Source organism: Oryctolagus cuniculus, chromosome 5, assembly GCF_964237555.1.
Source record: "Oryctolagus cuniculus chromosome 5, mOryCun1.1, whole genome shotgun sequence".
NCBI classification, from domain to species: Eukaryota; Metazoa; Chordata; class Mammalia; order Lagomorpha; family Leporidae; genus Oryctolagus; species Oryctolagus cuniculus.
In genome coordinates this window covers 161,747,513-161,891,691 of record NC_091436.1, presented here as the reverse complement: position 1 = coordinate 161,891,691, position 144,179 = coordinate 161,747,513, and the positions used below count along the sequence as shown (strand labels likewise).

General features: G+C 40.9%; 1 long non-coding RNA gene and 1 pseudogene across 1 annotated transcript; both read left to right on the top strand.

The window, feature by feature from the left end:
- Positions 1-74,361: 74,361 nt before the first annotated feature.
- On the top strand, positions 74,362-114,516 carry LOC103349674 (uncharacterized). The gene is made up of 5 exons (XR_011388818.1): positions 74,362-79,192; positions 81,122-81,219; positions 101,180-101,475; positions 101,718-101,843; positions 114,024-114,516. It is a non-coding gene; the product is annotated as an uncharacterized lncRNA (long non-coding RNA).
- Positions 114,517-122,722: 8,206 nt separating this feature from the next.
- LOC103349709 (F-box-like/WD repeat-containing protein TBL1XR1 pseudogene) lies at positions 122,723-141,350 on the top strand (annotated as a pseudogene).
- The last annotated feature ends 2,829 nt before the right edge of the window (positions 141,351-144,179 follow it).

Here is a 144,179-nt window from a genome sequence, read left to right as displayed (position 1 = left end):
TCAACTTGTTTGGACATGTAGCATCAAATGGTAGACTCAAGAAATAAATTAACATTTATTAAAATAAAATCTTATACTTAAATCATTGTTTTACAATTGTCAAAGCATTTTTGTTAAACCTTGTTACAAATATCATTGCATACTTACAACAAAACCATCATTTTTATTCAAACTCCAGACTAACCAAACTGAATAAGAGACTGATCATTCCAGTAAGAAGCTTGCATTCTAGGGACAAGTATTTGGCTTTGTGGTTAAGATGCCACTAGGGATGCCCACAGCCCAGATCAGAGTGCCTGGGTTCATACTCTATCTCTTCTTGAATTCCAGTTTCCTGCTAATGTGCACCATGAGAAGCAGAAGGCGAGGGGTCAAGTGCTTGGGTCCTTGTTACCAACACAGGAGACCTGGATTGAGTTCCTAGGTGTGGCTGCACCATAGCTCAACTCTGCATGCACATCGTGGGTATTTGAAGAGTGAACTTGAAGACTGGATCTCTCTGTCTGTCTGTTTCTCTGGCTGACTTTCAAATAGACAATAAAACACTGAATTTTATATTCCATGACTATACACTGATAAATGAAAAATAGAAACTGTGCTCTGAGAAGCTCTGATTAGCAGACTTCTGAATAAGATATTTTAGCAACAGAGAACTACAATTCTGTGTGGGAAAATGAGAGTGAGTCAAGGGAAGCTTTGAATCTTGCTTAGTATTTTGAGCAAAATTAGGAAAGATGAGGAATTAACCAGGAGGGGAAACTGGGGGCAGGCGGAGGAATTCTAGTGAAATGGAGAAGCAAGGATGTAGAAGTGTTGGGAAAAATAAGTAGAGATTTGTAAACAAAAGCAGACTCAAAATGTACATCTGGTAAAGCTAGATCAGAGTGAGATACTGGAGGGTCTTGCAAATAATTCTAGATTTTTACACATTTTCCTGAGAGTCATGGACAGTTAATGGAGCTTCTACCTTCATTTACCACCTTTCAAGCCTAAGAGATAGGAAATGCAAATGATCTTAAGGTTCTTGAAGATCAGTCAGCTTTCCCAATAGATGCTGGTTTTCTTATTTCCAGTCATTTGCAGGTCAGTTACGTTTCAAACAATTCCGGCTTTACTTGAATCAGTGTTTTAGTCAGTGAGACAATAAGTTAAAAAAACAGTTGCTAGAACCCAGACTTTTGCTTATTGCTATAATGCCAAGTCCTAAAACACAGCCTAGTTCCACACTGTTGGAATCAACAAATAGTAAGCACATATAGCAGCTAAAGCACTATCAGATACTGTTTTAAATACATTCTTGTGGATTAAAGGAATAAAGCGCTGACTTCTAAATAATTGCGATTCGTTTTTGGAGTACTGTTTTACAAATCATTGCTGAACAAGAGAAGAGTAATGTGACATTGAAAATTCCGGGGAATATCATAAAATGTGGTCTAAAATGACGCAGTCTATCAAGAAGAGGAGATTAGAAAGAGATTGGAATTAGTCTTCAAATATTTGCAAATGCATCATTATGTATAAGAAATACACCTATTTTGGAGGTTAATCTCAAGAGACTTTCCCTAGGAATGATGTGTATGTTCTTATATGAAGTTATATTTTGATTTATTACATGATGGAATTCATCTTACAATCATCGATTTAATACAATTGATTTAATCATTAGTAAACCAAATTATTCAGGACATTCACACAAGAAAATGAAGTCAGACGTACTGTAGAGTAGATTTATTGTGGGCTGGCACTGTGGCTCACTTGGTTAATCCTCCACCTGCGGCGCCGGCATCCCATATGGGCACTGGGTTCTAGTCCCAGTTGCTCCTCTTCCAGTCCAGCTCTCTGCTTGGCCTGGGAGGGCAGTGGAGGATGGCCCAAGTGCTTGGGCCCTGCACCCTCGTGAGAGACCAGGAGGAAGCACCTGGCTCCTGGCTTCGGATCGGTGCAGCACAAATGGCCGTGGCGGCCATTTGGGGAGTGAACCAATGGAGGGAAGACCTTTCTCTCTGTCTCTCTGTCTATAACTCTACCTGTCAAATAAATAATAAAAAGGAATAGATTTATTCTGTGAATTACATTGAAGTACAAGGATATGCAAGGTTCTGTGAGCCTATTAGAAGTTGGTAGACCAGTTGGATTATTTTGACTCTGGGAGAAAAATGCACCAGTCTATTAGCATGTATGTCTGAAAGCAGTTGGCCTGTTTCAAATCAGCTTAGCACATCAATTAAAGAAAAAAAAAGCTCTTTGTCCTTTTCTCAATGTCCTTCCCAAGTCAAAGCAGATTATTCATAGTTTCCTTTAATGTCTGCTCTTCTGTTTATGAGGAATGACTCAAGGGAAGTTTTTCTTTAATTCAAAACAAACAGATTTCTTGCATGTTGGATGACTGGCCAGTGTGCAGATGTGTCCTGAGAACGTTTATTACATGTCAGGTGTTGCGTTGCCTGAACTTTGGGTGCCTCAGGAGACGGGACAGACTCAGGCCGTGAACGCTAGGCATCGTGTTTCAGCTCACTCAGTGGGCCAGTTATCAATTTGCTGGAAAAAATTCTTTATAAACTATCACAAGCAACCTATTGTTTCGCTAACCATCAGACTGTAGGATGACTGGCTTGTCTTGGGTTGACTGGTCGTGGGGAAGTCACACTTCTGTCTGTGCTCACACAGCAAAAGGCTCTGAAGAGCACGGACACACTGGCTTTTGTCTGAGGAGATCTGTGGACCAGATAAGTGCTATAGATGACTTTTTTTCTATTTCCTATTTTCTTATTTGAGATCTTCTTTCAGAGGCAACTGACAGCCTGTTCCCATTTTGGATAGAGACAATGAAATCTAGAGAATGTGATCGTTAACATTATGTAGACTTCTGGAGCCAGTATTTTGTTATAGCAGCTAAAGCTCTGCCTACACTGCCAGCATATCATATGGGAACCAGTTCAAGTCCAGGTGGCTCTACTTCCAATCCAGAACCCTGCTAATGTGCCTGGGAAAGCAGTGGAAGATTGCCCAAGTGCTTGGGCTCCTGCTACCCACATGGGGATCTGGAAGAAACTCCTGGCTCCTAGCGCCAGCCTGGCCCAGCCTTGGTTGTTTAGGCCATCTGAGAAGTGAACCAGTGGATGGACTCTCTCTCTCTTTCCCCCCATTCCCTCTCTCTCTCTCTCTCTCTCTCTCTCTCTCTCTGTCTTCCCCTCTCCTGTAATTCTGACTTTCAAATAAATAAATAAATCTTTTTTTAAAAAAATTATGTGGACTCGTCAGCGATTGTGACCATAGACACCATTTCTTTTGTTCTTCTCCATCTGTATTATTGAATGTGGAACTCAGGATTCCCAAACCAGACCAGCTAATGCTCAAATACTGGTACTTATTTCTTTTTCTGTTGTCAATAGAAAGTAGAAGGTTTTACTGTTACAGAACCAGGGAAATGGTCTGGCCTCACGGGGCTGGAACCTGTTTGACTTTGAGAAGGGCCTTGAATGGAAACTCTGCTAGGACATCATTTATGATTTTCTAGATGGAGAACTTAATACTTATGTAAGAAATCCTGACTTCTTAAATATCTCCTCTTGAAAATTTGAAGCGAGGCCTACAGAGAGAAAATAAATCTAAGATTTTTGTGATAAAAAGCTTTCAACAAGACTTATATAGTCACCCTCCCCTAATCCATGTGGAATGTATTCCAAGACTCCCGGGGGATGCCTGAAGCCACAGATTGCACTGAATCCAGTGTATAACAGCACCTCAAAAGGCTTGTGGAAAAATGGGATTAAGAGAGAATGAGAGTTGATGAGAAGTATGTTGTAGAAATTCTCATGCATTTGCTGTGATCTTGAGAATCTAATGTGTTAATAAATTCCTTACTGAAAAAAAGAAAATCAGTCTTTTAAAGTAGTATTACCTGAATAGTATTTCTAAAAAATGATCTTCACTCATTGGCTCCTAAAAGTAATCTGCTTCCTTTTTCAAGGATTTTTTTTTTAACAGGCAGAGTTAGACAGTGAGAGAGAGAGAGACAGAGAAAAAGGTCTTCCTTCCATTGGTTCACTCCCCAAATGGCCGCTATGGCCGGCACACTGTGCCGATCCAAAGCCAGGAGCCAGGTGCTTCCTCCTGGTCTCCCATGCGGGTGCAGGGCCCAAGGACTTGGACCATCCTTCACTGCACTCCTGGGCCACAGCAGAGAGCTGGCCTGGAAGAGGAACAACCAGGATAGAACTGGTGCCCCAACCGGGACTAGAATCCGGGTGCTGGCACCGCAGGTGGAGGATTAGCCAAGTGAGCCGTGGCGCCGGCCCCCTTTTTCAAGTTTCATATATTACATATGCATTTTTGGAGGCCAAATTCTTGGTATTCTAGTCCAGAAGTGGCTGGTGATAAGTTTGTCCTCTACCTTTGGGACAGGAGAAATGATTTTTCATGAATGCAATTGCTCTAAAGTTTGAAATTGTTAGCAAATTGTGTAGAGAATGAAGCAGTGGTCTTAGAATCAGCACAGAAGGGTTACACCATCCTCTGTGCTATTAACAGCCAGGAATGACAGGACATAAATCACTTCCTCTCCAGGTATTTTTTTTTAATTCAAACATGGGTCTAGATATGGCTTTTATTCACCCCGAAAACTGTAACATCTACGTTTATATATTGGCAATATTTTCATAAAGGAAAACCACTCCCTCAGATTAGAGTGTATGACATGAAATTAAAATAAATAATAAGACTATATTACTAAGTAAAATTTCAAGCAAATAATACCTAAGTAGCAAAATAATATAAAAATAGCTTACTTTTAGAACTAGTTTTTTGTGGATTTAAAAAATCATTATTAGTCAAACACACTGGTAAGATAAGAATGAAACATTTATGTCCTTTCAGAACACGATTCTTGTTGCAGTTATATAGAGATACCCCAGTTTCCTGAGGTTCTCTGTTTTATCCCCTTTTAGAGTTTGCCCATTTAGTTCAGGTTTAGTCTCCTAGGCCATTCATCCTGGAGACTGGAAAGAAATGGGTAATTATCCAGATAAAAATCATGCCCTTGCCCTCCTAAGTGTTATAATAGTTTCTCATATCCTCTTAGTTTTTTTGTTTGTTTGCTTGCTTTTCAAATATGCCCATGGTTTTTAAACCAGTGTTCTATCCTTAACCCCTTTTTGACCCACTTTGAGACTGAAAGCATCATCGGATATGGGCTGACAAGAAGCCCCTCTACCTATCCTTCAAGGGAGCCAGGGGTTTAAACAAACACACACATATATTAGCCTGTAGATGGTTTGACTTGAGAGGTAACTAACAAGCATAGGGCTTGCCACAGTTTTCCCTGGGAACATTCTCTGGACTTCCTGCGTGGCTTTGTTTCTTATTAAACTTAGGTCAGGTTCTTTCTATTCGCAAATCCCCAATTCCTCTTTGGTACTAAATTGTCACTCAGGTGCTTATTCTCATTTGCAAAAACAGAGGATCACCTGTGTGTGGTTGTAATGCGTTTGATTGAATCACCTGGTGTCTGTCATCATTATCTCATGTTTGGCACCAACACCTCGTTGTTCTGCTTTAACTCTCCTTAATTCACTCTGAATTTACATTCCTGCTCACCGCATCTGTTTTCACTACTTTGAAAAGAACAAAGCAATAGTTCTGATCCCCACAGGGGTCAGTTACCTTTGCTGTGTTCCCCATTACGTACTTCTGCTCCAACTCAAGCTGCCATCTTGCAAATGGCTTGTTCCAGCCACAGAGGAAGAAGGAAGGATGGATTGGAGCCAGAGGGGAAGCAAATATTTTGATAGATTTATACAATCCGTCAGTGCACCTGGAAAAACTGTATAGCAGAGTAGACAGAGCATAGGTATTAGAATCAGAAGCTAACATTGAGAACTAGGCTGTGGGACATACTAGCTGCTTGTCCTTAGGAAGTTGCATAAGCATTATAAACCTAGTTTCTTCATGTATAAAATGTAGACAATAATGACAATCCTTCTGGGATCTTGTATGGAAAAAATGTAATAGATAATATATTGCATGTGCCTGAACCTAAATAAATCCTATCACTTAGTTTCATCACCAATGTTACAATAAGTTAACAACATTTTCTTCAATCATGAGAAACTAGCCCAATCGCAATGCAATTTGACAATTCACTGTTGGCCACCAAGAAACTCACTCTAATCTGGGTATTAGGGTTGGTAAGGTGTCTAAAAGAGGTATATAAATTGCAACTCTTTCCAGCTCTTCTGGGTCTTCAGCCTTGCCTACTGTATTAAATTCAATGCTTTTGTAAGATACTCAAAGCTCTTTTTGGCTCATTCTTGGCCAGTGTTTTCCCAGCCCCTCTACTCACTGCCCATTGCTCCCCTGCTTTTCATCCCTGCTGGATCAGAGTAGACGTGCACATATGCTTCCTTGTGTCTTATTGGACTGAAGACAGACCAGCACGAGGGACTCCTGCTCACTTTACAGCCAACATGAATATAACTCTCCCTGTGGAGTCTTTCTTGACTGGCACTTCTACCGCATCCTTAGAGGCAGTATGGTTTCCCCACAGTCATGTGTTCCATAACGATGGGGATACATTCTGAGAAATGTGTCATTAGGCAATTTTATCATTGTGCAAACATTGCAGAGTGTACTCACATAAACCAACAGAGTTACAGAGTCACTAGGTGACATAATCCTATGGGACCACCATTGTATATGCAAGCAGTTGTTACCCAAATGTCCTTTTCCTGACTATAACACACAAATGGTAAAACACTTAACATTATCCCCCTGCTGCTTATTTCTCTCACCTATCCTATCTCTGTTACATGTCACTATTGTCAGTTTCAGCCAGCGTGGCCTCTATTTTAAATGCCTTCTTTAGAAGAAGAAACAAGGAGAGAATTTGAGCTCTATCACACATGCACCTTAACTTATGATAGGGTTACTTCCTGATAATCCCACCATCAGTTAAAAATACCCCAAGTCAAAAATTCACGTAATCAGTCTAGCCTGCACAAATCCCAGCTCAGCCACACACCAGAGTATGCAGGATTTCCCCTTGTGAGCACTGGACTGAATGGGAGCTGTTCTCACTCCCCCTGCCCAGGATCATGCGAGAGGAACAAATGCATAGCAGTAGCCCAGGAAAAGGCTACATTCAACTTTCTAAGTTGGCTTCTGTTGCATGTGAATGGCTGAGAAACCTGAGTGAAACCTTCCTCAGCTGAGGCCCTCTGCGCTCAGGAGCTGTGTGACTGACTTGGCCACACTGGGATCTTTTTTTACATCTATAAAAATGGAGGCTGTCAACATCTTTTGTCACTGAACACATACAATTGGGACATAAAGGTATATTTTAAATGTGATGCTCTCCCTTGACTTTTACGTGGTTGTGGAGGTGCCTGACATTAGGTTGGAGCCTATCAAGACCTGGATAGTATCCCTGTGCTACTGTGTCTCCATTACAAACACAGAGCTGAATGCCTTTTTACTCCATGCCTTTCATTCTTTTCCCAGAAGCGCTGGTTTTCAGGGCTTTCATCGCTGAGATCCAGGATCCATGAGCTTTCTGCCATGCTTAGCATTTCGCCCAACTTCAAAACACCCCTGGCAATTTTACTTTGCTGGTGGTTCTTGATGGCCACGAAAATGAAAGTGATAAGTTTAAACATTTTCCATATTTTATTTTGTTCCCTTTCATCCACTAAAAGGTATATCCTTTTTGATTCTCTAAACAAGATTTATATATGTGACTACATATCTTCCATTTCATGGAAATCTGAAGTTTTTGTGCAAGCAAAATAATAGGCTGCACTGGAGAAATCTAATTCAAAATGAAGAAAAAAACAGGCTGATTGATTAGTTCACCATGACAGGAATTCAATGTCTAGAACAAGATCTGAGGCAAAGAAGAAAGGAGAGACTGTTGCTATGTGCCGGTGTGGTGAGTTCTGTGATACCGCTGAGAGGGAACCCAACACCCTCAGGAACAGAAGAGCAGACCGACTCCGTCCTAGTCCCAGATCAGAACCCCACCATCCACAGTCCTCTGCCTCTGTTGTGAAAATCCGGATATAGAGATCCAGCTGCAACAGACCACAGGGGGTCCTGTTGCAGCAAAACAAGGAAGAGAAAGTTCCTTGTTAGACGTACAAAGTCACCCTTTGCGTGGCAACAACAGGGGCCGATGAATAATTGCCCAGTATGCCCTTAGAGATTGATGAACTCAAGCTGTATAAATACCTCTGCTCTGTGAGCTTCAATGGCTTGGTCTCTTTCCACCAGCCCCTCCCTTTGCTGGGAGTCTCTCTATTTCCTACCAAGTAAAACCCTTTCTTCTCTTCTCACCTTTGCATTCTGTCTTTTTTTAATTTTTATTTATTTATTTTTTTTTGACAGGCAGAGTGGACAGTGAGAGAGACAGGGAGAAAGGTCTTCCTTTACCGTTGGTTCACCCTCCAATGGCCGCCGCGGCCGGCGCACCACACTGATCCGAAGCCAGGAGCCAGGTGCTTCTCCTGGTCTCCCATGCGGGTGCAGGGCCCAAGCACTTGGGCCATCCTCCACTGCACTCCTGGGTCACAGCAGGGAGCTGGCCTGGAAGAGGGGCAACCGGGACAGAATCTGGTGCCCTGACCAGGACTAGAACCCGGTGTGCCGGTGCCGCAGGCGGAGGATTAGCCTATTGAGCCCGGCACCAGCCTGCATTCCGTCTTATAAATTGTCAACAACACCAGGATACCAACCCAGACCTGATCCACAAAGTTCTCCCAATCCTACTTTGACTTTGCAGAGGGATGAGTTCGCTAATGTAGTGGGAAATACGTGCAAATGAGGAAATCAGAGACATATTTGCTTAAAAAAGGCAAATATACTTTAAAAGACATGTTAAATACAGAGTTTGTTTCTAAATCCTAGCTGTGCATTCATTTGAATTTGGTCATCCACGTTCAGGATGTCAGAGTCTTTCTTGTGTGGAATTAGTACAAGAAGTGCAGTTCTAGAAACCTGTGGTCGTTCTCACTTGCACGTTTTTTGTCCAAGGATTTGAGTTGATTCAATTAATTATACTCCCCCACTGAGTTCCATTTTCAACTGAACCCACATGGCAAAGCTGTAAATGATACGTGCAAATAAGGATTCGTCTCTGGAGAAAGCTTCACAGGAAAGCTTGCGCTCACTTTGTGAGGTGCCTATAGTGTACTGAACTGAGTTTCAGGGCTGTGATCCCAAGAAATGTTGCTCGCCTTCCTTGGGTTTTCTCTAACTCAGTGTCAAAATAGCCTATTTTACATGTATTTGAAGAACCAGGCAAGACTGGAGATTTCACTTCAGTTAAAACGGAAATGAAAAAATGTTCTATTTCAGAAATTCCATTGAAAGTATCCTGAAGGAGAATAGATCAAAATGTCTCTCAGTTGAACTCAGAAGTCATCAAAACTCAAGCAAACATCTGACACTCAGCTCAAATCTTTCAAACTATTGTTGCATTTCAATTAAATTTAAATTTCACAAAAATGAGACTGAGGTGAATTTAACCTCAACAGGATTCATTTCTCTCCATGGAGAAATTTTTAAAAATAATATTTTATGTGGTTCATGAGCCTTTAATTTTTGCTTTTAGGCAGCACATCTAATGACAGAGAACCTCCTGAGAGTCAGTTTGCTTTAGATTTATGAATTAGCCAACTGAAATATCACAGTCATATAGGTATTTCACGGAGACCTAATATCTGCCTAGAGTATCACTTAGATTTGTCACCAAGTTCAAAGTTAGACAATTTTTCAGCTCTGTTATACTTACAGAAGCGCAGAAGTATATGCAACCCATTGTTAACCAAAACATCTTTATGAGGCACACGGCTGTATTTTATGTTACATGGAGATCCTCACACTGTGTATAGCAAATGGGAGGGTGCATTTACTGTGCTATAGTTGGGCTTAACCAGCAACGTGAGCTAAACCTAGGAAGCTGTTAGAAATGCCAGTGACCCTACATCAGATATACTGAATCAAATCTGGAGGTAGGACCCAAGTGCCTATATTTTAACAAGCCTTCTGGGCAATTCAGATGCACATTCAAGTTCACAAAATTGTTACAGTGTATGATGAAATCTATAAAGACATTTACTAATTCAATTAAACAGTGATTTAGAATTATCCTAGAAACAATATGTAAGATGGTTCATACTTATTTTGAATGTCATCATGGGAAGAATAATATTCCTTAAGAACAACTAACTGAGCACCAAAAAGGAAACCTGTTAAAGTGAAATGAACACTATGAGAAACAGTAACTTTATCAGCCCTTGCCCTGACTGTTGATGAACAACTTAATATGTTATCCTCTTAGTATTTTTTCTTTGTTTGTTCTACTTAATACTTTTGGTTGAATACTATAATCAATACACAGTTATTCTTAAGTGTTGAAACTTAAAATAAGAGAGGGAAGAGATGTGCAATTCGGGACATGCTCAAGCTGACTTACCCCAAACAGTAGAGTTAGAAACATACCAGGGGTTTCCAATTCAATCCCATCAAGGTGGCATGTACCAATGCCATCTCACTAGTCCCAGTGGTCAATTTCTGTTCACAATTGATCATAATGATAGGACTAAGAACCAAAGGGATCACATAAACAAGAATAGTGTCTGCAAATACTAGCTGATAGAATAAAAAAGGGAGTGAACGATCCAACATGGGAAGCGAGATACACAGCAGACCCATAGAATGGCAGATGTCCTAAATAGCACTCTGGCCTCAGAATCAGCCCTTAAGGCAGGCAGATCCGGCTGAAAAGCCCATGAGAGTATTTCAGGTATGGAAAGCTAAGACACTCTGGGGAAAAAAAAAAAAAAAAAAAACCTAAATGAAAGATCTCCGCGAGTGAGATCCCAGTGGAAAGAATGGGTCATCAAAGAAGGAGGTCCTTTCTACCTTTCTCTGAAGGGAGGAGAGAACTTCCACTTTGACCATGGCCTTGTCTAAATATGATCAGAGTCGGTGAACTCAAAAGGCTTCCATAGCCTTGGCAACTCATGACAAGAGCCTAGGGTGATTACTGATGCCATAAACAAGTGTGTCAATTTGTTAAGTCAACAACAGGAGTCACTTACTCCTCATGTAGGATCTCTGTCCTAAATGTGCTGTACATTGTGATTTAATGCTATAACTAGTACTCAAACAGTATTTTTCACTTTATGTTTCTATGTGGGTGCAAACTGTTGAAATCTTTACTTAATATATGCTAAACTGATCTTCTGTATATAAAGATAATTGAAAATGAATCTTGATGTGAATGGAAGGGGAGAGGGAGAGAGAAAGGGGAGGATTGCAGGTGGAAGGGAAGATATGGGGGGGAGCCATTGTAATCCATAATTTATATTCATTAAATAAAAGTTAAAAAAAGAAAAGAATATAAAATCTTCAGATATGGATAAATATAACAATGATTGCTGATAGTTTATTACTTTCTAGGGCTTGAAAGAGGTGCAGTGTACTCATTACCTTATTTAACTTTACAACTACCTCAAGAGACAGGTGCGATAAGCAGCTATATTTTACAAAGCAAGTAACTTTGATTACTTCAGACAATTCAATGAAAGTTTTCAAGCTGGGCTTGGTACACTAATGCCAGGAAACTTATGATTATAAAATTATACCTTATGAAGCAAATCTGAACGTAACAGTCTTTTTATTTTATTAAGATTCTTGAACACACAATTATATTCCAATTATGTTTATGTATATGTATATGTATATATATGTATATGTATAAATAAAACTTTTGTAGAAAGTTCCCTATGAATAGTCTTCCTCGTGATTCCGGGTGATAGCAATCTTTCTCACTTCCTCTGGAGTTCATCAAAATTTATATTGCATATTAGTGCTTACACGCACACACACACACACATGCATGTGAGTATGACAAAGTGTTTGTGGAAAATAGAATTAAGACAAGTTAATTTTGGTGTAAAAATTAACAATCCAATACGTAGCTTTTTTATAACCCATATTTCCCATGAACTCTTTGAAGAATGCTTGTATTCACTGATCTCAAAAAATTTTTGCACCAAAATAAACTTATCTTTTTTTTTTTTTTTTTTTTTTGACAGGCAGAGTGGACAGTGAGAGAGAGAGACAGAGAGAAAGGTCTTCCTTTGCCGTTGGTTCACCCTCCAATGGCCGCTGCTGCTGGCGCACCGTGCTGATCAGATGGCAGGAACCAGGTACTTATCCTGGTCTCCCAAGGGGTGCAGGGCCCAAGCACTTGGGCCATCCTCCACTGCCTTCCCGGGCCACAGCAGAGAGCTGGCCTGGAATAGGGGCAACCGGCACAGAATCCAGCGCCCCGACCGGGACTGGAACCCATTTGCCGGCGCCACTAGGCGGAGGATTAGCCTAGTGAGCCACGGTGCTGGCCTAAACTTATCTTTTAACTTCATTTTTTATGAATCTTTTGAGGTACCTCATATAGGGTATTTATGGCTGTGAGCTTCATGGGGCAGAAATTGCATTTGTCTTACTCATCTTTTGTGATACTTAGAACATAGGCCAGCACATACTTTAAACTCAGTTGTTACTAATTTAATGAAAGAACGAGTGACTCTTTACTGGTGCTAGTAAAAATTTAAAAAAACTCACAGCTCCAAAAACTAGGGTCATTTTGCTAGTCCTGCTGAACTGAAGAAATTGTGACTGAATCTTTATTAGAAGGCAAATACATTTGCTTTAGTGTGTTTTAACATTAACATGGCCAACACATTCGCAAGGACTGAGATCAATGTGACATTTTGTGCAGCCATTAATCATAGAGACATGAATTTTAAGGTTGAAAAGAACCTTGGAGAACATCTAATCTCTGCTTGTGCAGATTGGGAATTTGGACCCAGGGGTTAAGTGACTTGCTCAAGGTTAAATGCTAGTTAGGGGCTATGTGAAAGTGACAACAGAAATTAAGGTCAACTGGTTCCTGGCCAGTGCATTTCTCACTCTAGACCTTCTTAATGTAAGTGCCCTGGTCATGACTGAGTTTATGAATGTGATATCTAACAGCAGTCACGCCCTCTATGATCCTACAGTATGAGAGGTCTTCAAAAGTTTCATGGGAAATGCGAAGTATTAAAAACCTATGCATGCATTTGAAAATGGTTTCGCACCAAAGCAAACTTGCCTTTTAATTCAATTTCCTTGAAATTTTTGAAGAACATTAATGCTACATTTAATATGACTCAAAAATGCAAATGAAATTTCCTTCTAAACTGGCTTGGCCATTCATTGTGTCAGTTTTCTCATCTCTAAATTTTGGAAAAAAAATGTTTACTTCACAAGATTATTATGAGGATGAAAGGGCAGGAAAAGGGTAAAGTGTTTACAGTATTTCCTGATACAGAGTTAGTTCTTCCCAAGTGTCAACAATTTTTACTCCTGTTACTTTGGTGAGGAAAATGTGTCACATTTGCTTTTAGTTGAATTGATGATCAGAGAAGGTGAAGTCCAGATGAATGGTGAATCTTCATAGATTTCAACAAGCAGAGTCTTCCTTCTCCCCATCCATGACCAGATGAGCAAACAATACACTCTCTTACCATTTATTTCTCCTTAACTCTGGGTAGCTGGGAATAATAGTTCATACTATTTGTTGAGTTTCTGATTGAACAAATTGGAGTAAACACATAGGGTAAGATAAATGGCTTGATCTAAATCCTTCCCACAAGCTTGAGATTACAAGCACAAATTCCATTTAAAATCACCAGTCCACACACAAGCAATCCTTATGGACAATATTAAATATCAATATACGGAGGAGAAAAGTTGAAGTCTTCATAAGTATCAGTTATGATATTGAAAGTAAACCAAGATGAACTTTGGAGAAGCCATGTATGTTTTCAAAAACTTATATCAATTATGCCTTTAGAAACACTGGGGCTTAAGAATTTCTGTGATATCATTTATTTATGAAAAAATCTTAGTGGAAATACATTATATAGTGTTGTTTCTACTCGAGCTAAATCTAGTTTAATTTGTTGTAAATACTTTGTGTAGAGTATGTACCAGTGTATATTTCTACATGGTATACATTTGAAGTAACTCAAGAAGTCTGTGGAAATGGAATTAAAAGATATGCTTATCTTGGAGCAAAAGTTTTGAAATCTATGCATACGATAGGTCTTCAAAAAGTTCATGGAAAATGCCTATTATGAAAAATTTTGAATAGATTTCAATTTTTGTAAGAAAATAAACTTATTTTAATGCCATTTTCCATGATTTTTTGAAATTCCTCATGTAGTGTTTTTCTCTCTCTCATTCTCTCTCTCTCTCCCACACACACAAACACACATACATTTATACACATAGGTTGTATGTGTGTCAAATTTAAAAAATGCATTCAAACCATTGCAAAAATAAATTCCAAATTGTGCTTAAGCAATGAGTTCCTGTTATTCACGGATCACTAAACAGATTCACAGCAAATGTCACAGACTGATCAGGTTTTGAATAAGCAGGAAACAAGCCAACACACTGTGGTGCCACTTGCCACTGTCATTGTATTCTCTTAGGAGGTTGTAACCATTTACCACTTACAGGATGGTCATAAGAAGTCACTATAAAGTAAAAGTGTGTTTGGAGATAAAATAGTTTGTCATAATCTGGCATAATTTTCTTTTGAAAGAAGAAACACACACAAAATATGTTCTTGTCTGTTTTAGGTTTTGATTCTGGGAAGAAACTTGATTTCCTTTTGAAAACCCAGGAAAATGCACCCTTGTTTCTCATAGGTGATCAAGTTTACGTCCTAACACATCCCGTGTTGAGGTTGCACTTAGCCGCCCTGGTACAAAATGGAAACTTGAAAATTGGTTCTGCCGCTTCCATTAGAAGGAAGCAATTGTCAATTATCCGTAATTAATATTTACTGAAGGCTAAAGGGGTTGTAGCAGGTATAAGGGAATGTCAAACACACCCACAAAAAGTTATGTTATTTCAAGTTACATATAGGTTTGACTGCAATGTTTTCCCACTAGTGCCATATTTTTTCATTCCTTTAGAAATCTAGTTCTATATTTCTAAAGAAGGGCTGACTGTATATTCTTTAACTTGTTTCTTTTTTACTTCTCCCTGAGGCTAAAAGAAGCAACGGCAACAAAAATAAAAGTTTTTATGTCACTGCTGAATCAAGATACTAAAACATGAGTTAAATGAAGAGGCGTGGTGGTTTTAATGAAGAAAAATAAAACAATTTAAGCGTTGCCAGGTGGAAAATGAGACAATCTCTTTATATGGAATGTGTAGAGGGAGATGAGGCCCATGGAAGCCTGGGAAGGCAGTTTCCAATGTCAGGATTTTTTTGCCATGGTCTTTGATCTGCAGTCCAATTTCAGTCTTGGTCTAAAAGAAAAAAAAATTAAGAGGAAAACTATTACTTGCTTTAATGAAAAAAGTCTCAGTGAACCAGGACTGACTATAGGAAACAAGCCAGGAAAAAGGGTGTTGATTCAAACAAATAAACAAATCTTAAAAGCAAAAATCAAGGAAAAATAAAAATCACCCCCAACTCATATGCGTGACCTTAAAATAGTTCATAGAAAATGTGTATTATGAAAAAGCTACACATAGATTTCAAAACTGTTTTGCACCAAAAATATTTTTTTAATTCTGTCTTTTCATGAACTTTTTAGCCCTTATAAAATGCAATCTCCAAACATTACCATCACCAAGTACTCAACACACAGTCCATTCAAGGTTATACTACTTTGGTGCCTTCTGGGTACCTATTCTTTTTAACGATTAGGATTTTCTTTCAAGAATTAGCCATTTGTTCTGTCTGACACATTTATTATTATATAATTCAACTTCTAAAATTATGGGAACAATTACCTGCCTGTGGAATATGACTCAGAGAAATGCTGTCCCTAATTGTTGTGCTGTTAGAATGTATTCTGAATTGTTGCATGGAATGGACTCCACAAGTGAGAGACACATTGATGTTAAAGACCAAGAGGTAGCTGGCGCCAAGGCTCACTAGGCTAATCCTCCGCCTGCAGTGCCGGTACTCCAGGTTCTAGTCCCGACTGCTCCTCTTCCAGGCCAGCTCTCTGCTGTGGCCCAGGAAGGCAGTGGAGGATGGCCAAGTGCTTGAGTCCTGCACCCACATGGGAGACCAGGAGGAAGCACCTGGCTCCTGGCTTCAGATCAGAACATGTGCGCCGGCCGTAGCGGCCACTTGGGGGGGTGAACCAACGGAAGGAAGACCTTTTTCTCTGTCTCTCTCTCTCTCACTGTCTAACTCTGCCTGCCAAAAATAAATAAATAAATAAAAGACCAAGAGATGGAAGTGTTGCTGCTCTTGGTGCACTGTTATACACAAAGCTGACTCAGAGGGTGTACATCTACTCCCAGTATATAGAGATTTTGTTTCCAATGGAGTTGCATTTAAAAATTTTAAAAAAATGGCCAAGTTAAAAAGCATAGAAGAGAAATATTCAGTTGCCAGATATGAAAAAGAAATTGCAAATCACAAAAAAGAGCCATAGATTGGGAGGCAGGGTGTATTTCAGGATGGTCAGGCTGGATATTTTTCTTAGATGTCTGGATTTGCATAACCAATGAAGATCTGTGGAACCAGGAAAGATTTTCTTTTTACTGGGATTGAAGCACCACGTCTAATGTCTCGGGAAGACATACACCCACCTTAGTCATAGATGGAAACTGACTCTCCTTATGAGAGAATGGAAGGTCAAGACCACTATGAGTTCAGGTGAAAAATTCATTAATGTGCCAAAACCCAATACCACAAAACTAAAACTGAAACCAGAAGGAATGCAGCCAAACCAAAATCAAATGCAAGCAACAGGAAAAACTATGCTCTCAAGACTACATATCATAGAGAAATCTTAAAAGGAACTTACATGATAATGTTTGAAATGTTCACAGAGTGAATTTAAATTGCAAATCTTGGTGAAAAATACATTAGATATGTTCCTTTGCTTGAGGTGTGGTGACTGGGAGAGACTAAGCTACTGTTGAGTGAAGATAGCCTCCAAACCAAAGGACTGATGTTTTCTCAACTGAGGGGTTTCATCTAAATTCCTTAGAAAGACATCCAGGCAATAAACCAACCTAGGGCCAGCGCCGTGGCTCACTAGGCTAATCCTCTGCCTTGCGGCGCCAGCACCCCGGGTTCTAGTCCCGGTCGGGGCGCCGGATTCTGTTCTGGTTGCCCCTCTTCCAGGCCAGCTCTCTGCTGTGGCCAGGGAGTGCAGTGGAGGATGGCCCAAGTGCTTGTGCCCTGCACCCCATGGGAGACCAGGAGAAGCACCTGGCTCCTGGCTTCAGATCAGCGTGATGCACTGGCCGCAGTGCGCTGGCGGTGGTGGCCATTGAAGGGTGAACCAATGGCAAAAGGAAGATCTTCCTTTCTCTCTGTCTCTCTCTCTCACTGTCCACTCTGCATGTCACACACACACACACACACACACACACACAAAACGAAAAAAAAAAACCAGCCTAGATTCTAGATTATTTCTTTCCTTTCTAGCCCTCAAATACGAAAGGCTATGTATGATTTCCCATTTCATTAATTCATAGTACTATTTCTAATGGGAAAAGAGGAGAATTAGCAGTCAGAGGTGATGGGTCCATTCTTTCCTTCTCTCCCTCATTGGTGGATATTGGTTCTGGGGTTTGCTTTTACCCTTAGAACTGTTACCATACAATGCGTATTTGCAGGAGACATGAGACCCATGGATCAGAAACAAAGAACTTTATTTCAGCACAGCCGGCAGAATGAGCATTTGTGTATTTGCACGAGATATCCCCTTACTGTGTGATGTGGAGGGCCGTGGTGTACACTTGCACAGTCAGGACCTTGCATTCTAGGACAGGGACTCTGAGTTTGGAGGATCCACAGTTTTGTAGCAGGCAGTAAGTGGCCTTGCTCTTTGTCCTCCTCCCTCAATGCTGCTCCAAGCAAGCATGATCTGTGCGCTGCCGCAGGTGAAGTGGTCAGGGTCTTGTCCTTGGCACACCCAGAAAGCGGTCTAGGAGCTCAAGAGACGCCCTGGAGGAGTTCCTACCACCATGGGAACATCCCCTGACCTCTTTAATGCTCAGTGCCTGGTCCCCACATCACTTAAAGGAAACAACAGGAATTGGTTACTTCTGGGAACTGTGTCAGCTCTAACGCCCTGTGATTCTTTGTTGATAAATGTGAGTTTTTTCCTGATATAAAGGACACATGTTTGGACTGGGAATGAAATCTTAGGTTTTTGAATTCAATATAGGAAATAGATACACATTCTTGACAAGCTAGATAGAGTAAGGGGAAGGAATTAAATATTTTTAAAACAAATTTATATAATCAGTGGGGTCAAAGTCACAAAGAATCACAACCGTAATTCTCAGAAGTAAGCAGTAGTACATTAAGGGAGGCATTACAGCACAGCAAGTCAAGCTGCCACTTGCGATGCTGGTTTGAGTCTTGGCTACTCTACATTTGATCCAGCTTCCTGCCAATAAGCCTGGAAAAGGCAGTGGAAGATGACCCAAGTACTTTGGCCAATGTCACCCATGTGGGAGACGTGGGTGGAGTTCCTGTCTCCTGGCTTCCGCCTGGCCTGCCCCGGCTGTTGCATCCATTTGGGGAATGAACCAGGAGAGGGAAAATCCCTCTCTCTTTTTTTTATTCGGCCTTTCAGATAATTTTTTTTAAAGTAACACATTTATTTTAAAGTACATACTCTCATAAAATTGTGAATACTATGGAATATTATTTTCTTGGAAATCTAACACCTATTAATCGCTCTGATTAACCTATTTTCTTAATCAGGATGAGGACAAATGATAAATATTTCACTTTGTGATACTAAGTTTATCCAAAGCCTTTGTTCAGGGTGGTTTTGCATGACATACTAATTTTTTCTTACTGACTTATGAAGCTGTAGTTCCATTTTACTCTCTTTTGCCATCTTGATGTCTCTTCTGATTATTTCAACTCTCATGATTCAAGAAGGTCTTGTTACCTGGAGAAGAAAGTTTAGTTGTCTCATACCATGTACACATAACTTCGTTTCACCTTCCCGTCAGTATCAAAGCTGTCTCCCTCTCCCTCAGAGACCTGTGTTACAGTGAAGAATGTTTCTAGACTTGGAGTGTTCCCATTATCCTGATCTTGTCTGAGAACTAATTGTGCTTTCTTTTTTCATTCTGCTGTTCTGTGCAAACATGCTCAAGAGCTTATTACTTACAAATTCTTCAGATACTGCTTTTCTGCTCCTTTCTAATAAACAAGGGAATTGAAGTCAATTGAATCCCTGATTCTGCATATCCTGTTCCATTATGCCCATTTTTACAGAATAGGTTCCTGTGTACTCACATTCAGATCTATATTGCAATCAGTGCGAAACCCCTGCCTCTAAAATGTCTCAAATGCTTGCAGTTTCCTTTTTCCCACTGTTTTTATTTGTTGTGTTCTCTCTCTCTCTCTCCTCTCCTTCTCTCCTTCTCTCTTCTCTCTCTCTTTCTCTTGTTTTGTCCTTTGCCATTTCTTAACTGGATTGTTTTGTTGTAGTTGAGTTTCTTGAGCTCTTCATAGATCCTGGATGTTAATCCTTCATCAGTTGCATAGTTTGCACGTATTTTCTCCCTTTCTGTTGGAAGTTGTTTATCTTAAAGCTCACACCGGCAATCTGCTTTCACGTCTCTGAATGCTCATTTTGCTCAAGGTTCACTCTCAACAACCATAATGTCGTTTTCCCCAGACATCAATAAATCTGATATGTTTTTACTATTTATCTCGCAGGCAATAAATATTCTTTTACAAAGTGCATTTCATGAATTAGCTCAAATTACATTTGGGCCACTTCAGAGCTACAGAGAAAGGTGCCAAACATTTGATATGATACAACATTATATTTAACCTCAGGAACGAACAAAACTTCTGATTCTCTCATTAAAAGTAAAGGTGGAAAAAAAATCTCATTTCATTATAAAAGAATCAAGCCATTTATTTTTATTTATCTGTAATTTGTATTAAAGGATTTCATGGTGATGTATGTTTTCTGAAGTTGAAGCTTGAATCAAGATAAGCCAATATGTTTAAAAGAGTATTTGGTTCATTTTTAGCTTATTTATTGTCCACCATTGATTAGGAGTTATTAAAATGAACATGAGCAGTTGAGAAACGTTGATGCAGGCTGTAGTTCCAGGATCCCCTAACCTGCTTTCTTCTATCTCTGTCTTGTCTTCACTTCTTTAGTGATTTCTAACCTGCTATAGAACATTTTAGCTGATGATATGGGATAGTGAAGTTACCTGCCAGTTAGTGATTTCAGACTTCTCTTCTTTTGATTTGTTTCACTACATTAACAATTCCCCCCATTCTACTTTCCCTGTATATGGCTACCAAGGTTGTATTGTGAGAAATTCTTAGACTTCAGCTTCCGAGTCTAAGGGAGGAGCATACTGTGTTGTTCAGCCAGAGTACTGATTTTTCTCATTTGTCTTTTACTAGATCCCTGGATCCAAGAGCTTAGCCAGCATGCATCTCCCAGAAAGTAGGAATTCAAAGTGGGCTTTGCATGAGCGAGTATCTACTGAGTACCTTTGAAATTCACAGAGCTTTCTTAATCAGATTTTCCTTCTTCTCTCATCATGACACTCAGATGTAGTGACAGTAATGGGCAAGAAACTTGGATGTGAGTCACTATGTCCTTCTAAACTCTTCAGAAAATAAACATAAAAACCTTGACTGGTTTTATTAATGTTCATTCAAATTGTATGCTTGTGTTTTTTTGTTTGTTTTTGATCAAAACAATCAGTAAAAATGTGTTGAGCATCTGCTCTGCAAAGAGCACTGTGCTCGTTGGTGCGGACACATGAAGCACATGTAACGCCTCCCTGTCCACCGTCAGCCACGACGGGGTAAGGCACTCTGCACTTCACACCGGCATGGTGGCGGAGGACACAGTCATTGGGGTAGGAGACGTCAGCAATCTGATTAAAGGACTCTGGTTAAGAAAACAGATCTCCAAGGTGGAAATAGCTGTACATGTTGACTCTCTTTATCATCCTTGCATGGATTTTTTAAGAAAGCAGCGTTGAGGAAAACCTGCATCGGGGCACTTGCAGTGGGTCACTGACAAGACTAATGGTTATTGTGAAGAGCAGTTTTTGGATGTTTGGCACAATCTTTCACTTTATTTCTAGTATGATTATTATCGATCAAACTGGGCAGTATTTATTCATTTTCTAGTACCTGGAAGAGTTTATGTAAGAAGAAGCTAATTCCACCCCCCCTTTTTTTTTTTTTTGAAGATTTATTTTATTTATATGAAAGACAGAGTTACAGAGAGTGGTAGAGACAGAGAGAAAGGTCTTGCATCCGCTGGTTCACTCCCCAGATGGCCACAATGGGCGGAGCTGCGCCGATCTGAAGCCAGGAGCCAGGAGCTTCTTCTGGGTCTCCCACGTGGGTGCAGGGGCCCAAGCACTTGGGCCATCTTCTACTGCTATCCCAGGCCATAGCAGAGAGCTGGATCGGAAGAGGAGCAGTCGGGACTTGAACCGGTGCCCAGATGGGATGCCGGTGCTTCAGGCCAGGTCTTTATCCTGCTGCACCACAGCGCCAGCCCCAGCTAATTCCCTTTAAAAATTTTTTTTCTTAAACGTCTGGAAGAATTCATAGGTGAAGACTTCTTAGCCTGGGTATTTTCTTTGGAGAAGTATATAATAGCTCACTCAATGTGTTTTACAGATATTGGACTATTCAGATTTGTCATTTATTCTGTTAGTTTTTAAATTGTGTTTTTCCAGGAACTTGTCCATTTCATCAAAACTTTCAGATTTATTGGCCTGCAGGATATTGGTACAATCTCATATTTTATTTTTTTAAATATCCATTTTATTGTTGTGATATTCTTTTGTTATTTCTATTAATAGTAACATGATTCTTTTTTATTTGATTTTATTTGTATTTACTTTAATGCAAATTTTTCTACTTTTATCTCAATGTGTAGGTCATTGATTTCAATGGTTTTTTTTTGCTATCCCCTTAAATGCATTTAAATATATCTTATCTCATAAACTATTTTATTTATTATACAACATGTAATGAAATATATTTACATATGCTATATTTACATATATTTATTATGCATATATTTATATTATCTGAAAGTGTATGAATTTATAAATTTATTTTTATATTTGTATCTTTTTATATTTTATATTTATGCTTTGTATTTATATTTTGTTTGTATTTTACATATTTTGTGAATTCATTGATAAGGAATAGGCTTGAATCAATGACCCAAATATCCTTATTACAAAGTATTACAAAGGGTAGGCTTTTGGCCTAGCAGCTGAACTGCCATTTAGGATGTCCACATCCCCTACTGGAGTACCTGGGTTGAGTTCCACCCCTGGCTCCTGAGTCTAACTTCCTGCTGACCCTCGGAGGCAACAGATGGCTCAAGTAGTTGGGTTTCTGCCACTCATATGAGAAACCTGAATTAGGTTTCCTGTGCCTGGCTTTTGCCTGCCCCAGCCTTGGCTGTTATGGACAGTCGGGAAGTGAACTAGCAAATGGGAGATTTCTCTGCCTTTTTCTCTGTTTACTCTCTCTCTCTCTCATTAATAAAAAAATTAATGAAAGTATTGTAAGATATAAACAGTTAAGAACATGTATCAGACTTAAGTAAGGGTACAAACCAAATCACAAGGTTGAAAGCATCGCACAGCTGCCGAGACACCCGGGAACTGAGAGGCTAAGACGTTGGAGAGAACTTGGGAGGCAGGAACTCCATGCTAATGTTCCCATGTGGGTGGCAAGGGCCCAAGCACTTGGGCTGTAATCCACTGTTCCCCAAATGAAGCCAATCAACCAGGACTCAAACAGGTGCTCTGATATGGGATGCTGCTGTAGCAAGTGTGGCTTAGCCCTCTGCTTCACAGCGCCAGCCCAAACTGAGGGGACTTTAATCTTCTTCAAGTCAAGGATTGGGCTGCCAGGAGTCAAGCTGCAGTTTTTCTCAGGCTACTTCCAACTCTGATCCACTCTGTGTCTGAGTTAATCCCCAGAGAATGGGGTGTTTACTAGGGTCCTCGATTCTTTGGTATGTTTTGAACTACAGTATTTATTTCCTAAGCTCTATAAAACTACTAAAAACTCTACTCTGATTTTCAGGGAGTCTTAACCAAGTGCTATAACCTCTTGCCTCACAGCTAAAGAATTTGGTAAAGGCTGAGCAGAAAAACACAAAGGTTGTGCTCACTTCTTTATCCATCCCATTTTTCCAGGGTCTTGGCTGCCTTGGAGACTCTGCACTCCAACTTTTGTTTCTCCACGGCTATGAGACGGACAGAGGGTCAGTTGGCTTTTGTGTCTCCTGGCCCAGGTCTTGCACTCAGATTTGTAACCTTTTACCAAAGGCCAAGAATCAGCAAATGACCCAAGGTGGGGAAAAATGGGTCAGAGCTCCCAAGTTCTCTCCAATGTCAGCCTCTCAGTTCCCGGGTGTCTCGGCAGCTTTGAGACACTTTCAACCTTGTGATTTGGTTTGTCTGACTTTGCTGCGTGTTCCTGGCAGAGGTAGAGCTATACTGCAGTGTTCTCCAAAAGTCTGTAGTGGAAATCCTGGCATTGCTAACAGTATTTCACTCGGAGATAATTTCAGTTTTAATTACCAAATGGTGATTTTGTTTCTCGTAGTTATAATTTGGTTGAATATTGTGTTACACTTGTTAGGTATATAATAAAGGTCGAGAAAACTTATTTATAGATTTCAAAAAATGATATATTCTAATATTTTAAGTTCAAAATCTGTATTATGAAGCTGTTTTTTATTCACAATCCATATAGATGTTTTGTTTTTGCTTCCTACTGTTATTTAAACTGTATCATTGGGGCTGGTGCTGTGGCGCAGTGGGCTAACGCCCTGGTCTGAAGCACCGGCATCACATATGCACCAGTTTGAGACCCGACTGCTTCACTTCCACTCTCTGCTGTGGTCTGAGAAAGCAGTAGAAGATGGCCCGGCCGGTGCTGCGGCTCAATAGGCTAATCCTCTGCCTAGTGGCGCCGGCACACCAGGTTCTAGTCCTGGTCAGGGCGCCGGATTCATTCCCGGTTGCCCCTCTTCCAGGCCAGCTCTCTGCTGTGGCCCAGGAAGGCAGTGGAGGATGGCCCAAGTCCTTGTGCCCTGCACCCCATGGGAGACCAGGAGAAGCACCTGGCTCCTGCCTTCTGATCAGCGCGGTGCGCCGGCTGCAGCGGCCATTGGAGGGTGAACCAACGGCAAAAAGGAAGACCTTTCTCTCTCTATCTCTCTCTCTCACTATCCACTCTGCCTGTCAAAAAAATAAATAAATAAAAATAAAAAGAAGATGGTCCAAGTCCTTGGGCCCCTGCACCTGCATGGAAGACCCAGAAGAAGCTCCTAGCACCTGGCTTCGGATTGGTGCAGTTCTGGCCGTTGTAGCCAGTTGGGGAGCAAACCACCAGATGGAAGACCTGTCTTTCTCTCTGCCTCTCCTCTGTGTAATTCTGACTTTCAAATAAATAAATACTTTTTTTTAAAAACCATATCATTATTAACAACACTTGTCCTCATTCTGGAATCACTTTGAATAAGTGATATCAAATCTAAACACATTTATACACAAATTATTTATTTGTATTATACTGACATGATGGAATGGGAATGAGGAAATGCTTTGACCCCTGATTTTTAGCATAACTCTTAGAAAAGTGATAATGGAGAGTGAAATCAGATTTTCAAACCGATTAAATATTATGTAGAATTTAAAGGTAGACAGAGATGAAAGAACTGCATGTTAATTCAGCCAGTAGCAAAAAATCCCCATTGCCTTTGTTTGAAAAATATTGATTGAAGCTGACTGATGGATGTCATGGTTAGGAAGAGAACAGATATGGGAACTGGATAGATAAACTCATGGACTAGGCTGATTCATTAAGAAGATGCAAATAAAGTTGTTCTGTTTATGTATGCTGCCTGGTGTGCTTCAGGTATGTTTTCTTTTTTTGACAGGCAGAGTTAGACAGTGAGAGAGAGAGACAGAGAGAAAGGTCTTCCTTTTTCCGTTGGTTCACCCCCCAGGTAGCTGCTATGGCTGGCGAACTGCGACCAGTGCACTGCGCCTATCTGAAGCCAGGAGCCAGGTGCTTCCTCCTGGTCTCCCATGCGGGTGCAGGGTCCAAGCACTTGGGCCATCTTCCACTGCCTTCCTGGGCCACAGCAGAGAGCTGGACTGGAAGAGAAGCAACAGGGACAGAACCGGCGCCCCAACCGGGACTAGAACCCGGTGTACTGGCGCCACAGGTGGAGGATTAACCTAGTGAGCCACGGTGCTGACCTCAAATATGTTTTCTTTTAATGTATTTTCAGAAAGAATTTTATTATGCTGGAAAATACAAGTTTTCATATTACTTATGTGCATAGAAAATAGAAGAGATGGAAAGCAGTCTCACATTAACTTGTCCCTGTAAACTGGCTGACTATGAGCAGAGGGAGGTGTCTCTTCATGCTCACACATGCTTCTTATATGTTTGTTAGTCAACATGTATCTCTTGATTTTGCCATTTCATTTGACATCATCAGAGAAATCTAAATAATTGACCATTATTATCGTTGTTACGGTTCTCTTTGTAAAGACAATAAACTATTGTTTACACACAGTAAACCCACCAAAATGGACAAATTACACAGCATCTGCTATGTAGAGGTTGTTGTGCAGACACTGGAAGATATAATAAAAAGAGGAATTTAAGTCCAGGTGTGTCCACTAGGTACTTATGTACTCTATATTCATATCAAAACCCTGTGTGGGCTCTGAAGGAATTTACAACCTAAAGTCTGGATTTGCATGCCTGGTTCTACCTATCCTTTCTCTCCAGCATACGGTGCTGTTCCTACTGCCAAGGAGAAGCAGAGAACTGAGACCATTAACGACAACTGTGTCTCAGTCAGAGGGTCTGTTTCTTTCACATCATTTGTATGCTGAAAGCCTCATCACAAAGGGATCTTTAGAGAAATGGCAGAAGGGAGATTCTGATCAAGAGAGGGAAGAGAAGTTTTATATAATCTTTAACTTTGTAAAGGGGTGTACATGGCAGCTCACTGGCCATGGTCATCTCGCCCCACCTCGCTGACTGCTGTTCCGTTTGAATTTCCACTCTCGGCCGGCGCCGCGGCTCACTAGGCTAATCCTCCGCCTAGCGGCGCCGGCACACCGGGTTCTAGTCCTGGTCGGGGCGCCGGATTCTGTCCCGGTTGCCCCTCTTCCAGGCCAGCTCTCTGCTGTGGCCCGGGAGTGCAGTGGAGGTTGGCCTAGGTGCTTGGGCCCTGCACCCCATGGGAGACCAGGAAAAGCACCTGGCTCCTGCCATCGGATCAGCGCGGTGCCGCGGCAGCCATTGGAGGGTGAACCACCGGCAAAGGAAGACCTTTCTCTCTCTGTCTCTCTCTCTCACTGTCCACTCTGCCTGTCAAAAAAATAAAATAAAATAAAATAAAATAAAATAAAATAAATAAATTTCCACTCTCTTGCACAAGCAAAAACAAGACCTCCTATTTAAGAAGCTAATATCGCTGTTGTAACATTGTGGTCTTACTGAGTGATTTAGGCAAAATTTAGAAATGTCACAGAATGAGTTTATTGGTCAGTAAGAAGAATTTCTTCTTTTTAAAGATTTATTCATTTATTAAAGAAGCAGAGACAGACAGAGAGAGAGAGGCCTTCCATCCACTGGTTCACTCCCCAAATGGCTGCAATGACCGGAGCTGGGCTGATCCAAAGCCAGGAGCCAGGAGCTTCTTCCGGATCTCTACGTGGGTGCAGAGGTCCAAGCACTTGGGCCATCCTTCATTGGTTTCCTAGGCCACAAGCTGGATTAGAAAAGGAGCAGCCAGGATACGAACTTACACCCATATGGGAAGCTGATGCTGCAGGTAGAGGCCACAGAGCTGGCCCAAGAATTTCTTTTTAGCTCATACATTTTAAAGCATCTCCAAGTTTAGGAAGATCCTTTGGAGAAACCACCAAGGAGGTGCAGAAAGTCAGTCTTGCACCAGCTTTTCCTTCTGATGCCTGACCAAGCCTTATTAGCATCCTCAGACAGCCATGCTTGCCTTTATTGTCCCCTCAGTACCCGCCTTCGACCAAGCCAAAAGTCTCTGGACACCCTGGAGGGTCTCTGGCCTGGTGGACTACAGCTAGAAAGACTGAACTTCCAGAAAGCCTACTTATTACATGGATGTCTCAGAAGAGACAGTGGCCTAGAAAGAGGACTTGGAAAGTGGCTAAGATCACGTGTAGTTGTATGTGTTAGGCAGTCAGTAAACTGGGGATGATGCACTTGGTAAACGAATTTGCATGAGTTGGACCAGGCCAAAGCCCATAGTCCAGAACTCCATTTGTGTCCCCGACCTGGATGGCAGGAAACCAGTCACTGAGCCACCATCCTCTGCTTTCCAGGGTGCATTAGCAGGAAACTGCATCAGAAGCAGAGCAGCCAGGACTGGGACCAACACTCGAATACTGCAGCTTCACTTGCAGCACCTTAGTTTGAAAAATTCCATTGATCAGGAAATAATATACTTTTTGTCCCAATTTAGAAATTTCTTTGATTCCCTTTCCAGTCTAAATTTGAGTAATTTGAGCCTTTCTTTTCTTCCTTCCTTCATTTTCTCCTTCATTCCTTCCCCCTCCCTCCCTCCCTCCTTCCTCTCTCCCTCCCTCCCCGCTTTCTTCCTTCCTCCCTTCTTAGATGTCAAAGGTCAGAATCCCATCATCGGAAGTAGAAACATCTATAATTCAATGAGAACTTTAACAAAACTCATCTACATCCATACATTTTATTTTCTAGAGAAGAATTTGAAGTCTAGTCTCATTTTTCAGAGACCTCATGCCAATAATTCTTTCCTCCCTGTGCAGTCCAGTCCCTTGGCCAGTGAATCACTCACAAGTTCGTGAGGCCATGGAAATCTACAGCAGCAAATAAGTCATGCACGCTTGCTGGCTGCAATTTGCCAAGCTGACCCAAATCTAGAAAAGCCCTTTCTTTTCTGCTAACGTCACTTTTGCTCATGACTCTACCCTCTCCCCTTTTGGGTGGCATAAAATGCTTTTCAAAGCAGAAGTTCCTTTTCAAATTGCTTTCTACCAAACCCAGTAAATCTAACACATTTTGACTGATGCCTGCTAAGGACAATGGCAACAGCAGCATGTGAACCGAAAAGATTTTCCAACAGGGATTCTGCACTTGGCATGAGGTCCTGTTTTCTTCCAGCAGGTACTAAAAACAGAGAGAAGCTTCTAACCATGGGGCTTGTATCTCACCAAATATCAAGCAGGCCTAAATCACACATTAGAATCTCAGCTTCTCCTTAATTCTGGGGGAGATCTTGTACATTTGCCTCCTAGGCATGGAAGAGAAAGGACAGCTCTTCCAGGGAAGGAGGGAAGGCCCAGTGCCTGCCGCTTTGCCTGGGGCTTGCAGGGAGGCAGGCGGAGCTGGCCCCGGCTTCCTGCATGCGCTGTGAGCAGAAGGCTGCAGGAGCACGCAGCGGAGAGGCAGAGGACAGATTTGGAAGCCGCATGTAGAACTTTATTCCTTGTGGTACTAAAACGTGCTTCCTTGATTCTTAAAATCCCCTTTGGAAAATACAGTGAGCCACTGCCTCTGACCGTGGCTGGTCCGCTGCGATGCTGAGATGTGGCTTGACTCTTGCAGGAGCGGAGAAGTAAGTGCCATGTTGGTTTTAATTAAATTTTGAAAAAGATTCAACCATATCCTGCTTCTTCCTTCTATCAGGGATCCTACAATGATTAAATTAGGCTGGCGGTGTCTCCTTTCAGAATCATGAATTTTTTTTACCAGTAGATAATTTCTCTTTCCTATTGTTAGATATTTTCTTGGTGCATTTTACGGCTATCATCTTTGGCAGAGCTAATCTGGTTTTCCTCAGCCACAGTTCTGCCGGTTAATCCACTTACGGATTTTTACATAGTTTCTGCTCGGACACCTCCGAGGATTCCTTTCAAGCATCTCAATAGAGCTTCTTCCTCTTTTTTTTTTTTTTTTTTTTTTTTTGTCCATCATACACGTGTGTGCTCCTCCTGTCATGCAGTCTTTTAAAAATTTATCTCAGAGTCCAGCAAGGATGACATTAGATGAACATGTTCATGCAGCAGGCGTATTTCCAAAAATTTTGCATTTTAGGTTGATTCATTTATCTTTTTCAAAAATTATTTTTGGGGGCCTGCCTTGTGGCACAGCAGGTTAAGCCGCTGCCTGCAGTGCCCACATCTCCTATGGGCACTGGTTTGAGTCCCGGCTGCTCTTCTTCTCATCCAGCTCCCTGCTCATGTACCTGGGAAAGCAAAGAAGGGTGGCCCAAATCCTGGGGCTCCTGCACCCACATGGGAGACCCAGAAGAAGCTTCTGGCTTCCGCCTGGCCCAGCCCCAGCCCCAGCTGTCGTAGCCATTTAGGGAGTGAACCAGTGAATGGAAGGGCTATCTCTGTCTGCCTCTCCCTCTCTCTCTGTAACTCTGCCTTTCAAATAAATCTTTAAAAATATTTTCTTTATTTGCCTCAAAGTTTATCTTTTTCTATCTCTAGTACCCTGCTAAACACAGTGAGGGATATAAATACACACACACAAACTGAAAGCCATATGATATGATTTCTGAATTATACCACATGGTTAAAAAGAGTTAACATCAATCCTTTTCAAAATCTTCGAGGAAAAAAGAAAGACCAGCAGTAGCCTGAAAGCAAAGCCAGACAAAGACATCACAGGGAAAAAAATGTAGACCAACATCCCTTGTAAATAGAGATGCAAAATCTTTAACAATATCCTAGCAAACTGATTTCAACAGTGTATGAAAAGGATTATGCCACATGACCAAGTAGGATTTATCCCAGGAATGCATGGGTGGTTCAACACAACACATCAATCAATGTAACACAGCACATTAATAGTATGATGGGGAGAAAACCTCATGACCATGGGAATTGATGCAGAAAAAGCATCTGACAAAATATAATGATGAACAACACTTTACAAGCTAGGAATAGAAGAGAAATCCTTGAATGGGATAAAAGATATTTATTTAAAAAAATTAGCAAACACCATACTTTATGGAAAAAGACTGAAACGTTCTCCCAGAGTTAAATATCTAGTCAGAGCAATTAGGCAAGACAAAGAAGTAGAAGTCACCAGACTGGAAAGAAGTAAGTGTCTGGACTGCAAGAAAACCCAGATAAGGAGGTTGAATCATGTGTATTAAGTTCTATACTGTTATCTGTGTTTCTGTGACAACTGGGCAGGCTCCTAAGGCTGAAACACTTTCTGCTGGGTAAACTACTTGGAATGAACTAGTGGAAGGGAGATCTCTCTCTCTCTCTCTCTCTTTCTCTCTCTCTCTCTCTCATTCTGCCTATCAAGTAAGTGGTCAGTCAAGGCCAGCGCTGTGGTATAGTGGGGTAATGCCTCAGCCTGTACTGATGCTGGCATCCCATGTGGACACTGGTGGCTCCTGGATCCAGCTTCTGATCCAGTTCTGTGCTATGGCCTGGGAAGGCAGTGGAGGACTGCACCAAGTGCTGGGCCCCTGTATCTGCATAGGAAAACTGGGGGAGGCTTCTGGCTGATGGCTTTGGATCAGCCCAGCTCTGGCCCTTGTGGCTGTTTAGGGAATGAACCAGCAGATGGAAGATCTCTCTCTCTCTCTCTCTCTCTCTCTCTCTCTCTGTCTCCCCTGACTCCCTGTAACTGCCTCTTGAACAAATATTTTTCTTAAGTGGTCAATATGTTGGATTTTGTATCATGTGAATTGTTTTTAAATATTTATTTACTTGAAAGGCAGATTGATAGAGAGAAGGAAACACAGAAAAAGAAACCATCTTCCATCGCTGGTTTACTCCCCAAATGGCCACATCTGGCCAGAGCCAGTAATCCCATCCAGGGGTCCTGTGGGTGGCAGGGGTCCAAGCACTTGGGCCAGCTTCCACTGCCTCCCCAGACACATTAGCAAGGAGCTGGAGCTACAGTAAATCAGCCCGAACTTGAACTGGCATTCTGTGGTAGTTTAGGTGGTAACTTAACTTGCTGCACCACAGTGCCGGCCACTCTAATATTAATTTTATTCAATAAAAATTTATAAAAAGGTACCATTCTCAAGTAGTTCTCAAGCTAGTTGAGAAAGGAGACTGAACTCACATACACTGAACATCAAGTACAGCTAGTTCTCGCTTTATGTGTCAGTATGAAATGACAAGATAGCTATGCAACCTGAAACCATGCAAAGGAATCTTAATAATCAGTGTGAAAAATTAATATTGCCATAGCTTTAAAACTCTGTTAAACTATTTAAGAATTCTTGTGTGGCTGGTTGCAAATGTAAAAACATTGGCAAATGAAATAAAAAAGTAACAAACCTGATATTTATTTAGTACAGTGTGATTTAAAATATAAAATTTGGAATTAAAATGTTGTACTTCTTTATTAACCACATTATGAGTAGTTTGGACATCACTTGTCTTGTTATCTATATCAATTTTACTATGGAAAACCCATTTTTGGTGAATTTTTATGTTTTCTTCCTTCAGTTTGGATCTGATTTTGACACTATCCTCTATATATTCCATGTCATGCAACATCTGTGATGTTTTGAGTTGCTTTTTTCCCCTAGCACCTCATTTTCAACTAATCACTTTCTTTGTTTATCACAGTAAGCTAAGTTCCTCTGGCTATACATCTAGAATCTCAAAAATGGTGGCACCATCAGCCTCCCCACAGTCAGCTATTTCTTCTGTAACTCCGCTTACATCTGGTTACACTCTTATTTCCAATGTTATCTATTTTCATTTGTCTTCAATGACCAATCCCCCTTTTGATGATCTGCTTTTGTAACATTTCTCTTGGGATTATCACAAGAGACAAGGAGCCAACACAATGACATGCTTGGTTATCCTTTTTCTTTTTAAAGGTTTATTTATTTGAAAGACAGTTACAGGGAGAGTTAGAGAGAGTGCTTCCATCTGCTGATTCACTCCCCAAATGGCTACATTGGCTGGGACTGCACCAGCTGAAGCCAGGAGCCTAGAATGCCAGCTGGGTGTCCCACATGGGTGGCATGGGCCCAGTACTTGCGCCATCTCCCACTGCTTTCTCAGGTGCTTGTGCAGACAATTGGATTGGAAGTAGAGCAGCCGGGACTCAAACTGGTGCTCATATGGGATGCAGGATCTGGTTTAACCCACCGCACCACAAGGTTGGCCTGGCTTTTTCGTCTTTGTGTGGATTGATAACAAATTCACAGTGACCAATTATCAATAGACTCTGAAGACAGTGACATGGTTACCCACTGACTATGAGGTATATCTTCATCTGAATGTGGAGAGTTAACAACAGTTTTACTTCATGAAATTGCTCAGTTAATATGCCATGGTAACCCAAATTGGAACCATGTTGTTGGAGGAAATTGATGGTTTTTATCTAAACCGTGATAATTGTAATTTGTGCAATTGGAGCCTTGCAAAGCAAGGACTGTATGTACCAAAATTATATAGTATTTCATTAAATTGAAATAGAATTTTAGAGGTTGGATTAAGCAGCTTTCAAATGATGAATTGGCTGTATTTAAAGATTAAAGTGTTCCTTGTAGTGCAACAGTATGAACATACGTGTGGAAGAGCAAAACAAGTGGGGTAAATGAGTGAGTAAGCAGGTTTACCTGGGCAGAACACAGAAAGTGCACTATTACCAGTGGATAGGCAGGAAGGCCGCAGACTGTAGCAGGGCCTGCAATACAGATTTCAAAAACATTTTATTAAAATTTTTTCCAGAAGCATAAGTGGAAAAAATTCTACTAGAATGAAAACTCATGTACATAGAGGCATAAAGCCTTATTTTTTACCTTGGCTTTGTTGCTTATTCTCTTCATAATTTTTGGCAGGTAAGAGCACCAGTCTCTTTGTTGCAAATGTAAAGTAATCTTACTTGGTCTAAATGGACAAATCTGAAGTTTCTTGAAAACTGAAAAGAACTTATAATTGTTTCCATTACTCAATAATATTTATTGCATTCCTGCTTTGAGATGGAAACTGGGCTAGACATTGCATTCACAGATCTGACAGGGCATCATCTCCCACCGTACGACCTGGAGAGTGGGAAGACGGAGTCAACACAGAAACACAACACTTACTGAGCAATCTAGTAGATGCTGTTAAGCAGATAATAATAAAAATAGCTGAACAGGAAGCAGTCATGGTGATATTTTAGCAAGAATTCTGTGGCCATCTTGGAGTTCACTCATCACACAGGATGGATTAAAAAAAAGAAAGGTGTGTAGTTTTAGAGAAAGATTTATATCTCTATGTATTCATCCCAGAACTAGAGTCAATCACTTGGAATGAGACATCAAAATGGCTTGGAAGAAATATTGGAATTAAAGAGTTGAGGAAAGTGGAAGTGCAGAGTGCCCCCACGCTCATTACATATATGCTAAAGCTTCCAAGAATGAGGCAAGATCGATCCTCATTCACAGAACGATTGAGATGCGTGGCTTAGTAGTCAAGATGCAATTTAGGATGCCCATATCCCGTATTGGAATACCTGGATTCCATTCCCTGCTCCAGCTGCTAATTCCAACTTCCTGCCAATGCAGATCCTGGCAGGGCACAGTGATGGTTCAAGCAGTTGGGTCTGTGCCACCCACGTAGTAGATCTGGATTGAGTTCCCAGTTCCTACTGACCTGGCCCAGCCCCCGTCATTGTGAGCATTTAGGGAATGAGCTGACAGGCACTCTCTCTGTTCTTTCCTCTCTCTCTCTCTCTCTCTCTCTCCTCTTGCTTCTCAAATACATAGTTTTTAAAAATAAATGTATTGTATGTGGAAATAAGTGCTTGACAGTTGGGGCACTGTCTTCTGTTCTCGACGAGTCATCCCAGCCTGAAAGAAAGCGAGCAGTGACAGTGGTCATCACGTGCAGCATGCTATGTGAGTGCTTCCCAAACCTGATGGTGCTTCAAACTCCCCTGGAATCTTGTTAAAACACCGCGTGTGATTCAGTAATCCTGGAGTAGGAGCTAAGATTCCACATTTCTAAAAATCACACAAGTAATGTCCATGTTGCTAGTCCTCTGGCCTGGGGGCACTTGAGCAGAAATGTGCTACATGTCTCAGTTATACTTTCAAGTTTAATTACTTCACTCCTCAAATCTGACTGAAGTACTGTAAACAATGTTTTCTGGGACTACTGCTGTGGCATAGTGGGTAAAGCCACCGCCTGCAGTGCCAGCATCCCACATGGGTGACGGTTCGAGTCCTGGCTACTCCGCTTCTGGTCCAGCTCTCTGCTGTGGCCTGGGAAAGCAGTGGAAGATGGCTCAAGTCCTTAGGCACCTGCACCCACGTGGGAGGCCAGGAAAAAGCTCCTGGCTCCTGGCTTCGCAACAGCACAGTTCCTACTGGTGTGGCCAACTGGAGAGTGAACCAGTGGATGGAAGATCTCTCTCTCTCCCTCTGTCTTTGCTTATCTCTCTGTGTAACTGTGATTTTCAAATAAATAAATAAATCTTAAAAAACAACAACAACAAAAACGATGTTTTCTAGCCTTTGTAGAAACCATAGTGGAAAGAAAAGAGTCAAGTCAATTATTTTTCAATTAATGAATTAGGTATAAGAATGTTCATTTCTTAAAATATTAAAAGTACAGAGACTGAGGAAACAGATGCTAATAGCCAAAGTGAAGTGCTTTACAAATTCACTGGAGGGAGCTAATAAAGTCATCCGAGTTAATCAGAAAGTGTGGTCTGAATAAATACCATTGGGGGTAAATCTTAAAGGATAGACAACCTTTTATTATAATATCTAAAAATATTAAAACTCTTATTTTATATTATGTTGGATGAATTGCAGTCTATTTCAGATATTGTCCATTTTGGTGAGAGAGGGCCCCCTATCTGGCCAGTGGCTACGCTTTAATTTGCTCCTCTGCTCTAAAACAAGACCCCATTAAGCTTTCGTGTCTTTGTTGCTTTCCTAAGAAGCTGTCCAGGCATGTCTTAAACGTGTCTTGCCCTGACATAGAATCATTACTGTAACACTTCAAATTTTAAAAGTCTGAGACAGTAGAGAAAAACGTTGACTAGTAGAAGGAAGGAATGTATAAATGTATAAATGTTGAGAGATGGTTGAGAGAGGGAATCATGCCTGTGGATCTGCTTTTGATGGGGGTTACAGGGTAGAGAGGAGGTAAACTGACAGGAGAGCATGGTGGGGGTGGGGAACTAGTTCTAAAAACTTTTTAGACAATAATGAATGACCTTATGGTTTTCATTTGCCGTTTGCATCTTGGATGTTTTGTCACAGAAGAGCCAGCAAGCAGATATGGGCAGCACCCAAAGGCAAGGACTAGGGTGTCCACTGGGAGTCAAGAGCAACAGACAAGACAGATGCAAGCAGATTCCCTGGGCATGAAATGGACAGTCTGAAAGATGCCCAGAATGGAGAGATAACGGCCACGTGGCAGGACATCACCATCCTACAGGGCCACTTCTTAGTGGGAGCTTGTGGTTCTTAGGATAGTTTTGGAAGTGGTGGAAGGGGAGTCTGTTGGCCGAGCAGGTGAAAGACTAGAATCAGCATCCCTGAGTACTTTTACAAGAAGTGTTACAGTGAAAGGAAAGAAGCGATTGTGGCCTCAGGATAAAATAGGTTCCAAGAAAGATATTTATATTAGGTCATAGGAGAGTTGCACATAGGCGGAGAAAAAGGATTCTGGAAAACAGAGAGGAAAGAGGAAGTGCGTTTGTAAAGGGGTGGGTGGAAGAGAACAAAACCCAGCAAACAGCAAAATATAATACAAACCAATCAAATCTGCCAAGCATTAGACCTGCTTGTTGTTGTTGTTGTTGTTAAACTTGGTTTCCTAGAAGCTATGGTTTTTATTATACCCAGGGGTCTGATTTTTGAGTGGTCTCCAAGTTTGTTTTAATAGGATTAACTGACAATTGGCCTACATTCCGGGTGAAACACAGCAAGATTTCATTACAGAGATGTCTCCTCTAGTTCCTTTTTTCTCAGCACAGGCACTGTGGGAGGATCTTACCCTGGTGACGGTGGGTTTGCAATGCAGCAGTCATACTTTTTATTCAGTTTCCCATCAGGCCTTTTGCATGGGTTTTTCCTATAGTTGCCAGAAAATCTTGGTACACTCCATGGCTGCTGAGGAGAGAAAAGGAAATGATCCTAGAGAATGAAGAAGGACGCCAATGTCAAGTGTACAGACACTGGACGATTTCTCTTTGGGGAAGTGGGAGGGTGCATTTTCAGTCTCACATTTAACAAATTTTGAATATATCCACCAGATCATTATTTAGTGGTTCTACAATTTCCAATTAAGTTAAATTATCATATTCAATTTCTCTAAATCATGTATGCCAAAGTCAATTTCTCAGACCATCCTTCTTGACACTAGAGCTTAACTTAATCATGTAATAAATGGCCATTCCCAATTAGGTTGGAATATCTGCCTATCCAGGTAGAATGCATATTTCATTTGGCAAGAATGGAAATGCTACTGAAAAATACTTTTCATGAGCACAAAATACATTTTTCCACTTAAAATTTGGCTTTCTGTGTACCCCTGAGTTTGTGAATGACACAAAATTCTCCTTATTTCATTTATCTTTCCAACAGCTGAATTATATGAACTCTTAGAATGCCAGTATCAGAAATTACTCAGTGGAAAGACAACAGCTCTGTAAAATCTCTCCAACAGGTACATAAAATCTAGTGAGGAATATGACAACCCCAGATGCCTTTTAAGCTATCTGGTTATCTACAGTAACTCACAAAGGACAGAAAAATAAGAACTTGAATAGAGTCTCCTTCTCCCACTCACTTCCCTCATTTCTCTTCCGTCAGTTTGAGCTGAAGCTGCTGGTGGGGTTAATTCCTTGACTGTCCTGTCAAATGTTAGGCTCCAGTACACATACTTGTGTATATATGAACAACTGTTTTTTAATAACCTGCCAAGAAGCTATAATCTTCCATTGCAGTCCCCTTGGGATTTAATTAGAATGGTTTTCCACAGCCTGACATGTTTATGGGGCATAGGTAAAGAGACAGTTCATAAAACTGTCAATTTTCTGAGAAATTAAAGAAAAATTGGGCTGCTTAGTGCTTTGGCAATTCTGTGCTGCTGATAGGAGCATTGCAAGCAATGAAATCAGAGGAACATAACAAGATCCTGATGCATTAGATATGGGCTGGTTAGAAATAATGTACAAGGGCACTTGTCAATTTGAATGCATAAAGAGGCAAGTGGAGAGAGCAAAACATAAACTGGAGTAGCTTTACTTTGGGCTGTTTGAGAACAAGGGGGTGGACACTAACAATGGTTTATTTGCATCTGGCAGATTTATAATTTTGCTTCTTAATAGACAAGATCAAGAAATGAATTCTAGGGAAGATGTAGCGTCTCCCTAGGGGAATGGTAATGCGATGAGAAGTGCTTTCATTTGGGGTTTCTTCACTTAAACAGTCTTTTCCTGCTTTAGGTAAGAAAAAGTTATTAATCTCTCAAAGACTCTGTCTTAAGAGAACTGAATCTCTTGAAACAAATGAGGCCAGTGTAAAGCGGTCAGGCCTGTTTTTTAATCTTTAACAGGCATATTTCCTCTCCTTTATCGGGCTTCCTCGGAAGCATCACACATCATTATGGCACTGCACTGGCTCAGGTCCTGCACCTGGTCTGCAGTAGAAAACAGAGCAATGAGACATATGAGCTGCGTGGCACTAAGCAGTAGGCACAGCCAAGGAGTATTCTTACAGTGACTAAGAGGAGGGCAAATACTCAAGGGTGGCTTATTGTATCTGAGACTATACTAGGTGTTTTTCATAAATTTCTCCATAGAATTTTCCCAACTACCTTTTAGAGTGTGTATGAGGGTCTTTCCAAAAGTCAGTGGAAAATGGAAATAAAATATACGTCTATTTTATTGCAAAAAAAATTGAACTTCATGCTTACAAGATATCTCTGAAAAGTTCATGGAAATGTGTTTTATCTTTTATCAAAAAGCAAAGCATGTATTTAAAATTATTTTGCAGCAAAATAAACTTATCTTTTCATTCCATTGTTCCATGAACTTTTTAAAGGAGCCTCATGTTATTGAGCTGATTTTACCTGAGAAAAAGGGCCCAGAAAGATGTTGAGCTACCTGTTCAAAAATCATTGATTCTGAGGGGTAAGCAGAGCTGGAGTCAGGCAAACATTCATGTTCTTCCATACAACGTATGTAGGTTTAGAAGCAATGGAAGCCCAAAACATTGAGTGCTGCCAGAACAACAGTGGCTCGAGTAGCAACAACCATCCTGTATATTCTAAGGGTCCCCGCAACCCCCAATCATGACGGATCCCTGGAACCATCTTTTGAGGACGAGTGATGGGTGTACATAGTGGGGACTGGGAAAAGGCGGAGCTTAAAGCTGGGCGTCACTGTAGTGTGCTCACCTAAATTGGTTCCATTCTTACCATATGCCTGTGGATGTTATTCATCCTGCAGCTGTTTGTGTGTGTGTTTCCAAATGCTGTGCAAGTGACTTGAGGTTCAAAGTAAACTAAGCCACAATCTTGTCTGCGTAGTGGAAGTTCATATGCTGCCGAGTCAGATGGATTTGGGCTCAAGATTCCAACTCTGTCACTTAGTACTGATGCAGTACTGATATTTTAGTTGTACTTGCTCTTCATGTTACCCAGATTTACCACAGGAAAAATACAGTCATATCTTCTTTTCTTCATCCTCGAGGTATCCTAAAATACTGATCTCTATAGGCACAATAATAGTAAGAAAAATGAGATTACAATATTAAATAGTAAAGTTTTAATACAAGCATAAACAGGGCTTTACAGAGGAAGAATGGATTGATTCTGACTGGAATGTTGAAGAAGTTCTTGTAAAACATGATATTTTGGCTACATAAAAAAATGAATTTTACATGGAGTCTAGGGAGCAAGGAAGTCATTGAGGGAACATGATTATTCCATGTTCTTGAAACATATGGGTGCATGAGCACACATGCATCAATGTGTATTAAAAACATAAATGTTACTAGCAAAAGATGTGATAGCAATAGAGTGACTTATTAATCATTGAGTTAATTACTATAACAGAACGCCAGTGAGTTGTTTAAAGAAGAAATTTTGAAGAAAACACTTGTTGAATAATACGTTCTATAGCAGAACACAGTCTTGGCTTAAAAGAATTTAGGAATTTATAGCACAGTAGGGACACTATGGATTGATAGAGTCCAGAGCACAGCATGTCTAGCAACACAGTTTCGTAAGACTTCACAAATCAACAGGACTGCTACCACTGGAGATGCTCTTGAGTTTAGTGCCAATTAGATAAAACCATAATTCATGCAATACATCTTATGATGTTGTAATGATAGTAATTTAGCTTCCTGTAGCCTCTTTCATTAAAAGTCTAAAAGTGATTGATAATTATCAAATAATTAAGAATCTTACAGCATCCCAAAGATAAACTCAATGGGATATTCAGAACTCAATACTCTAAGTAAAGTCAATTTAGTTTGCATTTGGAAATGAGTACGTAGTGGTGAAGTAGACAACAAAAGTCATTTATTTATTGCTAATACTAATTTATTTCCTAATATGCAAAGCTTTTATCAAATGCATAGATCCACGTGTTTCATTTCCAGAAAGTATTCTACAGCACATAAGAGTTGTACTAATTCTAAAGGACAATGGATCCCATGGAGTAGTAATTGAGTATTTAGATACTATTAGGATGTCACCAACCCACATGTGGCAGAGACTCATGTCTTTAAGGAAATACTTTGGTCTGAATAGATAAGATGATAGCAATCATGATTCCTGAAAAAAGAAGCATTTGGTTCTGGATTTGCAGTTGTGTTATGAATATTTTAAAAGTAACTTACGGACAGTTCTAAGTTCTACCATATTTTATTATTGTATTGCAATACATGACCAAAATAAATTAGGTTTATTTTTGTACTATTTTGTAAATTTTGTTCTGGCACACAGTTAATGTAGAAATGTATGTTCCAAGAATGTTACTATTCTGAGTTCATTTCAAACAGAGTTTTAGTTTTCCCTCCAGAAAAGTTGGTTAGCTTGAAGAAAGATACTGTTCGTCTTGAAAAAAAAAAGTTTCAAAACGTGGAGTACTTGCTAATTGTAATCTATGCTTTTGACTCAAGGTATTTTAGCAGAATGCTAATAAATTCCTCATTGCTTTATATTATTATTAAACAATTGGTGGCAGAAAATTGGCAGGAGCACTAAAATATTTCAAATCTTGAACTTGAGGGTAACTTTTCCTTTATTTTTTAATAGATGCATGTATTTGCCTTTTTGAAAGAGAGGTGAGGCAAGCAACGATCTCTCCTATATGCTGGTTCCCTGCCTAAATTCACTGTAGCAGCTAGAGCTGTGCTAAGACAAAGCCAAGAGCCAGGAACTCCGTCCTGGTCTCCCAAGTACTGTGCCATCATCTCTGCTTTCCGGGAGTGCTACCAGGAAGCTGGATTCAAAGTGGAGTAGCCATGACTCCAACAAGCCCTCTGATATGGGTTCAAGGTGTCCCAACATGTTCTCCACAGTGCCCACCCCAAGTGTGAGGTTTGTAAGTTATCTACAAACTTATATATAATAGTTCAAGACTTGAATTTAGCATATATGCAATAAATGCTATTGATTTTATAACTCCACAGCTATGATGGACAAATTAGGAAAATGTATGCAATACAATAAATATTAAGATAAATGTGGGGCTGGCACTGTGGTGTAGCGGGTAAAGCCGCTACCTGCAGTGCCAACATCCCATATGGGGCTGGTTTGAGTCCTGGCTGCTCCACTTTGGATCCTGACCCAGCTTTCTGCTATGGTCTGGGAAAGCAGTAGAAGATGGCCCAAGTCCTTGGGCCTCTGTACTCACATGGGAGACCTTGAAGAACCTCCTGGCTCCTGGCTTCAGATCGGCTCAGCCCCAGCCGTTGCAGCTATCTGTGGAATGAACCAGTGGATGGAAGATCTCTCTCTCTCTCTGCCTCTGTCTCTCTGTAACTCTGTCTTTCAAATAAATAAATAAATCTTAATAAAATAAGATAAATGTATCACATTCTAGTATTCTCAATTAATTTCTTTGCTGGTTGGTTTTATTTCCTTTCTTAAAGATAAAATAATAGAATCTGCCTTGGATGCGTAATTGCAATTTTCTCCTTTTTAATTTTTCCTCCATTTATGACCTTTATTTCTCTTTCCTCGAGAAGACAGCATTTGTTTTCGTTATATGCTCTGCTGCTGTTTTCTCATACTTTTTTTTTTTTTGACAGATAGAGTTAGACAGTGAGAGAGAGAGACAGAGAGAAAGGTCTTCCTTCCATTGGTTCACCCCCCAAATGGCCACTACGGCCGGAACTACGCTGATCCGAAGCCAGGAGCCAGAGGCTTCCCCCTGGTCTCCCATGCCGGTGCAGGGCCCAAGTACTTGAGCCATCCTCCACTGCCCTCCAGGGCCACAGCAGAGAGCTGGACTGGAAGAGGAGCAACTAGGACTAGGACCTGGCGCCCATATGGGATGCCAGTGCCGCAGGCAGAGGATTAACCAAGTGAGCCACAGCACCGGCCCCATGTTTTTTCATAGTTTTGTTGACTTCTGAATCATCATTGTTACTCCCAGAAAAACAATATATAATCCTGTGGTTTCTATATAGTCATACATACAGAGTGTGTGCAATTTATCTTTTATAAATCATGAGTCATCAGACAGAGAATACTTCAGCAACCTATTTCCATTACTTGATAGATTTTTAAGAGATTTTATTTATTTATTTGAGAGGCAGAGTTACAGAGAGAGAGAGGGAGAGACAATGAGAAAAGTCTTCCACCTGCTGGTTTACTCCCCAAATGACCACAATGGCTGGCTGGAGCTGGGCCAATCTAAAGCCAGGAGCCAGGAGCTTCTTCTGGGTCTCCCATGCAGGTGCAAGGGCCCAAGCACTTGAACCTACTTCTACTGCTTTCCCAGGCCATAGCAGAGAGCTGGATCGGAAGAGGAGCAGCTGAGTCAGGAACTGGCACACATATGGGATGCTGGTGGCACAGGCTGAGGCTTAGCTCACTATACCGCAGCACTGGCCCCTAGATTTTTTGTTTTTATCATCTTGTTGTCTGTCATTTTTTTTGCAAGTCACTAAAATGCCTATTGGTCTTACATTATTCATAACAAAAGCAACTAGATTTTGATCTCTCTACTTACTTCTCTCTATGTATGTGTTGAGTGTGTGTGAATATATAGTATGTTGTGAAATATGTATTTATAGTACATAATGAAAATGAAGAATGAATGTATATAGGCAGAAACAATAAAATGAAAAAGAATGGAAGCCAAGGAGAGATGTGCTAAAGGTCACGGAGAATTCATTCAGATCAAAGAAAGTTGGGAGTTATTTGACAGTGTTTAATCCGAAGCAGCTGCATTGGAAAGTCTTCGGTAATAATTTATTCTTCCTTTGACTTGCAGAGTACTGAGCTGTCTCTAAAGAATTCAGATTATTGAATGTGGCCACCCTTTTCTGATTTCCTCTGCCTATCCAATACAGGAGATGTGAGGCAATGTGATGTGTCTGTGTGTGGAAGATGGAAGTGTCACTCTCTATAAGTCCTCTGCTCCGTGATGGTGAGGTGACGTGCTACAAAGCACATTTTTGGTGGAGCAGAAATAGCGTTGCCTTTCCTGCACTGTGCCCCGCTGCTGTAGATGGAAAGCAATGAATTCAGAATTCTCAAGTCAGCAAGGCCATCTTCTCAGTGAGTTTGCCTCAGGCACCCTGGATATTGCCACATGAGAGCTATATTTCATTTGTTCTCAAACGTTTGCAGCTAGAGGACCATGTCTGAGGGTTGAAATCTCTGCCACACAGCCAACTTTACCAGCTTCTACTACCCCTACAGAAATCCATCAGAGCTTTCTAGAATTTATTGCAAGGGCAGCCTTTTGTTTCACGAGCCACCAATGGTGTGAAGACTGGCTTCATCAACTATCCAAGCAAAGCGTTATCTTGAAGTGTTATCTACGAGTGCACAGAAGTCAGGAACAGATCAGCCAAGGGACTCTCAGACTCTGAAAGGTCACCAGAAGGTAATTTTCAGAGTGTATCTGTGAGAATTTTTATAGATGTTGTGAGAAGAGGGGGAAATGCTGCAGCTCACAAGGAAGTTAATCACTGTCCTTCGAATTCGTTGCTAACAGAAACTCTGAAATCCAAAGAGCAGCAGTTAGAGAACGTGCTAGAATCAACACGGAGGGTTGTGATCCCCTGACCACCCCTCCTCATTGCCTCGTTTCTTTTCAGGACAGAGGAGCTAAGTGATTGTTCAAGTCTTTTCCACATGCCTTGTCTTTCCCAGCAAATGCCAGTGCACTTCAAACAGTTCATGGAAAATGGAATTTAAAAATGAGTTTATGTTAGATTAAAAAAATCTAAACTCCATGCCTATAAAAGTCTCCAAAAAGTTCATAGAATGGAAAAAAAGAACTCTGCATAAATTTCATGATTTTGCACTAAAATAAACTTACATTTTATTCCATTTTCCTGAGAACTGTTTTAAGTACCTCTGTACATGTATCAATATCCCTACACATTCTTCTTTCTTTCTCTTCTGTTCTGAGAAAACAGGTGCAAATGGTGGCTTTCTCTCCCACTGTCCCCCAGCTCTACTTTAGTGTCCTCCTCGAACAATCATGTTTTTTTTTCCCTTTGCTTAATTTCTCTTCTACTTCCCTTACAAGGAAATCAAGTTGCACTCCATTCAAATCTCCCATATATTTTGTAATCTTTTGAGCATGTTTTTAATGTTTTCATAAGGAAAATTTCATATATACTCAACATTGAGAGAAAAGAATAAGTTCCCGTTTTTTAACACTCGGATTCAATAATTGCTAATTAGTGACATACCATCTGGTCACCCGCCAAATGCCCAAAACATCCAGACTTGGCTGAATCCAAAGTTGGGAGTCCAGGAACTTCAATCCAGGTTTCCCATCTGGGTAAAAGAAACCCAATTACTTGAGCTAACAGCATCTCTCACAGGTCTGCATTGTCGGGGAGCTAGACTCATGAGCCAGCAATCAAACTCACGTACTCTGGTGTGGGATGGAGAATGTTAACCACCAGGCTACATACCTACACCATTACATCATTTTAATACTAAAGAATATATTTTAATAGGAAAAAAAAGTGTATGTTCAAATAGTTACCTTTATTTATTACTTATCAAAATAAGTTAAATAATGAGTTGATTCCATATCAGCATTCTCTCCAAAGACAATCAATGAGCTGCTTTTTATTTTTAAAGTTAGGAATCATTGATTTAAATGCATGTGGTGGGTTTTATAACACATTAAGGCCACTGCAGTCTGATTGCCTTCTGTGTCCCTCTTTGACTGACACAGGAGACTTGGAATTAGCTCCTGAGTCCTTTTGGCACAGTCTTAAAAGTCTTTATTTTCAGCGTAACAGGAAGTTTCAGGCTCATTGGGCACATTTCTTATTCCAGGCTGAGCATTGATCATTTCTCCTCAGAGCTCTGGCTTCTTTTAGTGTGAATTAGTGTTTGGAAACAGACATCTGAGCACTGCTGCTGCTGACTGCTTTGTGAAGGTCACGGCTCCTAGGTGTTGCTGGTGCGTGGCGCCAGGTAAACAGTTCCGGGGTGAAATCCACACTAAGTTTTTACTGATTTTTCCAAGTCATATTCAAGACTGCGATTTTTTACTTGCCCTCCTTCAATATTGAATTTCCAACCTACGATGAAACTTTCAGTTCTTAATAATGACAGCATATAAAGTAATCTGCTTTATTATGTGATTCATGTACAACAGTCTCAGAATAACAATATCAGTACTCTTACCCACACCAAGCTTAGTAAAAAGAAAATTTTTTGAGGTTATGCTCGTAGGATATCTTCCTCTAGGGTTTTATAGTCATATACTCTTTTAAAGTCATATGAAAAAACTCCCTTTTTTCTAACTTATAGTACCCAAACTTGCTATTTGTTTCATTTGTTTTTAGACATTACAGATGGCTTTTAAACAGTTAATACTAATTTATCACAATATGAACCACTTATATGGTTCTGAAATGAATTCCTCAAAGCAAGGCAAATCCAAAGAAGCTCAGCTACTCTGTACCTTTCTACATCGACTGCATCCTCCTTTTACCTTCCGGCGTCCTTTTAGGGAATTCTGGTTAATCCTTCCACTTTTAGGATATTACAAATACTGGTTTATGCTTCCATTTATTAATATGTACAATGTACATGATAACATGCACATTATTTTGCCCAGTGGGTATATTTCTTAAGGTCTCTTATTGTATTAGGTCATTACTAAAATGAGAGCAATAATAGCTGCTTTGAGAGTTTCAGTGTAGATTAACTGAGGCAATGTGTAAGAAATGCTCAGTACAGTTTCTGGTACATGGAACACATGCATGAACTGTTGGCTTCCTTCTCTCAGGAGGCTATTCCCACAAATTCGCCTGCATCTAAACCTCCATGAAGCCTGCTAATGTTGTGAATGTATGCCAATTACATTTTTTCTTTATTTTGACAGGCAGAGTTAGACAGTAAGAGAGAGAGACATAGAGAAAAGTCTTCCTTCCGTTGGTTCACTCTCCAAATGGCCACCATGGCCAGTGCTGTACCGATTCAAAGCCAGGAGCCAGGTGCTTTTCCTGGTCTCCCATGCGGGTGCAGGGCCCAAGCACCTGGGCCATCCTCCACTTCCTTCCCAGGCCACAGCAGAGAGCTGGACTGGAGGAGGAGCAGCCGGGACTAGAACCCGGTGCCCATATGGGATGCTGGTGCCGCAAGCAGAGGATTAACCAAGTGAGCCATGGCGCTGGCCCCGCCAGTTACATTTCAACTTCAGCCTTTCTTGCTAGTGACACGTCTTACAATCCGTGAGGAATAATCAAATTTTATTCAAAATTCAATGAAGAATGTGGGAAAATAAACATTAAATTCATCTAAGTTTGTTTTTATTTACACTTTAGTATCCATGAACACATGTATGAACACAATAGAGTAAAAGATCTCTGAGTAGCAAACATAATTTTTTGAAATATTTATTTATTTGATAGGGCAAGTGACAGAGGATGTGCGAGAGACAAAAATCTTCCACCTACTTGTTTCACTTCTCAAATGCCTGAAATAACTGGGGGTGGGCCATGCCAAGTCTAGGGGCCAGGAACTCCACCTGGATCATGCCCAGGGGTATCACAGACTGAAGTACTGGGACCATCTCTTGCTGCCTCCCAGGTGCACTAGCAGGAAGCAGAGTAGCTATGATTTGAAGCAGGCACTCTGATAAGCAATGTGCGTGTCCCAAATGGCAGCTTAAACTGGTGTGCCACAAAGCCAACCCCTTTCATCAAGCTAAGAAGCTTCTACACAGCAAAGGAAACATTCAACAAAATAAAGAGGGAGTCAACAGAATGGGAGAAAATATTTACAGACTGTAATCTGATAAAGGATTAATATCCAGAATATAGAAGTAGTTCAAGAAGCTCGACAACAACAAAATAGACAATACAGGTAAGAACGGGGCTTAGAATACGGGCATTTTCTAAGGATGAGATACAAAAGGCCAACAGACCCATGAAAAGATACTCAGGATCATCAGCCATCAGGAAAATGCAAATAAAACCACAATGAGGTTTTAACCTCACCCCAGTTAGAGTGGCTACCACCCAAAAATAATGGCAAGGATGTGGGATAAAATGTGCCCTAATACACTGTTGGTGGGGACGTAGCTAATTCACCATTATGGAAGACACCATGGAGATTCCTCAGAATTCTGAGAACAGATCTTCCGTATGACACAGCCACTCCACTGCTGGGAATTTACCCAAAGGAGATGAAATCAGCAAATGAAAAGCTATTTGTATACCCATGTTCATAACAGCGCATCTCACAATAGCCAAGATGTGGAATCAACCCAGATGTCCATCCACTAATAACTGGATAAAGAAATTGTGGTAATTTATACCTGGTGGAATACTACTCAGCCATAAAAAAGAATGAAATCCTGTCTTTCAGAACAAAATGGATGCAATTGGGGACCACTGTGCTTAGTGAAATAAGACAAATATCATGTTTTCCTTGCTTTGTGGTTACTCATATACAGAGTACAAAAAAGATAATGTATATGAGTGAAGTTGCCATTTTGAGACCTGATTATTGTTTATAGCCCTTGTCTATACTTTGAGGAACAATGTTTTTCTATTTGCTTGTTGAATTCTTTATTTAGTGGAAGGTTAAGCTTGTGATTATAAAGTAAATTGAAAGTATGTCAGTAAAAATATTTAAAAAATAAGAAAGGAAGGAGGATGGAGATTGGGAGCAAGGGAGGGAGGGTGGGGGGAGTAACACTGTGCCCTTAAAACTGTATTTATAAATATATAACATGTATTACCTTACTATAAATAAAAAATTTAAAAATATTCAAAGGAGCAGGGATTTCACCTTGGGCTACAAAGTCTTAAGAGCTAATAAGGAAAGTCTTCTCATTACTGGTGGATCATAGCAGTACAGGTAGTATTTATTCATTTATGTAGTTAGGTCCACGAAGTCTTTCAACCATGGAGTAGATGAAGGGATAGATCCTCTTTTAAAAAGTATTTATTTATCTTTCTATTTATTTGTTTAAAAGTCAGAGTTGCAGAGAGAGAGAGAGAGAGAGCACGCTCCCATCCACTGGTTCACTCCTCAAATAGCCACAGTGAAGCCAGGATCAAAGAGCTTCATTTGGGTCTCCCACACAAGTGGCAGAAGCTCAGGCACTCGGGCCATCTTTGTTGCTCCCCCGTGGCATCAACAGGGAGCTGGATTGGAAATGGAGCAACCAGGACATGAACTACCGCTGCTGGTGTTGCAGGCAGCAGCTTTACCTGCCATGCCCTAATGCTGGCCCCCAGGGATAGATCGTTTTTCAAAAATGCACTGGTGGGTGTAGCGGAGAGCTAGTCTCTCGTTCCTAATCAGCCTGCCATGCTTCGGCAGAGGCAGTGAGCGCTTCCCTTCTCAGCTTCTTTTCACTGTGGCGGGGAACAAGTAACATGATATCCACTCACCATCTGATAGCCCATCACTCTACACAGCAATTCTGGATTACAACTCCTGGCCATGGGCCAAGTGTCCTTGGAAATTATTGCATTCTAATTGCTTAGCTGGTACCACCAGGGCTCAGAGACAGCATGGTGTGGTGACATGGACTTCAATGCCAAGTAACTGCTTAACAAGTCCTAAGTTAAACATATTCAGTGCTTAACGGAGACAGGACTGAGCATGCGGCCTTGGCAAGCCCCCAAGCTTTGCTGTGACACAGGGCACTTTTCTCAAAATATGTGGCAGATATACAGTAAGTCAGGTTTTCTTCAACTCTAATGTTTTATGACTTTTGTTCTAGCAATAGCCTAATTAACATCCATAAATGATGATATTAGTGCAAATTATAACACAATCCTCATTTTCTCACAAGATCACTTCTACTTCAGATATAAGTGTGTGTGTGTGTGTGTGTGTATATATATATATATATTATTTTATATGTATTTTTCTGTTTGGTAAGGAAGGCCAAGATGTGAGCATCTTGATATTTCTGTTCTCTTTTCTACTGGATTGGGAAAAACTAAAAAAAACATAAAATACCTATTAGGAAAGAGGTAAACGTGAGCCAAGCTAATTATAGTTTTTGGATTGAATTACAAATTTGAAAACTCTAGTGCTCTTAAATGTGCATACCTGAGAAGCTCATCTTTTAAATGAGGACATTACAATTTTCCAAAATCACCTGGAAAATGCTGTGTGGAATGATAAAAATCCCACAAATGTATTGCATACTCAACGTGCTGTGTGATCTTCCAAAACTGACTTAGCCTCTCTGAAACTCAATACTCTCCAGCGAAGAGTGATGTTGATTCTGTCTTCTTTAAGCCTAGATGACCAATCCCCAAATGTATGCGAGGCAATAAACGTGTCTCTCTCCCAGGATGACGTATGAGCCTACCCAGGCACAAAGTCTGCCTGGGTCGCTACGTGGCTGCAGATGGTATGGCCCACAGTTTTGCCCTGCCTAGAGCAGAAACATCTTCAAGTGGGGAGCCGGAAATGTCCCTGGACTGTATGCCATCCAAGTCTCTCATTTAACAGATGAGAAAATTTTGGTCCAGACAGGGTAAAATAAGACTCGCCTTAAAATCAAATCTACTATGCTATAATACATTACATTGCTTGCACCTTTATTTTTCACTTTATCCTTTTCTTCCTATTTCACAATAAAAATGAGTACCCTCACTTATCTATCTTTAGAAAATTACCTTTCTTTGACATTCAATATTCAAGAAAGGTATTTTTTCTAATCTACTTTTTTCTTCTTTACAGTTCATCTTGGGATATTGAAAATATCCCATTTTTGCAAACAAATCTATAAATTTAAAGAAATGTCAATCTAAATCTCCAAAATATACTTCATGGGACTTTATAAATCAATTATATAAAAGATTAGGTGAAGAAAGCAGAATAACAGACAAGAAAGATTTTAAGAGAGAAATAAAGGAGAACTTTTTCTGCAGATACCAAAATATGATATAAAACTACAGGAAATAAAATTATGTGGTTTGACCGGGAAATGGAATAATAGATCAATGGAATAACTTAGATTCCAGAAAGAGAATAGCTAGTGAAAATGACATCTTAAATCACTGGTAAATCATTTCATAAATGATATTGGGATAATTAGATATACACAGATAAAAATTTAGAACCCTACCTTACAATATACACAATATATGTAAAAAGCCAGTGTATTATTAAAAATAGAGAATAAAGAAAAATCGTTCTTATATCTATAATGGACATTAAAATCTCATGTGCTTTTAAGATGTGCATGGTGGGTGCGGGGTATAGGAAAGGAAATCATTGGAGTGAAAAGAAACAGTTAATAGCAACTTTTAGTTTTTGACTCTCTATATGTCTGAATTTTTAATAGTCTTAATTTTTCCATTACTTCTGTGATTATAAAACAAAGAACCCAAGTATAAGCCTCCTCCCCTTCTGCCATTAAATTGCACATTTTTTAAAAATTGGCAAGTTGTGTGTGAATGTTTGTGTGTGTATTGTTAATCAAATTCTGCTTTAAATTGAATAAAGGGACTATTTCTTATTGGAGTTCAAGTTCTTTTCAAAAACGTGCAAATCATCCCCTAATCTCCCCAGTTCTTAGGCTGAGGATTTGTACATCTGGTTTTCTTTAATTGTGCTTATTTCTACTTACCCTTGGAAACTAGGCAGCCTGATGTCGATTAACCACGTCATGCTGACTTCTGAACAATGAGGTTGATCATGGGCTGTTACCTGCTTCTGCTTAAGCTTTGGGGAAAGGAAGATTTCCACAGCTGAAAGACTCAAAGAGCAGTGATTTCCAGGTGACCCAGTGTAGCATGGATTAATGAAGTTCCAATTGGAAAAATACATTCATTCCCTGCCATGAACCATGAGCAAGTCAGTAAAACTGGTATATGTTTAACAAAAATAATTATTAAAAATAATAGCAAACATTTACACTTTAGACGATTTTTTTTAAAGATTTATATATTTATTTGAAAGAGTTACACAGAGAGAGGAGAGGCAGAGAGAGAAAGTTCTTCCATCCGATGGTTCACTCCCCAGATGGCCGCAACGGCTGGAGCTGTGCCAGTCTGAAGCCAGGAGCCAGGAGCTTCTTCTGGGTCTCCCATGTGGGTGCAGGGTACCAAGGACTTGGGCCATTTTCTACTGCTTTCCGCGGCCATAACAGAGAGCTGGACAGGAAGTGGAGCAGCCAGGTCTTGAACCAGCACCTATATGGGATGCCGGTACTTCAGGTCAGGGCATTAACCCAATGCACCACAGTGCCGGCCCCCGATTTTGGTTTTAATGTCAATATATATTCAGTCAATCCTCACAGCTATAAGACTGTTTTATTCATGAGTAAATTGCAGCATAGAGAGTCGGAACTTTGCAAATTCATAGCAGAATTGGACCCCAGGCCACATGGTTCCTGAATCTGTTCTCTAATCACAGTCAATGATGCAGTGATAATTCTCGCATAGGTTTTTGTATTCCATAGGTACAGGGTTTTTCAAGGTATGAAATTCTTAGTTCTAGGGTGCACCTTTCTTTATTAGTTGTTGCCAGCTCCTCCTGTTTTCCCAAATTCTTTTTAACACTTTTAAAATATTTTCAGTACTGCTCAATCTGATGATAGATTATTGTGTGTTAAATTTTCATTTCACTTATAATTAGAGAGTTTGAAATATGTCTATCATATTTTTCCTATAGATTTGTGAGATCTGTATTTAATTTCTGAATATGGAATCATGTATTCCAGATAGATATTCCTGGGCTTCTTGTCTTCTTCTTCTGCTCCATTTCCCTAGCCTCTTATCAATACTCATGTGTCATTGCTCTTATCATTCCTCTTATCAATACTCATTTATCATTGCTACATGAACATTTGAGTCCTCTTCCCCTTCTTCAGCAGAATAGATATGCCAGTTCTATCCAGTCTGCACCTTCCAAAAAGGTTGCAAGTCCTGATTAAATTAGTTGCTGGATCTTAATGGATGGTGAATTTTACCGGCTTTCCAGTAGCTGGTTGCCAAGAGGGATTAACAACTTTTAAAGTAGCTACTTCTGAGCATGACCTCTGTCAGATGTCAAGTGCTGTGGCTAAAGTTTTGGATAATTTACTGTTGTTGCTATGTATTAATAATGACTGTGGTCTTTCTACATTGCGTCTTTTATTGATGTTTTTGTTGCTTTTTCTCTGGAATAATATATATTTTTCAGATGCTACACAGTCATATTTGGATATTGATGACCACCATTTCATTAACCCACTACGAGGTGCTTGAAATTTTCTAATATTTGTTCTTTGGCAATGCTTATTAAACATTGACTGGTTTTGAGTCAAGGCTCTACAGAGCTGGTGCCAGATGTTGCACTGAATAGTCCAAGTACTTGCTAATGTTCAATGATTCCAACCTAGTAGTTAGGATTGTGTTTTGGTATATATATATTTCAAATTTCTTCAGGTTTAATTGAAATCCAAAATTATGATAATGTAACTAGATATCTACTCAGATAAGCAAGGCTAAAAATCAAACTAAAACCTCTGAAGGAGTGTATAGGTTGGCTTTGTTGCTCTCTTTTTTAGTATGTATTTATTTATTATTTATTTATTTTGATAGAGTTAGACAGTGAGAGAGAAAGACAGAGAGAAAGGTCTTCCTTCCGTTGGTTCAACCCCCACATGGCTGCTATGGCCGGCCCACTGCACCAATCCAAAGCCACCAGATGCTTCCTTCTGGTCTCCCACGTGGGTGCAGGGCCCAAGTACTTGGGCCATCCTCCACTGCCTTCCCAGACCACAGCAGAGAGCTGGACTGGAAGAGGAGCAACCGGTACTAGAACCTGGCACCCATATGGGATGCCGGCACCACAGGCGGAGGATTAACCAAGTGAACCATGGCACCGGCCCCCGGCTTTGTTGCTTTCAAAATCCATATAGAGAAAATAACAAAATAATAAAGGTTGATGCCTCTTTTAAAAAAATATTTTACTCATTTGCAAGTCCTCTGTTTCACCCCCCAAATGGCCTTATTGGGCAGGACTGGGCCAAGCTGATGCCAGGGCTCAGGAAATTCATCCAGGCTCCTAGTGGGTGCAGGACCAAGTACTTGGATCATCTTCCAATGCTTCCTAAGGCACATTAGCAGGGAACTGGATTGGACGTTGAGCACCCAGGATAGAAACCAGCCCCATATAGGATGCCAGTGTTGCAGGCAGCAGCTTAACCCACTTTACCACAACACAGGCCCCCAAGCTTTTTCATATTTAAATTGTTTATTATACATATTTTCATGCATCCTTTAGTTAATCTAGGATCATAGCTTTCAGAAACAGTTCTGTCACATGCCAAATACTGTTTGACCATTTCAGATAAATTATCTGATGTATTCTTTTTTTTAAAAAAAAAAAGATGTATTTATTTGAAAGGCGGAGAGAGACAGGAAGGGAGAGGCACAAAGGGAGGGAGGGAGAGAGAGAGAGAGAGAGAGAGAGATCTTCTATCTGTTGGTTCACTGCCTAAATGGCCACAATATCCAGCTCTGAGTCAGGCCAAAGCCAGATGTAGGAACTCCATCCAAGTCTCCCACGTGGGTGGCAGGGGCCCATGCACTTGGGCCATCTTTTGCTCTCTTCCCAGGCACATTAGCAGGAAGCTGGATTGGAAACAGAGCAGCTTAGATATGAACTGGCACTGGGACATAGGATGTTGGCAACACAAGTGGCAACTTCCCCTTATACCACAGCTCTGTCTCTCTCAGCCCCTCTGATTTGTTTTCTACATCCTTCTTATAAATCACATATTTCCTCCCAACTTATGGATGAAGAAACTGAGGCTCAGAGAACTTTTCCCAAGTACTGTAGTTAGAAGGAACAAAATTGAGTGTTAAACACAGTCAATGAAACTCAGGTCTGTGTTGTTTGATATTATCCCACTTATTCTCCCATTGACTGTGAACTAATGAGAAAAAATTAGATATAGCTCCTAAAATTTAAAAGAGTTATAACAATGGCAGGAGTAGGTATTGAAATAATCACACAGCGAGACCTGGAAGCCAGAGAGAGTCAGAGACAAGGTTTACTCTTTTATAAGAACTTGCTCCATCGGGAACTAAGGGGGTCTCCTGAGAACTACATTGATTGATTCTGAATGTGACAGTCTTGATGACCTCATGGCCTTGCACTAGATCCCAACTCAACGATTGCACAACCTCAACACTGTCACACTGAGGACCAAACTTCTAATACCCAAAACTCTGGCAGACACATAACATCCAAACTGCAGCGTGGTCCATTTTTGCTAATTTTATGACATAATTTGTTGAGAAGCCCAAATGATAACAAAGCAGTGATTTTGCACAATTGGACATTTCTAATGTTTGTTGCATTTGGAGATGATCTTATTATTGTAATCGTTGCAGATTTAGCTGTGTGTTTGGGAACTCTATGAAACCCTAATTTTTTTATTCTCTTGCCCTAGAGCCATTGTTCAGAACTGTAAGTAAATATGTAGTCTGATTAGTCATGGCCAGGCTGACACTGGGAATCAGGAAACTTTGTTAGTTTTTTTTTCTTTATATTTCATTTGAACTTTGGAAACTGAAATAAATGGACTTGAGGTAGAATAGCCCTGATTTCTGTGTGAGACCTTAAAATAATTAAAGAATGTAGCAGGGGCTAGAATTGTGGTGCAGTGAGTTAAGCCCACTGCCTGATATGTTGGCATCCCATATGAGGGCCAGTTCAAATCCCAGTTGCTCTGCTTCCAATCCAGTTCCCTGCTAATGTGTCTGGGAAAGCAGGAGAAAGTAGCCGAAATCCTTGGGTCCCTGCACCTACATGGGAGACCAGATCGCATCTCTAGTCTCCTGGCTTCGGCTCAGTCCAACGCTGGATGTTATCGTCATTTGGGGATTGAAACAGTACATGGAATCTCTCTCTCTCCCTCCACCATGTAACTGACTTCCAAGTAGATAAATGGATAATTTTTTAAAGCCTGTAGCAAAAGAAATTTTAATTTTTTGTTTCAACTTTTAGTAGTAGAATAATACAATGAACAGACCAAAGCTCTTCTGAAAATTAGTATAGAAACAACTTGGGGGATATTTGTAAAGGCTTAAGAAACAAACTCTCTTTCCTTTTCTTTTTTCTTTCTTTATTATTTGAAATGCAGAATGGGAGATACAGAGAGAAGGAGAGAGAGAGAAAAGAGAGGGAAATCTTTGATCCACTAGTTAACTCCCTGGATGGCTGCAATGGCTTGGGCTGGGCCAGGCAAAAGACAGGAGCCGAGAACTCCATTTAAGTCTCCCACATGAGTAGCAGGTGCCCAGGTACTCGGATCATCTTCCTCTGTTTCCCCAGGTGCTTCAGCAGGGCATTGGATGGGAAGTGGAGCAGCGGGGACTCGGACCAGTGCTCTGATATGGTCTGCCAGCATCACAGGCAGTGGCCTAACCCAATGAACCACAATGTGGTCTTACAACCTCTCCTTATTCATTTTTTTTAAAGATTTATTTATATTTGAAAGGCAGAGTTACACAGAGACAGAGGCAAAGGCAGAGAGAGAGAGAGAGAGAGAGAGAGAGGACTTCCATCTGCTTGTTTACTCCCCAATGGCTGCAACAGTCGGAGCTTGGGAGGATCTGAAGCCACGATGCAGGAGCTTCCTCTGGGTCTCCCACATGGGTGCAGGGCCCAAGTTCTTGGGTCATATTCTGCTGCTTTCCCAGGCACATTAGCCAGGAGCTGGATCAGAAGTGGGGCAGCCGGGTTTGGAACTGGCACCCATATGGGACGCCAGCAAAGCAGGCGGCAGCTTTACCTGCCACAACACAGGGCTGACCCCACAAACTCTCTTGTAATAACTTTTGGGTAGTTGACCACAGAGGGGAACACCAGCTGGAACAAAAGAAAATAAATCCAGGCTGGCATTTTCCATTTCTTCTGGATCCAGCTATGGGAGTTAAGGGGCTAGAGTCACTTTAATGCAAACTATTACCTAATTTTCAGATTCCACCTTTCACTTGACAGATATAAATAGAAGAAATTTCAAGTTCTTCATATAAGTAACCTATTTTTGAGTAAAAAAAAAGTCCAGGAAATTAGTGGCATTAGTTCTCTGGAACTCACTTCTTACCTAGATGGCCTTGTGTCTTGGTTTCTCTTGTATCCATCAAGTTACCTGTTAATGGAAGTGCCTTCCTTTTCACACATCTTGAAGGTTTTTCAACTCCAAACCCCTGTGAATCTGAGTCTGACTGGGCACCAGGGTGGGATTAATATGAAATTAATGGTCCTGACTCCTAGTTCCAAATTGAAAATCATAAAACATCTCTCATAAGTGAACCCAACATGACAGTATGTTTCTTACAAAGAACACCTGGAAGAATAATGGACTGCTTTTTCCCAGAAACAAAGGGCATATTTTAATGGACTAGACAGATTGAGGCACAAATACCAAAAACGAAATATCTGAGTTCTCAGGTTCTGCTTCTGACACTGTATAGTGAATGGTCTTAGATGCTACATTTAGTGACTGCATTTTCTCCTATGTGAAAATATGATCATATTCCATGGCTTAAACTCTTCAACATATAAAAGCTACAAAAAGAAAGCCTTTAGTTGGTTTGTATAAAGTTTGGAGCAGAATATTATGGTTACCTGCTCAAATAGGGGAAAGAGTTAATCATATTGGCAGACACCAAGGAATGCTTAATATTATAATGACAGCAAGTTGTCAGATAATTTCACATTTGCTTGGGATAACCCTTCAAGCCCTTCTAAGCCTACAAAGATATATTTAAAATTCTTAAGATTGTAATACTCATAGATATCTAGAAAATCAATTTGTTCAAGAGCCTTTCAATTTTATTAGTTAGATTTGCTGGGACATTTTGGTTATAAATAGTTCACATGGAAATTATTTAAAATCATAAAGTAGACTCTTTTTATTCTGCTTGGGAGCTTGGGTTTGGAGTCTATGACTTCCGTGGGCTCTCGTATGTCCCAGGAATGTAAGGGTAATTGGTTTTAGCAGTGCTTACAGCACATGGTTTCAGTATAGAGTAGACAGTTTTGACCCCAGGAAAACAGACATAATGTTATTATTATTATTTTTTTAAAAAAATAAGAGCACTTGAAGAAAGCCAGAAATAAATCCCGAGTTACAGTAAACAAGGCAAGGCAAGGCTTACTCATCACAGGCAAAAGGCAGGCTCATTAAGGAAGGTAATTATTACCTCTGACATGTAGAACCGTGTGCTGCTTTAAATTAAGGTTCTTAACGAAGCATTTCATTGTGTGTCCTTAACGGAGGAATTTAAGGAGGCAGCCTTTCTTCCAAAGTCAATGTGAGCGGGATTCTCTGTTCAAGAGTTGTACGGTGAAGCATATTTCAGGAAAGAATAGTTCATGGGGATTAAGTACACGAATGTACATGCGATTTCAGGACAGAATGCTGTGCACTGCCTGCCCATCCAAGCCATGTGCTTACACGTGGAAAATTTCAACTTTGCCATGTGCTAAGGATATGCTAATGAATTTTCGAGGGAGACAGATGACAAGAGCATGGTTCTTGTCCCTTTTCTGGTAATGTAATGAATGATCCTGAAGAAAGAGTTTCAAGAGAAAGTTGTCTAACAAGTAAATGTTTGCTTTTTTCGTTTATTAGTTTCTGCTTAATTCAACGTTATTGCTCAACATTTTGTTCCTATGTTGCTTATAGGACTTAGGAAAAACTGCATGTCATTTGAGATTTAAGCATAATCTCACCCCTCCTCTCACAAGATGAGAGTCTGGATCACCAAAACGAAACATTTTGTACCTATCTATAAGCAGTCCCTTCATCAGAGAGTCAGTATTGAACACCAACATCGACATCTTATGATACTCATATTCAGGTATTTTTTATGCTTTGAGGAAAATAAATTGGTTTCCAGGGAGCATATTTCTTTAAACAGTTGTATTTTAAAGCGCTGCCTTTCCTGAGTTATAAATACCCCACTAAACACTGCACTTTTACATGAAATGAGGTTGGTGCTGAAGTCTAAAAAGTTTGCAGTCTAACTCTTTCTCACACACAGCTAAATTCTGGAAAACCTATAGCCCATTACCATGATTTCCCCAAGGATCTTCACCTGTTCCATCTAAGAGTAAGTGATAGTATAGCAATTTTGCAACCTCATTCCCCCCATCTATCAGACGAGCAGCAATGTCTATCAAGCACCCAGGAGACAAGCTATCCAAGATAGAATCTATGATCTGTTCCTACTATAGAGAAAAAAAGTCTAAATCTTTCTAAACTTGAGCATGCGAGAGCATTTGAGTGTGACCCATAATATTACCACCTGGTTAAAATCCATTTCCAGTTAAATTACAAAGTCCTATTGTCATTCTCACACACCTCACTATGGGAATTCCAAGCTTGGTTCATGTCCTTGGTAAGTGCTCAGAATGATGTTTAAGGTCAAATACGGTATGACATGAGCAGTTATGTCAGTGCTTGATGCTGACCTAGCTGTAGTCAGTTTCCATCATGATGTCATGCTTAAAATATATGTTTAGTCTGTTTTTAAAATAAATACATCATTTTCTGATTTGGTTACATGCTATCTTTCCAATCTTGACGACCAGGGCAGGCTTTATTCATTTCTGTTTTTCCCTCTGCATTATTTATAGATACAATAGATGTCCCATCGCTGGTCATTTTAATCCATCGATTATATTGCTGTACATTCCCTGTCTTCCAAAATGAAATGAAGAATAGAGGGAAGGAAGGATGAGTAAAGGCTGGTTAATGGGTACTAAGTTATTGGTAGTTAGGAGAAAGAAGTTCTGGGGTTCTGTTGTACAGTAGGATGACTCTGGATGGCAACGATAAATCTAAGAGTAAAAAGAAAAAATCTAGGAGAGAGAATTTTTAGGTGTTTTCACGATAAAGACATGATAAATATTTGTCCTGGTATAAATATGTATCAAGACATTACATGGAGAAAATGAATGTTTATAATCTTTATGTATGAGTTCTTGCCCGGTCAGAGCAGGGAAGGGCTGTTATAGAAGAGAGAATTCAAACGTGGTGTGGCTCATAGGATTGCGAGAGGATGGCAGGGCACAGGTGGGTCACAGGTAACGGTTGTCTTACTTTCACTCACTCTCCTTGATGCTTCTGTTGTGTCAGCTGTGTCAGGTGTTGATGAGCTGAGATCTTCTTGTGTTCAAAATATTTCTGTAGTAACCCTACCTTATCCTACAAGTAACTGTGGAATCACAGAGGAGAGAGGGAGAGAGTACTCAGTATGGTTCTTACTTACTCAAGCATCCAATCAGGCTTCCTTTTATCATTCCTGATCTGCAGGACTGCATACATATGGACCCATTGCCTCTATTTTTTGAGGCTATTAGTAAAGATGTAATTTGTTTCTTATTGGCCTTTCACAGGGTGGAGTAGTTTGTTATCATACATCTGCCAACTGCTCTTCATCCTAAGTATTCTTGGAATCTTTCATCTGCTCTCCTGCTGTGGGGAGCAATCCGGACTAGACTAAGTTACTCGAATTAAGACTTATTCTATGCATCTGCTCTCCCACAATATGGCGCTGGGAGAGAAGTAAACAGCTTCCGCACAGCTGCCTCCAGTTCAGCTAATGAATTGTAGGACTTGCTCCTGATTGGAGGAGAGCAGCGTACTCGGCGTGTGGGCAGCCGAGTTGGGATTGGCGGAGGAGGACTATAAAGGAGGAGAGAGACGGCATGCACCAGGAACATCTATGGGGAACATCTAAGGGAACCCGTGCAGCCCCCGAGAGAACCGGCCGGCAGTGTGCCGCTCCCCTGCGGAAGTGGGGAATGTGGCCAGGGGGAACTGCCCTTCCACGGAGGTGGAAGGGATAGTAGCCAACCCGGGAAGAACCAGCAGCAAACCCGGGGAGGGCCGAGCAGACAGAAAGAACAGCGCAGGGTTCAGTGTCGTTCCCCCACGAAGAGGGGGAGCGACATAATGGTGCCGTGACTCGGATATGAAGCCTAGGCAGGGTTTAGTGTCGTTCCTCCACGAAGAGGGGGAGCGACATAATGGTGCCGTGACTCGGATAGGAAACCTAGGACGGATAGCAAACTTAGGAGGGAAGAAACGGGAAGAAACGGGAAGAACTGGGAAATTACCAGAGAGAGAGACTAGCAAACAGCCTAGGGAAAAGCCGGACGAAAAGAGGTGCCGGAAGAAGCTGTTGAAAGCCTAGGCATAGACTCGTATACGGACTACGGGGGGAAGCTGGGAGAAATCTCTAAGGTCGAAAGCGAAAGTGAAAGCTAGAACAAACAGACTCGGACGCGGACTGTGGGGAGAGGCCAGGAGAAATGAGGGAGGAATATCGTTGGAGGAAAGTTTGGGGAAACATACCGGGTAGAGAAAACTGTTAGGGAAATTGAAGCCGCGGGGGGCAGGCCGAGGCGGAAATGGAAGCCACTTTGGGGTTCTCAAGTTAGCCCGGGAATAGGGGGCGAAAAGTTGAAACCAGAAGCTGAAACGTGAGCCAGGTTGGGATTCGTCTGATTAGCCCGGGGAGCAAAGGACGGGAAGCCAAATCGTGGGGCGGAGACGTACGCTGGGTTGAATTCGCCAGGCTAGCCCGGGGAACTTAGATTGAATGCTAGTGGCGGACACGTGAGCTACGCTGTGTTACTCGCGGAAGCCGCCGCGTGCAGAGAGCACGGGGCGTGAATAGATAGGGAACGGGGCTGGCGCGAGGCTGTGGTTCAGACGCGAAAGGGTTAAGCGTGGAGACCGCAGAGCGCGCGAAGCCGAGCCGCGCAAAGCCGGGAAGCTGCGCAGATGAGAGAGGCGCGCGGGCTGAAGCGGCGCAGAGCCGGGAACCCGCCGGCGGGGCGAGGTGCCGGAAAGCTGCGGGGATAAGAGAAACAGAAGTTTAGAAGTAAAAGAGAAATAGGAATGTTGGCAGACAGAAGTAAAATGGGAGAAATAGAAATGCCCGGAGATAGAGAAATAGAGAAAAATAAGGCCTCCCCTCAACATGCCAATTAGAAGGCTTGGATTCGGTCTGCCCGATTAGTGAGGCGATGAGCACCTGGGCGGCTAGCAGCTTATGCGCCGCAGGTCACCGAAGACAGGCACGAATTAACATCAGTAAAGCTTCCCCACAATGCAACAATTAGGAGGCTTGGATTCGGTCTGCCTGATTTAAGGCGGTAAGCGCCAGCAAGCAGCTCGACCAGAGTATGAGCTGCAGGTCACCGAAGATAGGCACAAACCAACACTAATAAGTCTCCCCCACAATACGGCAATGAGAAGGCTTGGATTCGGTTTGCCTGATAGGTTTTGTAAACACCTGCAGGCAGTTCTAGCAGAGCAGAGCATGCGCTGCAGGGCACCAAACACAGGCACGCATCAGCGCCTAAAAACCTCCTCACAATGGCGAAGAGAGGACCCGGATTCGGTTTTCCTGATTGATAGGACTTGTAAGAGCCTGTGGCAACTCTAGCAAGTAGAGCAGAGTGTGTGCCGCGGGACACCGAAGACAGGCGCGTATCAACGCCAAAAATAAAAAGAAAGGGGGATCTGTGGGGAGCAATCCGGACTAGACTAAGTTACTCGAATTAAGACTTATTCTATGCATCTGCTCTCCCACAATATGGCGCTGGGAGAGAAGTAAACAGCTTCCGCACAGCTGCCTCCAGTTCAGCTAATGAATTGTAGGACTTGCTCCTGATTGGAGGAGAGCAGCGTACTCGGCGTGTGGGCAGCCGAGTTGGGATTGGCGGAGGAGGACTATAAAGGAGGAGAGAGACGGCATGCACCAGGAACATCTATGGGGAACATCTAGCTGAAGGAACACCTGTGCAGCCCCCGAGAAGAGCCGGCCGGCGGTGTGCCGCTCCCCTGCGGAAGTGGGGAATGCGGCCAGGGGGAACTGCCCTTCCACGGAGGTGGAAGGGATAGTAGCCAACCCGGGAAGAACCAGCAGCAAACCCGGGGAGGGCCGAGCAGACGAAAGAACAGCGCAGGGTTCAGTGTCGTTCCCCCACGAAGAGGGGGAGCGACATAATGGTGCCGTGACTCGGATATGAAGCCTAGGCAGGGTTTAGTGTCGTTCCTCCACGAAGAGGGGGAGCGACACCTGCTTTCTCCAACACCTTTTTATTATGAGATGTTTTTCTCTTGAGTCCCTTTGTTCTCATTTTAATAACATTTCATAAGTGAGAAAGAGAAATATCATCGCTCAACTTACAATGATTGATCAAATGTATCCATTCCATTGCTTTTTTGAAGGCTAACAATGCCTTTCTCTTTGAGTCACTGTCTACTTACTGTGTCAATCCTTAATTTATTTTCCTTAGCACTTGTTATTACTTACTATTTTCCTGTATTGCATAATCTGACATATTTGCAATTCTTTCCCTATTTTTTCATGTTCTCTCAGTGTAGATTTTTCTTCAAAATTTATCTATCCCCTTACTTTGAAAGTTTCCAAAAATGCTGTTTATGTTCTTCTTTCACCTAAGGATTAATTGATGCAATATATGCCGTCAGTTATTGTACTCTGCGGCAGAAAATAGGAGCTCAATATAACCACCTTTGCAAATTACCTCACATAGCTTCTTTTGCTTATCATCACATCTATCAAATTTGATTGTAATTTATCCAAGGTCTGGATCTAAATTTGATTTGCCTTTGTGTGTTTAACCTCTAGAACTATGACCTATGTGTGTGTGTGTGTGTGTGTGTGTATAAAACATTTGATGCTTGATGAGTGATTTTGGAAAGAAAAAAGGAAATTAGCAAGAAACAAAGGAATAAGAAGTTGATTTTATTTGCAAGAATTTGTAAACTACCCAGGAAGCATTAAAAAATAACCATGATAGTTTATTTGGTTTCCTAATGAATAAAAATACTGATAAAAAAACTTACACTTTGGGATATCTCTTTCAGATATGCAAGAAAATAGCATCAGAGTTTTAAATTTGAGTTCTTGGGGGTAAATAAGAAAGTTTTATTAATAACTACAGCTTTCATGTTTTGTTAGCTACACTGGTAAGTTTTTTTTTTTTTGTTTTGTTTTTTTTTTGTTTGTTTTTTGACAGGCAGAGTGGACAGTGAGAGAGAGAGACAGAGAGAAAGGTCTTCCTTTGCCGTTGGTTCACCCTCCAATGGCCGCCGCGGCCGGCGCGCTGCGGCCGGCGCACCGCGCTGATCCGATGGCAGGAGCCAGGAGCCAGGTGCTTTTCCTGGTCTCCCATGCGGGTGCAGGGCCCAAGCACCTGGGCCATCCTCCACTGCACTCCCTGACCACAGCAGAGGGCTGGCCTGGAAGAGGGGCAACCGGGACAGAATCCGGCGCCCCGACCGGGACTAGAACCCGGTGTGCCGGCGCCGCTAGGCGGAGGATTAGCCTAGTGAGCCGCGGCGCCGGCCCTACACTGGTAAGTTTTATTCTTCTAAATTGTGTAGCACAACTTATGTCACACACACAATGTAACAAACGCCTACCAGACATAATGTATCTTGATCAGTAGTGGTTTTATTATTAGTTATTCATTTTCATTTTATTTGTATTTCATATCCATATTATTTATTTAAGGGAGAGAGAGAGAGAGAAACAGACAGAAAGATCTTCCATCCACTGGTTCATTCCCCAGTTGTCTGGAACAGCTGAGAAAGGCCAAGCTGAAGTCGGAACTCAATCCAGATCTCCCAGTTGGGAGGAAGATGCTCGGTACGTGAGCCATCACCCGCTACCTTCCAAGGTATACATCAACAGGAACCTGGAATCAGAAATGGAGCTGAATTCAAACCCAGGTACTCAGATATCATTTCTGCTGATGCACCAAACACTTACCCTGTGTTCTAAATAACTAAAACACATGAGAAAATGAGTATATAAAGTTATGATTTTTAAAATTGCATTGAAATGCCTGAAAAGAGAGGATACAAAAAGATCTTCTCCATCTGTTTTGTCCCTAAAGAAAGTCATGATTACAGAGGAGAAACGCATAGCTAGCTAGACCCATGGGTATGAGGAGAGACTGTATGTACTGGTTTAATTTAAAAATGTCAATGTAAGTATGATAAATAAATTTTGGAAACATTTTGGGGCTGGTCTCCCATATGGGCACTGGTTCATGTCCTGGTTTTCCCACTTCCAATTCAGCTAACTGCTGATGGCCTGGGAAAAGAAGGGGAAGATGGCCCAAGTTCTTGGGGCCCTGACACCCTTGTGGGAGACCTGGAAGAAACTCCTGGCTCCTGGCTTCCGGCTCTGGCTTCGGTTTTGCCCAGTGCTGGACGTAGCAGTAATCTTGGGAATGAACCAGTGGATGGGACATCTTTGCCTCTCTCTCTCTCTCCCATCTCTGTAACTCTTACTTTCAAATGAATATATAAAAATCTTTTTAAAAAAAACTTGGAGACATTTAACATGGCATTTCCACTTATCAAAAGCGTTGGAGAATTCTCTGAAATGTGCTTTGTATTTCGTTATTTCTTGTTGATACATCCTTTCTCTTTGAGACATTCCTTCTAAGCAGAATGCTTCTTCAGAGCTAAAGAAAGCATTTGAAAGCCTTACAGAGGGTTGGCACTGTGGCTCACTTGGTTAATGCTCCGCCTGCAGTGTCAGCATCGCATATGGGTGCCGGTTCTAGTCCCAGCCACTCCTCTTCCAGTCCAGCTGTCTGCTGTGGCCTGGGAGGGCAGTGGAGGATAGGCCCAAGTACTTGGGCCCCTGCACCCGCATGGGAGACCAGGAAGAAGCACCTGGCTCCTGGCTTCGGATCAGCACAGCATGCTGGCCGTAGCAGCCATTTGGGGGTTGAACCAACAGAAGGAAGACCTTTCTCTTTGTCTGTAACTCTACCTGTAAAAAAAAAAAAAATAAAAAAAAAAACCTTACAAAGACACTGTTCAGCAAGCCTCTCTTCTCCCTGCTGGAGGTGGGCTGGAGATCTATGAGTGATTTTTTAGAATAAAACATCAGGGGAGTGAAGTTCACTCTTTTGAAGCAAATGACCTTTGTGAAAAAAATTTGTATTATCTCAAATTGCCAGAACCACCCCATAGCCACCCATTTCTCGTGTTAACCAGTTACCAAGGCCCTGGTGATGACTTTTTCAAGGTGGCATGGCGGGGACTTCCTCAGTGACTCTAAAAGTCTAGAAAGGCGATTGACTGAGTTAACACTGGCCATATCATCTTACATTTTTTCAATCAAAATCACTCTTGAGATGATGCTCAAGGCCTTTCTTTTTTAAGTAACAGCAGAGTGTGGAGGGCTTAGCTTTAGTCTAGGTCCTGAGCAATCTTGCTTTTCTTTCTGACTTGATATTGAAATGAAGTCTTGGACTCAATGAAATCCTGCTGTCTCAATCATTTCTTCAGATAAAGAAATGTCTTTTGCTGAGGCTTCTCTCTGCACGTGGTTCTCTCAACAACATCCACAGAGACTGAAGAGACACAGATGACAACAAGAAAAGAGATTCTTGGAGGAAACCAAGGAAACACAGGTGCTTCTACCCATTTTCATAATTGACCAGTTTGTGAAATTGCGTAGGCTGAAAAGGAAGCCATGAGCGGTAAGGTGTGCAGTGTCCCTTGCCTTCTGGTCTCCACGGGCCACCACGGGAATTTTGGAATTGGACCAACAACAGGTGGTTACAATCCACCCCCACTAAGTGTGTGTTCACAGAGTACACAGTGGGAGATCAGGTAACACTGGGGAAGCCGGGAGGAGCACTGTCTCCCGAGGATTTTAGCTTCCCATCAGGAGAGCTAAAGTGGCTATAAGAAAAATGCCATGTGTGTGGAGAGCATGAGGGAAGGTCATATATCTCAGAAAGGAATATTGTTTACAAGGAGTGTTAATAGGTTTCAGGGGAAATGTTAATTTTTTTTCCCCTGGATGAAATAGCTACTGTAAGTTTTTAATGGTTAATCATTCATTCCTGAATTTTTATATTAAGCATTTCATATTACTTTATTGACTTAACTTTTGTGCTCTTCTTCATTTTGACAGTAAAGAATGACCAGGCAATACTCTTTGAAAATTGGAGACCATTTGCAGCTGCTCTCTGTTGAGGAAAGTGAATAATAGGGTGCCCTCAAGGAATTTCAAAGGTATCACTCAACAGAAACTTTTGTGTCTGAAGAAAACTGGATCATTTTATCATGGTAGGCATACTGATATGTTTGCTTTAATAAAATGCCATATTTCTGCCTTTAATCTCTTGTCAACCCACTATGAAAGGGCCCCAAAGTGCATGCGTGCAGCACATGTAAACACTTGTGGTTTTGAGGTTACCACAGAACACACTAATAAAGCATGTAATTTGTGTTTTGTGCACAGACTGTAATAATATTGAGTGGTAGAAGGAAGCTAGAAAAGGATTGTCTCCAACTTTAGCCAAGCAAGTCAAGTTGATTGTAGCGCTCTACACACAGGTGCCTGTGTATACAGGTAGGAATGTCGAAGTTGTATTCAAACAGATCAGGAGTCACCATATAAAAATGAGGCAGGATGTAAATTCATTTCACACACGGAGGGCATCGTATCAAGTGTCTGGATGCTTCTCCTTAAAGCTAATCAATCAGGAAGGTTGACAATATTGTCAACCTTAACAGGATGTCAATTGAGTGAATTCAAGTAGATTAAAACAAATCATAAGAGTAATTACTTTTATAAACTTGGTGAACATTATCCCCATAGCCCCTGACAGAAAAGGGCATAGGAGGGGCTTTGACCTCTTTTTATTTGGGATGACAAGATGTGGAAAGTTGAATCACTTCTACAGGATCTTCCAAGTGTTCACTCTCAGACTGCAACTCCTGCCATGCTTATCTGAGTAACCATTTCAACCATTTACGTAACATATTTACAGGTAAGGATTCTTCCATTGTACCTTAGTCATCTTTACTTGCTCATTTCTTTCTTCGCAAGATACCTTGCTCACAATAAATCATCAATACTCATAATTTGAGTGGGAAGTCCTTGACTCTCTGAAAGAAATGATACCCTTACTGATTATGTGTCAGTTTCTTTTTTCTTTTTTAAATGCAATATTCTGTAAGTTGGCATTGAAACCACGCTTTCCTCAAACAAAACCATGTTCAGTGGAGAAATACCTGTTCCCAGAGAAATCGGTGTTAGCTATCCAGAACAAGTTTATTCCCCAAAGCTGTAGGCACTCTTCTTGGGAAGCAATTGACAATTCTCTATGCTTTTATTCTTTTTCTTAAAGTATATTTATTTATTTGAAAGTCAGAGTTAGAGAGGGAGAGGGGGAAAAAGACAGAGAAGGAGGGAAGGAGGGGGGAAAGGAGGGAGGGAGGGAGGGAGAGAGAGGGAGAGAGAGAGGGAGAGAGAGAATCTTCCATTTGCTGTTTCACTCCCCAGGTGGCTCCAATGGCCAGGGTTTGAATCAGGCCAAATCCAGGAGTCAGGAGCTTCTTCCGGGTCTCCCACATGGATGGCAGGGACCTATGCACTTGGGTGATCTGCTTTTTGGACCTGGATCAGAAGTGGAGCAGCCAGGACTTGAACAGGTAGCCACATGGGTTGCTGGAGTTACAGGCAGCAACTTTAGCCACTATACACAATGCCACCCCCCTTTCAAAGAGACTTATTTGTTTATTTGAAAGAGTTATGGGGGAGGGGGACAGAGAGAGAGAGAGAGAGAAAGGAGAGAGAGGAGAGAGAGAGAGAGAAAGAAAGAGAGAGAGAATGGTTTTATTCTTAAAATGAAAATATGTATATCATGCCGGCTCCGCAGCTCACTAGGCTAATCCTCTGCCTAGCGGCGCCGGCACACCAGGTTCTAGTCCCGGTCGGGGTGCCGGATTCTGTCCCGGTTGCCCCTCTTCCAGGCCAGCTCTCTGCTGTGGCCCAGGAGTGCAGTGGAGGATGGCCCAAGTGCTTGGGCCCTGCACCCCATGGGAGACCAGGAGAAGTGCCTGGCTCCTGGCTCCTGCCATCGGATCAGCGCGGTGCGCCGGCCACGGTGGCCATTGGAGGGTGAACCAACGGCAAAGGAAGACCTTTCTCTCTGTCTCTCTATCTCTCACTGTCCACTCTGCCTGTCAAAAAAAAAAAAAATATATATATATATGTATATCAGTTTTCAATGTGAAGATAGATCTTTTGTGGTACATACCTGTTAAATCTAAGAGCTAAATGAACGAGTACTTTGGGTCACCTGTGGGGAGCAACTCGGACTAGACTAAGTTACTGGAATTAAGACTTATTCTAGCCGGCGCCGCGGCTCACTAGGCTAATCCTCCGCCTAGCGGCGCCGGCACACCGGGTTCTAGTCCCGGTCGGGGCGCCGGATTCTGTCCCGGTTGCCCCTCTTCCAGGCCAGCCCTCTGCTGTGGCCAGGGAGTGCAGTGGAGGATGGCCCAGGTGCTTGGGCCCTGCACCCGCATGGGAGACCAGGAAAAGCACCTGGCTCCTGGCTCCTGCCATCGGATCAGCGCGGTGCGCCGGCCGCAGCGCGCCGGCCGGGGCGGCCATTGGAGGGTGAACCAACGGCAAAAGGAAGACCTTTCTCTCTGTCTCTCTCTCTCACTGTCCACTCTGCCTGTCAAAAAAAAAAAAAAAAAAAAAAAAAAAAGACTTATTCTATGCATCTGCTCTCCCACAATATGGCGCTGGGAGAGGAGTAAACAGCTTCTACGCAGCTGCCTCTCGCCAACTTGAGTGATGACCTGCAGGAGCTGATCCCGCTCCTGATTGGAGGAGAGCAGTGTACTCGGCGTGTGGGTAGCAGAGTTGGGATTGGTGGAAGAGGACTATAAAGGAGGAGAGAGACAACATGCACCAGGAACATCTATCTGAAGGAACACCTGTGCAGCCCCCGAGAGAGCTGGCCGGTGGTGTGCCACTACCCCGCGGAAGTGGGGAAAGTGGCAGGGGGCACCGCCCTTCCACGGAGGTGGAAGGGTCGGTAGCCAACCCGGGAAGAACCAGCAGCAAACCCGGGGAGGGCCGAGCAGACAAAAGAACAGTGCAGGGTCCTGTGTCGTTCCTCCACGAAGAAGGGGAGCGACATCACCTTTAAGTGATAAACTTTGCTTTCATTTGGATGTATATTTGCCTATCTAATCAACCACCTCCAATTGTCCATGATCTCAGTGACAGGTGAAACTCTTTGTTAAGAGATACATAAACAACAGTGTTTGTCTGAAGGAGACCCCATTTGAAGAGAAATCAGATGGCATCCAGATAAGCAAGGCTGATTCAACCTAGAAAGAAATTTTCTACAATGCACTAAGCCAGCTTCCTGGACATAGGGGAAGGAACTGTGAACTTCGTGCCATTCCATCATTTCTGTGAGTTGAAATGATCTACCATATAATCATTGGCTTAGAAAATGAAAACACACAGAAAGGAGAAGCGAGATAAAGGGAGGGAGACAAAGAAAAAAATAAGAAAGAAAATGACCAGAAAGCCATATTATTCTGCTGTTTCTCTTGTGTATGTTGACTGACAATATTCTGTTTGTAGTAACAGAGATATTGGGGTCAAAGTTCACAAAAAGCCAGAACATTTTCAGATTAAAAGTTAGAATTTTAATTTTCAGTTAAAAGTTTCTGTTTGAAAGATTTTTAGATTGGCATGTTATATAATAGATATGAAAAAGTAAAGCTTGATTATTTAAGTAGCTAAGTTAAAACAAGCTTAATTGGTGACTCTTCGCCTTAGCAGCCTTTTATTTTTAGATTTCCTGAATCTACATGGGTGCCAAATCATCTTTCATGAAGTGCCTGTAAGTGGAATCAATTTCTTTTAAAATACGCACGTGTGTGCGTGCACACAGCCCATGCTGTGAGTGGGGAGGGAGCAAACAGAAAAGACTCAGAGTCAAAACAAAGTGAGCTTCCAGGGTCATGTTTAATCTGAAACTTTGTAAGGCTGCGCAGGTTCACGGATATCAAACTTACTTTATTTTAACGTGATAATCAAAACAGTTGTTGAAAGATTTTAGATACAGATCAGATTCAGCTCTGAATAATGACAAAAATGAATCTATCTAGACTGCTACATATAAACTATACTGTAAATTTTAAATATTTAAAATTAAATAAGCATCCACTAGTAACTCTTTTCAGGATTTTCGCCTTTTAAATGAAATTTGTGTACAAACAGATTAAAATTCCTATTTGAAGTGGTAAATGTAAAGCAATTCTACGATTATTACACAACCATGCTTGATATTAAAACACAGGCATGAATATAACAGGACACAAATGTAAGAGGTGGAACAAGTCGGTTTTTTCCTCAATAGGGATTGAAGAAAAGACAATATTTCTTTTTCTTAGTTAATTGTCCCAGAGCTCACATGTATTCCTTTATGTTGAGGTCTAAAATTAAGGAATAAAAGGCAGAACTAAACAGGATGCAACAAATTCAGATTCCAAGGTGTGGGGGACTCTTTATGCTTTTTTTTTGTAAGCATTGATCTTTTAAAGTAATTTTGGAATTCAATATTCTAGTGCCAAAACTTCCCATGATTTAAGTTTTAGTAGATGTGAAATATCTAGATGTAGATTCAGTTACAGCTGGGCTAGAGTTTGTCAAATGTGACCTCTTAAAAAAAATTATTATCCATATCTATTAGACTGATAATTTACATTGGTTCCACTTTGGTAGGTACTTTTCATATTTAAAATAATCAATAGCTCTGAGTGAACATTAAAAATAAATTCTGAATCCAATCTTTCAGCCTTGCTAGTTCAAATTATTTGTAAATTCAAAGACAAAACCTTCTAAATTCTGAATGAATTCACATTCATTCTACGTAATTGCTCCACAGAATAATGAAAGAATGAATGAACCTCCACGCATCTAGTGGGAACTGCTCATGCATGAAATAATCATTTACTCTGAATGAACCTTTAAGAAAATCATTCTAAGGGCTGGTGATCGGGGAGTAAACAAGACATTAAATTTCTTGCCCTTTGGGAGTTTACATTCTGATGATTAAACTTCGTCAAACACAGATAATTCATTTCCAAGTAAACACCAACGCAATTGGGAAAATAATTCTTCTCATTCTCTTTTTCTGACTCCAGTGGTTTCCCTTTTCCACCACCAGGAACAAGCTGTGAAGGCCTACGGACTGGTGTCTGTGCAGGTGCAGCTATCTCACGGTGGACGTGGGGCCTGCAGGGCACGTGCGGGTCTCGCTGCACAGGTGCCTTACTCCCCCGGCGGGCGTGTGCTGCTGCTCTAACCAGTGCGCTAGCTCGTGCACCATTATCAGAAAGTATCTAAGCTTTCATTTCCGGAAAGCTGGCTTGTACGAGGAAAGTGAAGCCAAAGTAGAAAACGTGCATCCCTTGTTTCCCCCAGAAAGGTGAACAACTCCCCACACGTAATGCCCACCTATACGCACGTGACTGGGAGAGACTGAGGGTTTCCTTGAGAGGAGATGGAAGCAACCACGTAGAAAGGGGAGAACCCCATTTTTTCTGCAGCATGTACCACTGTTTGCGTTTTCTGGTGTAATAGTAGCCAGGATTCTGGCTGCCGCTTGAAGTCCTGTTTGATTTTTCTCCCGAGGCAATTCTGCGCTCACGTTCCGTTTCCTGTTAGAGCTCTCACTGCCTTGCATCCTTCACCCTGGGGAGGCGCCCAGGCTGTAGCGGGGCTCTACAAATGTGGAGCAGATGGAGGAGCAGCCATGTCGGCAAGAGCTATCGCCTGACAAAGCGGGGCTTCAGGATCGGAGAAACCGCGGCACGGATGAACCCACTGCGGTGGGAAAGGTGTGTTTGGAGACAGGAGAACGGAATTTTGAATCTTTGATTGATGAAACCTCAGCCTCATTGCTAAGCCCTGGTAGTGCCAGCAAGCTCCCTTTAGCTATCCTATCCGCTAGACATGGTTTCAAGTGCTTTGTTTATTAATTCTTACAATTCTCCAAGGTAAGAACTATAAACATTCCCATTGCACCGGAGAGAAAACTGAGGTACAAAGCAAAGCAGTAAGTTGCCTGTGGTCACACAAAGGCTTGACAGATCCAGAAACTATGAAATGGGAAAATTGTCTCCCTCTTTGCAATGCTCACATTGCTGTAAAAGCTGTATGTGAAACACTCAGTAAACGCATGATTCATATGGATTGGTCAAGGAGTTAGGTTAGGTTCATGAGCCAGAGGTCCCACCTCCGTTGCCCCATGTACTCTCACCTGTATCTACCACCTGTCAATCAGACTGTGGAACCACTCCCCTTCTGGAAGTGCGTAAGAGGCCTGGAGAGCGCTGCGCCATCTCTCTCCGCTGTGTGCACTCTGGCTTGTGCTCTCCATCACATAGTATGGAGCTCCCCATTTACTCTTTTTGGCCCACTCTCCCTTAAAAAAGCCCTCACGTTCCTGTATTCTTCTCACTCTCTAAAAAATCCTAAACCTTATCATCCTACATGTCTTGTTTGAGTTGGTGTTTAGAATTCTTCTCTAAGTAAATGGCAAAAACCCGAAATATTAAATTTTGACTTAATGAAGCCCATCACATAAATGGGGACCATGAAGGGACTTTAAAGGCAGCAGCAAGATAATTGGGTTTCCAACGGTTTAAGTCCTGAAAATTTTCTGTCTCCTAGCCTCTCTTCTCTCAGATTTCCTGGTTTGGAAAGGTCAGCTAAAATGCAAATGTTAATATATTTTATGTTCCTAATTTTGGTCGTTTCAGGGGAGCAAAGCTAACACAAAATTTTAGCATTTATGGAATTAAGGAGAAAAAGCGAAAAAAAAAAAGGGCCAGTTTATGAATGTTTTCTGATATTTAAATTCTTCCAAGTTGTTTGTGATATGTTTTTAAGGATAATTTATGTATTTGGGAAAGTTAAAATTTAAATCTTTTAGTTGTATGGAAGGATTTCATGGTTATCGACAATTGGTTTGCCTCAGGTTTTGATTTAAAAAATCAGGCATTCCAGAGCAAATTTTAATTTGCTGGATTTGGGTGGTACAAACTGGAGAAAAAAACACTTCTGTTGCCTAGTAACCGCATGTTTTGGGAAGTGGAAGTTCGAACATGGTGAAGGGTCCATCTCCTCTGGCGAAGGGTGGGATTTCCATCCTAAAATGGCAGTTTCCGGGAAAATAAATAAACAAGTGGTTGTCAAGTGGGAGGATACCATGAGGACTTCTGTCCTTACTGGAAGATGGGCAACAGACTCCACCCCCAAGATAGCGAACCCCCGTGCCTGCCCACACTGTGCACACCTACTTAGCACAGTGACTTTTTATTTTTCTATTTTAGTCTATTATTTTCATGGCCATGCACCGGATGGCAGAATTCATGTAATTGGATTCCTGGTCTTTTTTTATTTTGGCTTTTTATTTTTTTATTTCATGGCTCTGTGCTGGTCACCTCTTGAATTCTCTGGTTGGTTATTTTTTTGTTTATTTTTGTTTTTCATCATTTTAGCTTTGCACCAGTTCCCTTATATTTTAGTTTGTTATGTTATGGCTTCATGCCACCTCCCTTAGGTTCCCGTATTTTTTGTTTTGTTTTGTTTTTAATCTGTTATCCTATTTGGCTCCACACCAGTCAATTTTTAATTTTTTTATCTTTTTTGGCTATACATCAGAATTTGTTGGCCCCCTGGGATTTGATACCCCTCACCCCCCTGCCAGGAGTGGTATGGCAGTCGAATGGTGCTTTTCAGACTAAGAAGTGTTCTTCTTATTACTTTTTATCCTTAAAATTTATTTTAGCTTCACACTGGTTCTCTGTGGCCTTTTGGGAGTTGGTGCGCATGGCAGGCCGTGGGAGACTTCATCTCAGATCAGGCAGTTTTCTCTGTGGCTTCCTGGGATGATGTGTCCCAGACCAGGTAGTTGTCTCTTTGTTTTTGTATGGTATTCTGGCTTTATGCTGGTTTTAAAAAAGGGAGGAAAAATTGGGAGCCCCATCAGTGCACTGGCTAAAATAATAGACCCCATTTTGCATACAAATGGAGACTCTAGGGTGTCAAAATTATAGCTAATGCGATGTATCCGAGTCATATGCTTAAGGATAATAAGGCTCTTTGAGAGCCATGTTTATTATTATTTTCTCTTGTCCTACAGAGAGACTGTTCAACTCTATGGTTCCACATCCATTCCTGTGGACTTACTTCTAAGGGCACAGTTTGAAAACGTGCCATGGGATCCCACGTCCCCATGAGCTGGATGGTAAAAGTAGCATTTTAAGTGTTTAATGATAATATAGATAGGGTCAAAGAGGAGGGGATGCATCAACATGGGAAGCAGTCCATACAGCAGAGTCATAGGTTGGCAGTTGCCATAAATAACACTCACTGGACTCAGAGACAGCCCATAAGGCATTCTAGCCTGGCTGAAAAGCCCACAACATGTTATGGAAAAGTCAGGACACTGGTGCAAAATATGTCCCTACATGAAGAAAATCTGCGATTGAGACCCCAGTGGAAAAAGTGGTCATCAAAGAAAGACGTACTCATCTCTGAAGGAAAGAACTTCCACTTTGCTCACAGCCTTGTCTGAAAACTAATGGGATTTGTGGATTCAAAAGTCTTCTACGGGCTGGCGCCGCGGCTCACTAGGCTAATCCTCCACCTAGCAGCGCCGGCACACCAGGTTCTAGTCCTGGTTGGGGCGCCGGATTCTGTCCCGGTTGCCCCTCTTCCAGGCCAGCTCTCTGCTGTGGCCAGGGAGTACAGTGGAGGATGGCCCAGGTGCTTGGGCCCTGCACCCCATGGGAGACCAGGAGAAGCACCTGGCTCCTGGCTCCTGCCATCGGATCAGCGCGGTGCGCCGGCCGCAGCGCGGCAGCCGTGGCGGCCATTGGAGGTGAACCAACGGCAAAGGAAGACCTTTCTCCCTGTCTCTCTCTCTCACTGTCCACTCTGCCTGTCAAAAAAAAAAAAAAAAAAAAGTCTTCTACGGCCTAGGCTCAAGTGATTACTGACATCACACGTAAGAGTGTTAATTGCAGCAGTCACAGTGTACTAACTTCCCATGCAAGTCCTCTATCCTCAAAGAATCGTATTATTAGAGTTAATGGTAAAACTTGGTCTTGCTACTGGTGAATGGTAGGGTTCCTGTCTTCGCGCCAGAAAGAATTCAGGCATGAGACAGAAAGTAGTGGAAAGTAAAATAGCAAGGTTTATTAGGGAAGGGACATCCATAAGAACGGATGGGCACCTCTCCAGACAGAACCTGAGAGAGAGTGCCCAGTCGCTCGGACTGGGGGAAGAGTGAGGTCACATGGTTGAGTGGAGAGATTACACTCAGGCAGGCCAGGCGGGCGGCTCAGCAGAGAGGCAGAGGGCTGAGCGCACAGTCTGGTGTCTGGTTGAGGCCCGGGGAGGGGGGCGTTTAAGGGATAGGTCTTTGTCTTCTCATCTCTGCTCCTCTTGGAACAAAGGACTTCTTGGATGTAAATAGAAAAGCTCCTATCTGAGTTTTCCCCCTGAAGTTATCAGACAGGAGGAAGCCTGGCTGGCAGCACTCTGGTTAGAGGAAGGGTGAGCAAGACCCCCTGGAGGATGGAGGATCAGGAGGATATTTGAAATGCAGATATCAGGCAGAAGGGGTGGGGACCCCCACCTGGCAGGTTATCAGGTAGAAGGAGCAGGGCAGGATGCAAATACTGGGCTGCCCCTGAAACATTACCAGGATGACTTTGAGATGCATATGCTGGACCTAAATGTCTCCTTAGGCCTTTGTCACACGCACATAAGCTCATATCTGACTTCCTAACTGTCTCAGAGATTTACTTTGTTTTAATGTGTTACATAGAGGATATCATTATGTCTTATAAGTTTCATTCATGTCTAAGTGACCAACTCCATTGCTTGTAAGAGATTTGTTATTATTCTTAAGTATTTCCTTACAGTTAATTCAGTTTCTCAGACATGGACTCTTGGACCTGTGTCTCCCTGTAATACTCCTGTCTTGCCTGTTTTAACATCAAATGGAGAGTACAGAATGGCTCAAAGTCTCAGGACTATGAAGGAGGCAGCTGTTCCCCGTGCATCCTATTGTGTGCTAAATCCTTGCCTAAAGGATGTTTTCTTCTGCATCCATTAAACCCAGAATCTGGGAAAGCGAGGACAGAGTTTCCCCAATGAAAGCTCAAATTTCTAAATAGGAGGTAGATTACCTGGGATTATCCCAGGTAAAGCCTGCTCTTTCAGGAAAGAGAAAGGAAGCTATTTGATGGAAGTAGCTACATGAAGGAAGACATTAGAAAGGCAAATTGTGTTATAGTGGATCTTATCCAGGTAATAGAAGCTCAAGCATTGCCAAGTAATACTTCAGCTCAAAAGGCTGAATTTACTGCATTAACTAGAGCCTTGCAATTAGGAAAATGTCAGCGAGTTAATATATATGCAGACTCCAAATATGCTTTCCTTGTGTTACACACACATGCAGCAATTTGGAAAGAAAGATGCTTATGGACTGCAAAGAATTCCCATTAAATATGGAAAGGAGATCTGAGCTCTGCTTCAGTCAGTGCCGGAACCTTTGGAAGCAGCTGGCATCAGAAGGCGGAGAGCTATGTTAGCAAGGGAAATGTGTGTGCGGACAAGGAGGCGAAAATAGCTGCTGACAGGATGTTCTGGCCACAGCTCTGCTACCTCAGCCTGCAGTAATGGCTAAAGTGTCTCGCTCTACTGAGATCTGATGGATCCAACAAGGTTATACTAAAGATGCTAGCGGTGGTGGACTTTTGATCATAAGGTTATGCTTCCAATGGCTTCTCACTGGCCAATTATTAAGGAAATGCATAACTCTACCCATCTGGGAAGAGGAGCTTTAATGCAATTCGTCTCTCCAGTGTTGAAGGGAAAGGACTAGGTGATGTCCTATGAATTTCTTACCATCTTCATGCTCTTCTTGGAACCCTCAGTCATCGGGTGAATTTGAAAAGGGATATTCATGGTCTTAAAAATATTCTAGCTAAGCTTGGCCAAGAGATCTAAGAAATGTGGCTTAAACTGTTGCCTATTGCTCTTCTCAGGATGAGAATAGCACCCAAGACTGCCTTAAGGGTTCGTCCATATGAGATGCTCTATGGAAGGCCTTCCTTCACCTCTGACATCCTCTTTGATTCAGAAGTTCAAGATCAGATAAAGTATATTATCGATTTAGGCCAGATACAAAAGGCTGTGATAGAGTATGGTAATAAAGTTCTCCCAGTGCCAGATCCTAAGACTGATGAACAGCCTATTTCCCCAGGAGACTCAGTTTTATTAAAAACTTGGAAGGAAGGGTCCCCTTCAGACCAGCTGCAGCCTAAATGGAAGGATCCCTACCAGGTGCTGCTGAGTACACCCACCTCGGTGAAATTACAGGACCCCCCCAAGCTGGGTGCATTTGTCAAGGATTAAATTTCCACCTCTTGAGTCTTCATAGGTGAACTCGAAAGATAACGTCTGCCTATTCCTGTGAGCCGATCAAAGATCGCACGTTCCTCTTCAAAAAGCAAAAAGATAAGTAAAGCTTTTGCTTTCGTTTTATCGAGACTATTGCACTTTAAGCCATACATGTTATACCCAATTTTTTTTTTATTCTCTCTGGGAAATTTTATTGTCAGAAAAACTCCTTAGTGGGTTCTTGTATTATAATACTAGGAGATCGTGCTGAGCCACATGAAGCTGATGTTAAAAACCTGACCATTGCTTTAGGCAATCTGGGTTATGCTTCAGGCCAACTTGTACAGCAAGTACTTATTTCTGTGGACACTCTGTGCAAAGTAGTTATGGACAACTGGCAGGCCTTGGAATATATATTAGTAAAACAGGGAGGAACATGTGCAGTGAATGATGGAGTCTACCACCTTCACTCAAACAGTAGTATGTTCACTGAAAGACACATTAAAAATCTCTATGCTCAGGCTAGATGGTTTATAATCTGCATAAGGAGAGTCCATCACCACCCACTATCTGAGAGTCTATTGAATATGTTATTTGCATCTTAAAGGGCACTCCAATTGCATTTTTTTCCAGTTTTGCTCATGTTGATTGACAAACTTCTGTGTTTTGGAATTCAACAATTTGTGAGATTAGTGATGACCATGTGGGGGACACAGCCATTGGTGGTGACTGAAAATTCCCCAGCTGGTGAAATGGATTCATTAGGTGAGATAGGAAGAGACTTCTGGACCCCAGACAGGCAGGGCCTGCATCCATGATCAGCAGGAAGCAGATACAGAAGATGTGATGGGTCTATGCCATTAAGCATCTTGTCAAGATTAAGGGTCAGGAATCTCTGAGGGGGGATGATATGGGACTGGTCATGGACTTGGTTAGGTTCCTGAACTGGAGGTCACACCCGTGTTACCACCACGGACTCTCACCTGTTTCCACCACCTGTCAATCACACTGTGTAACCACTCCCCTTCTGGAAGTGAGTAAGAGGCCTGGAGAGCACTGGCCTCATCTCTCTCTTGCCTGCCCCACTCTTGCCTTTGTGCACTCTCACCTGTGTTCTCTGTCTAAAGGTTTGAAGCTCCCCATTTACTGTTCTTGGCCCACTCTCCCTAATGAAGCCCTCACGTTCCTGTGTATTTTTCTCACTCTCTAAAAAATCCTAAACCTCATCATGCTGCATGTCTTGTTTGAGCCAGTGCTTAGAATTCTTCTCTAAGTAAATGGCAAGAACCAGAAATATTAAATTTTGGCTTAGTTTAACCCAGAACAGCAGGGACGATGAAGATAAAATTTTACGTTCTGCATCAAAATTCCATGGAGAGTTAGATGGGCAAGGGACAGTTCTCAAGACAGAGTTGGAGCCACACTGGCCTGCAGACCCCTTGCTTGGCCCTGTTAATATTTTGCCTGCCGTCCTGCATGCTGCTTCGGGTCTGTCTCATGTTCCTGTCTGCTCCTGACATGCTTACAGCTGGAAGGACAACGTGGACTGTTGGGGAGCACGCTAAGGGAGGGGTGGAGCTTGGGTTTGCCTGTTGCTTTGACATCAGTGGGAGGAAACCACAGAGAGTCGTGGGTGTGTGGCACATCCTGGGTGTTTTTCTGCAGGGTTTATGTTGGCCCTGCCCCCTTCGTCTGCAGCAAGGGTTCTGGGAGCACTTGCCAGGGCTTCAAGAGGTGACTGTTTGGTGTGCTTGTGAGTTAGGAACTAGCAAGAACATTTTAGCTGTTTTTCACAGCTGAAAAATAAACCTCTTCTGAATATTTCGGAAATAAAATATGAAGACTTATTCAGAGAATCCTATTATTAAATTATTCTCTTTCTTTTGAAAAAAAGATTTATGTGTTATTTTTGAAAGGTAAAGTCACAGAGAGAGAAGGAGAGACAGAGAGAAAGATCTTGCATCTGCTGGTCCACTCCCCAGACAGCCACACAGCTAGAGCTGGGTCAAGCTGAAGGCAGAAGTCTGCGACTTTGTCCAGGTCTCCCACATGGATTGCAGGGGCCTAAGTCCTTGGGCCATCTTCTGCTGCCTTTCCAGGTACATAAGCAGGGAGCTGGACTGGAAACGGAGAAGCCGGACTTGAACTGGTGCTCATGTGGGAGGCTAGCATAGCAGGTGGTGGTGTAACCTGCTGTGCCACAATGGTGGTTACGAACATTTTAACCAATTGTATCTCCTGCTAAAATTTCATAGACCAAAGATTCACTAAACACACTTCCAACTTTACAGACTCCTAGTGCCAAGGAAGAAGTAGTCATCTTTCAAACAAAAACTCAACAACATGAAATATAATATTTATATATCTTGACCACTATCATATTTCACTTTATCACCTGCTGAAATCATGATGATTCTATTGATTAGTGCAGTTAAAATGTGTTAGAGTAATTACCATTACATGTGGATGGTGCTTTTAAGACTAAATTGGAATTTATTTATTTCCTTGGGCAATCTCAATTGCTAAGAACAGATAAATAATTTTTCTCTTTAGAGGATACTAATAAGATCTTTTCTGGCAAAATGCACATTTATTACAAACTACCTTCTCTAATCTTTCCCTAGAGAGAGAAATGGGAAACTATAAAAGATGTTTCTGGTCTTTTACTTTGAATCAGTGGTTAACTGTTGAATATCTCAACCCGGTTTCTTTTGAGCACAAGATTTGCTTTTTTTTTTAATCACTCTACATAATGTAGGAAATACAGAGCAAAGTATGGATTCTTGCTTATAACCACATTTTCTAACTTTTTCTTTTTTAAATTTTGTTTCTTCTCATTCAACCCAGTAATAACCAACAACTAACAGTAAAAAATATTGAGATAAGAAAATTCCTTCTTTGTGAAAGTGGTAAAAAAATTTAGCCTCCACAAAAGCCTCAACTATCAACTAAGATGTTAATATGAGGAGACTTTGGAAGTTTATGGAAAATGAAATGAAAAGATAAGTTTATTTTGGTGCAAAATATTTTTGAAATCCATGTCTATGGGGTCTTAAAAACTTTATGGAAATGCATATTAGAAAAAAACTTTGCATGGATTTCAAAATTGTTTGCACCAGAATGAACTTATCTATTCATTTTGGGTTTCCATAAACTTTCTGAGATATCCTCATACAAATTGTGGTACAGAACCAGTAGCAATCATTGGTACAGGCAGATGAGTCAGGCACACCCCCAATTGTGAAGACCTGTGGGAGGGTTTAGGCCTTCATAGTGAGTTTTTGAAGACCTCACTTAAGGACTCAGAGGCATTTGAAAATCATGATTTATTAGGTTAACAGAAATTTTCAGAGATCTGCCACAAGGTACCAAGGAAGAATGCTGACCTTGGAGACAACAATAGAGTCAGTTTAACTGTCATCAGGTGGGAGAGACAGGTGTCTCCAGGAATCCCGAGTGCAGTGCTTGTCACACATCATGGCAGCTTTCTGGAGAGGAAGAGAGAAGTGATAACTCTCTGAGATCGTGCGGAAAACTCTGGTTTTGGGGCTAGAGGTGCAATGGGCTAACTATGCAACACTGAAAGTTGTGAAGAGATGGCAAGTGGAAATGCAGTAAAATCCTCAAGATAAAGCAACAAAACGCAAGTCTGTGTGGTGCACAGCAGCCTGCAAATGTCCTGTACACGTTTGCCCCAGATTCCAGAGCACAGATCTAGTGTGACATTATGACTTTGCAATGGATTTCTGTAAACACATCTTAAGTGTTTTCTTATATCTCCCACTGGAACTTTAGGCTACCCTTTTCCTATTGCATTTCTATAAAAACTAGAAGGTAGACTCTTATCTTTCACCAGGGAGCCTTTTAGGTATACAAATAATACTCATGGCCGTGTGTGTTTGATTTATTGCCAAGATCATGAGAGCATTCCAAATGGCCATGGTTTAAGTGTTGCCTATTTCCTGTTGGGACTATTATACTTTAAATACAATTCTTATTCTTTTTTTCCCTCTTCTTTGCCCATATAGGTAATCTCAAATTACACCATAAAGGTAACCAGCTGCAGAAGCAGAAGACAACCCCACACCCTGAGGAGTGTATTACCTGAAAAGCCAGATAGTACCTGGTCAGTCTCAGCTGAGCAAAGTATTTGGTTTGCTTTGCTTTGTGCCAGCCAGTGTTCTACTTTCATTTTCACAGCAGCCAGTCCTGTGACATTGAGGACACAGTGTGCTGAAATGCGAGAAGCTGTCTTGTAGTTATTATGTGTGTACAAGCCTGGTTTGCTTAATCACAAAACCGTGATGATGCCAAAAATTTGATAAAGCATCAGGAGATTGAAAAATCAGGTTTCGGGCATGTCTGTTTCTGCCAAGGCCTCCAATGCCATTGGAAGAGCCTGGTATAGATAGGTTAATCTGGAAATGCCTCTAGGCAAATTCAGTTCTTTTCTTAGTTTCTTTCCAGCACCAGGATCATTTTATACCCATGGATTATTTGTGCAATACTTTTCCTCAGTAAGTTAGTTAATGAAAGTAAAACCTCTAGAGAAACTACGCTTATATCTTGTTTCTATATTGATCCATTTAATATCTTTTCCCCTCCTTTTGGGGAACTTAATCCGGTGCGGCTAAAACAAAGCTCAGCTTTTGGGGAGGGACCGACGGTGTGTGGAGACTTGAACCTTCACTCGCCCCATCTCTGCTCCTTACAAATGGTGTGGGATGAGAAGAGGCAAGTTTTCTGACTCAGTTTCTCTACTTGCAGGACAGATCATTCTTGTGGCTTATGCATGCATTAGCTATGGATGAGCCAATGTATTTGTTAGTTTCTGCACTGGTCACTTACACTCCCCAGTTCTCTCCTTAGTTCACTCATTCATTTTTCCTACGTGTACATTTTTTTTAACTTTTATTTAATGAATATAAATTTCCAAAGTACAGAATATAGATTACAATGGCTTCCCCCCCATAATGTCCCTCCTACCCGCAACCCTACATTTTGATTACAATTATGTGCCAGGTCCCATGTTAGATACTGGAGATACGGCATTCTGCTTGTTACAGAACTTACATTTTATCAGGGAGTATAGACAAACACAGAGAAAATAATAAAATGCTATATGCCTTTGTAGAAAAGTGCAGTGGGGCTGGAGACCCTTTTTTTCTGCCAAAGGCCATTTGGATTTTTATAAATATCATTCACAGGCCATACAAAACTATCAACTTAAAAATCACCCTGCTCTAGATTAATTGAATTCCAGGCCCCACCTGTGGTTGCCTTGGCAGGGCCAGAGCAAGTGAGTTCCTGGGCCTTATACAAGCCATGGGCCGATCCCCTTGCCTGAATGAACACCCACACAGAGGTGAACAATTAAATGAGGTGCAGTTCAATGTTTATTAGTGGTCTGTGTTATTATTATGCTTTAATATTTTGTTTAGTTTGCTCTATAAATTACTTGATATATGGAAACTATATCTTTGAAATTTTACTAAACTTTAGGTAAATCTCTTGTTTTATTCCAATATTTTTGTAAGTATACCTGCCATTCAAAACTATAAGCTATGTTTAAAATGAAATGGTAACTTTTAAAAAATGCAGTGCAGACAGAAACATCAACTCAAAATGTTATGGAACACATGAGCAGCCTATCTAATCCAGGAGAAGTCCTGGAGAGGAACATTTGAACAGAGTCTACAAGGTCAGTGAGAGTTAAATATACACAAAGCAGAGAAATGCCTCATGCTGAGGGCACAGATTATGCAAGAGTATAAAGGTGAGAAGCCTCATTCAAGAAAGCACAGTTCAAAACAAATACAGAAAACCTGGATAGCGATTTGTATAAAGCATAAGGTGGTAAGAGATGAGGTTGAAGAGAACTCGAAACACCATGGCCGTACAGAGCTGAACTTGGAGTTGGTGCTTAATTGGGTCTAAGGTTTAGGTTGCTACCCCTGGCTGTAGTGCCTAGAATGGACTGGAGAAATTGGGTGCCTCCAGAGTGACCAGTACACATCTGTAGGTAAACACTATGTGTTTCAAAGCCTAAAGACATCAGAAATACTATCATTTCTACACAAGAGTGATTGGAAACGTATTTTTAGTCTGCTTAATGTACATCACCATTGTTTGGAGACATATATAATACAAAGGGACTTAAAAATTTGTGAAAATGAAATAAAAAGACAAGCTTATTTTGGCACAAAATATTTTGAAATATATGCCCAGTTTGCTTTTTTAAATAATACATATTTCACCAACTTTTTGAAAACTTTTGTATGCATGGATCTCAAAGGTTTTTTTTTTTTTTTTTTTTTTTTTTTTTTTTTTGCACCAAAATAAACTTACCTTTTAATCCCATCATGAGCGTTTTGAGTACCCGCATAGGAACATTTATACCTTTAACATGACATCAAGCAAAGAGGATGCTCAAATGAGAAGCATACTTCCGTGGGCACATTTAGGTTTGTTAATCAGTTTATCACCAACATTATCTCACTGTAAGCATAGATGGTTCCAATGGTGTGTTTGCCTCTTGGGTAAGATAGACTTTGGTGACACATACTACCCATTTGGTTATAGCTCCTCCTCCTTTCTTCCTGCGTATTTCAATAGATGGCTCCCTTGGAGAATGGTAGTTTTAGAAGCTCCACATTGAGAGGTAATTTTAGAAGCTCCACATTGAGAACAATTGGAGAGAGTTCTCTTAATTACCTTCTTTTTAAGTTGTTCTTTTTTCTGCCTCACATATGCCACGCATGTTCTTTAGTTTCAACATACAGTGTATTGCGAATCATTAGGCATATGCTACAATTCATGTCCTCAAATCTGGTCGCAGTCACAGGCTATTTAGATTTATAGTGTTCTTCCTTGGTGGGGGCGGCTCAGGGCTTCATTCCCTTTCATCCTTGATGAATAAAGAAAGAGAAAACACAGTGATTGGAACTTTGAGACCTGGATACAATCGTCTTCCTTCCCTAGTGACTTTTTTTCCCACATCAGCCCGTGTTTGTGTTTTAGGATATTTTTTCCCTTGAGACACAGATGGAGACAGCATGCAATCAGTAATACTAACATTTTAAAAATACAGATAAAATAGATTTAAATGAGAACCAGATTAACTTTCTTAGAATCTTTCTAGAATTTATCACAGAAGAATTTGTTCATTAACAATAAAATATTTATTTAGGAAATACAATTTCTATTTAAGAATTGCTATTGGGGCAGGTGCTTGGTGCAGTGGTTAACACACTGATTGGGATACTTGCATCCTCTATGGAGAGTGCCTGGTTTTAACTTCTGCCTGCACACCTGACTGCAGCTTCCCACTCAAGTGATAGCTCACATACTTGGATGTCTGCCACACATGTGGGAGACCTAGACTGAGCTCCTGGTCCCAGACATTTGGGAAGTGGATGAAAGTTTTCTCTCTCTCTCTCTCATCTCCCCCTCCCCTTGTCTCTTTGCCTCTCAAATGAAAATAAATAAATAAATAGCAATTCATAGTTTCTGACTTTATTGCAGGCCCTGTAGGTACTTCAGCAAAATCGGTTTTGTAATTTAGTGTCATATGAAATGGAAATGATAATCTTGAATTTGCTTGATTCTTTTATTTTATGAGCTGAAATAACCATATATGTATATATGTGCATGTACACACACACACACACACACATCTGAATTGCTTTCTAACCACTTAGTACAGATGACTTACAAAATTCTGAGGTGTAAAGTGGAAAAGTTAGAAGAAAGACTCATTTACACTGCCAGAGGCCCTCAGTCCACAACACACAGGGCTGAAACTTTTGTTAAGATTTATTTGTATGCATTGGAAAGGTGGAGTGACAGAGAGAGAAAGAGAGCTTCCATTCACTTGTTCACTCCCTAAATGGTCACAACAGCTGGGGATGGGCCAGTTGGAAGCCAGGAGCCTGGAACTCCATCCAGGTCTTCCACATGGTGGCAGGGGCTCAAGTACTTGGGCCGTCTTCCACCGCCATCCCAGGCACCTTAGCAGGGAGCTGGATGGGAAGTGGAGCGTCTGGGTATCACACCGGTGCTCTGATACAGGATGCTGGCATTGTGGGCAACACTTTAACTTGCTGTGCCACAATGGCAGCCCTCTGGGTTGAAGACTTTTAAACAAAAGAGCACCTTTCAGGCATTTAAAATATTCTACTTGCTTGTGTAACATCAACATGTTATGCAGATAGCAGCTCATATTCAGTAGAAAACATCAGAATTATTTAGTTTAATCTTGCCACCTGGAAACATTACCTCTGTAACAGTCATGGTGCGAGGACATCCCATTTGTCTCAACATATCCAGTGACAGAAGATGTACTGTCTGCCTTGAATTTCAGATATATTTTCAGGCAAAATAATTTTTAGACAGTTCTTCCTTGCAATAATCCAGTCGCCTTTTGCTGCAATTTTCACCTGCTTGGTTTTGTTCTGCCCTTCAAGGGTCTGAGAGAATGAATCTAATCTGTCTTCTATCTGACACAGCTTCAACTATTTAGAGGCAGCTACTATATCTCCAGTCTTTTTCCATCTCCTGTTAAACATTATGAAAATTTCCACCTGTTACTCAGGATTTTGTTTGTCAAAGACCTTTGGAATCCGGGCATCCGGACTTGAGCACAAAGTCACTGATGTGTTCAGCTAAGGAATCACCAGTCACCAACTTGTGTGTGTGTGTGTGTGTGTGTGTGTACTGAGGATTTATCTATTTATCTGAAAGGCAGAGTTAAAGAGAGGCAGAGGGAGAGAGGGAGAGAGAGAGAGAGAGAGAGCTCTTCCATCCACTGGTTCACTCCACATTTGGCCACAATGGCCAGAGCTGGGCTGACCTGAAGCCGGGAGCCAGGAGCTTCTCCTGGGTCTCCCTTGTGGGTGTAGGGGCCCAAGGACTTGGACCATCTTCTACTGCTTTCCCAGGCCACAATAGAGAGCTGGATCAGAAGTGGAACGGTGGAGCGACTGGAACTATAACTGGTGCCCATAAGGGATGCTGGAACTGTAGGTAGTGGTTTACCTGCTATGCCACAGCGCTGGCCCCCATCTTTGTTTTTGAAATAACAGATAAGAAGTGTTTTTGTTTTTTAATCTTCTAAAAAATTTGCAAAAGAGAATGGGCATTGAACTTACAATCATCTTTAAAAACTTTCAGAGAAATATAAGTGGGAAATCAGAAATTATATCAGATTTTCATCTTATATCTAGGCTTAAGAAGTTACAGAGAGAGTACAAATGTTACTTATTTATATACTCAAACATTTAAAAACGTGAGTCATTTATCAACATAAACTCTTGATATAATATATTTTAAGGCATCAATGTTAATTATTTTTGATAATTTCTTTTAAGATTATGCTGAAGGTTACATCAGGGGAAGCTAGAAAAAGGTATACAGTAATGTATTACTTTTTTAACTTGCTTAAAATTATTTTCAGATAAAATATTAAACATTGAATAAACACATCTAGAATAAAACAAGTGAAAAAATGTTTAATCTAGCATGTACAATAAAGTATAATCTATTCCTTTGGCTAGGTAACTATACAAAGAAAATGAGATCAGTTTGTAGAAATGACATCTCTACGCCCTTGTTTGTTGTAGCACTATTTACAAATCTAGAAATGGAAACAACGTAAATTTACTATGCTTTGTGAAGAAAGAAAGCATGATACATTCACACAATGGAATAGTACTCAGCAGCAAAAAAGGAGAAAGTTTGCCATTTGAAACAACATGAATAGAACTGAAAGCCGTTATGTTAAGTGACATAAACTAGGCACACAAAGATGAGTACCACATGATCTCACTCATACATGGCATCCAAATAGGTTGACCTTATAGAAGGTAACAGTAGAATAATGATAGCCAAAGACTTGGGGAAGTAGGAGGAGGGAGAGAAGGGAAACGGTTGATTCAAGGGTACTAATTTACAGTCAGATAAGAATAAGAAACTCCAGTGTTCTATGGTACAATACAATGAATATGATGATAATCTGCTTTATGATTTTCTATGATATGTAAGCTAATAGAAAGGATTTTGAATGTTTTCACCGCTAGAAAATGATAAATATTAGAGAAGATAGGTATGTTTACCCCCTAATAAATATCTTCAAAAATATAGTTGCCCTCATTCCTGAGTTTTCTATGCAGACATGCTAGTACACATTTGTTTTCCTCCTTACTTGAATTTTGTATTTAGTTCGTATTCATGGATAGAAGCATAGAATTAAAACTCACATCTGAAAGGGAGCTTGAAATCATGCAATTGGATTGCTTCACTTTATAGCTGATGAAGCCCATCAGCTTATAGCTCACACCGATGAGGAGACATTTCACAGATGAGCCAGGGAGCCTGGGACTGGGCTTAGGTCGGTGTTCAGGAGCCTCCCTCTCAGTGTAGTTCTTTTTTTTTTTTTTTTTTTTTTTTGACTCCGGACTTGGGAGGGCTATTAGCAGGATTTATAATTTAATTACAAGCATAACAAAGTCTTTTAAACTCTCTTCATTTCTATGACCTTTTCCAGAGTCATTTTTCCCCATAAAATTATCCTCCAGCTTTGTGTTACCAAATGAAATTCAACATTAGTGATATACAGACAGATATACTAATGGCAAACATAATTTCAAGTATTAGTTGGTTACTGATGACCCATCACCAAAGAACAATCTATTGAATGAGAGAACTTATGTTTGCAATTATATCGATTGTTTCTTTGAATTTTCTGAAGATAATTTACTAACAAAAGCTTTCTTCAATATTATACCCCACGTGTGTGTATATATATATATATATATATATGTACATATATATATTCATGGGTCTTTCTTTATCTTACAAACTAAAAATGGAATCATTGATGAAGTTTTGCAATAATCTCATAATTTTCACTTAGATCGTAGTCCAGTAAACTTGGGATTAGTTATTTCTTTGAATAATTAATGTGTATGTGTGTTCTTTGCATTTACAATAAAAAATGAACAGAGCTTTTTGTCTGTTTCATAGGAATAAAATAAAAATCTTAAAAATCCTAAATGTTTTTATGTAGGTGTCAGCCAGTTATTAGGCACTAAGCAGCCAAAGTAACCAGCTCATAGAAGTTTCATATTACTTTTATATAGTTAGTATAATTAGAAAAGAAATCTAGTGTTTCACTAATCTTAATAGCTGTGTGTCTGAAATGGGCATAAGGCATTGGTTATTTATTAGTCATGATCACTAACACATTAACATTGTTCTCACTGGGATAATATTAAATTGGGGAAGGAGTTCTGAATGAGCTTGACAGGTTTTTCCTATCAAATGAGCTTTCATCTGTAATGCCAACAGCAGATCCGTCCCTCCATGAAAGTCATCTGTTGTGACAACTAAAAATACTGCTTTGTTACAACTGGAATGGAGAGAGTGTCACCACATAAAGTGGTTGGGAAAAGATTTTTCTTAAACAAACAAAAACTTGTAAAAGAATCAATGAGGGTTGGCCTTTGGCCTGGATGTTGGGATGCTAATTGGACACCCATGTCCCATGCCATCAAAGTGCCTAGATTTGAGTGCTGGCCCCATTTATGATTCAAGCTTCCTTGAAATGAACAGCCTGGGGGGCAGCAGGTAATAGCATTAGTACCTGGGTTCCTACCACTCACATCTCCTGCCTTTGACCTGGCCCAGCCCCAGTTGTTGCAGGGGGAGTAAACAAGTTGTTAGAAGATGTCTCTCTCTTTCTCTCTCTCTCTCTCTCTCTCTCTCTCTCTCTCTCTCTCTCTCTCCCTCCCCTTCCTCCTCCAGTTTGTGTGTGTGTGTCCTTTTTTCTATCTTTTTCTCTCTGCCTTTCAAATAATGGATAAACAAGGATAGTAAAGGAATATGATTAGCAACTCTGTACTCACAAATTTTATAGCATAAATGAAACAGATTAATTCTTTGTATGACAAAATCTGCCAAATAATAGACAGACAACCAGAACAGGCCTATGTCTGTTACAGAACTTGAATCACTGGTTAATAATTTTCCATAAAAAAAGTATCAGACTGAAATAAGTTCACTGGTGAGTTATATCAAAGAATTATGGAAGAGATGAGACCAATTCTTTAGTATCTCTATAATTAAGATTAGAGAAAAGATACCATCAAAGGAACAATTTCCTAACTCATTCCATGAGGCCAGAATTACCATCGTTTATAATTCAGATAAAGACATAACAACAACAACAAAAAGAAAATCGTAGACCAACATCTCTCATGGACATAGAAATCAAAATGCTCAACAAAATATTAGCAACTCAAAAACAAAATTATATAAAAATAATGATTTACCATGACCAAGTGAGATTTATATAGTTTATGCAGCAGTAATTCAACATTCAAGAATCAATGAATATAATCCAACCTATCAACAGGCTAAAGAAGAAAAATCACAGGATATCAATAGATGCAGAAAAAGTCTCAAAAAAAAGTCCAACACTCATTCATGAGAAAGCTCGCAGAAATCTAGGTGGAGGAAAGCTTATTCATTTGATAAAGAACACTTATCAAAAAAAAAACACTATAAGTAACATCACATTAATTGTGAAAAATTTGAAACTATTTCATTAAGATCAGACAAAAGGCAAAGATATTGTCTCCCACCACTGATATTCAATATTGTGCTGGATTTGTAGATAGATCAATAAAACAAGGGAATAAATATCATAGAAATAGGAAAGAAATGAATAGAACTGACTTTGTTCACAGAGGACATGATCATGTAATTAGAAAATCCAAAAGAGTCAACAGCAATAACATAACAAAAAGCCTCCTGGATCTTACAAACAATTATAACAAAGTTCCAAGATATAAAATTAGTATAGAAAAATCAGTAATTTTCCTATAGATCAGCAATGGAAAGTTACATTTAAAATTTAGAGCACAGCACTCTACATATTAGCAGCCCCCCAAATAAAATAATTAGGGCAAAACTAACAGAATATTTACAAGACCTGTATTAGGAAAACTATAAAACTGACTAAAGATATCAAAGAAGTAAAGAAATTTCAAGGATAGGAAGTCTCCACGTTCTCAAGATATCAGCTTTTCCCAGCTTTATAGAATCAACACAATCACAATCAAAGTTCCAGAAAATTATCTTATAGCTATCAAAGCACTTATTCTAGAATTTATGTTGAAGACAAAATACCCAGAATATTCAACACAATACTGAAAAAGAGAACAAAGTTGAAGGACTGACAAAATCCAACTTCTATGACTTACTGTGAAGCTACAATGATCAAGACAATGTGAGATTGGTTAAAAGCTGGTATAAAAAGATACACAGATAAATGAAACAGAATGGAGAGCTCCCAAAAATAGAACCTCACAAATATAATCAGCTAATCTTTGACAAAAGACCAAAAGCAGTACAAATTCAAGAAATTGCGCTGGAACAACTATGCATTCTTGTTAAAAAATGAATCTAGAGGAAGATCATATACCCTTTACCAAAATTAAATCAAAAGGCATCATAGATCAAAAATGTAAACCACAGGCCACATGGGTGGGCTTTTGGCATAGCTGTTAATTCACTGTTTAGTACACCCACATCCCATATTGGAGTGCCTACACCCAAGTCCTGGTTCCACTCTCCATTTTAACTTCCTGTTAATGTGTTCCCTGGGAGAAGTAGGTAGTGGCTTGAATAGTTGATTCCCTGCCACATAGGTGAGAAGCCTGGACAGAGCTCCTGGCTTCACGTTTGCCTAGACCTGGCCTTTATGGACATTTAGAGAATGAAGCCAGTGAACAGAAGATCTCTTACTTTCCTTGCCTCTATCATTCTGGCTTTCCAATAAATACACTTCAAAAAAAAAAAAAAAAAAAAAAAAAAGAAAGAAAGAAAAAATTAAAAGCACAAGCCATGGACACCATTTGGAAAAAAATGCAAAACATGCTGGATTCTTAAATCTCAAAAATAAAAAGACAAATAACCCAGTTAAAATGAGCTAAAGACTCAGAAGACTCATTAAAAATATATACAGGTGGAAAATAAGCATATTGCAAGATGTTCAACATCCTATGTCATTAGGGAATTGTGAGTTAAAACAACAATGAGATACTACTACATATCTACCAGAGTAACCAAAATCAAGAAGACTGGCAATACCAAATGTTGGTGGGGATGTGGAGTAACAGGAACTCTGACTTACTGCTGTTAGGAATATGAAATGATGCAGTCATGTTGGAAGACAGTTTGTCAGTTCCTTCCAAGATTAAACATACTCTTAGCATATAACCTAACAAATTTTTCCGTGGCTTTTTCCCACATGAATTAAAAATTATGTTCACACAAATACTTGGCAGCTTTATTCATAATTGCTCAAACTTGGAAGCAACCAACATGTACTTGTAGGTAAATGGATAGCTAAATCATAGCACAAGCAGATAATGGGATATTATTCAGTGCTAAAAAGAAAATGGGCTATTAATCCATGAACAGATATGAAGGAAACTTGGATATGAAGATTGCTAAGTGAAAGAAGCTAATAGGAAAAGACCATATACTATATGATTTCAACTATGTGACCTTCTGGAAAAGGCAAAACTATGGAGGCCAAAAGATCATAGTGGCAACCAAAAGTTAGGGAGAGGAAGAGATGTGTAGGTGGAGGATAGAGGGCAATGAAAATATGTATGATACCATAATGATAGATTCATGTCATTACCCATTGCCCTCAACACAGAATGTATGATGCCAAGATTGAGCCCTAATGAAAACTATGGACTTTGAGGGGGCACTTATGGCTTCGTTGACAGCATCAAGAGCAGCTGTGTAGTAGGGGGTACTGATGGTTGAGGGGACTGTGCATGTGTGTACATGGCATCAGCTTAATGAGACCTCTCTGTACTTTCTACTCAGTTTTGCTAGGAACCCAAAACTATCCTAAGAAGTTAATTCTACTTCCAAGGACAAAAGAAATACAAGAAGTGAACAACTGAAACAATCAACAACCTGAGACAAAAGCAGTTTTAAAAGGTCACGTGCTGTAGGAGTGCATTTAAATAACACTGCATAGCATTCCATAATGGCAGAACTATAGAGACATACATTATTGCTTGTTAATGCTTAAGGATATTGGGTGGTGAGGACTGGGTGTGTCTGTAAAGCAGTCACTGGAGGGAGGCTTTCCTGGTGATTGGGGAGTAATGTGTCTTGGTACCATGGTGGCTACCTTCATCTACATGTATGATGGAATGGCTTCTCTCTCTCTCTCTCTCTCTCTCTCTCTCTCTCTCTCTCTCCCACACACACACACACACACACACACACGTCAGTTTCCTTGTTTCAGTGCTGAATTATATTTATGTAAGAGGTTAGGACTGTCAAAATTTGGTGAAACATACAGGGTACCTCTTTATTAGCTTCACAAACTTAAATCTAATCATTTTGAAATCAAAAGTTTTAAGGCCAAAATAAAATCAGAATGTCCTAAGTCTTGTTTGGACCTGACTTGGGAAGGTTTGAGGAATGCTCTGGCACAGTTGGAGGGTCCTTGGCGTGTCTTCCCTTTGAGCAGTGTCATAGAAATGCAGACGGTTACCTGTGGGCCTTGGGCCTGCAGGTTTTTGTTGAGCACCGTGGATAGGTCAAAGCTGTGCCTGAGAATGACCTGGCTTGCTGATGGCTTGCTTATCTCAAAGTGGCCTGGGCACTCAGTATGCTGGCAGAGTACAACTCTTTGCCCTACATTCTCTATTAGTTTAAAGGGATGCTTTTTGGTGTGTTCATACTTCCGTTTGCATTCTTCCTTGGAGAGATTGTTTCTCTGTCGTTTTCAGGCGATAGTTTATGACACTCATCTCATGTACAATGTGATGAACTTCAGAAGATTAATTTTCTTCTAGTCATGATTCCCAGGATGACAAAAATATAACTTCATTTTAAAATCTGAAAAAGGGGAGAGAGCGTTTGGTCTAGAAGTTAAGATTCTGCTTGGGATATCTGCATCCTATATTGGTGTTCCTAGGTTTGAGGTCTGGCTGCTTCAAATTCCAACTTCCTGAAAATGTACTTCCTGGGAGGGAGCTGGTGATGGCTCATGCACCTCAGGTGGCTGTCCATGCCTCCTCCATGCGAGTCCTGGATGAAGTTCCCAGTTCTTGGCTTCAGCCTGGCCCAGCCCCAGCTGCTGCAGATACATTTGGGAAGTGAACCAATGTATGGGCGACTTCTTTCTTTCTCTCTCCTTCTCAAATACATAATGTACTAAAAATTTTTTAAAAAAATTAAATCCTAGCATGTATTCCTCAGAAAGAAAGTCAGGTAATCTTAAAGATGTAATTATGACCTAAACAAAGAAAAGCCAGATCAGTGCTCAAAGAATTCATGTTTGAAGTAGTAGATAATCCTGTAATTGCCACTTCTCACAAAGTTCTGTGTATGTGTGGGAGAAAGCTGTTATTGAAATCTCAGGAACACTACACTTCAAAGCCCTTCTGCCAAGGATGTTTTATTGCCTTAAAACATATTAGAGAGGGAGAGGGAGAGGGAGAGGGAGAGGGTGAAGGAGAGGGAGAGAAAGAGAGATGAGATTTGGAGAGATCAGACTTGGGACAGAAATTTCAACTGAGGCTTTGGAGAAAGGAAAATATAAAGAAACATCTTTTGTATTTCCAAGTTCATTATTTTCTATACAAAGGAAATGGAGTTTTATGAGCAGTGGTCTTTTGTGATGAGTTAAGGAACAACAACAAAAAATGCATTTTTCTAGCAGGAAGCAACTGTACTGTATCTGTCTCTCCATCCTTTTCCTGCTTCAAATATGGGTCTGTTACCTGGCCAGAGACCTGGCAGTCAAGTTCAAACATGATCATGCCATTCTCCTCCTGGAAATCCTCAACAGACTCCACATCATCTGTTTGTAAATGTTTAGGCCTCCTGATATGAATTATAAGCTTACGTCAAAATAGCTCCCGTAATTTCCCATCTTACTTCCTTCAAACCTGGTACTCCAGTAATTCCAGATGTGCACATTGCTCTGGGATCCTGCTTTGTTGTTTTCACACCACTGCTTCCTGGATATGCCTTTCCCACTCTCTAGAATCCATGGACACCTCCCCTCCCCAACGCGCACACACACACATGCACACATAATCCCCTATTCCACTTAACCTGGCTACATATTACTGATGCCTCATACCTGAGCGGCCAGCCCAGAGCCCTCTGCAGTGTGACAATGTTCCTATTGCATTTCTATGAAAATCCTTGCAGGAAGGACAAAAATTTCTTGTTGACTTACAATTACCTCTCTATGCTGTGGTCCCTCCAGGACAATGCCATATTGTCCACATTTCTCAACAACTCAAATAATTCAGTGAGTGAAATGGTGAAATGTATCTTTCTACTTACAGTGTCTTTTTTTTCTGATTTTCTGATTTTTCTTATTGATTCAAAACTCAGTCCATTGGGGGGTGAACCAATGGAAAAAAGGAAGACCTTTCTCTCTGTCTCTCTCTCTCAATGTCTAACTCTGCCTGTCCAAAACAAAAACAAAAACAAAAACAAAAAAACAAAAACAAAACCTCATTCCTTTGGATCCCAGGAAATCTTAGGAACTAAATAATTTGCATTTTATTTGTCTTGTTTTTATTTTTGAAGGTTAAATTTGCTCATTAGATCAATAGAGAGGGAGAAAGAATATTCCCACGCACTGATTCACTCCCCACGCATCTGCAGTAGCTGGGACTGGGCTAGGACTGAAGCTGGGAGCCAGGAACACAATACAGGTCTCCCACACAGGTGAAAGGGACTCAACCACTTAAGACAGCACTGCTGCCTCTGAGGGTCTGCATTAGTAGGGAGTGAGAATAGGAGCCAGAGGCTAGGCTGGGATCTAGGCCCAGATGTCTTAACTACTGGTTTAAACATCTGCTTCCCTCATATTTGTTTGTATTTTAGAATTATCCCCCAAACTCCTGAGACGATAGTCATTTGATCTCTGTGATGGTCCTGGAATCATTAATTGGACTAAAGAACTATTTTACATGGGGTTGATTGTCACAACTTTAATTTTTCTGTTGAAAATATAGCTTCTTAGGCTTCAGAGACATCTCTGGCATTTATAGAACTCCCAGAATTGGCCAAAGTAGTTTTGGGTATGTGCCTTTTTTGGCAGAGAATCAACAGCCTTCTTGAGATGTTTCAAGTTGTTTAGAAAGAAAGAAAGAAAAAGAAGAGTGAAATTACTGCATGAGAGCAGAGGGCAGATATTTAGGAAACTGCACAAAAAGATAAATGATCCTTAAAGCCACAAATACATGGGGCCACTGACAAATCTCACTTCACTAAACTTAGTCGCAGTCTCACATAGACACAAGGTGATATGTGTCCCCTCTTTGTGGGAATATATCATGTCTGGGTATAAATATATTCTTTTTTCCCCACTAAGGCAAGAAAGGCCAATGCAGGGCTTAAAAGTAGGTGACACTCAGAAGTTCAATATCTTGGCTAGTAATTATTTTCTAGGTGATAATATTGATGATTGGAGAGAGACATACTTGTAACATATGCTTTTTAGAAGATTTATTTATATTTTATTTATTTGAAAGGCACGGAGAGGGAGAGGGAGAGAGAGATCTTTCATTCCCTGGTTCACTTTCCAAATGGCCACGACAGCCAGGGCTGGGCCAAGCTGAAGCCAGGATCCACAAACTCCATGTTTCCCATAGTAGGTGGCAGGTGTCCAAGCACATGGGCCACCTTCTGCTGCTTTCCCAGGCACATCAGCAGGGAGCTGGCTTAAAAGCAGAACAGCCAGGAATTGATCTGGCACTCTGATGTGGGATGTTGGCATTGTGAGTGGCAACTTAACCTACCGCACCACAACACTGACCCCAACATATTCACTTTTGAGCAACGTGAACATGGAGAAAATTATATCTAGTAGGAATATATTTAATTAAAAGAAACTGCAAATAAAATATTTGGAAAATACTGCTTTACTTCTCAGGTAAAGTTTTCATAATCAGGATGAAATTCCAAAAAAAATCTCTCAACAATCTGACCACGGCTAACCACAATTCCAACCAAGAACAGCCTTTGCAGACCCTTGTTCTAGGAAACCTACTCAGAACTGGTATGTTTGGTTACTGTGAAGGAAGCCGTCATAGGATTTAAATTCCAGGGGTGGGTGTGGGAAGGGAAGAGATGTGAAATAAAAATCTCAAGAGTCCACTTTAATGAAATCCTGCTAATTACAAGACAAACTGAACATACATGAACTGGTCATTTTAACTTCCTGTTGAAAAAAGTCAACCGGTTTCCAAAATTCAAGCCTTCGAAAGAAAAGCACAACATTCACAAATAAAAGTCAGGCCATCGATTCAGCCCCAAAGCTGCATTGCCCGACTGCCCTGAGGAGGCTCAGCATGCCTCCGGTTTGGTCGCATGCAGGTTGAAGACTTCTGACCACGGGATTTAATTTGCTTGATTCACACAAGTGTCAGTCATCCGGTCGGTAGGCCATGTAGAAGTATTTTAGCAGACCTTCCCAGGGTGAGCACCTTAATTTGTTGTGTTGTAAAGGATCAAAAATGTCAGCACATGTTTGCAAACATTCCAATTCCACATGCATTTTTAATATAATATGTTTGATAAAAATCTTACTGAGTGGTTGCATCTTGTTAGTAATGGTCCTTCATCTCAAATCCCCCAAGGGTTCTTTATTCTGGGAAAAGAGTATCTTGGGCACCCCCTGGGTATTATTTAGGAGAAATGACTGCCTGATCATCTACTCTTGTGTCAGTTCAAGTTAAAATACTTTATGGCACTGTCAAAATTTGGTCAATAACAAATAACTTATTGTCATAGTCTATTGCAATAACAAGTAAGTATTTGTCAATAACAATGCAGAGAATAGCTTATCCATCCTGAGTTTCTGTGTGCGTGAAGCTAAATCAAATGTCTACAAAAAGAAGAAGAGGAGAGGGTATCTACGATTAAATCTGGTTATGGGAGGCATTTGATGTCTCTATCAATGGGAAGATCCATAAATAACAAAGGAGAGCTTTGAAAACAAATTATTATTTGTTATTCATAAATTATTTGTTTTAAATTATTTGTTATAACATTATTTGTTATTTATAAATAACAAAGGAGAGCTTTGAAGAATTAAGAAAAAATAGGATCTGAGTGAAGACTTTCTCAAATAGAGCAAAGCAGATTTTTGAACCCTCCAGTTGAAAGTGTCTGAATGTTTTTGCAATAGTTTAATATTCATTCTACAGTGAGACACTTTACACTGAAGTATCATTATGCTGCTAATTTTAATGAAAATTAAAACATTTTTTGCATTCTCAGTTGCCAGAATAAGAGAAGCATTCTTCAAGGAGTCAGACCTCTTAGGTGGAGACTTAAAGATTCATGGAGAAATAAAATTAAAAGAGAAACTTATTCTGGTATGAAAATTTTGAAATCTATGCATAGTTTTTTCCATAACATGTATTTTCATGAACTTTCTGAAGACCCCGTTATATGCATGGATTTGAAACGATTTGCACTAAAATAAACTTATATTTTCAATCCATCTTCTATGAGACTTTTGAAGCGCTCTCGTACTGCGATCCCTCTATGTGTTGTTGCTGCTGTTGCCTCTTCACCTTGTGATGGTTCACAAAGAAAACTTCCGCACCTGAGCCACAGGAGGGATTCTGAGAGAAGGAGAAGACATTTACATGCTCCTTGCCTCTAGATGTCAAATCCATTTAGCAGTACTGGCTTCCGAGACTCCACAAAGCTCCCCAAGGCACTAATTCCCTGCAGGGTGATCGGATCATCAAGTCAGAGGGTTGAATCACATTTGGAACCATCTAATCCCACACTTCTCCTTAAAGTAAAACTCTCCATGTCAACCCCTGCAGTGGCACATCACACAGCCTCCAGGGACAGGGGTATCTTTTCTTTCTGGGGCAGATTCTTTCACTGATGCTTAAAGTACTGTCAGAAACATTCTGCTTTCTCTTGGTGTTGGCTCCGACCATGTACAAAGGAGCTTCAAAAAAGTTCATGGAGAAACAGAATTAAAAGAGAGTGTGCATTGTCTATGAGTTTTCTAAAGAGGCTTCATATTTACTTTCCATCACAGCCCTTCAAAGCTGTCAAATTGTCTAGGAGCCTGAAATTTTCTCCGGGTTTTCCTTATAATAATTCTTATGGGACTGTGGTTTCTAGGACTTTTCTCATCTGGTATCTCTCCTCTATACCTAATTCAGTTTTTCATGGTACTTCTTCATAGCTTAAGTCTCATCTTCCCGATGGATTTTAACCATTGACAGCTAAGGCTACTGTTATTTCTCTAAGCACTATAATTGTCTTAGTACAGTGTAAGTTTGCCTTGACTTATTTACTAGATGCAAATGGCATAGATTCTTGGAATGCTAGTGATGTGGACTCTAGAAAGGTTAAGCATGTCTCTGTTATTTAAACTAAAAGCTAGCATATTGGGCAAGTTGTACTAACTTTTGTAGACATAGGCACAAGCCCCATTAGCAGAAGCAGAGCATGTGGGTAAACTGAGTTCAGGAATGATGTAGAGCCATTATAGAAAAAACTCGGGTTCTGGTTGGTAGAAAGATTTATTGATTTAAAAATAAACTTTGGGACCAGTGTTATGGCTCAGTGGGTTTAGCTGCTGCTTGCGATGCCAACATCCATATCAGAGTGTCCATTTGGGTCCTGGCTGATTGCGCCTCTGCAGCCCATGTGGGAGACCAGGAAGCAATTCTAGATACAACCAGGTCTATCCCTGGAAGTTGTAGCCATCTGGGGAGTGAACCAGTATGGAAGACGTCTCTCCCCCCGCCCCAGGCGACTTTCAAATAAATAAGGAGGGAAACATTTAAAATATTCACAAAAATAATCTTGCCACAACTTCCACAGTTGTGCTAAAGAGTTTTACACCTTTGATTGATTTTAATTCTTATAACTCTCCTAAAAGGTCGGTAACATGATCTTCACCTTACAAATGAGAAAAGTGGAACTCAGAGTCGTTAACAACGTGACCAGCAGCTGTCAATAGCGAAGCTGGAATCCAGACAACATAATCTGACCCCAGTGCGTATGCTGATAACCACGCCTCTTACATATGGCTTCTTTGATTTGGAATTAATCCAGAAATTTTGGGATTGTTCTGGGGACAAAATAAAGCTCACCATCACAGAGGTGTTTAAAAGGGAAGAATGTAAGTGGCTAGAACTAATGGAGTTTGAAATTTACAACTTACCTGCAAGGTAATTTACTATCCTACCGGTCATGGTGATGTTACTGGACAGAGAGAATAGAATCCGGTGCCTGTATCACAGGCTATTTCACCACCCTTTCATCCTAATACCTACAAGTTAGAATCTTGGCTTCAGTAAAGAACCTGACACTGAATATAAATTGGAAAATAAAATTATGTCAAAGAAAGTCTCTTATACCAACACAAAAGAAATGAGAAATGTAAAGTTTTTTTGTAAGTGGAAAACTGACAATCACCATTTTTATAAGAAAAAAACTATGATCATCATTATTATTAATATTCTTCAAGCCAGCAGTTAATATAAACCTCCTGCTGTTTTTGAGTGCTTTGCCTATATTAATTTATTTGATGTTTGGCCGGTGCCGCGGCTCACTAGGCTAATCCTCCGCCTTGCGGCCCCGGGACACCGGGTTCTAGTCCCGGTTGGGGCGCCGGATTCTGTCCCGGTTGCTCCTCTTCCAGGCCAGCTCTCTGCTGTGGCCCGGGAGTGCAGTGGAGGATGGCCCAAGTGCTTGGGCCCTGCACCCCATGGGAGACCAGGAGAAGTACCTGGCTCCTGCCATCGGATTGGCGCGGTGGGCCGGCCGCAGCGCGCCAGCTGCGGCGGCCATTGGAGGGTGAACCAACGGCAAAGGAAGACCTTTCTCTCTGTCTCTCTCTTACTGTCCACTCTGCCTGTTAAAAAAAATAATAATAATTTATTTGATGTTGATTATAACTTAATTATGTGAGGGCCATTATTATCCTCATTTATAATATGAATAAACAGAGGCACAGCTAATTTAAGCAGCTTGTCAGGGTCACACAGCTGGGAAGTCACAGAATTGGTACCTGGATCCTATAAAGCTCTAATGTTTACCTCTGCATTATACAAAGGGATTTCAAAAAATTTATGGGAAAATATAATTCAAAGATAAGTTCATTTTGGTGGGAAATTTTTTTTTGAAATCCACACATGTGTGTCTTCCATGAACTTTGTGCAGACTCTTGGTAGATCCTCCCTCTTCTGCATGATCCTACTCATCAATCTCCCGCTTATCATTTATCTGGAAAAAATGTTCCTGCGAGACATCAAGTCAGGCCATCAGTGAATATCGGAGCAGAGTCCCTTACTGTCACCAGATTCACTGTGTCTGAGTCTCGAGGTTAGATGTGCAGAGTTTATCTAAGGACAAGTACTTTGCAGAGCTGACACAGGTTACTAATGATTTCTACAGGGATAGACAAACCCTAGTTTGAGGCTTGCTGGTTTAAATCTCAAATATAATATGCCGCTTTCCACACTTAATAATGTATTAGTAGAAATAATAATGAATTGTTTCTCTTTTGCTATTTCTTAACATTTGTAATTAAAAAACCAATTGTTGCCCAAATGGCCTTGTGTATTTTTCTGCAAAGTCTAGTGAGTGGTAGTCATTAGCACCATGGCTGTTGTAGGGATTTTTTTTTTTTTATCTGTAGCTAATTTACATTTAACTTGCCTTAATTCATTGGCTTCCATTTCTATTTTTTTGAAAAGCCCTGAAAATAACCCATCCATTTATTTAGCATTTTCATTATTCAAAGAGTATTTTAAAGAATTATTGTGGTAATATAACAATAATAATATTTTTAGAAGAAACCAGAAGTTGAATAGTTTAAATGTGAGCTCATGTGCTGTTTCTTCCCTCTTACCCTCTGCCTGGCCCTATGTTTATTGAACGCCATAGAATGCCAAGACAGCATTTGTAAAGGGGGATTTATTTAACTCTGGGTGAGTTGTACAAATGCAATAATGTGGCCCAACTCTTGTTTAATTTTGAAGGCTCTCTCCCAGACAGCATTGCTCATCATGGACGGTTCAAGCCAAATTATCCATTATTGTTCCCCAAGTTTACAATTAAACTATCGATCAAATCTGGCAGTGATTTCTCCAGCAGCCCAAGCTTGGAAGCTGTGGAATTACATCAGAACCTGAGCGCGTGGAGCCGGAGAAGGTGACGCCGACAGACAGATGCTGACCGAAGGCTGCGCTGCGGACCAGCCACCTCGGGATGCAGCCGCTGGTGATTTTCCTGGAGCCAAGAAGCACTGAGCCAGCACCACGGCCACCGACAGCGGGTGGGTGGTTTTAATAGCCAGAGGTGCCCGCAATTCGTGACCCCCATCCCTTGCTGTAAAAATTGGAGTTTAACAGGTTCGGCTCCATGGGGAACCAACCTCGGCTCTTAGGCTCCTTCGGACACTGCAGAATGCATCTTTTTCTGGGGAATTCCACAATAAAATGACTGTTATTTATCATTACAAACCTCTTTATCATTTAGTCAATAAAAGGCCTCTTTCTCTCTCACTTTTTTTTCCAGTGGCGTGCTCAGAGTCAGAAATCGGTATTAGTCTCTCCTGGCCTGGAGGCAGGAGATGTCAAAAGCTAAATCATGATCTACCCTGGCTTCCTGGCTAAATTGTGTATGAAGGCCTCAGGCAAAAAGGTACACATGCTCATTATTTGAAACCGAGATTTTTTTCCCCTCCTTCTTTTCGTTTTTCTTTCTTTTTCTCTTTCTTCTTTTTACGTATTGAGACGTGTGATACACAGCTCAGAAGACAGCAGGCATGAGAGGAGCCAACAGGAGCTGGACGTGCCCCCTCCATATATTTTCTGTTCCAGAAATGAAAAGTGGATTGTCCTCTTTCAACACAGACAAGGAGCTGTGGGTTTCACCTCTTGAACCCTTTGATCATGGTAGAAAAAAGAGCGTTGGGTGTAATAGGTGAACAGACCGCACGAAAGGCAGGTCTTTAATTGGGCATGAACAGCACTGTTTGCACTTGCATGGAGAAAGAGACATTGCTTTCCCGCTGTGAGCAGGTACCAGGGATCCATTCTCCTGGCTTCCCAAACAAGCTGTGCCTTTGGGATTCCCTGACTTCATACAGGGCTTCAGGGCTGGCCACGCGGCAGGAGGTCTCACGGTCACAAAAGGTCAGTAGGGGCACTGAATAAAGATGTCATTGGCTGTGACGTATGTGGGACACTGTGCAAAGCTCTGTAACCTGAGTGTGGTCTGAAGCATTTCACCTTTTACCAGAAAGTTAAATTTGATCCCCAGAGATCTCTTTTTCATTCACTTGCTGTGGGTGCGTCGCGTCTCCTGATTGTCACCTGTGCCGAATGAAGACAGCACTATTCAGGGACATGGGTTTGTTCCCTATTTCACTGTCTTATTTGTTCAATGCATATTCAGAGCTTAGACCATGTGCCGCATATGATGCCAGCAAAGGGGGTAGAGCTGTGAACGTGTAAGGGTTATCCACCATGATGAGATGTGCCCAGAAAAAAAAAATCTTTTTGTAAAGATTTATTTTTATTTGTTTGAAAGACAGAGTTACAGGGAGAGGTAGAGACACAGAGAAAGGTCTTCCATCTGCTGGTTCACTCCCCAAATGACTGAAAGCGCCAAAGCTGAATCGATCCAAAGCCTGGAGCCTGGAGCCTGGAGCCAAGAGCCTCCTTTGGGTCTCACACGTGAGACCAGGGGCCCAAGGACTTGGGCCATCTTCTACTGCTTTCCCAGGCACATTTTCAGGGAGCTGGATTGGAAGTGGAGCAGCTGGGACATGGACTGGCATCCATATGGGATGATGAGGCTACAGGCCAGGGCTTTAACCTGCTGAGCCACAGTGCCGGCCCCTAGAAAAAAAGTCTTTTAATGTTAAAAACTACAGAGATCTATAGCCAATATTTCTAGTGGATCAATCTAGAAAATAAGAAGTAAAACTTCCTGGTATCTCTGTTGCTGAAACCTTGATGTTTTCCCTTGTATATCCAATTCCTGGGGGAAAGAACATCTAGAAACGTAGAAATCTGTATTTTTACAGCTTAAAATATTTTACAGGGGATCTCTTTCAATACTCTGACTTTATAAGGGAATGAGTTAAAGCTTAAAGAAATAAAACAGCCAACAGCATTGCCAACAAACTGTTGGAACCCTTCACTAGCAATATCCATTTAGGAACTGACACTCAGATTCCTGTACATCCACCTAGATTCCCCCTTGCATAGGATGTGTCCAGTCTTTTTTATTATAAAAGAATACATTCAAGGATTGCTTGGCAAGTACAAGAAGCAGAGGGAGAATCTGCCTCAGTGGTATCAAGTTCTTGGACTTATTTTCATTCTCTCATCTGTGATCTGAAAGATAAGCAGGGATTTGCAATGGTGTAACATGAGTCAGCTGGGAAGTTCACTTTAGCTACAGGGAACTAGAGTTGTGCCTCAGTATCCACCAGGGATTGGTTCTAGGTCCCCCAGGAGTACTAAGACCTGCAGAAGCTCAACTCTACATACACAAAATGGTATAGCCTTTACATGAAACCCATACACATCCCCCTCATACACCTGAAATCATCACTAGGTCACTTGTAACACTTGATACTTCGTGAATACAACGTAAATCCTTATTTATTATTTAGAAGATATTTATAAGGAACTAAAGTGTGCATGTTCAGTACAGATTCAATTTGGGGGATAATTTTTTTTTTTTTTTGCCTATGTTTGGTTGTTGGTTGAATCTGCAAATATTGAGGGCTTACTGTGTTTATTTTTGTATATATTTAGAGCTAACTATGTGTAGTCACTCCCTACCCCCGGCTGTTATGCATGTCCATAAAAACATCAATGCTCACTTATCCCTGACATGACATGGATGGATTAGAAGTATTTGCCTCCTTTCTTGTCTGTGGCCCTGTCTGGCCTGCAAACTGATCTTCGAAGCAATCAGGATGGAGCAATTGTCTACAGCTCTGGTCTGCAAGGAAAAGGAGCCTGGGGATTCCATAGGCTCTTAGCCTTACACAAACCCTGCTAATCTCCAAGGCTAAGACAACCACGTCTTGCAGGAGCTGGGAGACAGATTGTGCCATACAAAACCATGCGCGAAGAGAGCAGAACCTTTGTTTGATGGGTAGCTGTCTTCAGTGTCATCCTCCTAATTCTCACCCAGGCCACACACCTGCTGAAAGGAAATTTGCCACAGTTTACAATCTCACAGTTATTAATTTATTTGCATTCAGAGTTGCCTGTTTTATTATCAGACATTTACAAAGCGATTGCTTCTAGCCTGAAACCTTATGTCCTTGTCTCAGGGTAAAATCTTATGATAGGCTGTACGCCCTTAAACAATGGATAGCTTGTGGTAAGAATTCAAACTGAGGGTCTAGTAGCACCTTGTTGCTGTTTGGCACTCCTACAATAAAGAAAACAATATCATATTTGTGTTTTTCAGTCCTGAGCATATTTACAGTAAATCTTCCCTCTAAGATGTGATGTGCAAGATTAAGAAAAAAATGGAAAACTTTTAAAAAGTACATGTGTTTCTATTTTTCCCATCTTCCTTCTGTTGTTCTCTGCTGCGATGTATATTCAAAGCCTCATGTAAGCCTGCCAGCTCTGACTTGCAAACTAAGGAGTTCCAAGCTCCAAGCTCTAAGTAGTTTAAAAAAATCATTCAAATTATTTCCCTAACTTATAATTATGCCTCTTTTATCATTGTAGTCTAGAGCTCCTAGGGATGCCTGTCACACATGCTTGGAATCCTGGCTCTGGCCTGTGACCCACCAAGAAAAGGAGTGCAAGGATGTTAATGAGTTTAATTCAGACATCAACGTGCCTCCCACTGCATCTGATGTGTTTATTGCTCCTTCAGATCAGACATCGCTTTCCTCGGCTTCATGTGGCTTGGAGCGTACACCTGTGTGGTCCTGTTTCCTAATGAAGTGGGCAGATACCTACCAGGGTGCAGTGGCCTGTGATTGACGGGTCTTGTGGGAGGCAGTAGCAAGTGCAGTGCAGTGGAATCAGGTAGTTGGGAGGGTGCAGAGGCATTCTTCAGTGGGACCCAGGGTCTGGCTCTCTCAGTAGCAAGTGTCTTGATTCCCTTTTGAGTGGAGGGGCTCAGTAAGTGCTTTTTTGGGTGAAGTCAAGTTATTAGACATCCGTGGTCCAGGGGTAGACCATCCTGACCAATGACACTCTTGAACCCTGAGCAGCGATGCCATTTTGAATATTTTATCCTCATGCATTTTTCCAATATTTTACCTCCTAACATTGTTCATGGGCCATACCTTTGAGATGGATGAACCCAGACTGTCCGTTCCCAACAGTGGGAACACTTAAATATTTTTAAAGCTCTCTCTGTATTTCAGGTTCATATCCTAGATGGATAGATTTTTACCTTACATATATGAGGGTACTTCAAAAAAGATATGAGGGTGTGGAAAATGGAAATGAAAATAAGTTTATTTTGATACAAAAATATTTTGAAATTCACATGCAGTTTTTTTCATTATATGCATTTTTCTTGAATCTTTTAAAGATCCGTCATATGCATGGATTAAGATATACATGGAAGGGGTCAGTGCTGTGGTGCATTGGGTAAAACTTCCATCTGCAGATCCAACATCCCCTTCAGGCGCTGGTTTACTTTTGATCCAGCTCCCAGCTAATGTGCCTAGAAAAATGGCGGAAGATGGTCCAAGTCCTTGGCCTCCTGCACCCACAGGGAGACCTAGATGAAGCTCCTGGCTCTTGGTTTTGTTCTGGCCAAGCTCTGGCTGTTGTGGCCATTTGGGGAGTGAACAAGCGAATGGAAGACCTCTCTTTCTCTCTGCCTTTGCCTCTCCTTCTCTGTAACTCTGACCTTCAAATAAAATAAGTAAATATTTTAAAAATATATACATGTATATTTTATTTAATGTTCCCTTTATGGAGAAGAGAGTTTGCTCAGACTAGAAATTCTCTTAGAATAGAATGGTTAGGCACTCTAGTAAATGGCCCCTTTGTTCCCATGCATCACAACCTAACCTTCTACAAGGAAACAGCCTTTGTGCGCATATACTGTATGACTTGTTGGCCAGTGACCTTCCCTGCTGGACCACATTCTGGATGTCCTATGGGTCCCTGAAGTTGGGGTTAGTCCTGTAACCGGCTTTGCCGATGACAGTGACCAGGGGATCTTGAGACGGAGAAACTTGATGTCCATTGCATCTTGTTGTCAGTTGTTTTGCTTTTCTCTCTGCTACAAGAATAATTTCCCAAGTAAGGACTGTTTCCTTCAGTGCAGAATATTGCCATATTGGAGAAGAGCCACAAAAATCTCAGTTCCTTTGTGGTGGAATGAGAAGGCCATGCCAAGATGGCTGCTGGCAAGCAAGCGTCAGTTACTCAGGAATGGCTTTGAAACCCACCTGGCAATGGAGCCTGCCTGGCAACACGCTGTGATTGGATGGCTTTGGATACTGCCTGGCAACAGGTTGTGATTGGTTAGGGCATAAACCACCCCTTGATCAGATTGGCTGCCTTGGCTATATAAGCTTCTGTACCAACTGAAATAAACGAGTCTGCGGGCTGCTTGCCTCTGGCCTGCTTTCACCCGGCTCCCGGAGTCTCTGTGGTGACTCCGCGCCTCTTGCCCCCACTGCGCTCCTCTCAGAACGAATCCACCTCAACACTTCTTTCCTTTGACATGACAGAGAAATGACCAGTTGTTTATTAAAGGCCACTCAATTTTAAGGTCATTTTTTGTAGCATCAATAATATACTATTATTTATTTTCAAAAAGGATAAATAGATATTTCAGTGGACAGTGAGACAAAGAAGAAAAAATAGTCATTATCTCCAACATAGATGGCTTTTGTTAATGTGTACACACAGTTTAAACAATTGAAACAGAACAAGAGAGAGTATATTTTCAATTACAACTCAATTATGATATGGAAAAATGCACTGTTTAACATATGTACTTTTTCTTTTTAAATTATTATTATTTTTTTATTTTTTGACAGGCAGAGTGGACAGTGAGAGAGAGACAGAGAGGAAGGTCTTCCTTTTGCCATTGGTTCACCCTCCAATGGCCGCTGTGGCTGGTGCACCGTGCTGATCAGATGGCAGGAGCCAGGTGCTTCCTCCTGGTCTCCCATGGGGTGCAGGGCCCAAGCACTCGGGCCATCCTCCACTGCACTCCCGGGCCACAGCAGAGAGCTGGCCTGGAAGAGGGGCAACCGGGACAGAATCCAGTGCCCCGACCGGGACTAGAACCTGGTGTGCCGGCGCCGCAAGGTGGAGGATTAGCCTAGTGAGCCGTGGCTCCGGCCTTTAAATTATTTTTAAAAATATATGTGATATATTGATAGAATATGTTCCCTTGTTTTTTAAAAATATTATATTTATTTGAGAGACTGGGATGCAGAGAGAGATGGAGGGGCAGAGAGAGAGAGAGCGCGCGAGAGCGAGAACACACTCACTTCCATCCACTGATTCACTCCCCAAATGCCTGTGGTAGACAGAAGTTGGGAACCTGGAAGTCAGTTCAGGTCTCCCACATGGGTGAAAGAGACCCAACACCTTGGGCCGTCACCACTGCCTCCCAGTCTGCATCAGCAACAATCTGGAATCAAGAGCCAGAGCCAGGATTTGGACTCTGGTATGGGGCACTGCATCTTAACCAACATCTTCACTGGTAGGCTGAATAACTGTTTTCCCCTCACATTTTTCTGTATAGTTTACCTGACATTCTCATGGATGCTTAATATTTGAAAGAGATAAATGATGACAAATAAGTATTTTTATATTTATGATTTACATTTCAAAGCTAAGTATCCTACCAATGTTTATAATATCTATATTAGAAAAACACATTTCTGTACAAAGAAGATGAGACATTATTTTAATATTGTTTTCATTTCTTTCCTATGTTTATTCTATTATGATGAAAATGGCTTTGTGTATCTTTCTTTATTTGTTTTGTTGTGGCGAATATTTATTTGATTGGCTTGACACTTCATTCCAAAAGCTGGTTATCTTCAGGAAAAGTCATTGCAATTCCAAACCAAACTCTTACTCATCTTGGTGATGGGAATACAAAGTGATGCCAGCAGAAAATCTTTCCTTTATTGCTCCGTTTGTTGATTTCTTTCATTCTTTCTATCTCAGGGATATTTAATGAGTGAGAATCCTTTGCATTTTAATCATGTGTGTTATATGCATTCAGAATATGATATTCATATTCCTTTGGCCTCAGAGCAGTTGAGGAGGAACTGGTGCCTGGTGTTGATGGGCGGGGATGACTGGGGATTTTCTGAGAATGAGACACATGCTTCTCTAAGATGAATCTGGTTTTCAGGTCTTCTACATTCAAGTGCGTGTGTATAAAGTACTTAAATATGTATATGGGTACTTCAGAAAGTTCATGGAAAATTGAATTAAAATGTAAGTTTATTATGTGGCTACATTTTTTTTGAAATTGATGCACAGCTTTTTCATACTAAGCACTGTCCCTGAACTTTTATGTGACCCTACATGTGCAGATTTCAAAATATTTTGCAAAAAATAATCATCTCCCTTCCATTTTCAACTAACTTTGAAGCACCTCTGTTTACAAGTATATAATAAATAAGTATAGAGCAACTTTGAAAAGTAAAGATGTATCACATTCCCTTGAACTTGATTAGTCTAGATCCTGAACTTATTTTAAGCTTGGTGACAGCAGAGAAAAGTCTTTCTGCGGAGAACTGTTGAACGATACTTCACTTAGTGCACTTTTTACCATTCAAAACCTCCGTCTTTGTAGATATGTGCTATCGCTGCAATTTTGTTGCACAGTAGTACCTCTCAGCTGTGCTTTGCTTTCCATAGTTTCTGTTCTCCTATTCAACTGGAGTCTGAACAAAATAAATGGGAAGTTCTAGAAATGAAGATTTCTCACGTTTCTAACCAGCATGATAAAACCTCAAGCCATCCTGCTCCATCTCACCCATGAAATAAATCATCCATCTGTCTAGTATCTCCATGCTGTATGTTCTACCTGCCCATTCATCATGTAGAAGCCATTTAAGTTATTAGACCGATTACGTTAGTATTGCAATGCTTGTGTTCAAGCAACTCTTTAAAAATTTTTTTCTCATTATTTATCTCTGGAGATATTCTGTTTTGTTTTGTTTTGTTTTTTGTTTTTTTTACAGGCAGAGTGGATGGTGAGAGAGAGAGACAGAGAGAAAGATCTTCCTTTACCGTTGGTTCACCCCCCAATGGCCACTGCGGCTGGCGCACCGCGCTGATCCGAAGCCAGGAGCCAGGTGCTTCTCCCGGTCTCCCATGGGGTGCAGGGCCCAAGCACCTGGGCCATCCTCCACTGCACTCCCGGGCCACAGCAGAGAGCTGGCCTGGAAGAGGGGCAACCGGGACAGAATCCGGTGCCCCGACCGGGACTAGAACCCGGTGTGCCAGCACCACAGGCGGAAGATTAGCCCATTGAGCCATGGCGCCGGCCCAAGCAACTCTTTTTAAAGATTTATTTATTTATTTGAATGGCAGAGAGAGAGAGAGAGAGAGAGAGAGAACCTCCATCTTCTGATTCACTCCCCAAATGGCTGCAGCAACTGAAGCTGAGCCAGCCTGAAAGCAGGAGCCATGAATTCTATGTGGGTCTCCCATTGTGGATAGCAGAGGCTCAAGGACTTAGGTCACTTTCAGCTGCTTTTCCAGGTGCATTATCGGGGAGCTGGATTGGAAGTGGAGCAACGGAAACTTGAACTAGTGCTTAAATGAGATGCCAGCATAGTAGGTTGCAACCTAATCCACTTGCCACAAAGTCCAGCCCAAAAGTAACTGTTGTTTTATTTAACAATGGCCTCAAAATACAAGGGTATTGATGCTGGCATTTTTTTTTTTTTACAATATCTTGTTTTAATGGTTCTGTTTTGTTATAATTGCTCACTTGCCTGATTTCTAAGTTATGTTTTATCATAGGTAGTTTGTATAGGCAAAAACAATACAATGCAGAAGCTTAATTGCAGGGGCCAGAAATTTTATGCTTAGAATATTTAAAGATATTCACATACATTTTGAATAATTAGACATAACATGATTCAATTTAATATTTATTTTTTCAAGACATAGACCAAAAAAAGAAATATTGCTGCCCAGTTTAAATAGTTTTTCTAATATATAACCTTTCCGAATTGCTCTTCACTTGACATTTGCAAGCAAAGTTAAGACCATCATTCATTACGGATACCAGGTAGTTATCCCTACAACATATGCTGAGTTCATACTAAAGGAATCTTGTTCTAAGTGACTTTGTACAGTTTTCTGCAAATATTTTGAGTTGTCTTTTCTACTTAGAAAGACTACAAATATTTTGAGTGAAGGATCATGTTTCATATCTCTTGGTATCAACTGACTCTAAATTATGCCCTATGTAGCAATTTTCACCGAGTATTTGTGGGATGTAAAATTGGGAGATACCTAGGGACGCAACTGTAGCATAGTGAGTTAAGTCACCTCCTGCAATGCCACCATTCTGTATGGTCACTGGTTCAAGTCCTAGCTGCTCCACTTCTGACCCACCTCCCTGCTAACGTTCCCAGGAAACCAGCAGAGGATGGCCTAATCACTTGGGTCCCTGCACCCTTTTGGGGGACCCAAATGAAGCTCCTACTTCCTGGCTTCAGCTTAGCCCAGCCCTGGTAGTTGTGACCATTTGGGGAGTGAACCAGAGGATGGAAGATTCATTCTCTGTCTCCCTCCCTCCCTCTCTCTCTCTTTCTCTTTCTCTCTCTATTTATGTTTCTCCCTCTTTCTCTTTGTAACTCTGCCTTTCAAATAAATAAAAATAAAATCTTAAAAAAAAATGGAAGACTCCTCAGAAGCGAGGCAAAACCAGGAAAAATGTACGTCTTACATTTTGTAAGACTTGAGAGAATTTAGCCATCAGAATAAGTTTATAAGGCAATGAAGTGTCTGGCAACAGGGTTCAAATTTTGAGAGGAGATGATGGATTTGATTTTGAACTTGTTGAGATTGATGGACCAAGGTAAAAGGGATAGTAGACACTTGTGTAATTAATCTCATGCTTGGGAGGAAACTCCAGATTGGAAATATATGATTTGGTAGACATGGGTTCCAATCTTGGCTCCTGCAATAACTACTTCTACATTCTTAGACAAGTGTTTAACTGCTTGATGTCTCCAGTCTTTATCTATAAAATAGAAACAAACAATACTTATCTGTAAACTGGACATAAACAGTTTTGCCTACTTTTTAGAACTATGGTGATAGTCTCATAGTGTCTACCATCATCATTTAATGCCTTGTTCCTTCACCATTGCCGTCATTTTCTTACTAGTCTTAATTCTGATGAGATCCATTTAAATATTATGTGTGCAGAAGCCATTATTTCAGTGGGTAAAGCAACTGAGATTACTGATTTTACTTCTAAAAAACTGAGATGGAGATTTATGATTATAACTTGATATAAGCAAAGGAAAATTTTTTAGATGAAAGTCATGAGCATTTTTATATTCAAGGAGAAAGTCAGAAGAGGAGACACATAGAAGAGAAAAAGGAATGGAGGGAGCAGAGTCAGTTCAATGAAGGAATATGTGAATGAGGCAACAGGGTCCAAAGTAAATCTAGAGCTACGTGCTCCATCTAGGAGGAAAGAGGTTATTCTTTAAAGATGGTGTGCATTGGCAGGGCAGTTAAAAAACAGGTTAACACGCACCCACACCCTACATTACAGTGCCTGAGTTCAACTCCCAGCTTCACTCCTTACTCCAGCTTCCTGCTAATGCAAACCCTGGGTGTCAACAGTGATGGCTCAAGTAATTGGATTCCTACCACTCACATGTGGAACCTGAATTGTGTTCCTAGCTCCTGGCTTTGGCCCAGGCAGAGGCCATTGAGAGAATTTGGGAAGTGAACCAGCAGATGGCAGATCTGTCTTTCTCTTTGCAAGTAAATAAATAAGCATGGGGGATTCAGAAGTGAGGGATCATAGGGGTGGATTACTAGGAGGTTCTTCATTTATAATGTTTGCAATAATTAAAAATAATTAAACTATTTTCCAAACTTGAATTTGATTATTTCAATATAGAGAATTTTTCACTATTACTTTTTAAAAAATATTTATTTTTTCATTTTGAAATTCAGAGTTACTGAAAGAGAGGGAGAGACACAGAGAGATCTTTCATCTGCTGCTTTCACTCCCCAGATGGCTGCAATGGCCAGCACTGAGCCAGGCTGAAGCCAGGAGCCAGGAACTTCATCTGGGTCTCCCAAATGGATGGTGAGGTCCCAAACACTTGAGTCATCTTTGGCTGCTTTTCCCAGGCCATTAGCAGGGAGCTTTATTGGAAGTGGAGCCACAGGGACAAAAACCAGTGCCTATGTGGAACGCTGGTGTCGCACCTAACAATGCCAGCCCCTCTTTACTTTTTAAGTCTATATCAAACCTGTTTCCATAAGTAACTGTGAAGTTAAGGGTATAGCCATTCATATTATGCTCTTTTATTGGTAAAGAAACTGAAACCCAGAGAATGAACGTGACATCGGGAGGTCATGCTAGCCCTATCAACTCATGCAAATCTATAGCACTTCTATTTGAGGAGCCTGCTATCTGGGACCTTCTATCCTAGCCCTGATTTCTGCTGTCAGCCTCTGAATTTTGCCCCCTCTCCCAACCAAAAACCCTTCGCTTCCTACACAGCACTTTCCTAGCTGGTCTTCTGGGTTTCGCTTCTCTGATTTGTCTGATGTGGTGAACTCGGATTCCACTGTACAGAATCCAAAGCCAGACCGGTCACATGGCTAAAAGACACCTTTGAGGCTCTCTGCTTCATTGTCAGTATGGCTTTAATTCACAGCCAAGGGAAGTAAGGAAATTAGGAGCTTTCTCTCCACCCCAGGGAGGTGAAATATGTATCTCACTTCAACGCATATATGTAGGTCCTTGAACCAGCCAGGGAACAGATATCAACAGGAAGTTTTCCTGGTTGAAACTTCTACAACTGGGATTGCACTTGGCTCCTTCTACAAGGAAGCTGAGCCAAAGGATTAGTTGATCTTTCCTGCATTCATTTATATCCTCCCAATTCAAGAGGCAAATGCTCTCAATCTCCTTGGAAAGTCAGACTGCTTTTATTTTGACATTTTTGCTGACATCACTACCTCCACTCTCTGACAAGTTCAGATTTATTCACACTGTACATTGCTTTGTAAAGAGCTTAAAAGATCTTTAATGCGAAAGACAGGCAGTACTTCTAACCAATCACATTCCCTAGTGCCCCAAATGGCATCATTTAGGTTCTGTTCCTTATAATCTCTATGTGCCCAGGAACAGTTTGCTAAATCAAGCAGCCTTGGAATTATAACACATTTAGCTATTGCTTGTCTTTGGCAATGATTTTTTTTTATTAGATACCCTGGTAAATATATACACGGCAGCTTAACCCACTGCACTTCAACACCTGCTTCTGTTTTTTGTTTTAAAATTTATTTATTTATTTATTTATGTTCTTATTTATTTGAATGGGAGAGTGAGAGAGGAGAGAGGAGAGTAGCGAGAGGAGAGAGGAGAGAGAAGAGTGTGAGTTGTAGAAATGAGTTTGACTCCATTGAGATAACACAGCACAAATCCCAGACACCAACACCTTGACAATGGATTTCTCAGCCTCCAGAACTTCTACTCATATATTTCTGTTTATTGTAAATCATGTGTTCTCAGGTATTCTGTTATAGCGGCACAAAACTGACTAAGACAAGTCTAATTTAGGAGGAAAGAGAATTGATTTCTATTTTCTGATTTCTATTCCCCCTTTTTTTAAATTTTCAGGTATGACTCTGGCCCCCCAGTCCCCAGCTGTACCAACTGTCAAGGATTATAGTTACTTTAGGAAAAACTGAAACATTAAGCAACATTAACTAAAGCGGCATGAGGGGATGCACAGCAGGTTAAGCCTGGATTGGGATGCCCACATCCCAGGTTGGATTACCTGCGATCAACTACCAGGTCTGCCGTCTGATCCAGCTTCCAGCTAATGTGCCTGGAGACAGTGGATGATCACCCAGGTGCTTGGGTGTCTACTACCCACATAGGAGACAGAGTCCTGGGCTCCTGGCTTGACCTGACCCAACCTCAGCTATTGCAGTTATTTGGGGAGTGAAACAGTAGATGGAAGATTTGTTTCTCTCTGTCAAATAAAGGAAAAAAATGATTAAGTAAATATTTTTAAATGTTTGAATGTGTTGTTAAAATATAAATTTATTTTTTAACCCATTATCCTTTTAGAGTTGGACTTATTGTTCAAAATTTACTATAATCCAAATGTTCTTTTGCCTGCTATAATTAAAGTCACTTCTTGTTACTTTCCCAGAAGAGAGGAACAAACATTAATTTTTAAGTATGTATATATATATATTTTTGACAGGCAGAGTTAGACAGTGAGAGAGGGAGACAGAGAGAAAGGTCTTCCTTCCATTGGTTCACCCCATAATGGCCATTATGGCTGGCGCACTGCCCCAGTCCGAAGCCAGGAGCCAGGTGCTTCCTCCTGGTCTCCCATGAGGGTGCAGGGCCCAAGCACTTGGGCCATCCTCCACTGCACTCCCTGGCCACAGCAGAGAGCTGGACTGGAAGAGGAGCAACCTGGACAAAACCAGCACCCCAACCAGGACTAGAACCCAGAGTGCTGGTGCCGCAGGTGGAGGATTAGCCTAGTGAGCCACGGCACCAGCTAAGTATATTTTAATTTGACCAAAATTCTAAAATCAAAATTATAATTTTTTTGTGCTTGAAAAAGTATTTAGTTGATTGCAACATGTTTCCTCTTCTAAATTTGTACTTATTTATTTATATTTTTGAGAAGCAGAGAGACAGGGAATGAGACAGAAAGACAGACAGAAAGAATTCCTATCTGAAATGATCAGGGCTGGACCAGACCAAAGCTAAGAACTGGAAACACAACCCAGGTCTCCCACATGAGGAGCAGGAGTTCTGGTACTTATGGCATCAGCTGCTGCCTCCCAGGGTATGAATTAGCAGGAGATGGAACCAGGAGTGGAGCTGGGACATGAAAATGGGCATACAGGGCATCCCAAGTGCTCTGTGTGTGTGTGTGTGTGTGTGTAAAGCAAGAACAGCAAAACAAGGTTTATATATGTGTGTGTGTGTGTGTGCATTTCATTTTTCCTAAAATTTGTTTATTTATTTATTTGAAAGGCAGAGTGACAGAGAGGGAGAGAGAGAGAGTCAGTCCACTACTTGGTTCACTCTCCAAATGGCCAAAACAGCCAGGTCTCAGCCTAGTTGTAGCCAGGAGTTGGGAACTCCCATCTGGGTCTCCCACATGGGTGGCAGGAGCAGAAGTCCTTGGGCCGTCCTCTGCTACTTTCTCAGAAACATTAGCAGGGAGATGAATCAGAAACAGAACAGCCAGCCCTCAGAACAGGCACTTAGTTACAGCGTGCTTATGTTACAAGCAATGGCCTAAGCCTCTGTGCCACAACACTGGCCCTACTTCTAAATTCTTCAAATGTAACAAATAAAGAAGAAAGAAGACGTGCCAATTTTTACATTTGGATGGCATTTATTATCTTTGCTGATTATGTATTTCATATATGATCATTCAAAAATATTAGAAATATGAAGGCCAGTTAATAAATGAGGAAGGAATGATGAAATTAGAAAGTTACCATTTGGCAACCATTATGGAAATATTGAGTCAGACTAGGGAATAGACAATGGGTGCTAAAACTAATTGTTAATTTGTATTATAAATATGGTGTTTACATATTAAAATATTCATAAGACATTTATTAAATTCCAAAAAAAGCAGTTTCATAGTGGAGAAAGCTGGAAGACACATCCTTAAACCAAATAATCACAATCGAAGTCAACAGGAATAAAATAAGTTGACATGAGTAAAGTAAGTTGACAGGAATAAAATAAGTTGGCGGTTGATATACTGTACTGAGCATACAATGACTTCTGTGACAATCCTGTCAAACATGAGTAATCTGAGTTTAATTAAGGAAAACATCAGACAAAGCCCAAACGAGGTCATCCTGTGAAACAACTGGTCAGTGGTCATCGGAAATGGTAAGTGGTGGGACTGGCAGTGAAGGTGACCCTTTTGCCGCCATTCTTTTTGCCAGCAGATTAATGAATTTGTTCATTGAGACAAAAGCAGTAGCAAAGCAGGGTTCATAAAAGTGTGCTCCAAGAGGGGAGTGGGCCAGTCGAGGGCTCCTTGCCCCTAAAACCTAAAGATGATTGGTTATGTGGTAGAGATGCTCATTATTTGCATTTGTGATTGACATCTGGGAGATGCATAGCTTTGAGCTCTGTGCATGTGGCTGTACATAAGATTTTCCTGGGTTGGCTGAGCTCCCATTTTATGAGGATACTTAAACCACAAGTTAAGCAGCATGTCTGGTGGCCTTGGGTGGCCCCGGGCAAAGAGTCTTTGGTTCCACCCCTGGAGGAGGGTCTTAAGACCCTTTCCCTAGTCACTCATGTCTAACTCTGCTTGACAGGAGCTGGCATTTGGCATAGTGATCAAGATGCAAGCTGTGATGCTGGTATCCTGTCTCCAAGTGCCTGTGTTCAAGCCGGCCACACTCCTAATTGCAGCTTCCTGTTAATGTGCGCCCGAGGGTGGATCCACCCTGAGTTGGTGGATCCTTGTCATCCACGTGGGAGACCTGGGTTGAGTCTCTGGCCTCTGCTTCAGTCTGGCTCAGCCCTGGTCTGCATAGACATTCAGGGAGTGAACCAGTAGATGGGAGCTGTCTCCGTATGTGTGTTTGTGTGTGGGTGTGTGTTCTTGTCTCTCTCTCCCTCCTTCTATCTCACTGCCTTTCAGGTTGAAAAAAATTAAAAGTTATGTTATACAAGATAAGGAAAGTCTGAGGAACTATTCTAGATGAAAGCAGACTAAAGAGTCGTGACGAAGAAATGCAACTCTGATTCTGGCTTGGGTCTCACAACAGACTTTTTAGTTTTCTCTAAAGAACATTAGTAGGAAAATTGGTAAATTTTGAATAAGTTCTATAGATCAGGTGGCAGCACTATGGCAAAGTTAACCTCTAGGTTTTGATAATCATACTGTGGCTACATGAAAAGAATGTTATTACTATAATATACACGTGTGTGCAGGTGTGCAGGAACATACCTATATGAGTATGTATGGAAAAACACGCTAACATATTCAGATGTAAAAAGGCAAGAAGCCGAAATGTAGAAAAGGATATATGATAAAATAAAAAGTACTCTAACTCTTTGGAAAGGGCTAAAATTTCTCATTTTTTCCATTATTTTTCTATGAATAAATATGTACAAATACAAATGTATCATAGGTGTGTGTGTATTTGCATAGTCAAGCTTCTGCTGCTTTGATATGTTTTAGTGAAATGTAAAACATTCTCCCAAAAAGTTGACCTGTTGACCTGTATGAATAGCTGTCCTAGCTTCATAGTTGAAACATGTATTTATTATTTACCATAAATAACGAACAATGTTCATTGGTTGTTTATTATTTATGAATTACCTTTTGAATGTGTCTTGCTGAGTTTCTTTGGAAATGTAGTGATTTTCCTATAAATTTATTTAAATTATATATATATATTTATTTGACAGACAGAGTTAGTGAGAGAGAGAGAGAGAGACAGAAGGGTCCTCCTTCTGTTGGTTCACCCCCAAAATGGCCGCCACGGCCAGAGTTATGCCGATCTGAAGCCAGGAGCCAGGTACTTCTTCTTGGTCTCCGATGTGGGTGCAGGTACCCAAGCACTTGGGCCATCCCCCACTGCCTTCCCGGGCCACAGCAGAGAGCTGGACTGGAAGAGGAGCAACTAGGACTAGAACCCAGCGCCCATATGGGATGCTGGTGCCGCAGGCGGAGGATTAACCAAGTGAGCCATGGCACCGGCCCCCTAAATTATTTTTATATTAACATATTAACCCTTTGTCAAGTTTGTTGCAAATAGCACTTTGCATTCTTGTAGAATTTTCTTTCTTTACGTTTTCTGCTGTAAATGTGCTGGTAGACCATTTGATTTTCTCAGTGAAGAATCGCAAGCTCTTTTTCTTACATTTTGTGCTAAAATATAGATGAGTAATGAGTCCTTACTTTGCTGGTGCCTTTTCATGTATCTTAAACTCCGTGAGGAAAGAGATCATTTAGTTTTGTCTTAAAAGCTTATTTCCTAAGCCCAAAGAAAAGGAAATAAAATAAAAAGCTACTAACCAACCAGGAAAACACACAGTAACTAAATACAATCAACCCCACCACCTCCACTGACAACCTTGGATTTATTGGGTATTTTAGGAATATGTGTGTGTTTCCCTTGCACCATTCCACCTAGGTTGGATTTCTCGTAGTTGGTGGGAGGGTTTTTACAAATTGGTGAGTAACCTTCAGAGATGAGTGTAAGCTCCAGAAAGGCCAGAATTGTCTCCCACTTAAGTCTGTCCTCCCATGCCAAGAACAGGGCACGTGTCAGGCATCTGGATGAATTAGTGGATGATAAATGGCACATTGGTCTTGCGATCATGAGGAAAGGCATCTGGGAAAGTGGAGAATCTGGAAAGAAGACTGAACAGAGAGGCAGAAAGGTGACAAAAAGAATCTTGACAATTTTGCCTACAGCCAACTCTACTCTCAAGTTTTAACAAGATTTTCTTTCACTGCCCAAATTCCTGGGATTCTATTTCTAATATTCTTGTTTTGTGTAAATAGTTTCCACTTGGGAGAGGGATGAAATTCACTTGAATAACAATGAAGAGACTTTAATAGAAGACAGTTCGGCTCAGACTTCACTCTGTAATTTATTTACTATCCCGTGGGATCTTCCTTATAAATTATTCCATATCTCTCCTCTGTCCTTTTTATAATGTAACTTTTGTCAAAAAATACACAGTTTCATAAACTTCACAGATTTCCATCTCAATCAATTTATTTTTATAAAGCCATCACTGATGCACAGATTATATCAACAGCCACAGATGGGCATCTGCTCTCAAGCAGGGGGCAAAGGCAAACAGCATCGAATCTTGTAGAAATAATCATCTGTTGGGGTCACCAGAACTAGTGCAGAGGTCACAAACCACTGCCCAAGATTCAAACAGGTCTGGATTCTTCTTGGAAAGAACTCTTCCTGTATGTAGGAAACATTCCTTCCTGGGATTTATGGGGCAAAGAAGTCAGGCTCCGTTCTTCCACCGTCCATTCAAGCATGCTATGAACCAGAGAAGTGCATCACTCTGGGTTGTAAAGTCAGAAGAATGTTGGATCACAGCTGGGCAGTGCGCAGCAAAGTGCCTTCAAAACTGTAGTGGAGGAGATGGGAGACATGGTAAACCCAATATCCAAGGAGCTCGAGGACACTCTAGTTAACGTGGACTGAGTGGTTACTATGCTCCAGGCACTGTTCTGAACACTTTGAACACATTGTTAATTTAGTACTCAAAGAATCCTATGAAGGAGGTAATATTATGCCTACTTTAAAGATGAAGAAATGGATACACAGATAATTTAAGCAATTTTTTCAGTAGTAACACATCTGTAAGTGGCATGTTATGGGTTCACACGCAGCCCGGCTCCGACACATGCTTTGTATCACTATGCTCTGTTGCTCTGTCCTGGGAAAACGTGAATGACACCACTGTCTATGGAATGGTAACTCCAGTTATTTTATCTTAATTTTAAAGGGAGGTGTCGGCTGGCGCTGCGGCTCACTAGGCTAATCCTCCGCCTTGCAGCGCCGGCACACTGGGTTCTAGTCCCGGTTGGGGCACTGGATTCTGTCCTGGTTGCCCCTCTTCCAGGCCAGCTCTCTGCTATGGCCAGGGAGTGCAGTGGAGGATGGCCCAAGTGCTTGGGCCCTGCCCCCCATGGGAGACCAGGAGAAGCACCTGGCTCCTGCCTTCGGATCAGCGTGGTGCGTCGGCCACAGCGCACCGGCCGCAGCGGCCATTGGAGGGTGAACCAATGGCAAAAGGAAGACCTTTCTCTCTGTCTCTCTCTCTCACTGTCCACTCTGCCTGTAAAAAAAATAAAATAAATTAAATTAAAAAAAAAAAAAAAACACAAAGGGATGTGTCATTCCAAATAGCTGGAGGACTTGGGACCAACCAGAGAGTGTAAACCAGAGAGTAGGAATTAACTCAGGCCTTAGGACCTTCTATAAGGTATGTCCAAGTTTTAAAGTGTAATCATTTTGAGCCAAAAAGAGACATTCAGTTGTTTATTCTTAGTATTTACTGTCATTAAGAGTCCGGAGCAGATTTTATTGTATGGTTTCTATTGTTTTGCTAGGTGAGTCTTCCAATCCAACTCTGAAAAACAGCTTAAGGGAAAATCTGATTGTCCCTGGAAGATACTAAGCTCTACTGGAAAGAGTACCCCATTGGGATTCAAGTTGATCTGTGTTTAACTGGATTATCTCACTGATGGCTAGTAATCACAAAGCCTTGTCTTGGGAGCCATACACACATCCAAAATTAGAAAGCCCAGCCCCTTGTGCCCTCCCTTGTTCTTTGGTAAGCTTCCTTCTCTCTATCCCTGTTCAGTCCCACTTTCCACCTAATCACCCATGTGGAAAACCTTGAGTCTAGCGGCATTGCCTCTGTATCTTGCATGTGCCATCTACTGTCATTGCTCTGATTCTGTGAAGTACGATGGCACCAGGCTGTTCATGGGCGTGACTGTGGGCTAGCCTTCCTCATAGCTGACCTCTTCTCAACACCACTGTTTCCTCCTCTTCTGATAGCTGAGAGAATAGATCTGGCTTGACCACTTCCATGCTGGGAACTATCCAGTGATTGACATTGCCAAGCCTAAGTAACTTGTCATGGTATCCAAATCCTATGTTCTGGCCCTGTCAGTCCATGTAGCCACTGTCTACTTTTCATGCTATGTTTTAATACACCATTGAGCTTTCCTAGGGTCTATCTGTTTAATTGTATCCATACTTGAGCTAATCTCTTTGCTTGGCTATGATATTATTTCTCTTCTTATCTTGCTTAAATTCTTAAGTCTTCCTTCTTTCTGCTTCTGTAGCATGCTGTAAATTTTATGTGAATATTACATATTTTTAAAGTTGTCTGAATTCTTACTGCCTACATGATAAGTAATGAACTTTTTATGGTGAATGACCATATCCTACTTGTCTTTGCATTGCCATTGTATAGTTCAGTGTGGAGGATCTGGCATGTACCTAAGAACTTGTGTATCATTAATAAGATGATCACACATATGTCTCTTTCTCTCTCAGGCCTCATATTGTCACCTACACAGCAAAGTGTTGATTGCAACAATTTTTCACACACCTTAAAAAAAACAGTATCATTGCATGTAGCACATAAAATCCTACTTAGAGTAGGTAAAATACCATTTTCAAAATCTTTTTATGAGTATATGTGGTTAGCTATTCAATTAATGAGACATGTTTATTACTTCTGCTTCATCAAGTTTATGTTTACTTAGTGACATCAAATTCTTCCTTATATTTACCTTTTGAAAAAATATATAGCAATACAGAACATTTTCAAATCAAATGGTAGTAATGAGAAGATTCAATAAATGTTCTTTGAATGTACAACACTAGCATAAAGATTGGCATTGGTGGTCTTGTGGTATAGTGGGTTAAATCGCTAACGGTGACACTGGCATCCCATATGAGCACCAGTTCATGTCCTGCATGCTCCACTCTCAATCCAGCTCCCTGCTAACATGCCTGAGAAAGCAGCAGAAGATGACCCAAGTGCTTGAGCCTCTGCCATTCATGTGGGAGACCCGGCCCAAGCTGGACCCAGACTTGGCCATTGCAGCCATCTGGGGAGTCAATCAGCAGATGGGAGACCTTTCTCTCTCTCCCTCTCCCTCTCCCTCTCTCTTTCTCTCTCTCTCTCTAATTCTGCCTTTCAAATAAATAAGTAAATCTTTAAAAAAGAAATATTTGTATTTGTGACTTTAAACATGACAATAATCATTTACAAATGCAAGAATCACCACTTAAAAGCATTATTTTTAGAGACTGGACATATTCAAAATGTCTACTATGAATATAATGAGCTTGCCAGATTTGGAATCAAATTGCATTGGCTAAAAAAAATATGTTGTGATGCCTAGCTTCCTAACCTACATATGTGAAGAGAGATGTTCTCTGTGTATTGAGTTGGCAGTAGCAAGTCTCCATTTCAATATATACTAAGCATTATAGAAGACTTTTAGAAGTGGCGGCACAGCCTCCCGCAGCTCTGTTCAGAGTGATACTAGCACTGGTGGTGAAGATGACGATAGTGGTGGCAGGGATAACCATGGTAGTGTTGATGGTGGTGATGGTGATGATAATGGCGTGGTGGTCATGGGGTGTTCTAGTGCTGACAATGATATCCATGGTGATGGTGAGGGTGGTGCTGGTGTGTGGTGATGGTAATCATAGTGGTGTTGGTAGTAATGATGATGGTCAAAATGATGATGTTGATCATGGTAATGATGATAATGACTATGGTGTGTGGTGGTGATAAAGATGGTGATGGTGATCATGGTATGTGATGGTGGTGATCGTGGTGTGATGGCGGCAGCTATGACGACACCTGTGGTGACAGTATTAATGATGGCAGTGGTGGTAATAGCCCTTCCAACTTCTGTGCCTCTACCTCTGTTATGAGAACATTCCTCATTCCAAGACCTATCATTCTATCCTTTCACTGAGCTAAATCCTATTGTTTAACATTTGGGTTTCAGTTTGGTATCTTTTCCTCAGGAAAGCAGCCTCCATTCTCTCAAACTAAATGAAAGTCCCTTATAATCTTGGCAAGTGTCATGAACTTTTCCTTCAAAGCTCTTTTCATAAATGTAAGCAATTAATCATTTATAAAATATCATCGCACACAATCTCTCCCAACTTGACTATAGTCCAAGGTACTCAACCTTTATCTTGCATCACCACAGTCTAGCACTGTGCCTGACGTGATTCCAGCCCCTCAATAAATGCTTAATAAATGAGTGAAACAGTGACAACAATGACTCTCCAGCTGAAATAGTGTGGAAGGACAGTCTCTTGTACTTAATTCAAGGAGTTGAGAGAAGCGACTATTTACCTGCCATTTGGAGAGCATCCCCAGTGTGAGGGTTATTTTAAATAAGAGATGGAAAAACTAGTAAAATTTACGTGAAGGGTCTTCATGGAAGGCCATGGAAAATGTGTTTTATTACAGATTTATGCATGGATTTCAAAATTGATCTGTACCAAAATAAATTTATCTTTTACTTCCAGTTTCGACAAAATGTTTGAAGTTTCTGTCTATAGTTAGAGCCCCAGGAGAATGCTAGTGCAAAACTTAGAGCAAATTGTTAAAAAGAAAAAAAAATTGATGGAGAAATGAAGAAAAATTATTGAAAAGGAGCCTCTCCTGATTGCTCTGTCCTTTTTCTTTGCTTCTGTAGCAGGCAAGGTCTCCGGATAAGGAGGCTGACTGAGCGACAGTAGGGCGTTGCTAGGCGTCGGCGAATCCCTGATGCCTCAGTGTCTTTGGCCACAGTTCCTGTGCAGGACAAGAAAGAGCCATAAAGATGACATGTTTGCTTGTTGGCTCCCTATTGGGGCTCCAATGTATTACCTGGATCTAATTATCTCGTCTCCAGCTGACAGAGGGCTTGCCACAGAGCCGCTCCATCACTACTGCCTCAACCCAGCTTCCAGGGGGCTGTCTAAAAGCTTGATATATTTTTGGATCCCCTGCTCATTGGATGAACAAGCTGAAGCAAATCACGTATTGACCTCAAAGCATTTATAAACTGTAGAACATTATATTCTCATCAGAGCCATAGGGGCAGTAAACTATAGTTTCTGTGCTGTGAAACATGGTTTTGGTTATGCACTGTGTTACTGGGGTTGTACCCAAACAATAATACATCATTTATGGCACATGTCGCCTTCTTTATTGAAAGGCAAAACAAAGAGTTGAGGACAAAAATCATTACTTCTTTAGCAATTTTTCACAAAATGCTTTTCTTTTGTACTTGACACACAGATGGGACATTGCACTGCGAGGGAAATGATGTATGGCAGCGTGACAAATTTCATTTCCTTTCTAAAACCAGAATCAGAAGGATGCACAAATTTCGGAGAGTTGTGTTTCTTTAAAAAGAAAAGGGGGTGGGGAATAAAGATATGCTTTTTAAAGGGGGGAGAGGGGACTCCAGTGGATTTCCCTGAGAACGCATTTGTATGCTTTAATTGACTTGTCGAGTATTGATCAAAGTGCGTCAGTGAAAATATTGGTAACAATAAACTGGCTCACGTAAGAGCTTTTGTATCATCTTGAAAACGGTCACCCATGACTGAGGCTGGAGTTAACAGAATGTGAAGCAGCCCAGGAGGAACCAGACAGACACAGAAGGAACCCACACAGAATCAGCTCCTCTGGGCCTGGGGAAAGTTTCATGCATGAACTTTTTGACAGTTGGAACAAATAGTGCAGCTGCTCTCCATTCTTGGCCATTCCTTCTCCATCCTTCTCTGTTTTCTCCACCCCATCCTCAAATGCAGTGTTTCTCACAGCTTATCCAGCCACCACCTGCTTCTGGGTGCAAGATCGCTAGAGAGGGAAGAATTGGAATGAGACTGCAGAGTTAGGGCATTGTAGGGCATCAGAGTCCACGTATTTCCAACACCCCCAAGGTGTTGTACCCCAAAGTCCTACGTGTCTTATCCCAGTCTGCACTGAGGCTAAATCATAGTTGACATCTGCAAATGAATGAACTTCTTCTGACTTCCTCCCCCTCAGAGTCCTTTTCCCTTGGTGTTTAACTAGGCGATTCTTTCCATTATTCCATTACTGTTTTGATTGACACACGATGTGATCATTGACACCTATATAAGTTACGGTGTGATGTTCTGCTTTAAGTAGATACTGGATAAGGGTCAGAGTAGTTAGTGTATCTGTCAACGTAAACTTCTTATCACCTCCTTATGGTGAGTATATTCAAAATCCTCTCTCCCACCTACTCTGAGACGCATGATGCATTCTTGCACATTACATTCATCCTACTGTAATATACAAGACCAGAACTTATTCCTGCCATCTAACTGTATTGTGGTACTCTTTGATCAGCCTCTCCACCCTCCCCCTACTCTCTCCAGCCTCTGGTAACCACTATTCTACTCTCAACTTCTATGAGATCAACTTTTAAAGATTCCACATGTGAATGAGGTCATGTGGTGTTTTGTCTTTCTGGGCCTGATTTATTCACAGTTATGATAATTTATTGTGTCACTGTTCCAGATAACATGTTTGCATTTTTTTTGAACTGGGGTCTTTGTGTTTCTGAACTTATCATTTTCAAAATTGTGCTAGGAATTTCTTCAAGGGAAATAAATAAAAGGTTGAAATATTTTTAAGAAATGTTAGGGGGCTGGCGCTGTGTCGTAGCAGAGAAGGCTACTGCTTGCGATGCCAGCATTCCATACGGGCCCCGGTTTGAGGCCACGCTGCTCCATTTTCAATCTGGCTTCATGCTAATAGCCTGGGAAAGCAGTGAAGGATGGCACAGGTACTTGGGCTCCTGCACTCATGTGGGAGGCCTGGAAGAAGCTCCTGCTTGCTGGCTTCTGTCTGTCCCAGCTCTGGCTGTTGTGGCCATTTGGGGTGTGAATTAGTGGATGGAAGATCTCTCTTTGTCTCTCTACCTCTCTCACTATAACTCTACCTTTCAAATAAATAAATAAATCTTAAAACACACACAAAGGCCGGCGCCGCGGCTCACTAGGCTAATCCTCCGCCTAGCGGCGCCGGCACACCGGGTTCTAGTCCCGGTCGGGGCGCCGGATTCTGTCCCGGTTGCCCTCTTCCAGGCCAGCTCTCTGCTGTGGCCAGGGAGTGCAGTGGAGGATGGCCCAAGTGCTTGGGCCCTGCACCCCATGGGAGACCAGGAAAAGCACCTGGCTCCTGGCTCCTGCCATCAGATCAGCGCGGTGCGCCGGCCACAGCGCGCTGGCCGCGGCGGCCATTGGAGGGTGAAGCAACGGCAAAGGAAGACCTTTCTCTCTGTCTCTCTCTCTCACTGTCCACTCTGCCTGTCAAAAAAAAACAAAAAAAACAAAAAAACAAAACAAAAAAAAAAACAAAAACACACACACACACACACACAAAAAAGAAATGATAGGATGAGCTCAGTTAAATAGCTTGGTTATAAAAACTGTCAGGGCCTTTATACATGATATATACACATTTTCCAAATAGGAATTTCTCCCTCCTCCCCCAATTTAGAGCTTTAATTTTTTCTTCTATTTAAAATTTTTAAATCATTTTAATTGAAGATATTTTGTTGGTGTAGTGTGATAGTTCACTACAGATATTCAAGGGGTGTTGATTAAATAAGATTCTTCACCTCCTTAAACCTTTCAAATAAGAATTTAGGAAACTCCTTTGTCCTGGAGAATCTCATGAGATCTGTGTTTCAAAGAATACATTTCTATAACACTGCTACACTCAGAAGGAAAATTGCAGCATACAGGGAATCCTGAAGACACTTTGGCAGGTGAGTTGTAACAGAAGAGACATTTGGTGCCTCGTTAATGTAACCGCATATGTGGCTGTTTACTATGCTCGCAGAGGGTTCTGTACTTACAGAGGGGAAAATTGTCTGATGCTAAGAAGTGAAGATTGTGTCTTAGAGAATTTAATATTTATGTTAAAAAGACACATGCTACTAGAAAATGTTTCCTTTGGTAAAGAAAATGGCATTAGCAACATTTACCTAAATTTATATCTATAATAGTTAAGCTACTGTGATTTTTTTTTTTGTTAAAATTCTTATGTGTTAGTTAGATTATGTCAAAGTTAACTACGTTTTAAACACCAATGCAACAGAAACACTGGGCAAGCAACTGCGTTACCACCACACATAGGATACTTCTGCAAAGACAGGGCTGTCCGAAATCTCAGTAGTCCCTGGTCCTTTGGGTGTCACTAGGTACTATTATGAGATCTGTGATGAAAACAAAGGGACTTCTTCCTGTCACGCATCCAGATGCCAAGTGAATCTTCCCTATAGTTTCCTGCATCAAAGAGGTCTGTTTCTCACAGTCAAGGAGCTTACATAGGCCAACTCCACAGTTAACCTTGAAGTTTACTCTTGGTGCTGTACAGTCTATGGGCTTTGACAATTATATCAGGTGACATGTATCTACATGATAGCACCAGACAGTGTCATTTCACTGCTGGAAGAATCCTCTGTGCCCTGTCTGCTAAGCCTTCCCTCTATAGTTTCACCTTTTCCAGAGTTTCACATAGTTGAAATCATACAATAGGTATCTTTTCCCAAATTGCCTTTATTTCACTTAACAAAGAGCACCCAAGTTTTCTCCACATCTTTTTGTGAACTGATATCTCATTGCTTTAACCCTGACTACTCCTGCCTTAGTCCATCTCACAGCATACACGTACTGTAGTTTATTCATCCCTTGACTTACTTTTGGAACTGGACTGCTTCCAAGTCTTGGTAATTATGGGTGAAGCTACTCTCAACCTACCTGGGCAGGTTTCGTGTGGACATTAGTTTTCAGTTCACTGGGGTAGATACCAAGGTGTCTGGCTGCTGGATAATATGGTAAAGAGTAGGTTTAATTTTTGTTTTAAGAAACTACCAATTGTCTCCCAACAAGGCTATCTCATTTTGCATTTCCTATTGTTCCACATCCTTGGCAGTACTGGGTGTTGCCAATGTTTTAGATTTTGACCCTTTAATAGGTGTGAAGTGGAATCTCACTGTTGTTTAAATGTGTAATTCCTGGAGCCAGTGCTGTGGTGCAGCGGCTTAAAGCCTGACCTGCAGCACTGGCATCCCATAGAGGAACAGGTTCAAATCCCAGCTGCTCCTTTTCCAATCCAGCTCCCTGCTAATGAGCCTGGGAAAGCAGTAGAGGATGGCCCAAGCCCTTGGACCTCTGCACCCATGTGGGAGACCCGGAGGAAGCTCCTGTCTCCTGGCTTCGAATAGGCTCAGCTCTGGCCATTGCAGCCATTTGGAGAGTGAACCAGCAGATGGAAGACCTCTCTCTGTGTGTCTTCACCTCTCTCTGTAACTTTTTCAAATAAATAAAATAACTCTTTAAAAAATTTAAAAACGCGTAATTTGTGCAATTAATCTCTATAATTACATTTCCATAAATGATGTACAGTGTTGAGTATCTTTTCATATACTATGTGCTACCTTTAAGTGGAAAGGTATCTATTTAGGTTTTAAGCCCATTTTTAAATTGGGATGCTTGTTTTCACATTGTTGAGTTTTAAGAGTTCCTTGTACATTTTGGTTAACACTTCTTTATCAGGTATTTTGTTTGCAAATATTTTCTCCCAGTCTATCCATTTTTTGACTATTTCTATTTCTCCCAGTCTTTTCATTTTCTTGACTCTCCGATATACTAATCATGTCACCTTTATGGCTTTAGGATATTTTAGTGATGTTTTTGCATTTCTAGATGGAACTTGAAGCACAAGTAAAGTTATGCTTTTTTTTTTTTTTTGGTCTTTTAGTATTATTTTGAAAGGGAAGACCTTTTTATTCATGAATGAAAATCTAAAAATATAGTTGGCCTAATGATCTGCAAGGATTTTCAGGTTAACAAAAAAACACAGTGAAGCCAACAAGTTAAATAAGCTGAAGAATATACCAAAAATGACTTCAGGGGATTCTATTTCTGAAATCTATGGAGTCTAACTTGAAACCCTGTCAAGTTTCAGGGTTTATTGCCTTTGGACTAATGTTACATGTCATATTTTCTTCTCTTCCTTTTTAAATGGAATCATCACAGCATAGTTGAGGCACATGAACTGGATTACGGTAGAACCCTGGGATTCATAGTTTTCATAAGCTCAGTAAGTAGTTGATGGAGTAGAATCTTAGAGTAACTTTAGAATTTGTGCTGAGTGGTCACTATGGCTGGATTCTGAATTCACTATTTGGAAGAGGCTCTCTCCTATCCAGTGAATCTCCCAAAGCACATATTTGTTCTGTCTCCTACAGAAAGCATGAGAGTCAATGTTATCAGTTGCTCTTAGCATTTATTTTATAAAATATTTTTTATTAAAGTTAAAGGCTTATTGGCTCCAGTAAATAAAGAGTTCAACAAATAAAAAGTCCATGCTCAAAAAAGGTGGAGAGAAAGAAAGAGAAGCCTGGATGTACCAGTTTTACTGCAAATATTGTGTTTTGTCAAATTTTGTTTTAATAATTTGTCAGATTGATAGGAATTATATATCACCCTATAATCTTAATGATTTTGTGACTTTTTTAAAAAGATTTATTTATTTATTTGAAAGTCAGAGTTACACATAGAGAGAAGGAGTGGCAGAGAGAGAGAGAGGTCTTCCATCTGATGGTTTACTCCCCAGTTGGCCGCAACAGCCAGAGCTGAGCTGATCTGAAGCCAGGATCCAGGAGCTTCTTCCGGGTCTCCCATGTGGGTGCAGGGGCCCAAGGACTTGGGCCATCTTCCACTGCTTTCCCAGGCCATAGCGGAGAGCTGTATAGGAAGTGGAGCAACCAGGAACTCAAACCGGTGCCCATATGGGATGCCGGCACTGCAGGCGGTGGCTTTACCCACTCCACAGCGCCGGCCCCCGTGACTATTTTAAAATTTACTTTATATGAGTGAAATTGAGCATCCATTCCTCTGATGATTGTGTATAGCCTTTGCCTATTGCCCTGCTACTAGCATTTATCCAGAAGGCTGATTTGTGGCCAACATTAGCAAAGGCAAACTCTACACTTGTCGGTCTTAAGTTTATCTGTACATTATACCTTAAAACAACACCACCCAAACTACACAGGTTCCTCTCCAATTTACATGCAAAAGGCTGTTTCTAGGTGTGTGGCTTATAGCTCAGGTTTAGCTGTTGTGCATAGTTTATCACATGGGTATGTTGCTGTGGATCTTCATTGCAAGTTTCCAGAATTTGCCTTTTCGTATCCATTTATTTCAGTGTTATCATCAAAGCTTTCAAGCTTGTCTCAGCAGGACGTGGAACTGCATGATTGTCTTGATTGGAAACGTCTCCAGTGGTGAACTGTGCCCTTAGGACCCCTGCTTAATTCCAGCCTGAAGGTGTCTGAAGTTCTTGGAGTTGTTTTGCTTGTTTTTCTCTTTCTAGGACTCAGTTCCACTTTCAACTGTGTCACAAGCCAGATGTTTTGGTGCTAATGATGCTTTCAGCATGCCATCACTGATTGCAGCGAAAGAAATAGTCTGATTAAGAGTATATTTAAGGGCCAGCGCTGCGGCACAGCGAGATAAAGCCCCGGCCTGCAGCTCTGGCACCCCTTATGGGTGCTGGGTCTAGTCCCCGCTGCTCCTCTTCTGATCCAGCTCAGTGCTATAGCCAGGGAAAGCAGTAGAAGATGACCTAAGTTCTTAGGCCCCTGCACCTGTGTGGATGACCCACAAGAAGCTTCTGATGCCTGGCTTCAGATCAGCACAGCTCTGGCTGTTACAGTCATTTGGGGAGTGAACCAATGGATGGAAGATCTTTCTCTCTCTCTGGCTCTACCTCTCTTTGTAACTCTGTCTTTCAAATAAGTAAAAGAAAAATATTTTTTAAAAAGAGAACATTTAGAGATAAATTTGATAACAATGCATTCATCATTGTTTTTACCACGGCCATATCAGTTGTATTTAAAAAGTGAATGAAAATGCCCCATAAGAGGCTTGATCAACAAACATGCTTTTGGTACAAAGTAGAACATCTTCCCTCTTTTCTAAAAGATTAAGACGAGAACTTTGCTTGCTTTATTCATGGTCCGACTTGTGAGCTATGGGTGGTTCAGTTAAGGTAAAATATATGTTTATTGGACCTTTATAAATCAGTTAATAAAAATTAAACCCGTTAAGACTATAGCATTTAGATGAGAAAGAATGACTTTTTTAAATGTCACACTGAAAACCACATTTCTTTTCATCAACATCTGTTCTGTGTTAAGCTGCCTATAAAGTCTGGTACCCTGTTGACAGTGGAAGATGAAAACAAACAAACAGGAAAACTCCAAAGGCATGGTATTAACATCAAAGTAGAATAACCCTGCTCCCTTTCTCTGGCATTCGAAACACATCTTTATTTTGACCCTAAACAATTGGATTTGCTTCCCACCAATCTTGACTTTGGAACTCCGGATTGAGAACTGAAACAGGAGAGCAAAGGGAACTGGGGATGCACAAGGAACTGTTTGAACAAATTAAACCATTTGCAGTTCTAAGACCTCCTTTATTGTTTAAGACAATCAGGAACCGACACCACATTTGTAGATTAAAGTCTTGCTGTGCAACCACACTGGCAGGTACCATGCAGAAGGAAAACTGATCCCAACTCTGGCTTTACTGACTATCAGATAAAGTAGTTTAAAAGTTGAGATTATAGAGAATGAAAGAGAGAGCCCTTGTATTTTTTTTTGTGTATGGATACTGGAGTTTGAATATATTACCCTTGTTTTTATTGAAAATGATGATATAGCTACATTTGTCTTGATACTTTATGAGTAGTCTGTGTCTATCCTGAATAACGGCCAATGTGTGGGATGTCTCACCTTTGATGATTACTCACACTGATGATTACAGATATGTCCATTGGGCAGGGACTGCGTCTATTCTGCACTACTGAGTTACATGGAGAAACCAGCTACGTCAGTGTTTACAGTAACCTGGTGTTGTCTACTGTTTACCAGGCAGTGTAGTATGTGCAGGGAGAACAGACAGAAATGTATCTCTGTCCCTAACTTCCTGGAGCTGGTGGGGAAACCAGTTCCACCACCAACACTAGCAGCAAGCAGGAAAGGACTGGGTGCCAGGCCCAGAAGAGGCGTGGACAAGTCCTTGCTCCCCAACAGGCTGTTTCTTAGAACTGTGTGTTGCTCTACCGCTGTGTGATTGAGCGATTCTCGTACCATGTAAGTAAGGCAGGAGAAATTGGTCAGCACAGAGAATAAAATGCAGTTAGCACTTTTTTCTTCCAAAAATAAATATTTTGAAAAAAATTCCTGCTACTTGTTGATAACTTGGCATTTCGCTCTTCCCACTGACAGGATCTTATCCAGCTGTAAATGTGTGTGCAGCATTCACTCGAAGCCCCAAGCTGAGAACTTCCACAGGGTCGTTCCAAATGTATTCTTCTCTAAGGTCACTACATTCTAAGACAACTCTTTTCCATTTTAGCATCATAACTATCTCTGTCACAAAGGCTTCTGCAGGGTGCCAATAGGAAAGTTCTAGTGAACTCACATGTTAAGTACCTTTAAGTATCTTGTTTTTTTTTTTTTTGTATAAAGAAAACTTTCTAGATTAAAAATATAAACTTTAAAGATCTACTTCCAAGATCTTTGCTCTTATTCTCTCTTCTTTTTCTGCTGAAATCTTATTCATCCACACATCTCTGAATTTCCTATTGCAAGCATGGATTTGAGAGAGAGCCATGGAGAATTTCTGAGGCTAGCAGCTGTGGTCAGTAAGACCCAAGGAGGAGGATGGGGAAAGTTCTCCCTGTTTTGTTTGAAGACAGAAGGCAGGAGAAGGCACAGCAGCTGCTCAGGTCAGAGGCGTTCTTTGCTGTAGGATTCACTTTTCTTGACCTGAATCTCCACTGAACCAATTATACAATTGAATTAACTCATCCTTACTGCCGTGCATGGCCTCCAGCTGAGGAGCCGCTGTGCAGTGAGATCTGGTAGGACCGGGGTGGGGTGGGGGGAGTAGAAGCTGAGGAGGAGAAGGAAGGAAGAGAGTTTCATAGACTCCCAGGAGTTGCCCGGGTGAGACCTGTGGAAGTCACTGACTCGGAGAACTGGCTGTAACTGAACTAACTGCTCCAATCCTGTTGGTGTTTCCAGCCACCATTTGACATCACTGACCCGCGTGGTTATTGACTTGGGGGTGCATTGGGGTCACAGGCCAATGCTGAGGAGCCGCCCAGCCACACAAAAGGATGCTCCTTTGGGAGGTGGTTATTTTGTTTTATTTCAAACCTTTGCTTTATATGTAAAGCTCCAACACAGAGTGAACACAGAAGACCTTTTGTTACTCTAGTATTTCTTTTTTTGGTCATCTAAAGGAGAGGAATTTAGTCTATTAAGAATGTTGTACAGCTTAGATACAGATAATGATGTCGATAAAAATAGACATGTAGATGGTGTGCACACTAAGTGTGCAACACATCAAATCCATCTGCATCAACACTTTTCAGAGTACAACCCAAATATTCTTAAATGTGTGGAGAGTGTACAATACCTCATTAGCAAAGGCTCAGGAATAGCTAAAATCAGCACAGAAAACAAAAACCCCTTGATGAGTTAAAAACCATTTAACCAATTACTTCTCATTCATAACACCAACTTTACCTTTAAAACAATTTGTCTCTAATCACTGATTTCTTATTCTTTCCTTTCTTCTCTTTATATCTTTTCTCACTTATTTTCCTCTTTGTTCTCAATAATTAAACAGGAGCTATGAGGCAGCAACAGAATGCATGAAGTCTGATTCTAGTTTCATTGCCCATATTAGGAAGATACGCACAATAGCAATTTTTTACAGGTGAATAATGTGAGGTAAAATGTTAAATTGATGTATTATATCTATAATGAGGAGGGCTGGAAATTATACTCTAATAAACCTTTCTCCTTTCACCCTTTCTATATATACTGCTTATGTATACATATGTATATCTATATCTCTATATATACATACATATAGGCATACACACTCATATAACACATTGATCAGCTTGTGAAAGATTATAGCATCAAATGGGTAAGAATATCTAAGAGGCTTCTCCACTTAATGGTTCTAGAATAAGCTCCTTTCCAAGGTAATCCATTTTTCTTTATGCTTTTAAAAATAAAACAGGGTACATTTTTAAATTATGCACATGGAGGCAATATTCGGCTGGCTGCTTAACATTCAGAAGGGATTTCTCTGATCCACCCTGTCACTGCCTTTCTCTCTGGGCTCTGCAGTATGAGCAAACACTGTTATTTACCCTGGGACACAGGTGACTGAACTTATAAAAATCACTACAAGACAAGATGTATTGAGGCCTGGCATGGAATGACAAATTCTGGTGAGGTTCACCAAGAAGAGACATATTGATTCTTAAATGATTAATAAGGAGAATATAATTGTATTTCATTAAGATGGATGGGATTTCATTTAGTCTGTCTTCCCCCTTTCCAGTTCAGATGCGAGAGGAAATCAAGTCATCGTCAATGGCACCTCGTGTTAGCCTGCCATGGCAACAAGCTCATTGATTGAGTAACAGAACTTCCAGATGCACTGGCTGGTCTCTCTGGGTTGCTGAAAGCACAGATAACAAGGCCAAGGGAGATGCAGGAAATGTGTGGAAATCCACGGTGCAATTTCTCATGGGTTCCTCGTAGAAATAAGCCCTTTTGTAATTCTAAGATTCAGGTACAAAATGATGCCCGCTTCCTTTATTTGGTTAAAGCTACTGTGAGTGGGGTCAAGTCTGTGTAAAGCAGAACACTTTGCACCAGGATTTTCTTAGTTAAATTGCACTTAGGTAATAATAATACCTAAGGATTACCGAGGACAGGACTTCCCTTTCTGCATCATCTAGGCTTTTTTTTTTTAAAAAAAAGATTTATTTATTTATTTGAAAGTCAGAGTTACACAGAGGGAGGAGAGGCAGAGAGAGAGAGAGAGAGGCAGAGAGAGAGAGGTCTTCCATCCGCTGGTTCACTCCCCAGTTGGCCGCAACAGCCAGAGCTGCGCCGATCCAAAGCCAGGAGCCAGGAGCTTCTTCCAGGTCTTCCATGCAAGTGCAGGAGCCCAAGGACTTGGCCATCCTCTACTGATTTCCCAGGCCATAGCAGAGAGCTGGATCGGAAATGGAGCAGCTGGGACTAGAACCGGTGCTCATACAGGGTGCTGGCGCTTCAGACCAGGGCTTTAACCCACTGCACTACAGTGCCGGCCCCCTCATTTCTTTTCCCCCCAAACATCTCTGTGTGGTGGGTACCACTGATATCATCATTTTACTGCTGAGAAGGCCGAGATTCAGAGTGACCAAAAAAGATCACGCTTTGCCTTGAATCCATCCTACCTGAGTCTGTTTCTAAACAACTTAAGAGCTTCTCACAAGATATTTTAATACAGTCTGCTTCCATTTTACAGGGTTTGCAATGTGGGTTCAATCAACCAACAAGAGAAATTTTTTTTAAATTGCATCTGTACTGAACATTTACAGACTATTTTTTCCTGAATGATACAGTATAACAAGTATATACATAGTGTTTACAATGTGTGAGGTATTTAATTAATTTAGAGGTGAATCAAATCATACAGGAAGATATGTATAGGTTCTGTGCAGATATAGCATCACTTAGTACAGGGGCTTGAGATTCTAAGGATTTCAGCATCCACTGGTGGTGATGGGGTGTGTGTGTGTGTGTGTGTGTGTGTCTGAGGTGGGGGAGCGGCGGGGGGTGCCATAGAACCAATGCCCCACGGAAACCAAAAGAGAAACCAATCTGAGGGCAGTGATACGTGTGTAGACTTTGGAGCCAGATATTGGGATTAAGGCCAGCTCCGCCACTTAATAGTCACCAAATTAAGGAATTATGTAATCCCTGATCTTTTTTTTCTTGTCTTCTGTAAGAACGAGGAGAAAGTGCTGTCTTCGTGCACAGCACAGACGCTAGGACAGTGGAGTCCACCAGGCCAAGCTCCTCTAGCTTCGCTCGTTCCAAAGACAGTCAAGGCCAAGATCAATGTTAACATGCAGGGGAGACACATTCTGCCCATTGTACGTGGAACGAGAACAATATTTTCTGAATGAGAATCCAAACGACCCCATTCCTTGACTGTTAGAAGACTCAGCTTTGTTGTCCGTGGAAACAGGACAGTAGTAACCAGTCCAGACCATGTTGTGTGAGGGCTGCAGGATATGAAGCAAATAGCCTCGTTTTCACTGCCTAGTTCAGAGCCTTGGATGTGGTCAGTACCCCACAAGTGGGGGCTGTTATGATTAGCATTATGGTTGTTATTAGGACAGCACAGCAATAGTAGTAGCGGTAAAACAGACAGAATTACCTAGTCCAAACTGCAATTTAATAAAGAAATTACCACATAAAGCCTCTATGGTTTCCAATGTTCAAATAACTGGCATCTAATAAAATACACGCAGTGATAAAACTGAACTGCATATATCATAATAATTTGATAAGACGCAAGATTCGTCAATTATCATTAGCCTTCACATATTCAAAAGATGTCAACAGATACATTGACGACTAAGCCAGTTTATCATGGCCACAGTTTTCCAGATTGTCTCAAATATAGGATAATGCTAAAAATAGAAATTACATAAATATACAATTACACACAAATTTGAAAAAAAAAAAACTAAGCAGTATAAAATTAGTACCATTATTTAAAATACTTTAAAAGCATTTATAACGAGACAAAAAGAATAAGGTGGCACTATGTGGCCTATTACTAAGAGAGAAACTGAGGCAAGGAAGAGAAATGATCTTGTTAGTCTTTAGTGTAGATGCCAAAGAGTACTTACTTACTTTCCAGGCTGCCTTCTACTCCCAACAGCCAATTCTAACGTGGGTTTTGAATGTCACCGTACTCAGAGGTGGGTGTGCTGGAGCACTGGAGGTTTGCGATTCTGACTTTTGTTTTATTTATAAATCACTGTGGATAAACTCATCACTTCTATGAATCCCCTGTGGTGGTGGAGGAGTCAGATGTGGAGGAGCTGGGCCCTCCGAGACCAGCCTGAGGTAGGGTAGGCGTGTAGGGAGAACAGGATTGGGGGAAGTGGGTGTGGAGATGGGGGAAGGTGCTTCTTTAGCATTCATGACTGCTGGGCAGTCATGACAGAGTTGATAGGTACATAGAAAGATTAGATAGATGCTAGATTAGACAGGTAGATGGGAAGAGAGGACCCTTGTTTCTGATTCACTCACTAAATGCCCACAAGGGCTGGCTCCCAGCCAGGAGCCAGAAATTAATCCGTATCTCCCATGTGGGTAGCAGGGACCCAAGTGCTGGGGCCATCACCTGCTGCCTCCTGGGGAGTGCATTAGCAGGAAGCTGGAATTGGAATTGGGGACAGGATGACAGAGGATGTGGGTGTCTGGGCTACTAGCACAAACACCAGTACCTCTCCCTTTTGGTGTTTTAGAAAATTCCCAAGGTAATCACTGGACCAGTAACTGTGTAGGTGGCCTCCTGAGAGGGGCTGTGTTCACACAACTGGTGAAAGAAGACAGAGGGAGTTGACAATCAGCTTTCAGCTCCTCGCTTTGAAGGAGGCAGTCACCTGTTGAATGAGTTGAAACTGTCCAGAAAGGTAATGTGGTAACAGTAGGAAATAAATCAATTGGGCAGAGGAATGGGGCATGCCCCATACTTGGAGGTGTATTTATATCAGGTAACAGAGAGAATATTTTCTAATAAAAATAAAATAAAGCTTAAATGGCATGAGAGTTGCTTTAGATTACAATGGTTCCTGTATAGTAGCATTTTGATTATTTAAATGGAAATAAATCAGAACATATAGATTAAATTTCTTTGAAAAACACACTGGCTTTTGTATATTTTTTATTAAAATTTCATTTCTAATTTCCTGAAGTAGGCGCCAGAAAAAAATTAAAAAGAAAGGAAGGGTAACGAAAAAACACATTCATCTCTGAGCTTGTTTTTATAATATTTTTGGTAAATAAGAAAATTCTCTCTCTCTCTCTCTCTCTCTCTCTCTCTCTTTCTCCATCTACCCTGCCACTTTGCCTTTCAAATAAATAAATGAATCTTAAAAATCAGAAATAGAAATTGAAAAAAATTAAGTTGCTATGAGTGCTTGCTATACAATATATGCAAGAAGACTTGACAGTAAGAGGGATTTGAATATAACAGCCAAAGAAATGTTAACATACAAAATTTCATGTATAATGCTTTTATTTAAAAAAAGATTTTATTATTCATATGAGTGGTAGAGTTACCGATAGTGAGAGGAAGAGACAGAGAAAGAGGTCTTCCATGTGCTGTTTCACTCCCCAGATGGCTGCAATGGCCAGAGCTGGATGAACCCAAAGCCAGGAGCCAGGAGCTTCTTCCAGGTCTCCCACGTGGGTGCAGGGTCCCAAGCACTTGGGCCATCTTCTACTGCTTTTCCAGGCCATAGCAGAGAGCTGGATTGGGAAGAGGAGCAGCTGGGACTAAACCCAGTGCCCATATGGGATGCTGGCACTGCAGGCAGAGGGTTAACCTACTGCACCACAGCACCAGCCCTTGTATAATACTTTAAAGACAGATAAATAACCCTTCTCATTCCAAGCATAGGCTTTTAAGAGATTTCTTTATGTAGTGTTTTTTGAATGCTATTTGCATGAGACATTTAGATATCATTTCAATTTGAAACAGGATTTTAAGGAGTAAAATAAAAACTAGAATTTTTCCAATAAATGAATAATCAGTTGAAGGGCATCAAAAAGAGAGGCCCATGAAAATGGGGTATACTAGAATCATCAGTACTAATAAATATTAGCTCTGCATGACCTCACTTTATTATCACAATATTTATGTTGTATTATCCAGATTTTACAGAAGTGGAAACTTAGGTTTATGGAAGTCAAGAATTTTATCCAAGTCTGTGAAATTAGGAGGGAGTAGATTAATTCCCACCTCATGCTATAACCACCCCCACCATACCCTCTTTCGGTCTTTGTGTAACCACTCCATTTTGATAGAGAGAAAATTCTAGTAGTTTCTTCAGAAAGAGGGTATGGGAGGCAAGTTATTGAGCCTTCCATGCCTGGAGTAACTTCTATGTGTTCTACATTTTACAGGTAGTTTGGTTGGTATAGAATACTAGAATAGAAACTATTCCCCTTTAAAATCTTTTTAAAAGATTTGGCCGGTGCCCATCCCCCGCGCCCCGCGCTCGAGCCGGGGTTATAATTGCCTCTCACCCCCCCGGAGGGGTTATTTTGGGGGTGGTTGGAGGCGGCGGCGGCGACGAGGGGAGTTTCCTTGTGCCTCCATTCCCGGGAGGCGGGGAGCGGCGTTGGAGGCCACCGTTTCCAGCACCAGCATTGGATGTTGATTGGCAGAGCAACAACACCTTTGCTTCATGTAGTACGGATATGTGCATTCATGTCTGTAAATTAGGACAAGACAGACCTATTAAAACATTCCAGGGACATACGAATGAAGTAAATGCTATCAAATGGGACCCAACTGGCAATCTCCTGGCCTCCTGCTCTGATGACATGACTTTGAAGATATGGAGTATGAAGCAAGACAATTGTGTCCATGATTTGCAAGCACAAAATAGAGAGATTTATACTATCAAATGGAGTCCAACTGGACCAGGGACGAATAATCCAAATGCCAACCTTATGTTAGCAAGTGCATCCTTCGATTCTACTGTTAGGTTATGGGATGTTGACAGAGGAATTTGCATACATACTTTGACAAAACACCAAGAGCCTGTGTACAGCGTAGCTTTCAGTCCTGATGGCAGGTATCTGGCAAGTGGCTCTTTTGACAAATGTGTACACATCTGGAACACACAGACAGGTGCTCTAGTTCACAGCTATAGGGGAACAGGTGGAATTTTTGAAGTTTGCTGGAATGCAGCAGGAGACAAAGTTGGAGCCAGTGCATCAGATGGTTCAGTTTGTGTATTAGACCTTCGGAAATAGCGCTACTAGTTGGAAGCCATGGACCGACTATGAATGTGTACATAGCCAAAATGACTGTCCCTGACCCATGTACTGCTATAGTCCCACTTGAACCATGGCCAGTCCACTACAGCCAAACCTAAAGGAAATATATACATACAGTGTATATAAACAAAATTGCACCCTGAAGATGACAGTTTTGTCACAGCTTGTGAATTCTGTTCACCAAGTGCTGGAATCTAATCTGCTGTGCCCCTAAAATAGCATTTAGAAGTTTTGGATATGAAAAACAGAAGAGAGAAATATACATTATAAAAGCAGACCATACATGTACCAGTTTTTGGATACTAATGACAGCCTTGTTTCTCCCCTTGAATCAGCAGACACCATGGATTATATTCTTTTTTCCCTTCAGTAGTGAGCAGTTTGTATGTACAGAGAAAATGGACTTACAAAAACTTGCAGCAGTAGTTTGTTCTTGCTTTTCAATTTTGTTTTTGGTTTAGATTATGGATGCGTGAAGTAAGGGAGTGAATCAATTTCTTGTTTATATTTTTTCACCTTTTAAACAACAAAAAATTCTTAAAAATATTTTAATGCATTTTTTTTGAAAAGGTAGATGTTAGGTACATTTTATGCCTCCCAGAGCATATATTCAATTGGTGCATATCGTGGAAGGGGGAATTGGAAATCAAATGAAAATATATGACTTTGGTCTTGTCAATCTGTAAGACACATCAGTAAAAGGGTATTATGCTCTGTTTTTGTGGTGATGTGGCTTAAATATAATAGTTTCTTTTTTTGGGACAAATTTCTGCCAATTAAAAACTAGAAGGGCACAAATTTTTTTTTGATACCATAGAGAAGATACATTTAAAAAAATCTTCTGATGTTTTGTAGCCATAACTAAAATATGGTTAAAATGTGCACTATTGTGAAAAGGAGCAAAGTAGTTTTGGGGTTTTTTGTTGTTGTTTTGTTTATTTGTTTGTTTTGCTTTGGTTTTTAAGAGATTAAAATGTTTCTGGATAAGGATTAGCTTCTCAAGTGTCCATCATTCTATATAGAAGCTTAAATGTGTAATGTAACCAAACCTCCAGTATTAAAAAAAAATCTCTCCTATTATTTTTCTTTATACAAAGCAAGATAACAGCATATAACACTGCCATTACATGGCAAAATGTTTGCTACCTTAGTTTAAAAATCAATCTTTAAAACAAAAGACTTGCTTCAAGGTGTTTTTAAAATAGCAGTGATTCAGAATTTAAAAAAAAAAAAAGTATAATTGCACTAACTTCCCTGCTGCTCTCATTCTGCATTTGTGGTACTCGTGACTACATATTTTTCAAATATAGATTTAAGCTGCTAGTTTTTGTTTTAAGAAGTCACTACTCTATCATGTCTTTTACTCTGTTCATAACATCAAATATTTTCTTAAAGATAGGTATCAAGTCAAACCTCCTCTTATGCTCATGAAACTAAAAGTAAAGTATACAGACAAATGAAAGCATGGGGCCATGTTATATGTGAGAACAGGGTTGGTCATGATTTAACATAATCCAGGAATGTCAATTTTGAAGAGTTGTCAAATTTATATATCAAAGATTTTAATTAAGGAATTGCTTCTTGAGCTTAGCAAATTTATAACACTATTTCTGTCACTAATTATTTTGAGACCTTTACTACTAAAATTTTAATCTGTGTTTTAAGTTTAAGTAGAAATTGATTTAACCCACGTAATGCAGCTTTGATTTTCAGCATTTGTTGTTTTGCTATTTCTACAAAACAACATTGATTGAAGCAAGTCTTGGTTTTACTAAGGTAGGGTAGCATTTGCTATTGGTAAAGAGAATAAATACACTTAATTTCACAATACATTGTTATATGTACCCCAGTTGTTCTTAGTGGGGACTATGATACTGTAATAATATTTTTTAAGACTTACATCCAGAGAGGCAGTCATTCATGATGGTTTTGTGCCAGCTGTTTTTAGGGTTTTGGATCACATTAGAGATACCTAGAACTTATTACCCTGTGACTTATGTAGGAAACCTAATATGCTGAGTATCTGGCACTTGAAATCCTGCTTTTATTGCTGGAGGTCCACATCTGTGCTTGACCTCTGTTGTTGTTTTAAAAAAAATAAAAATAAAAAAATCTGTGCAATAATTTTTAAGTGTGCTCCCAGGAATAGACACAAATGTTTTGAGTATGTTTAAGCTGCATTTTCCTTTAACGATGCATTTGTCAATTGCACTGAACTTAAATCTGAAAGTCAGAGGTGATTATTGATAGTACTTTTGTATTTTGATATGGACAATTCATTTGCATACAGTTATTGACTTTTTCCCCAGCTAATTAAAAGATAGTCAAGAAATTCTGCAATGTAGCTGCCAAAATAGACAGCTACATTTCTATGATATTGTCATCTTTTCTGTTTTTTTTAATTTAGCTATTTTACTTAGGCATAATAGCCACAATAGGACATATAAAAATTATAAATACAGAGCTTTATTATCCTGAAGTCTTGGGTCTTTTAAGTATACACTCCTCTGAAAGGTATCCATTTTGTAGGCTTGAGTTTTTCATGAGCATATGATTGTTTTTGCTGCTGTTCTCAACATCATAATTGCCTGCTGATGTGCCACGATGCTGCTCCAATAGATAAAAATAAGATTGTCTCTGATTTGAGCAGTAGCATGATTGCAAGAGACCAAGGTTCACAACCTGTAAAGTTCTATAGTTGGGGTTCTTGCTCATTTTCTTCCTATTTTTTTTTTGTGAGAACTTATTCCTGAAGATCAACTGAATCCAGTAGTTTTTGTATCGTATTTCATTGTATATCATTGTTGTATAAGCTACTGTAAGAAACTTATAAGGAAAAATGGAAAGGAGAATGTGAATGAATAGTTGTTGATTAAAATAGAATAAAGAAAGAGCAGCTGCCACTCTTTTTTTTTTTTTTTTTTTTGACAGGCAGAGTGGACAGTGAGAGAGAGAGACAGAGAGAAAGGTCTTCCTTTGCCGTTGGTTCACCCTCCAATGGCCTCCGCGGCTGGCGCGCTGCGGCCGGCGCACCGCGCTGATCCGTTGGCAGGAGCCAGGAGCCAGGTGCTTTTCCTGGTCTCCCATGGGGTGCAGGGCCCAAGCACCTGGGCCATCCTCCACTGCACTCCCTGGCCACAGCAGAGGGCTGGCCTGGAAGAGGGGCAACCGGTAGCTGCCACTCTTAAACATCATAAAGGAATATTTCTTTCTCCTGTGTGTAGGAAACCCGTGTAAGTTCTTATTTGTTACAATCCCTGTTTTCTATCATTTATCAGGAAACATCATTGACTTTCAAAATGACTTTTAGAAGTGAGATTTTAATTTCCTAATAGATCTTAGAGTGTTTTGCCTTCTGTTTTAGTTATTCTCTAGATAAACACATTTTAGGTTTAACACCTTTTACAGATACTGAAAGTGCCTCCTTTTGTGGTGTAAAAAACAAATTATGGTGCAAAAAGTAATCACTAGATTGAATTACATGAAGGTTTTTTTGCTTTTTGACATGTAAAAATGTCAAGAGAAAGGCCAAAGATTTGTACTTTTTCACGTAACTTATAAAGCACTCCTTTTTTCCTTAAACTTCTTTCTGTCAAATTAGATTTAGTGAGAGAGTACTATTTTTAAGGAGCTATCTGTTAATGTAGAATGATTTTGTTAAGAGTAATGTAAACTATTACTGAATAGAGGCCTAAAGAAGACTGTGCATTTTTGCTATTTAAAGGAATCACAAATGACCATACTTAACATGAGCAAAAATGGCAAGTTTTACAAGATAAGTAGAAAAATCTCAAATGCAGTGCTATTTACTCTTTCATTTTCTGAAGCACATTGTACATTTCTACCGAACCTATGTTTATTCTCACATGCTAAGGATGGTACTTGCATATTGCGGATATCTGTTGACAGTTTCTGCAAAGTCCGATCTCAGTGGACCAACATTGTGGCATGGCAGCAAATGCCAACGTTTTGGGGAATAGCAGCAAATCTATAAGAGACCCTGGTTGTTTTGTTTTTGTTGTTGTTGTTTCCAAAGCCTCCCCCTTCTCCTGAGTCAGCAGGATTGGAAGGAGGGTAGGGAAGTTATGAATTACTCCTTCCAGTAGTAGCTCTGAAGTGTCACATTTAATATCAACTTTTTTTTTTAACATGATTCTAGTTAAATGTAGAAGAGAGAAAGAAAAAAAAGAGGAAGTGTTCACTTTTTTAATACACTGATTTAGAAATTTGATGTCTTATAT